Here is a 144,179-nt window from a genome sequence, read left to right as displayed (position 1 = left end):
CTTTAGGCCGACTAGAAGACAGTTTGTAGGCCGACTTGTTGTCTTACTTCGGATGGCTTCTTTGGTGGTGTAACATGCCTGAATGAACTTCTTTGGTGATTCCTCTGCATAGGAGGAGACTTGACTTTGCTTGGAGATATTCTCTTGACTTTAATACATATTCATATATGGTGTAACATGCCCTTAAGGCCTTCAACATTTCCTTTTGACTATTTGACTGACCTATAGCACTTAACATGTGCTATACCTACTTCAATAAGTAAGAAACTCATTGACATATATTATAAAAATAATATTTCTTTTCTTGAATAAGTACAAATATCAAAAGTAAATTTATAAAGACCGAACCTAGTTACATTTTCTTCAACGCAAGTGTCCAAATCTAGCATGCCATAAAAAACTCTATGGAAATGTACCTTGTTAAAATTGGCAACTAGGGCCAAACTCCATGTGGGTCACCTTATTCATGGCTGATAATATTTTTCCTAGATTCCTCTCGTAGAGAGGTGTAGGATTGATCTAAAGATCATCTGATTCAAATAAGTATTTATGGATATATGAATTTATTTTGATTATTGACAAATTATCAAAGTTGGTCAGCAACTTATGTAGGCTCAGATGCCCAACAGACACATCTATTCACCTTCAACGTTTGGATATAAATACAGGATGACTCCTCATTTGGTCACTCACTTCTCATCATATCTCTCTCTCTCTCTCCTACGCATAAAAAGAGACTCTTCTCTCTCCTGCGTAGAAAGGCTCTCTCTCTCACTCGAGCCGAAACAGGTCGTTCGAAGTCTTGCACTGGTGCACAGAAAAGTCTTGGACTGATGCGCGGCGAAGTCTTGGACTGGTGCACAGTAAAGTCTTGGACTGCTGTGCGGAAAAGTCTTGGACTGGTGCACGGAAAAGTGTTGGACTGGTGCATGGTGAACGACTCACCGGTGGAGACTTGACGATTCGATCTAGGGTTTGTTGCCCTAGTTTAGGACTGATCTAGGGTTTGCTATTGCTGATATAAATCAGATCTTTGTACTATTTCTCTCTACTGAATTATTGAAGATAAAAGAAGATTTGATCAAAGGGTTTGCCCATATTGGGGTCTGTCCTTGCCTAGCCGCCACATCTTGTGTCTCTTGTCTTGGTTTGTTTTCTGTTGATCGTTTAAATGTTCTATCAGCACTTTACTTAATGTACATGTGATTGCTAATCTGTGGATAATAATAAGAAAGATAAGTAAATTGCTCTAAGCATAGAATCAACCATAACTTAACATGGTATCAGAGCTGAGGTGAAGACAAAGCCCAAGCAAGAGCAAGAGAAATCACCGAAGAGAAGGTTGGCAAAGCTATATGAAAGAAATCATGGAGTCCTCAACACACTTCCCTGCTGAAGACAAACTCCGTGAGAAGTCTGACTATCACGGATGGAAGATGTCTCTCGATCTAACATTAGAATGTTGGACCATGTGAGAGGTGGAATTGTTGAGCCTTCATAAAATGTATTCGCTACTACTAGGAACAAATGGACCAAGGGAGAAGTCAAAGCAAAGAAGATCATCCGGGACTCTATCGACAAACGCTTGGTGGCCTATGTTTCTAAGTTGAACACCTCCAAGGAAATATACGATAGACTGGTGAGTTTATTTAAAGTTAATGATGTAAATCAAGTCTTCTTTCTTAGAAATAAGCTGAAGGAAATTAAGGAGGGAAAAGATGAGAGTATGCAAGCATACTTCTTAAGAATCACCGAGATCAAGAAAAATCTCCTATCTATTGGGGAAGTAATTCCTGACAGTGAAATGACACTCACCACTCTTGGAGGACTACCATCTGAATGGTATATATTTAGGACTACTCTTCTCAATAATAACGTAATTCCTAGATTTGAGGAATTAATGGCCAGATGCATTCAAGAAGAAACAATGATTGAAGAGCAAGAAATACCCATACTTAAAGGTCATCCCTTTGCCTTTTCTTCTCATACTAAAAGAAGAAACGATTCCAGGGCTAAATTCAAAGGAAAGGCTGGACCAAAGGGTGGAAGAAAAGGACAATGTTACAATTGCAATAAAACAGGTCACTGTGCAAGGAGTTGCCCTGATAAAAGGGACTCACACTGGGACGATGATCAAAATCCCTCTCAAAGCAATCAAAGTAATGGCAAGTCAAATGGCAGAGGTAAAAGAAGTGTTGGAAATCAAGGAAGAGGACAACCATTCAAGAGGGCAAGAAATTCCAGGTATGAATCTAACATTGTTAAAAAGCAACATGAATATTATCTACCAGCTGCTTTATCTACTACTTCTCCCCCGGACTCGCTGGGAAATTGGCTTATTGATAGTGGTGCCTCAAGGCACTTCACTGGTTACAAAGAAGCTCTCTATAATCTGGTAGAGAAAGAAACCAACCTGGAAATTGTTCTTGGAGACAATTCAAAATATCCCATGAAAGGTGTAGGAAATGTCACTCTTCAACTAAATCAGGGTAATACCATCCACTTACAAGATGTATTATATGTACCTGATCTCAAAAATGACCTGGTGTCCATTTCGGCAATGGAAGACAAAGGCTACAAGGTGGCTTTCAGCGATGGCAAGGTACGTGTATGGAAAAGAACTTTAAAGATTCTTTTACTCTTGGGTTTCGAGTTGATTCATTATATCAAGTCGGAGAAAGTCTGTTGGGTGTCATGACTTGTGACACATCTCTTCAGTGCGAATTATGGCATCGGAGGTTTTCTCACCTTCATTATAAAGCTCTACCTTATGTAAGAAAAATGGTAACTGGGATGCCCAAGTTCAGATTAGAGCAAGAAGGTGTATGTCCAGGATGTGCTGAAGGGAAGCTCAAAAGGGGACCATTCCCCTCAAGCCAAAGCAAGACCTCCAATATATTGTAGTTGGTTCACTCAGACATATCCGGTATGATTCCTGTAAACTCTTTGGGAGGATATTTATATTACCTCTTTTTTACAGCTGATTATTCTCGCAAGACTTGGATATATTTCTTGAAAAAAAAGGATGAAGTGTTCTCCTGGTTTCAACACTTCAAAGCCTTGATCGAGAATCAAACCGAAAAGAAGATCAAGATCCTAAGGACTGATAATGGGAGTGAATATGAATCCAATGAGTTTCATGACTTTTGCAAAGAGGCTGGCATTAAGAGGGAGACCACTAAAGGCTATACTCCTGAGCAGAATGGTGTGGCGGAAATGAAGAACCGTACGATTGTGGAAGTTGTCCATGATATGCTCCATGATCAAAGACTTCCAAAGTTTCTATGGGCCAAGGCTACGAACACCGTTGTATATGTACAAAACCGATGCCCTCATCAAGCATTGGGTTCCAAAACCCCTGAAGAAATGTTCACCGGTAAGAAGCCTGACGTATCTCATTTTAGAATTTTTGGAAGCCCGATATATTTTCATGTACCGAAAGAGAAAAGGAATAAATTGGGTGCATCTGGAAAGAAAGGAATCTTTGTGGGTTATAATGAAAATACTAAGGGCTATAGAATCTATGTAGCTGGTCAAAGGGAAGTCAAGATTAGTCATGATGCCACCTTTGACGAAGATATGGCCCTTAGCAAGGTGGATAATCTTCCTATTTTAAGGAACACTCAAGAAGCTGACACCAGGGAACCGAAAGAAAAAGAAGAGGAGACAATGCCCGATGTGGAAGAACCCCTGGATCCTATTGATCCTCCTCCACCTGAGCCCTCCTCTTCAAGGAAGAGGCCTTCATGGCTTAGGGGGACACTTGATGATGTTGAAGGACACACAACACCCCGAGGAACCTTCTGTGAAAGTAAGAAACCAAACAGGTATCACGGATACCTGACCATCATGAGCACAATCATCCAAAATGAGCCTTCATCATTCACAGATGTCATCAAGCATCAAGTATGGAAGGATGCTATGACCGAAGAATATGAGTCTATTATGAAGAACGATGTCTGGGATGTAGTCCCCAGACCCCAGGACAAGGAACTTGTCACTTCAAATTTCTTTACAAGATAAAGCATGCAGTTGATTGAAGTGCGAAAAAGTATAAGGCTTGTTTTGTTGCTTGTGGCTTCTCCCAGAAGGAAGGTATAGACTATGACGAGTTATTTGCACCTGTTTCCCAATATACCACCATCCGCTCGATCATAGACCTTGTTGCTTCGCAGGGATGGAACCTACATCAGATGGATGTAAAGACTGTGTTCTTATATGGTTCGATCAAAGAAGAGGTCTATGTGGAGCAACCTAAAGGATTTGAGATTCATGATCAAGAATCTCATGTGTGCAAGTTGAAGAAGACCCTATATGGGCTAAAGCAAGCACCCCGAGCATGGTATGAGAGGATCGATAGCTACTTGATGAAGTTGGGATTCACTAGGAGTGAAGCCAACCCCAACCTTTACTTTAAGGTTATAGATGACAAGCCTCTCATACTGGTGCTATATGTTGACAACCTCTTTCTAATAGGTGCAGACCCTCTCATTCACGAATGTAAGAGGGAATTGGCTTCTGAGTTCAAAATGAAAGACCTAGGACTTATGCAGTATTTCCTAGGACTGGAAGTCCAATAGAAACCAGGGGAGATTTTCCTATCTCAAGGAAAATATGTGGTGAAGAAATTGGAGAGATTCGGCATGGTGGACTGCAAGCCCGTAAACACCCTGATGGAGCTTGACTTCAAGAATTTAAGTGGTAGTGTTGTTGGACCTGTTTTATGAAATACCACCGAGTATCATCAACTCGTCGGAGCATTGATGTTCCTAGTGAACTCCCGTCCAAATATATGCTATGCAGTCAACATGTTGAGTCAACATATGGTTGAACCTCACCACATACATTGGATTGGTGCCAAGAATCTGCTAAGATATCTTTGTGGCACAATTACTTATGGGTTAAGATACACTGCTGGAAATGTGAGACTACTTGGATATATTGATGTTGATTGGGCAGGTAATGTGGTGGACCGTAAGAGCACTTCCGAGTGTTGTTTCTCCTTGGGATCTGCTTCGATATCTTGGATGAGTAGGAAGCAGAAGTCTGTGGCTTTGAGCACCACCGAGGCAGAGTACATTGCTACTAGCATGGCCTCCTGTGAGGCAGTCTGGTTATGAAAGCTCTTCAGTGAGTTGTTTGGATTTACATTGGATACCACTGTGATCCTATGTGACAACCAGAGCGGGATTCTTTTATCAAAGAATCACGTATTCCATGATCGCTCCAAGCATATCGATATCAGGTACCACTATATCTGTGACATGGTGTAGCGGGGAGCTATAACGCTCCAACATATCGGTACAAATGAACAAGTCGCCAACTTTTTGACAAAGCCCCTAGGAAAGGTCAAATTTCTGACTTTCCGAGAATGACTTGGAGTCGTTGAGAGACCCTCTTTTGAGGGTCAAGTATGATGTACTGAGCTCTGGGAGCTCTAGGGGGTGCGGGGTACTTCTTGGAGCAACATATGACCACAGCGTATCTCACCATCCCCTGTTGGTGCACTTTGTACAGGGTAAAAGGTTCAACCTTCATTTGACACCCCATGGCAACTATGGAACAAGATGATTAGTCTTCCTGTGGGCCAAGATGAATCGTTCTCCATGGCGATTGTGGAACAGGATGATTCATTCTCTTGTAGGCCAGGATGATTAGTTCTCTGTGGCATCCACTAGACAGGATGATTCGTTCTCCTGTGGATAGGATGATTAGTTCTCCTGTCGAGGCATCCTGCCCATGCGGTCTGGGACTCATGGGAAGTACCTCTCATCTGATCAATGAGCAGGGAAATGAGGATAGGGACCATAGTAGTTCTATCGATGGATGCATCATTGTATCTACTGTACTCCCTATGCTAGGATGACCTCCATTGATCTAGGATTAATGATACTGGTCTGGGACCAGTGAGAGTGGTACACCCTTTGAAACTGACTTCGGGTCAGTAGAGGACTGGTCTGAAACCAGTGAAAGTGGTACACACTCCAGACTGACTTCGGGTCAGTGGAGGATGGTATGAGACATCCTCAATCAATTCTTCTTATTCATAGTTCGAGCAGAGCAAAACAGAACAAAGCAGAGCAGAGCAGAGCAGGGGTCAAGTTGTACAAGGCAGTGCATTTGATGGATGAATATTAGCGACGGTCATATGAATTGCAGATGGAGTTCTCCCTAGTTGAGAGGGAGTGTTAAAATTGGCAACTAGGGCCAAACTCCATGTGGGTCACCTTATTCATGGCTGATAATATTTTTCCTATATTCCTCTCGTTAAGAGGTGCAAGATTGATCTAAAGATTATCAGATTCCAATAAGTATTTATGGAGATATGAATTTGTTGGAAATACTGAGGGGGGGTTGAATCAGTATTTCTTATTATTTTTTTTTAATTGTTCTAGTGATTGCCAAAATCATATATAGATATGTATAATTACACAGAACACAGAGATCAACAGCTGGAATTAATGCTTTTATTCAAACTCAAGACAGTGCAATGAAATAAATACAATATAAGTATAAATCTGATTGTGAATAGTTGCCAAGCTCCAACTTGGACTTCAGTGAGGCTCCAACCTCCAGAGCACCAACTTTGTTTTGCAGTGTTTCTACACTTAGGAGCACCTACCCCCAATGACTTCAGTCCTGTTCAGTTCTGAGGCTCCAACCCAATCTTGGTATACACTAGTATGTTGTTGCACTCTATTCAGCTGATGTTCACTCACTCCAACTCTCCTGCCTCTACTGCTTCTGCTGCCTCTACAGCCTCCACTGCTTTTTCTGCCTCTTTTGCCTCTGTTGCTTCTACTACCTCACCCTCTGGTTCTTCACCACAACAACAGCACCAACAATTCTCTGTTTTTTATTGTTTTATACATTCCCATGCCTTTGTCCATTCGTTTCCGCTTACATTGTCTCTTAGGATTCCTCCTCAGTCATTATCGTTTCCTCTGACTCGCTTGATATTTCAGCTTCCCTCCTTGGTCGTTGTGGCTTCCTTTGTTTGGGATTTCCATTCAACTTCTTGGCTTTACGGTTACTGTGTGTTAAAAACTGTAACACAGGCCCGTTTTTTTTTTTTTTTTGATAACAAGCATCCACCGAGACTATTTCGTTTAACGAACATGCCACGTCCTATCGCAATCGCAATCGGCTTGATTCTAGCCTTCTGAGCTTTCGGGAGCATTCCTTAACGTATCTTTGTCTCCAAACCCTGCGCAAGCAATATATACAAATACATAGGAATTACAAGCAAAATGGCTAAAGGGCAGACTTCAATATTAATTCACCCGCAACTAAATTGTATCGGGTCCGCACCTTGAATCGCAATCAGCAATTTGTGAGGTCCTTTATATATCAACACCCATGACTCCACCGATGGTTGATGGGTCGATCCTCCTATGGACGTGATATAATATTAAGCAGCAGTTGATACTCTCGTCGGGTCCGCAACCTTATCGCTATCGGCGGCCGTAAAGGGGTACAGGGTCAGGTCCAATGTGATAATCGCTATCGGCGATCGCAATTTCCACTTGACATATTGTAGTGCATGCTTCCAAAATGTCGATGCGATGTGCCGGACCCGATAGGACCCCAAATCTCCCGTGCATATATTTTCAAGTCCGCTTTTCACCTCAGATAGTTTTAAACATATATATGTAAGGTTTTGGCCACCGATGTATGTTTATGTCGTGGATAGTGTTAAAGTATATATATATATATGGGTTTCTCCTCCGATAATGTATTCTGCGCATACATATATAAAATCTACCTTTTCCGTTGATCGTTGCACCCCGACGTAATATTTCCCTGTCACATCCGACGAAGCCGCACGGTTTAAGCCCTGCCATCCGATCATCCACCAAGCGATCCAACAGCATTCGCTCCTCCTGATCCCGCGAACCGCCCGCGCGTTAACTCGCGATAAAGCGGTTTTTGCCCTGTCCCATCTGCCACGCATCGCCCGGTGATTGTGATCGCTTGCCCGCGTACGATTACCGCGCACCCTCCAAAGGCGGTGCGAACAATATCATTTACCACCATCCCCGCTCGCTATCTCCCGTGCATCTTTATCGCCCGGTAGCCGTCAAATCTTTTCGCTGGAAATCTGACGGGTCATGTTCATTTTTTTTTCCACTGATAGTGTTATCTGTGGATATATGGCTCCCGATAGCTGTGTTTGCTTCCTCTGTGGCTCCGACAGCTGTGTTTGTTGCGTCCCATGGCTCTGTTTGCTCCTCTATTTGCTCTATCATTGTGTCCTCCATTTGCTCTGTGTGCTCCTCTTCATTGGCATATGTATCTGACATATATATATGCTCTGTTCCTCTCGTCTCCTCTGGTGGCTCTGTCTACTCCTCTCATCTCCATCTGCTCCTCTGGTGGCTCTGTCTACTCCTTGAATATTGCCATATTGACATCAATGACAATGTGTGTCCAACAATCTCCCCCTTTGTTATTGATGGCAATATTCTTCTGCTCTCTCCCCCTTTGACATCAATGGCAAAGGAATGCATACAGACTCCCCCTGTCCTGCTATATCTTTATGAATGAACTTGAGTGATGATAAAGAAATAACCCCCATCTTTTGATGCAGATGTTCGAATGCTTCTCGAGGGAGAGGTTTTGTGAAAATATCAGCTATCTACTCCTTAGTACTGATATATTCCAAAACAATGTTTTGTTCGGCTACTTGCTCACAGAGAAAATGATACTTGATTGGTATGTGTTTGGTTCTTGAGTGCATCACTGGATTTTTGCTGAGACTGATAGCACTTGTGTTGTCACAATAAATGGTAATTGGTTGATCTGGACATATGTCAAGATCTTTTAAAGCTTCCTTCATCCACAGTATCTGAGAACAGCAGTCGGCTGCAACAATATACTCAGCTTTGGCTGTGGATAATGATATGGATGACTGTTTTTTGCTGAGCCAGGATACCAAACAGTCTCCTAGGAAGAATGCATTTCCACTAGTACTTTTCTGATCATCTATACTGCCAGCCCAATCAGCATCGGTGTATGCAGTTACAGTCAGTGTTGAGTTCTTTGGGTACCAAAGACCGAAATCAAAAGTTCCCTTCAGATATCTGAGAATTCTTTTTACAACTAATAAATGGGATTGTTTGGGAGCAGACTGAAATCTTCCCACCATTCCTACTGCTTGCATTATGCCTGGTCGTGTAGCTGTTAAGTATAGAAGTGCTCCAATCATTGACCTGTAATGAGTTGCATCTACTAGAGGGGATTCATCATCTTTGCTCAATTTGCAATTTGTGGTCATAGGTGTGCTCATGGGTGCACAATCCTCCATTCCATATTTTTTGAGCATGTATTTTAGATATTTGGTTTGAGATAAACACAATCCTGCTCTGGTTTGAGATATTTGAAGTCCAAGGAAGTGGGATAGCTCTCCTATCATTGACATCTCAAATTCTTTTGACATGTTTTGAGAAAATTCATGGCTCATTTCATCATTATTACTGGCAAAAATCAGATCATCGACATAAACAAGAGCAACTAGTAACTTACCTTGATCTGTCTTTATGTATAGATTGCTTCCAGCCACTCCCTTTTTGAAGCCTTGTTGTTGTAGATAGTGATCCAGTCTTGCATACCAAGCTCTAGGAGCTTGTTTCAACCCATATAAAGCCTTTTTCAACTTACAAACTAAGTCCTTTCCTGCTGTTAGATCGAAACCTTCTGGTTGCTCCATGTAGACTTCCTCCTTGAGTTCCCCATTTAAAAATGTTGATTTCACGTCCATTTGATAGATTTTGAATCCTTTTGAACAAGCAAAATGCCAAGAACATCCTGATAGCTTCCATACGGGCCACTGGTGCAAATGTCTCTTCAAAGTCAATTCCTTCAATTTGTGAATAGCCTTTGCAGACAAGTCTTGCCTTGTTTCTGATAACCTGTCCTTCCTCATTCATTTTATTTTTGAACACCCATTTGGTTCCTATTATGTTTTTGTCCTTTGGACGAGATACCAGCTCCCATGTCTTGTTCTTCTCAATTTGGGACAATTCTTCTTCCAAGGCTTTTACCCAATGAGGATCCTTACTTGCTTTTGCAAATGTTTATGGTTCTATCATAGATAGGAGGGCAATGACTTTTCTCTTGGGTGTGATTGATATCCTTCTTCGGGTCTGCACACCTTCATCTCTATCGCCAATGATCTACTCTTTTGGATGATGTCTTTGGACATACTTCATCTTTGAAGGGGTATTAGGTGGTTCTCTTTCCTCTTCTTCTTCTTCTTCTTCCTCATCTATTACTTCTTCTTTAGGTTCTTCTTCTTCAATGAGAGAGTCATCTTCATGTTCTTCAATTTCCCTTTCTGGAAGATCTTCATCAACCTTTACATCAATGCTTTCCACTATTTTCTTCAGTCGATAATTGTTGCACTTGTAAGCCTTGCTCCGTGTAGAGTATCCAAGAAATATCCCTTCATCACCTGAGAATCAAACTTTCCAGGTGAGCCATCATTTATTTTTATGAAGCACTTGCTTCCAAAGATCTTGAAGTACTTCATTGACGCAGGTCTTCCTTTCCATAGCTTATAAGGTGTTTTTTCACAATTTGGTCTTAATTGAGTTCAATTCAGTGTATAGACAGTTGTTCCTACTGCTTCTCTCCAGAATTTAGGTTGTAAGTCTGCTGCTAATAGCATAGTTCTTGCCATTTCTTGGAATATTCGATTTCTTCTTTCAAATACCCCATTTTGCTGAGGTGTTCTGGCAGCCAAGAATTCCCCTTTAATTCCATGAATATTACAGAACTCACTAAACTCGTTTGATGTGAATTCTCCTCCTCTGTCTCTTTTGAGGCACTTAATTTTTGAATCTTTTTCATTTTCTACAAGGGCTTTTAGATTCTTAAAACACTCAAAAGTTTCAGATTTATACTTTATGAAATATATCCACATCATTCTAGTATAATCAGCAACAAATAACACAAAGTACCTTTCTCCTTGGAGTGCTTGATTTCTAGTTGGCCCACACACATCAGCATGGATGATCTCCAAGCGCTTCGATGTATAGAGTTCCTTTGTCTTGTGGCTGGTTCTGGTTTGCTTTCCATGTTGACATGGACCACACACTACTTGATTTGGTTTGGACAGCTTTGGGATGTCTCGTACAGCTTTGATCTTGCTGATATTGATCAGATTTTCGAAGCTTGTATGTCCAAGTAGGTTGTGCCACAGCCAACTCTCATCTGTCTAACTCAAGTAGCATTTATTTTCTTGAATCTTGTTCAAAATGTAAATGTTGTTTGGTGTTCTCACCCCTTTTGCCACAAGTTTCCCTGAGGTAGAGTTCCTTATTTCACAGTCTTTGGTGCTGAAAACGACCTTATGTCCTTGATCACAGATTTTGGCTGACACTCAGGAGGTTGTGTTTGAGCCCGTCAATTAGCATAGCATCTTGAGCTTTTCCTTTTCCATTGATCAGAGTAATTGTTCCTTTTCCTGCAATTCTGCCTGATCTGCTTCCAAAGGACACATTCCCTTCCTTTTTACTTAGTGAGACAAACTTCCTTTTGTCTCCTGTCATGTGTCTAGAGCACCCACTATCTACAAACCACTGGTTTTCATTATTTTAAGCATATAGAGCCAGGCCGCATTTGTCCATGCTGGAGTTCTCGCTACTCATCTTTCTTCCTTTGAGTGGGCAGTCTTGTTCATAGTGTCCATTATTGTAGTAGAAAGAGCAAATCAGATCAAATGTGGTCAAGGGATCAAATGAATTGAAGGTTTTGATTTGTCCCTGCCTTTTGGGGGCATATGAGTTGATTATTCGGTCCTTTAGCTTTGTCTTTTCACTTCTGTGAACCATACAATGTCTGGCTTGATGATCGAAGTTTTTACAGTGAAAGCAGTGTCCAAGAAAGATGGTTTTGTACTTGTTGAAGCAACCACGGTTTGAGTCGATCTTCTTCCTGGGAATTAATCCTCCCTCATTCTTTGGATTTGCGGTGGGCCCTTGGTGGAGTACAGGTTTGTATTTGCTGTAGTGTCCATGATTCGATTCCACATTCTTCTTTGGAGTAATTCTCTCTTCATTCTTGGGATCTGGGATGCACTTTTGATAACATACTTTTTCATCTTTTGGATTGCAGGAAAGTGCATCGGCATAGCTTTTCGCATTATTCTTAGTGCTTGAGGATTCTCCTTTGAAACCTATTCTAGACTTGTCATGTTGAGGTTTTTGATTTTTCAGAATAGTCTCAAGTATTTGAGAGCTTTTACAGCCCTTTTTAATTTGCTCCAACTCCTTTCTCAGGGACACTATTTCGGCCTCACGTTTTTCACAAGTCTCTTCTTTTCCTTTAAGCTTTGCTTCCAAGAGATCTTCTCTCCTTCTTATTTCCTTGTTTTCCACTTTGAGAGAAATGATTTTGTTCCGTAATTTCTCATTTTCTTCAATGGAACTTATTAACAGTTCATCTACATTTCCTTCCAACCCTGAGTCATCATCATCTGCGAGTGCCATGAATAATGCTTCTTGGCTTTCATCATGATCACTTTCCTCATCTGATTTCTTTTTGATGACCATAAACTCATCCTCATTAGACTCATCTTGCTTGGAGAAGTTTTTCTTATTGAACCCTTTCTTTTTATGTGCCATTCTTTTAGAATTTCCTTCATCATCATTGTCATGTTTATGAGGACATTTTGCTGCATAATGACCTATTTTACCACATTTAAAATAGATAAGTGGATACTTGCCTTTAAGCTTAGATCCTCTCTTCAGCTTTCGTACAAATTGAGCCAATTCAAATTCCACATCTGACTCATCACTACAGTCATTCCTTCTTTCTCCTTCTTTGACTTTGAGACCTTGAATGCTGCATCTTTGGAGCTTGGGCCACCTTTTCTCATTTCATAGGCAGTGAGAATTCCATGGAGTTCATCCATTTTGAGGGTATCTAGATCCTTTGCTTCTTCTATAGTGCTTATTTTAGAGTCAAATATGTCTGGGAGAGACCTTAATACCTTTTGAACAATGGTACTTTCTTCCACTTTTTCTTCCAATCCTTTCAGGGAATTTACCACTTCAGCTACTCGGAGGAGGTCTGCTGCAATATCTTCTTCATCTTCCATCCTCAAACTTTCAAATTTTCTTCTGTGAGTTTGAAGTTTTTCCTTTTTGACTTTTGAGTCTCCATCGTACAAGCCAACTAGCTTCTCCCACATTTCTTTGGCAGAGGTACAGTGCATGATTTTTGTAAAATTGGAATCAGTGATTCCACTAGTGATGGAGTTCATGGCCTTTGCATTTGCGATGTAGGCTTTCCTCTCGTCTTGGTCTGTTGAAAGAGTGGAAGTAGTTTTGTATTCATTTTGAACAAAATGCCAAACTTCAGGTCCAAGGGACATTAAGTAGTAGGTCATTCTATTCTTCCAAAAATAAAAGTTAGTGCCATCGAACAAAGGAGGTCTTCCTGATGCTTCGTGATTTCTCATCATGGCTGCGGATCCTTCTTCAAGTTGTTAGGCTAGTATGAAGAAGCCTGCTCTGATACCAATTGTTGGAAATACTGGGGGGGGTGAATCAGTGTTTCTTATTATTATTTTTTTTAATTGTTCTAGTGATTGCCAAAATCATATATAGATATGTATATGTATACACAGAACACAGAGATCAACAGCTGGATTTAATGCTTTTATTCAAACTCAAGACAATGCAATGAAATAAATACATTATAAGTATAAATCTGATTGTGAATAGTTTCCAAGCTCCAACTTGGACTTCAATGAGGCTCCAACCTCCAGAGCACCAACTCTGTTTTGTAGTGGTTCTACACTTAGGAGCACCTACCCCCAATGACTTCAGTCCTATTCAGTTCTGAGGCTCCAACCCAATCTTGGTATACACTAGTATGTTGTTGCACTCTATTCAGTTGATGTTCACTCACTCCAACTCTCCTGCCTCTACTACTTCTGTTGCCTCTACAGCCTCCGCTGCTTTTTCTGCCTCTTTTGCCTCTGCTGCTTCTACTACCTCACCCTTTGGTTGTTCACCACAACAAAAGCACCAACAATTCTCTGTTTTTTACTGTTTTATACATTCCATGCCTTTGTCCATTCATTTTCACTTACACCGTCTCTTAGGCTTCCTCCTCAGTCGTTGTCGTTTCCTCTGACTCGCTTGATCTTTCAGCTTCCCTCCTTGGTCGCTGTGGCTTCCTCTGTGCTGGCTTTCCATTCAACTTCTTGGCTTTACGGTCACTGTGTGTTAAAAACTGTAACATAGGCCCGTTTTTTTTTTTTTAATGATAACAGGCATCCACTGAGACTGTTTCGTTTAACGGACATGCCACGTCCTATCGCAATTGCAATCGGCTTGATTCTATCCTTCTGAGCTATCGGGAGCATTCCTTAACGTATCTCTGTCTCCAAACCCCGCGCAAGAAATATATACAAATACACAGGAATTACAGGCAAAATGGCTAAAGGGTGGACTTCAATATTAATTCACCCGCAACTAAACTGTATCGGGTCTGTAACTTGAATCGAAATGGGCAATTCGTGAGGTCCTTTATATATCAGCACCCATGACTCCACTGATGGTCGATGGGCCGATCCTCCTATGGACGCGATATAATATTAAGCAGCAGTTGATACTCTCGTCGGGTCCGCAACCTTATCGCTATCGGCGATCGCAAAGGGGCACAGGGTCAGGTCCGATGCGATAATCGCTATCGGCGATCGCAATGTCCACTTGACATATTGTAGCGCCTACTTCCAAAATGCTGATGCGATGTGCCGGACCTGATAGGATCCCAAATCTCCCGTGCATATATTTTCAAGTCTGCTTTTCGCCTCCAATAGTGTTAAACGCATATATGTAAGGTTTTGGCCGCCGATGTATGTTTATGTCGTGGATAGTGTTAAAGTATATATATATGTATATATATATATATATATATATATATATATATATATATATATATGGGTTTCTCCTCCGATAATGTATTCTGCACATACATATATAAAATCTGCCTTTTCCGTTGATCGTTGCACCCCAACGTAATATTTCCCTATCACATCTGACGAATCCGCATGGTTTAAGCCCTGCCGTCCGATCATCCACCAAGCGATCCGATGGCATTCACTCCTCCTGATCCCGCGAACCGCCCGCACATTTACTCCCGATAAAGCAGTTTTTTCCCTGTCCCATCTGCCACGCATCGCGCAGTGATTGTGATCGCTCGCCCGCATACGATTACTGGGCACCCTCCAAAGGCGGTGCGAACAATACCATTTACCGTCGTCCCCGCTCGCTATCTCCCGTGCATCTTTATCGCCCGGTAGCCGTCGGATATTTTCGCTGGAAATCCGACGGCTCATGGTCATTTTTTTTTTGCCACCGATAGTGTTATCTGGGATATATGGCTCCCGATAGCTATGTCTGCTTCCTCTATGGCTCCGACAGTTGTGTTTGTTGCGTCCCATGGCTCTGTTTGCTCCTATGTTTGCTATATCTCTATGCCCTCCGTTTTCTCTGTACGCTCCTCTTCATTGGCATATGTATCTGACATATATATATATGCTATGTTCCTCTCGTCTCCTCTGGTGGCTCTATCTGCTCCTCTCGTCCATCTGCTCCTCTCGTCTCCATTTGCTCCTCTGGTGGCTCTGTCTACTCCTTGAATATTGCCATATTGACATCAATGACAATGCGTGTCCAACAAATTTATTTTGATTATTGAAAAATTATCAAATTCGGCCAGCAACTTATGTAGGCTCAGACACCCAACAGACACATCTTTTCACCTTCAACGTTTGGATATAAATACAGGATGACTCCTCCTCATTTAGTCACTGACTTCTTATCATATCTCTCTCTCTCACTTGAGCTGAAACAAGTCGTTCGAAGTCTTGCACTGATGCGCGGCGAAGTCTTGGATTGATGCGCAGTGAAGTCTTGGACTGGTGCACGGCAAAGTCTTGGACTGGTGCATGGTGAACGACTCACCAGTGGAGACTTGATGAGTTCGATCTAGGGTTTGCTGCCCTAGTTTAGGGTTGATATAGGGTTTGTTGCTACTAATAAAAATCAGATCTTTGTACTATTTCTTTCTGCTTAATTATTGAAGATAAAAGAAGATTTGATCAAAGGGTTTCCCCATATTGGGGTTTTTCCCTATATAGTCGCCACATCTTGTGTCTCTTGTCTTGGATTGTTTTATGTTGAGTGTTTAAATGTTCTATCAACACTTTAGTTAATGTACATGTGATTGCTAATCTGTGGATAAGTAAACTGCTCTAAGCATAGAACATACCATAACTTAACATACCTTCATCATAGTGAGAATTGTATGAAAAGTTTTGTGCACGAGCAGAGTAGTGAGCACCAATATTGCAGCAATAATGCTGCAACACCTGGGGCTCCCTACTTTACTTTTATCAACCCGATAGTTCATAACAAACTTGGAAGCGACGGTGTTGTATGCACAAGTACTAGCTCTTATTGCAGGCTGTCACTTGGTCATCTAGTGTAAGTTCACTAGGAGCTAAAGCCAACTTCTATGAGTTTCCAGAAGATGATTTTAACTATGATGAAAGAAAGATAACTCTAAAGAGGCTATTCTACTTGCAAAAAGAGAAAGAAAACTAAAATGTAATGCAAACCCTAGCAAACCCTAATTTACCTGCTAACCCTACTTTTGCAGGAAAAGAGATGAAAATTGATGAAATGAGTGCCATTGACTACTAAAAAGGTAAACTGAATTTATTCAAGCTACTTCTGAAAAGAAATGAGAAAAAAACATATTTTTGTGCTTTTGAGTGTTTTTACATGGAATTCTTATGCTTGTGATTTATCTGGTTGTGATTGCGCAGAGGTGTGGTAGTGAAAGAAGGTGGAGTTGGTTTTGCAGAGGTGGAGGAAGGTGTGGAGAGGTCCTAAGAAGCCCCTAATACCCTTCTTAAGACTTCCATAGTGATCAGACTTCGAAAAATCACTCACAGGAAATTCTACAGGAGGTTGCAGGGTATCTACAGGAGGAGGCCGAGAGCTATTTTTTGAGCTTTGAAGGTGGAAAGATGATGAGAAAGGGTAATTGAAGGCTAGATGAAGGTGTTAAGGTGTCTGGAGCTTGTCAAAGAAGATCATGAAAGGAGAGGATGGTTGGATTTGTTCAAATGGCAAGAAAGAAGCTTATGGAGAAAAACGCAGAAATTAGGGCAGATTGGAGAAATGTTGTGAATGACTTGGGAAATCTATGAGAAGTGAGCTGATGTTGGTTGTTTTATGGATGTATGGTGAGCTGAGGTGTCCTACAAAATATCTGCACATCTACTTACAAAAACAGATCAAAGAAAGGACTTAAAAACTGAAATTTCTCTAGCTTGACCTAATTTCTGACCTACAACAAAAAAATGTTGAACAGTAACCTTTGAACAGAAAATCATGCAGAGAGATCTATTGTAAAAGAACAGGAAATGATCTAGGCAACTGAATCTAAACCAATATCAATCTTTCCAAACCAATGTATCACACTAGCAGTTGCATGGACAACCAAAATTGTGTTTTTAGTGGCCGCAGTAGTGCCTTGACCTCAAATCATAGTCCCAGGAAGGGAGAAAGGAGATCAGGGCCTGCTATTGGCCTTTTTGAATCTTATTCTGTCACTGCAGTAACCTACTTGAGCAACTAAAACAAAAACAACTATGCCAACCATTAAAATCAACCTAATCTAACAAAGTAACAAGAATCTATGCAACAAAAATTAACTCATGAACTGAAGCAAAAACATACAAGTATGCAGTAGGAGGTGTTGGGAAGCTTGGCTTGGGCCCTAACCCAATAGCTTTATCCCTTTGAAAGAGATCAGTGTTGGCTCAAAAACTGTTTCATTTTCATTATCAAAAATAGCAGTCACATTACATAAATTGTTTTCAAAAAGGAACTTGAAAATGAGTTGAACACAATGTTGCACAAAAGTGAGAAAATCTACTAATAAATGGCTAACCTACTGAGGCTCTAAGCCTCCTTATTTATACAAATGGATCCCTCCAAAAATCCTCTTAAAATCAAGGAACTCGGCTTCCTAGAACTGGAGATAAACAGTAGTCCTACTTTACTTGCTCGGTTGCCCCTTGGAATCATCAATGTGGACCTTTGTGCTCCGAGTTGTTGATGGAGGATTTGAGGAAAGGGGTCATAAATTCAAGAGACACCCCCCCTACAAATCATCTTCCCTGTTTTCCACGATTTTTTTAGCTGCCATTTTCTCATAAATCCCTTGACTTTGTCCAAAATTGGCCAAAAAAATCTACATAAAACATTCATTAGACTAAATGGAAAAGTGACTAACCCAATTCACTCTATTAGCATAAATATATTCAAAAACATGCAACAAACTAATGACAATGGTGGATTAAGTCGAAATAAGAGGCAGAATGAGCCCATATAATTACCCATTTCTTGGCCTCATCATCACCCCCTTGTTGAATGGGTTTCTCATCCTCTGAGCAACTAATCTAACTCCTCATCCTTAATGGCTCTGACAGATTCCCTGACATCCCAAGCCTCTGATGTGATGTCTTCCTCTTTATCATGGAAACCTGCTTTCCTATCCACTTCTTTCCATTGTTTCTGTTCTTCCTCCTCCTTTACTTCGTTGTGGTTTTCCCTTTTTCTACTTTTGATGCTATTTTCTTCTCTGCTTTAGGTTCAACTGTAGTTGTATCATGTTTCTCCTCTCCTCTCCGTTTTTCTTCTTTTTCTTCTTCTAATTGAATATTATGTGCTTCTTCATGGATTTCCTTCTCAAGTTCCTCTTTCTGCTCCTCCTCTTCACTGCCAGATGGACTAAGGTCATCAGTGAGAGTTTTTATGTCATCTTCTTTAGTCATGTTCCTAAAAATTTCCCAGGCTATAGGGATTGTGTATGTGTGGAGGGCATCCTCCACCAGCAATTTAATGAGCCCATGGTGAGCCAGTTGGTCTAGAACCCCTGCATTCAATTTGGTGCTACACTCTATCAAGGATTGGAGGAGAAAATATGGAAGACTGAGTTTTCTAGATGCAGGTAGGTCCATGCCATATCTTAGTTCATGTAATAATCTGAAGTGATAACCATAGCCTATACTGTATCTTCCTTCAAAGGAAATATATTTCATGATCTGATAGCTGACCTCACCCCATGGATAAGGTATACTTGTCCTTCTAATCCCATTCTTAACCTCCATAGAATGTTCATCAGGCTAGAAAAAGGTCTTTTTAGCAACCTGTCATGGTGGTTTTTCTTCTTTTCTCTAGGGGAGCCCGAGTGGAAGACTTGTAATTCTGCTAATGAATTATGGTGTAAGTTCTATGGTTAGACCCCTGAAACTGACTGTAGCATGGGTTTTTGAATGGGGTCTTAAAGATAATAAAAATTCCTCTGTAACTTCCTCATCATACCCATGAAATTTCTCAAAGAAAGGCATCCAATTTGCCCTGGTAAAGAGGGCTACCACTTCTGGGTGTTCATGCAATTTGGTGGAATTCAGAGGCTCCTTTCTCATAAAACCCCCTATCATGATGTTTAGTGACTGCTGGAAATTCTCAGGTGAGGAGGAAGGTAGCAAATTTTCAAACCCGAAAACAGAGGAACAGTTGAGGATTTTTTTGGAACCAGAGAGAGTTTTACGTGTTTCTTCTTTTTAACAAAAACAAATTGTAATTTTCCTGCCCTTCAAACTCTGTTCTCAACCTTAATTTACTTTTCAGGTTGTTTGAGGAAATCAATATCTTTTTCTTTTAAAAAAACACAGAGAGCAAGACAGTGTTTTTCTTTCACAAAGTAAGCAGACCACCCAATGCAAATTCACTATTTTACAGGCTTAATTTCCTATGGTTGCATCACTTCTTCATACAGGAGAATACCACGGAGGAGAAAGAGACAAACTTTTAGTGCAGAGAGTAAAATGGAGAGACTATATATATTTCAAAAAAACACAAGCAAACTTTTGTTCTCATTTTTTCTTTTCAACTTCAATACTTTGTTTCAAATCCACCACCTTTTGTAGATTTATAACATGCAGAGTGAGTTTTCTGAGCCTACCTTTTTCAAGCTCGAATTTCGCAAAAAAAATCCCAGATTTTCCCTCTACAGAGCTGCTCACTGGACTTCCTGTAGAAAGGCTCTTTTATACTGTGTTTCCGCTCCTATAGCGATAATGCTCCTGTAGAGCCCGATAAGAAGAAGGGTTTCAAAACTAACAAAGAGTGACTGTTTCGAGGTTCTAAAGGTGGTAGGTAAGTTGTTGTAGCCGAGAACTCATCGATGCAATGAAAACAAAGGTGGTGGAGGCTTCGACTGCAGCATACTTAAACTTATGGCATTTTCTGCGGTGACGAGGTGAGGTAGTAGGAAGGGTACGTTATCCCCATCCAGACTGTTGGTCCCTACTTCAGTGCCATTATGATACTTCATGCCGCCTGCCCCAAATCACTTCGATCATTCCCGTTATACGCCGCCACCACTACCTTTTTTGAGTTTTTCTTCCCAAATTGACTGAACATACGTGCCGATTGCACCCACTAAACGCTATTTGAATTAGACGAGGCTTGTTCGAACTGGACGAGGGTGGCCAGTTAGCTGGGCACTGATTTCATTTAATCGCGACCTTCTCAATGGTTCATGCAATTTCTAAATCATATTCATGCAACAAAGGAATGGGTTTAGCCATTTACCTGTTAGTCGCTATCGTGCTTTGCATGCTCAAACTTTGGCACTCTGTTCATGGATTGTTGTTGTTGTTGGCGCTCGTGGATTCTGAACTAGTGACTTGGCTACCTCATGCTGGTGATCTTTGATCAAGAATGGCTCCTTGCATGTTGTATACACCTATGGCTACACTGACCCTGCCTCTAGAGCTTGTTTTTTAAAGCGATCAACTGTTACAGGAATCCTGCAGGATTTCCTATAACTGCTTCTCCCTTTAAAATTTATGGCTGAGGTTTGAGCAAGAACTGAAGAGATAGCTGAGGAAGGTTCTAAGGAAAAGAAAAACAGCTGGAATGCACCAGGTAAAGAACAATTTAAGAATGTTGTTGTTTGTTCTTCATTTTTTCAAGAAAAAAAAACAAAAGAAACAAGATTTCTATGTTTTTTTGTGCAGGGAAGAAAGAAGCGAGTGGAGATGTAGTGGTGCAGGGATGGAATGGAGAGTTAAGAAGATGAATGGTGGCAGGGAGGTCCATAGGTCTTCTGGACAAATTTCTAGCCCATTGATTCTTTTATGAACTTGATTTCGAGCTCTCTGTGGTTTCTACAGGAACCTCCTGTAGAATGCACAAAGCTTCCTATAGGATGCAAAATTTCTAGAACAAGTGAAACCAGGGCCTGGGAAAAGACAATGGTGATGGAGAAATGAGCTATCTAGGGTGTATTCAGCCTGGCCATGTCCTTTTTCTTCTGTGACCCTCTTGCAATCTGCAATGCAGTCAAAAGAAGTTTGTTTTTCTTTTTTTTTATTTGTTTTTTTCTTTTTATCTTTCCCTTTTCTTTTCATCTTTTTTTTTTATGAGACAGTTGGGGCACCTCCGGGAGGTTTTCACCCTCACTGATTGCCCTGGGCGCCTCTAGGAGGTTTTCACCCTGGGATATTTTATTCTCTTTTTTTGTTTTTTCCTTTCTGGTTTTTTTTTTTTTAGGGTGTGGGTGGAGTGGAGGCAGAGACCTGCTCCACTACCAACACTGTTTTACTCAGATTCTCAATGAATTATTGCTTGGAGAGGGGATTCCTATAGATCTTCAACCTATGCCCATTAATGAGCATAGGGATGGCTTCTTCGTTGATTGTCTGGATCAGAACTGAACCATTGTCATTGCACTTTTCTATTGCATATGGTCCCAGCCATCTTGTCCTCAGTTTGCCCTTGAAATCTTTATATCTTGAATCATACAGCAGCGCTCAATCTCCTTCCTGGAGTTGTTTTTCTTTGAGGTGTCTGTCATGCCATATTTTCCTTTGAAGTTGGACTACCTCTGAGTGGAGAAGGGCCTGCAATCTCTATTCATCCAATCCATTTAACTTAAGTAACCTTTCTTTTGTGCATGGCTGAGATCTAGGTCCAACTGAGTTGCCATCCTTAGTGTGTTATATTCAAATTCTATTGATAGCAAAGCCTTCTTCCCATAGACCAGCTCATAGGGTGTGAACCCTGTGGTGGTTTTTCAGGTGGTGTTATAAGCTCAGGTGGCCTCAACCAATCGATCTGTCCAATCTTTCCTACTGCTGCTCACTACTTTGGTCAAAATCCCTTCCAAAGCTCTGTTAGTGACTTCCACCTGTCCATTTGCTTATGGATGATAAGAGGTGGAAGTTTTGTGCTTAATTTTGTGATGTGCGAGCAGGTCTTTAATTAGATTGGAGGTAAACTGACTCCCTTGATCTGTGACTAATTCTCTTGGATAGCCAAACTTGTAGAAGACATTTTCTCTCAAAAACTCGGCTACTTTTTCTTCTGTCCCTGCCTTGATTTCCTTTGTTTCCGCCCATTTTGTTAGATAATCAGCACACACAATGATGTAAGATTTATGTTTTGAAGCAGGGTTGACAGGACCCACAAAGTCCATGCCCCACTTCTCAAATGGCTCGAAAGTCACTTGAGGTTGCAGGGGCATCTCATCCCTTGGAGTAGGTTTCCCCATCCTTTGACATCGGTCACATTGGCTGATATATCTCCTGACATTTTGATGAAGAGTGGGCCAATAGTAACCTGCTTGCAGAATTTTGAAGGCAATCCTCTTTGTTGCAAAATGGCCCCCACAGGGCCCATCATGACAGGTTAGGAGAATGTCAAAAACTTCCTCCTCCCTGACACATCACCTCAAAATCTAATCTGGGCCAAGTTTGAAGAGATTGCCCCCAATCCAAGTGAATGGGGCACTTTTCCTCACGATCTTGCTCTTCTTTTTTTAGGATAAGTGTGGCAGAAACTGTGTTGAAACGAAGTAATTTGCTATATCAGCAAACCATGGAGAGAGTACTAAGATAGAAAATAGGTGTTCATCTGGCATTTGATCATCCACCATTCCTTTTTCACCTGCAGGAAGATCTAATCTAGACAGAAAATCAACAACAACATTTTCCTTACCTGGCTTATCAACAATAGTTAAATCAAATTGCTGCGATAAAAGTAACCATCTAATAATACGAGCATTTACATCTAGTTTGTTCATTAAATACCTAATTGCAGCATGATCAATGTGTATGAATGTTTGATAGGCGGTGATGTAGTGTCTGAGCTTACTTAGGTGATGGACTATAGCTAGGAGCTCTTTTTCGATTACAGTGTATTTTAATTCTGCCTTGGACAAGTTTTTACTTACAAAATATATGGCATAAGGCAGCTTCTCATCAACTTGCCCTAAGGCTGCTCCTATCGCTTTGTTCGAGGCATCTGTATGAATGTGGAAAGGTAGGGCCCAGTTTGGACCTCTCAAAATTGGGGCAGTCACTAGTTTACTTTTCAAGGTATCCAAAGCCTCTTGACAGTTGTCAATCCATATGAACTCAGCATCTTTTCCCAAAATACCAAACAATGGAGAGGCTAGCTTACTGAAATCCTTAATGAATCTTCTATAATACCCTGCTAAGCCTAGGAAACTCTGAACATCTCTTACCTTTTGAGGAGGTGGGACCCTTTGGATGATGGCAATTTTATTAGGATCCACCTGTAATCCTTGGTGAGAAATTGTATGACCTAGCACGGTCCCTTCAGTCATCAGGAATTTGCATTTTTCAAGACTGAGGGACAGGTTCATTTCAATGCACTTGTCTAAAACTTTTCCCAGGTTAGTCAAAGCTTCATGGAAGTTAGAACCATAAGGGGTAAAGTCATCCATATAGATTTCCACTGAATCATGAACCATCTCAGCAAATATACTCAATACTGCTCTTTGGAAAGTGGTGGGAGCATTGCACAACCCAAAAGGAAGGACTCAGTATGCAAAAGTACCCCAAAGACAAGTGAAAGTGGTCTTATCTTGGTCTTTCGGGCTGATTTGGATCTTGTTGTACCCGATAAACCCGTCTAGAAAGGAGAAGAACTTCTTCCCCGCCAGACCATCTAACACTTGATCTATGAAAGGCAAAGGAAAATGATCCTTCTTGGTGGCCTTATTTAGTTCTCGATAATCGACATAGATTCTCCACTTCTCGTTTTTCTTTGGCACTAGCACCAAAGGATAGACCCATTCGTTGTCAGAGATAGGGTAGATGAATTCTGCATCCAACAACTTTTGCAGTTCTTCTTTGAGAATGTCTTTAAGGGTTGGATTCATCCTCCTTTGTGGCTACCTGACTGGTTTACAATCTTTCTTAATGTAAATGTGATGGGCGCAGATTGAAGGGTGCACTCCCTTCATCTCCTTATAGCTCCAAGCAAAAGCATCCAAGTGGTTTTTCAATAAGCCTCATAGTTCTTTCTCCTGAGAGGTGGATAGGGATGAGTTGATCTTCAAAGTTCTTTTTGGGTCGAATTCCACCAACTCTTCTAATGGAAACACACTGGGGGGTGGATTCTGAATCAAGTTTACAATAAGATCATCCTCGGTTTGTGGGCCCCCCATGGTAGCTTCCACTGCACACAGTGGTGTGGAATAGAATTCATCCTCATCTTCCTCCTCCAACCAGAGAGGTAAATCATGGTCTAACAAAGGTTGGGTAGGAGGATATAGGACTAGTTGCTTGGACATATGCCCATTCTTGATTGTCATGTTCCCAGCTCGACAACTAATGTAGGCATCTGCAGTAGCCAACCAAAGTCTTCCTAGGATGAGAAGATACCCAGTGAGCTTTGCCTTTGGCTAGAGAACCAAAAAATCTGCAGGGTACTCCCAAGAATCGATAGAGACCATTACATCTGCCACAATCCCCTCAGGGGTCAGAGTGGAGCAGTCTGCTAACTGCAGTACTATTGTGGTCTTTCTCAAGGAGCCCTAAAGGTGGAGCTTGAGCATAGTGTCCTTGGTCATCACATTAATGGCAGCCCCTAAATCAATCAGGGTATGGGGGATTACGGTGCCATTGATGTAGACATCGACTACATGACTCCCAAGGTCTAGATATTTCGGACAGATTACTTGCCCCGACATCAGGTCAGACAGTTGTCCTATGACATTGATAGTTGGAGCATCTCTCTTGCGCCTGCCTGGGTGCCTGAAGCACTTCTCCTTGATCATCTTGTTATATATAATCACATCCTTTATGGCTTGAAGAAGTGGTATCTTTACACATAACTGTTTCAATTCTCCCAGAAGTTCAGTTTCTTCTAGGGTTAGTTGTGTGGTTCCAGATAATCTCTCAGGAAAGGGTGGAATGGCTTTTGGTTCACTTTCTTGTTTTTCTTCCTCATTCTCCTTGGGTGGAGGTTGGCTATCTAGGAGAACCTTCCCAGATCGTAGGTTAATCTCCTGAATCTCCACAGCATAGGTCGGGCATGATGTTTCTCCACTATATACCTGTTGGGCCTATCTGTTATTGGGGTTCGGGTTCGGTTGAGCATGTATTTGGGGTTGCCTTGGTGGAGCAGGAGGAAATGGTTGTGGTTGAGCAGGTGGTGGAGGGAAAAGAGCGAGAGGAGAGTTGTACTGGGCCTCCACCCCTGATGAGGTGCATTCCAATGAGGCTGTGACTGAGCATAAGAGTGAAATGAATGAGCAACCGGTTGAGCCTGGTATTGAGATGGATATGACCAAGGAGGGGGTGTGGACCAGGAAGGATGAGCAGGGGGACCCCAAGAGGGCATGGAAGTGGCTTGATTGGGGTTGTAATAGGTTTGGGATGTCCCTTGCATTCCCTGCTGGTAAGGTCTGGACCCATGTGGCCTCCTTTGGTTCATGAAATAAAGTGGTTAAGTGGCTCCTTCGGCCCGCTGATATGAAGCTTTAAGTCCGAAAAAGGAAGCGCATTGATTCATAGAATGGTCTTCTTCACAGACTGAACACACTTCTATAGAGTTCAATGGACATTCGTTCCTAGGATGCCTTCTAGTGCACCTAGGACAGAAGATGGTCAAAGCCCTCTCGGCTTCCTCTTGTTTCCTTTTGATATGCAAGGTATCCATTTGCATGGCAAGAGTTGCCTCATCTCGCTCTTGAAATCTTCCAGTCGATTCTCCAATTCACTTCTAAGAGATGAGCTGGATGAGGATGTACTAGCTAAAGGTTGACTTCCCCTACCTCTCTTTCTGGATGCCCTAGAATGGTTTCTAAACTCAGTCTTTATGTCATCATAAGGTAGTTGGTAGATGTCTCCTCTAGCTAGTAAATGAAGGGTATCTAGAAGGTCATCAGGGACTCCTCTTAGTAGGACCAACTTCAGAGATTCAGGGTCAAGTGTGCACTTGGCCCTTTTATAACTGAGTTGAAACCTCTCTTCGTAGTCTTCTAAGGATTCATCACTTCCCATGGTCATTCAAAAGATTTCTTCCTTGGTATCCTTTGACCTAAAGTAATCCCGGTATTTGTTGTTAAAGGCTTGCTGCATCTGAGCCCAAGTTGTGATGTTGTTTCAAGGTAATCCCATGAACCAGTGTAAAGTTGCATCCTTGAGGGTAGAAGGAAATAGTTTCAACTTCTGCTCATCTTCTGCATAGTCATAGGTTCGACAGAGAACAAAAAATTCAAACAAGAAGGTATCAGAATCTTCGGTAGTCAATCCATGGAAGTGAGGTAAGGCTAAAGGACTTATGTTTTTCATTTTAGTGTCCCCATTGGTCTCTCGAATAGGAAAGGTACCCTCTATTCTTTCCCCATTTCCTCTAACGTTTTTGTTTTCAGCCATGGTCTCAAGAGGAATGGTTTCTTGCTCTTCTTCTGTTATAGGATCTTCGTATATCTCTGGAGGTTCACCTATAAGTTCTTCTGGATCACTGCCACCAAAGAAGAGAGAAGGGTGACTTAGTGATGTGGTGGGGGTGTTGGGTAGGAATTTTCCTAAATTGTCTCTGTTCCTACGAGGCATGAAAGGAAATATCTTTTTGGGTGATTTTTGTTTTTTTTCTGTTTGTACTTGCAAAACTGAAATGGATTGAACAACAAATTTCAACTAACTAAAATGAATCTTGCTGAAATGAAATTGCAGAATTGAAATGAAAGTAAGGAAATGACTAATCTATTTTGCTGGAATGGAAATTGTAGAATTGAAATGAAAGCAGGAAATGACTATTCTACTCTTGCTGAAATGGAAATTGCAGAATTGAAATGAAAGCAGGAAATGCCTAATCTACGCTTGTTGAAATGGAAATTGCAAAATTGAAATGAAAGCAGGAAATGTCTAATCTACACTTGCTAAAATGAAATTTCAAAATGGAAATAAAAGCAGGAAATGCCTAATCTACTTTTGTAGAATTGAAATTGCAGAATTGAAATGAAACAACTACTCTATTTTTGCTGAAATAAACTACTTAGCAGAATGTTGCAGTAGAAAAGAAAAAAAGTAATCAAAAAATACTCTGACACTTCTCCGGCAACAACACCAAAAAGATGGTGAGAACCAGTATTGCAGTAATAATGTTGCAACTCATGGGGCTCCCTACTTTACTTTTATCAGCCGGGTAGTTTGTAACAAACTTGGAAGCGACGGTGTTGTATGCACAAGTACTAGCTCTTACTGCAGGCTATCACTTGTTCAACTAGCGCAAGATCACTAGGAGCTCAATATAACTTATATGAGTTTCCAGAAGAAGATTTTAACTGTGATGAAAGAAATATAACTCTAAAGAGGCTATTCTACTTGCAGGAAGAGAAAGAAAACTGAAATGTAACGCAAACACTAGCAAACCCTAATTTACCTGCTAACCCTACTTTTGCAGGAAAAGAGATGAAAAGTGATTAAATGAGTGCCATTGACTATTGAAAAGGTATATTGCATTTATTTAAGCTACTTCTGAAAAGAAATGAAAAGAAAACATCTTTTTGTGCTTTTGAGTGTTTTTATGTCGAATTATTATGCTTGTGATTTATCTGGTTGTGATTGTGCAGAGGTTTGGCAGTGAAAGAAGGTGGAGTTGGTTTTTGCAGAAGTGGAGGAAGGTGTGGAAAGGTCCTAAGAAGCCCCTAGTATCCTTCTGAAGACTTCCATAGCGATCAGACTTCGAAAAATCACTCACAGGAAATTCTACAGGAGGCTGTAGGGGATCTACAAGAGGAGGCCGAGAGCTATTTTTAGAGATTTGAAGGTGGAAAGATGATGGGAAAAGATAATTGAAGGCTAGATGAAGGTGTTGAGGTATCTAGAATTTGTCAAGGAATATCAAGAAAGCACAGGATGGTTGGATTTGTTCAAATGGCAAGAAATAAGCTTATGGAGAAAAATGCAGAAATTAGGGCAGATTGGCGAAATGTTGCGAATGTGTTGGGTCCCTATAATACTAGTGATTACCCCATTACTATTGTAGTTATACCCCTTATTTATATTGTTGTGCCCCTATTACCCCCATATTGTTATTTTTGTGCCCCACAGAATCCCTCTATTGTTATTTTTTGTGGCTTTATATTATTATTGTTAGGTCGGCTGGATTATATTGTGACTCCTTAGACTCCTATATATAGAAAGGAGGTTTTGTCATTTGTATCATCCAAGAATTGTTCATTTATGTAATGTAAAGGAGGTTGCCCCCTCGAAGAGGCTGAATTCTAAGGCGTTGATCTATCTTTTCTATCTTTTCTTGAGCTGGTTTCATAACATTTGGTATCAGAGCTTTGGATTCTAGGGTTTCACTGCTCCAAACAGGTCATCGTGGAATTTTCGCTATAACTTTTTTTTCTGTGATGTTTCAGAAGTCGCAAAAAAAACCCATTTGAGAAGAAATCGTGCTGAACCTTGGGTCCAAATTTCAGAGCTTTTCGCGTGATATTTGCGGAGATATGATCTGAGGAAGTTGGTCTTTTTGCAGACTCCTGAATTACATTCAAAACAGGTGACCTGGGGAAAATCATCATAACTTTCTCTCTGGGGATCAGATTGAAATTTCATAAGAAGGTACAGAAAGAGGACCGATTGTAGTTTCTTGTGTGTGTGTTTCAGATTCAAAGGTTGAAACAGTGACACGTGGCACGTCGTACAAGTTCGCTCTACTGAACCAGTCTAAAAGCAAGTCACTGTGGGAGATTTCACATAACTCTTCCTTGGAGAATCCAATTTGGCTCAGACTTGTGGCATTGGAAAGAGGACGCAGAAGGCTACTACAGGTAGCAATTTTAGAACTGGATGATCCGAAATTACAGAGATACATCAGATTCAATATCAGGCTTCTATAAAGTGAAAAAAGGTGTGTAGTTTTTTTTTTAAATTTTTGTGTAAGCTTGGTTTAACGGAATTCAAAGGGCATAGTAAAGCATTATTATCGGTAACTGATGCCCCGAGGAAAGAAAATGCAAACACCTAGTAAGGAACCTGAAAGCTCTAGCATGACTCATGAAGAAGAGGAAGAAATGCTACATGATATATCAAAATTACAAAAACAAGTGCAACAAATGTCACGCTCACAAAAGCTAACAGAAGCTAAGATAAGTTGCGTGGAATCTAAAATAAATGGCGTGTGGAATCTAAGATAAGTGGCGTGGAAGCTAAGATGGGCGATTTGAAGATAGATTTGAAGACAGACATGGAAGAATTGAAGAAGTTGCTACAAGAAAGGGTCACTAATGGTGAAAAGGTAGTAAAGGAAACTCATGATGAGAACAAAAGAAATGTTAATCATGATTCCATAGACGCTAATGTTGGATCGAAGAATCACCATATTCCAAAAATCGATATGAGGAAGTTTGATGGCAAGGATCCCGCCACATGGATATTACAGATGGAGCAATTCTTCGATCTCAATAATGTGCAAAACGCACAAAAGGTACGTATGGCAACTGTATATTTGGAACCAAATCAGTTTGTATGGTATCAATGGCTTTGCTCTCGTAAACAATTTATCACTTGGGCAATTTTTACGGAAGAATTGATAGCACATTATGAAGATACAAAAAGCAACACTTTTTTTAGCCAATTGATAAGTCTCAAACAAAAGGGTTCAGTAATGGAGCACATTGAGGAGTTCCAAAAATTGAACATAAGGGTAAAAGATATTCCAGAGGAGCATAGGATTGATGTGTTCATAGGGTCTTTAAAGGATAATATCCAACATGATGTTCACCTTTGGGAACCTGATTCATTAGAGAAGGCATTCAGGTTAGCAAGAAAAATGGAAAGCAAAATTATGGCAACCAGGAAGCATACCACTCACAACTATAAAGACGGAAGTGTTGTTGCCCCTAGTCTTCCACAACCTATAAGGTTGACACCACAACAATTGGAAGAAAAAAGAGCAAAAGGGCTTTGTTACAGTTGTGATAGCAAATACACTAAAGGTCATAAGTGTGCTGAGAAGAAATTATTCTACATAGATTGTGAAGAGGAAGAAGAAAAGGAGCAAGAAAGGTCAAAAGAAGAAGATATACTCCAGGAACAAAGCCTAGATGAAGAAAAAATAAATCCGACCATATCTTGTAATGCATTGGCGGGAATTACCACTCCTCAAACCATCAAGATAGAAGGACAAATCAAGAAGAAAAAGGTAATAGTGTTGATTGATTCAGGAAGCACCCACAATTTTATTCATTGTAGGGTAGCAAAAGAATTGAATTGCTTCCTATATCCAGCACCAGAGTGTCAAGTGATGATTGCAAATGGAGGAACAATAAATTGCTCTGGAAAGTGCCATAATATCAAGCTATCCATGGGAGAATATGTATTGACTAGCCCAATGCTTTCCATTCCAATGGGAGGTGCTGATGTTGTACTAGGAGTCCAATGGCTACAATCCTTGGGTACAATAGCTTTTAATTTTCAAGAACTTTTCATCAAATTTTCTACGGAAGGAAAGGAAGTTGAATTAAGGGGTATTGCAGGGAAACCAGGAAAGATAATCAGCTCTAATGGCATGACAAAGCTTCTAAAAAAGGAGCAAAGAGGTGTAATTGCACAATTATGTTCGCTAGATGTTTCCACATTGGAATCATCTATTTCTCCAGATCTCCAAAAAGTCTTGGACAATCATTCCAAGGTATTTGAGACTCCAAAAGGTCTCCCACCTATGCGTGATCATGATCATGCTATTCATCTGATTCCAGGAAGTGTTCCTCCAAACATCAGGCCGTACAGATATCCCTATGCCCAAAAGAGTGAAATTGAACGTATGGTTGCAGAAATGCTAGAGGCTGGTATAATTCAACCAAGTCAAAGTTCTTTCTCAGCTCCAGTAGTATTGGTGCACAAGAAGGATGGATCATGGCGCATGTGTCCGGATTATAGGGAGCTCAACAAGCTCACTATTAAAGATAAGTTCCCCATTCCTGTTATTGATGAATTACTGGATGAATTGCATGGATCAATTTACTTCACCAAGTTGGATCTTCGTTCGGGATATCATCAAATCAGAATGAAGATTGAAGACATTCCGAAAACGGCATTTAGAACTCATGAGGGTCATTATGAATTTTTGGTCATGCCTTTTGGCCTTACCAATGCACCTTCAACATTTCAAGGTTTGATGAATTCAATTTTCAAACCATTCCTTAGAAAATTTGTGTTAGTATTTTTTGATGATATACTAATCTACAGCAAGTCTTGGAAGGATCATGTTGAACATGTTGACAGGGTGCTACAACTATTGGAGGAGAAACAATTATATGCAAAAAGATCCAAATGTTTCTTTGGAGTCCAGGAGGTGGAATATTTGGGTCATATTGTATCTCATGAAGGAGTTAAGGTAGACCCTAGCAAAATTAAAGCCATTAAGGAATGGAAAATCCCCACATCCATAAAGCATCTGCGAGGATTTCTTGGGTTGACAGGGTATTATCGCAAGTTTGTTAAGAATTATGGGAGAATAGCAGCACCTCTAACAACATTATTGAAGAAAGATTCATTTTCATGGACTCCGGAAGCAACAAAGGCCTTTGAACATCTTAAAGAGGCAATGTGCCAAGCACCGGTCTTAGCTACACCGGACTTCACAAAAACCTTTATTGTGGAATGTGATGCTTCAGGAAATGGAATTGGTGCTGTTCTAATGCAAGATGAAAGACCCATTGCTTTTGAAAGTCGTCCAATCAAGGGAAAGTTTTTAAGCAAAGCTATTTATGAGAAGGAAATGTTGGCAATACTCCATGCACTTAAGAAATGGCGACCCTACCTAATGGGAAGACACTTCAAGGTAAAAAACGGATCATGATAGCCTTAAATACTTTTTAGAACAAAGATTATCCTCTGAAGAGCAACAAAAGTGGGTCACAAAGATGTTGGGTTATGACTTTGAAATCATCTACAAAAAAGGGAAGCAAAATGTGGTGGCAGATGCACTCTCAAGAAAGGATGAGGATGTGGAAGCATTGTTGTGTGCCATTTCTATTATCCAACCAGATTGGATAAACGAAGCAAGGGAGGAATGGAAGAATGACGAAGAAGTGTGGGCACTTATTCGAAAGCTACAACAAGATTCCAGTACTTCTGATACATTTAGCTGGCAAAATGATTCGTTATGGTACAAAGATCGCTTATACCTCTGTAAGAATTCCCAGCTAAAACAAAAGATTCTTATGGAATTGCACACTTCTCCCTTAGGAGGGCACTCAGGATTTTTAAAAACTTACCACAGGGTTAAGAAGGAATTTTTTTGGGATGGCCTTAAATCAGATATTCAAAAGTTTGTGGCGGAATGTTTGGTTTGCCAGCAAAATAAAGTTGAAACAATTAAGACACCGGGTCTATTACAACCTTTATCCATTCCAAGCCAACGTTGGGAGGAGGTTTCAATGGATTTTATCACAGGTTTACCCAAGTCTGAGGGAAAGAGTGTCATCATGGTGGTAGTTGACAGACTTACCAAGTATGCACACTTTTGTGCATTATCACATCCATTTAAAGCCAGTACAGTTTCTACTGCATTTATGGAAACAGTTCAAAAGCTACATGGAAACCCAAAGATTATTGTAAGTGACAGAGATCCCATTTTCACTGGAAATTTTTGGACAGAATTATTTTCTTGTCTTGGTACTCAGTTAGCTCATAGCTCATCTTATCATCCTCAATCTGATGGGCAAACTGAGATAGTAAACAAATGTTTGGAAGGATATCTTCGTTGCTTTGTATCTGATAAACAGACACAATGGGTCAAATGGTTGCCTCTGGCTGAATGGTGGTATAACACTTCCTTCCATACAGCAACAAAAATGACCCCATTTATGGCACTTTATGGGTATCAACCACCATCCATCACATCATATTTAAGAGAAAATTCTAAGGTTCAGGCAGTGGAACATCACATCGAACATCAACAACAAGTCCTCCAACTCTTAAAGGATAACCTCGTGTTGGCACAAAATAGAATGAAACAACAGGCAGATCAACATCGCAGTGAAAGAAGTTTTGATGTAGGTGATTGGGTATTCCTACGGCTACAACCATATAAGCAAATGTCCCTAAAGCAAGCTAAGAAGGATAATAAATTATCACCAAAGTATTATGGTCCGTACAAGGTGTTGCAAAAGATTGGTACTATGGCATACAAATTGGAGCTTCCTGCAGCTTCTCGATTGCACCCAGTTTTCCATGTTTCATGTTTAAAGAAGGTTATAGGTGACAAGCTCCCAATTCAAACAATATTGCCAGAACTTGACGAGGAAGGAAAAATTATATTGGAACCGAAAGCAGTCACAGAAACAAGAACTCGACAGCTACAAAATCGATCAATTTCAGAGTATCTTATCAAGTGGAAGAACTTATCCGCTGAAGATTCCACATGGGAGGATGAGAATTTTATGCAGAAGTATCCAGAACTACTCAAGCGTTGAGGACAACACTTTTTTGAAGGAGAGGGGCATGTTGGGTCCCTATAATACTAGTGATTACCCCATTACTATTGTAGTTATACCCCTTATTTATATTGTTGTGCCCCTATTACCCCTATATTGTTATTTCTGTGCCCCATAGAATCCCTCTATTGTTATTTTTGTGGCTTTATATTATTATTGTTAGGTTGGCTAGATTATATTGTGACTCCTTAGACTCCTATATATAGAAAGGAGGTTTTGTCATTTGTATCATCCAAGAATTGTTCATTTATGTAATGTAAAGGAGGTTGCCCCCTCGAAGAGGCTGAATTCTAAGGCGTTGATCTATCTTTTCTATCTTTTCTTGAGTTGGTTTCATAACAAAATGACTTGGGAAATCTATGAGAAGTGAGCTGGCGCTGGCTGTATTATGGATGTATTGTGAGCTGAGGTGTCCTACAAAATATCTTCACATCTACTTACAAAAACATATCAAAGAAAGGACTAAAAAACTGAAATTTCTCTAGCTTGACCTAATTTCTGACCTACAACAAAAAAATGTTGAATAGTAACCTTTGAACAGAAAATCATGGCAAAGAAATCTATTGTAAAAGAACAGGAAATTATCTAGGCAACTGAATCTGAACCAATATCAATCTTTCCAAACCAAGGTATCACACTGGCAGTTGCATGGAGGATCAAAACTGTGTTTTTTGTGGCAACAGTAGTGCCTTGACCTCAAATCATAGTCCCAAGAAGGGAAAAAAGAGATCAGGGTCTGTTGTTGGCCTTTTTGAATCTTATTCTGTCACTGCAGTAACCTACTTGAGCAACTGAAACAAAAACAACTATGCCAACCATTAATAACACCCTAATCTAACAAAGTAAAATGAATCTATGCAACAGAAATTAACTCATGAACTGAAGCAAAAACATATAAGTACACAGTAGGAGGTGCTGGGCAGCTTGGGTTGGGCCCTAACCCAAGAGCTTCAGCCCTCTGAAAGATATCAGTGTTGGCTCAAAAACTGTTTCATCTTCATTATCAAAAATAGCAGTCACATTACATAAACTGTTCTCAAAAAAGAACTCGAAAATGAGCTGAACACAATGCTGCACAAAAGTGAGAAAATATACTAATAACTGGCTAACCTATTGAGGCTCTAAGCCTCCTTATTTATACAAATGGAGTCCTCCAATAGTCCTCCTAAAATCAAGGAACTCGGCTTCCTAGAATTGGAGATAAACAGCAGTCCTACTTTACTTGTTCGGCTGCCCCTTGGAATCATCAATGTGGACCTTTGTGCTCCGAGTAGCTGATGGAGGATTCAAGGAAAGGGGTCATAAATGCAGGATACACCCACCTACAAATCCTCTTCCCTGTTTTCCATGAGTTTTGGCTACCATTTGCTCATAAATCCCTTGACTTTGTCCAAAATTGGCCAAAAAATCTGCATAAATCATTCATTAGACTATATGGCAAAGTGACTAACCCAATTCACTCTATTAACATAAATATATTCAAAAATATGCAACAAACTAATGAAAATGGTGGATTAAGTCGAAATAAGAGGCAGAATGAGCCTATATAATTACCCATTTCTAGGGCTCATCACAGAGATACCTTGCAGCTTCATAATTCTTTCTTCTTCTCTCCCCATCATGACAAGTGAGTGATCTGATGCTTTTTTGACCTCGACCTTGCCATCAAATATATGAATGGAGTGTCCTTGCTGGAAGATGTGGGGCAAAGATAGCAAGTTTTTCCTCAACTCCAAGAGTTATAGAACGTCATGTAGAAGAAAGTTTGGAAGACCAGGCAGTTTGAGCCTGATGGCTTGAGTTTTGATTTATTTGCAAAATACACTGCTCCATCAACATTGTCAATGAATTCTTTAAAAAAATATATCCTAAAATTCATGTGGCGAGTTGCTCCTAAATCAAGCAACCAATCATCTTTCCATGAAGCAAGTGAAGCATTGAATAAGTTTTTAGTTACTCCAATGGTGCAATTGCCACAACATAGTGAATGGATCTAGGTGCTTTACCTTTCCCTTTGTCATGGGTTTTACCTTTGCCTTCATTTATTTCCTGCTCAATTATGTCCCACGGCAACTTACATGTGGATGCATCATGTCCATCTCTATTGCATCGTATGCAATGAAGATGACTTTTCTCCTTAAAACTCTATGCCACCCTGCCTCTAAAAGTCCTCCTTCCTCTTCCTCTTCTGATCCGGATTTAAACAGAAACGCAACAAATTACAAATATAACCATAAATACAGAGATGCAACGGAAATAACACTTCCTTTGATTAATATCGAATAATGAAATATGCTTACAAACTGTATGGAAATGATGCTAGCTCGGCGATGGTAGCTTATCTCTGAGAAGATATGTGGTGGACAATGAGGCTCAAAGGCCTTTTTATTATTGAACAATAAGAGCAAACCCTAAACAACCAAAACCCTAACCCGAAGAGATGTAACACCAAGAGTTTATGGGCCTTGTTGGGGTTAGTTGGGCAGCCAACTTCCCGGGGTCATGACATCGTCATATTATCTCCATTTGACGCACAAGATACCCCGATGGAAAGATCTCTCCAAGGACTGCGACAAAAAAAAAAGACTTTCAGAAGTCATTGATGGTAGATTGCCAAAAAAAACATCATTTAGGGCCTCAAACGGCTCCAGAAGTTTAGGATCCGAAAAACTGCTAAAAGTAGTAAATTGTGCTACAATTAAGGAAACTAGAAGAACAATGGTGGGGGTCCATGTGGAATTGGTGGGTGGCACCAATATTCACCTGGATCATTCCTCCCCCCTTAAGAAGCAATGGTCCTCATTGCATAGAGTTCCTCCATGAGATGAGGAAACTTCTGCTGAACTTGGTCCCTGGTGAGCCACTTGCCCTGGTGAAGGAGTTGGCCTAATGCTTTGACAACTCGATACAGTTGGATCTTCTGTTGGCGAGTGTTCTTGATCTGTGTGTCCATGATCCAATCAGTTGCAGCTTGTTACATGCAATCTGGATTTAACTCTGTTGGTATGAGTTTTTCTGTAATGTCGGATGTGTCTAGTAATGGTCGAAAGTATGGCTGAAGGCGATCCACATTAAACACTAGGTGCAGGCCAATGAATGGAGGAATGTTGAGCTCAAAATCATTATCTCACACAGCCTTGGTGATGATGTATGGCCCATATCGAAGAGGGCAAATCTTGCGGTGGGGCCCAGCAAGGCGCTTCTTCTGCAAATGTAGCCAAACTTGGTCGCCCACCTAGAACTTGTGTGGCACCCGATGTTGATCATGTCGTTGCTTGTACTTGGCATTGGTTTTGTCCAATATGTCATGGACCTGTGGGCAGATGTGTTGAATATGCTCAATGAATCTATTTGCCTTATCAGCTTCGGACTAGACATGAGACGAATCTCCCTGAGTCACTGCAACTGGTATGGCCACATCAATGGAACATAATCGCTGGAATCCCAAGCCCACCTGAAAAGGGTTGTGGCCAGTGGAGCTGTGGAGAGCCCGGTTGTAGCTATGTTGGACATAGGGGAGGCTCTCATCCCATGTGCGGGGATGCTTTGCGTTTTACATGCGCAGAATGTGTACGATCATCATGTTGAAAACCTTTGTCTGGCCATCAGTTTGGGGATGGAAAGTTGTGGACTTAGTGAGCTTGGTGTCCAGCATCGACTAGAAACTGGACCAAAATGTACTGAGGAACCTGTTGTCCTGATCTGAAATGATATATTGTGGGATCCCAAAGTGTACCCACACTCGTTCAAAGAAGAGTTTAGTATTGGCTTCTACTGTGATACTCTTCTTGCAGGCAGCCATAATGGTCATCTATGAGGATCAGTCAACGACCACAAAAACACAGTCATTGCCATGCTTAGTAGAAAAAATACCTGACATGTAATCCATGGAGATGGATTCCCAAGGTCGATTAGGGGTAGGCAGCGGAGTATATAGACCTTGCTTCTTGATAGTCAGTTTGGCGATGGCATAGGCAGTGCAAGATCTGATGTACTTCCCGACATCTTGTCGAAGATTCGTCCAATAAAAATACTTTTGCGGTACTGCCACGGTTTCTCGACCCTAAAATTCTCAGTGGCCCGATTGTAGTGCGCTTCCCAAATCATCTTCGCACGCTCGCTTGAAGGAACACAAAGGTGTCCCATATGGCATAACAGAGCATCCTAAAGGTGAAAATCTGGAACTTGCTGACCCGCCAAGAGTATATGGTATGTGTGGCCGAACTATGGGTCACTTTTGTAGATAAGTGGCCAATCAGAAGTCTCGTGCCCATAAGAGTTGAGCACGGTAGTTAATGCCATGATCGGTGGTCGGCTGAGGTAGTTTACAACATTATTTGTGTTGCCCTTCTTGTACTTGATATTCAAATGGAACTGTTGCAAGTATGTGGACCACTTGTGATGGTGATCATTCTGCAACTTCCCTTACATCTGTATGAATTGCAGAGGTCGGTGGTCTGTGTGGATGATAGTTTCCTTCCCCAAAATGTAATGCTTCCATTGTCGACAGGCCTGCGCAATGAAATACGTCTCTTTATCATAAGTGGGATACTTCCGGACCATGTCTGAAAGTGTTTCACTGTGATATGCCACTGGATGCCCCTATTGAGTAAGGACTGCCCCAATAGCATAGTCAGAGGCATTTGTCTCAATCTCAAATGGTTGTTGCAAGTCTGGTAATGTGAGTACTGGTGCAGAGCAAAGGCAATGTTTTAACTTTGTGAATGCCTTCTGTTGAGATTTAGACCAAAATAATTTTGCTTTCGCTCATCCTTTGGTGACTTGACTCAAGGGCCAAATGATATGAGAGAACCCAAAAACGAACCTGTGGTATAAACTGGCAAGACCTAGAAAGCTACAGAGCTCTGTCAGAGTGGTTGGGGCTGGCCAATCCTGAATCACTGGGATCTTGGCTAGATCCACATGCACCCCCCATATACTGAACCTAGGTCATGCCAAAAGTACATTTCTCCAAATTGGCACACACTTGTGTTGTCACAGTATTTCGAGAACCTGTCGGATGTGGTGGAGGTGCTCTTCCCAAATGTAGTTGAAGATCAGGATGTCATCCAAGTATACCACTACAAATGAGTTGGTGAATGGTTGTAAGATGTCATCTATGAGCCTCATGAAGGTTGCAGGAGGATTCGTCAACCCGAAGTCATAACTAACCAGTTGAAAAGACCCTCCTTAGCTTTGAAGGCAATCTTCCACACATCGGAGGGTTCGATTGGTACCTGGTGATATCCAAACTTCAAGTCGATCTTGCTGAATTATTTTTCTCCCTTGAGTTGCTCCATAAGGTCATCAAATCCGTGGGATCGAGTACCTATTCCAGACATTGATCTTGTTTAGCATCCAATAGTCAATACAGAGTCTCCAAGTCCCATCCTTCTTTTGTACCAACACAATCAGGCTCCCACAGAGCGATGAACTCGACCGAATGTGACCTTTCTGCAACAACTCTTGAATTTGCCTCTTGATTTCATCGCCTAATAGTCAATACAGAGTCTCCAAGTCCCATCCTTCTTTTGTACCAACACGATCGGGCTCCCACAAGGCGATGAACTCGATCGAATGTGACCTTTCTGCAATAGCTCATGAATTTGCCTCTTGATTTCATCGTTCTTCAGAACGGAGCGTCAATAGATTGGTCCATTGGGTAACGGCACACCTGGGGTCAGATTGATGGAGTGCTTGACCTGACAGTGCAGAGGCACCCCTGCAGGGGAGGTGAAGATGTCCTCGTACTCCTCCACGACCTTGTCCATCTGTTGTTGTCATGTGGAAGGGCCTTGTCTGGAAGTCATGGCCATTGTCTTCTTATTTCCTTGAGGGTGTATCATCAGGAAAACAAATTTCCCGATTTTTGAAATTAGCTTACTGCATTGTTTTGCAATAACCAGAGAGATGGCGGTAGGTGGAGCTACCTCCAGTATCCTGTACAGCTTATTTCCTAATGTAACAATAACAGTGTGAGGTCTTGACTCATACACAACATGTCGCTTCTACAAGTATGGTTGGCCTAATAATACATCACAAACATCAAGGGGAGAAACGTCACATAATACCTTATCCGTGAAGGGCTTGATGTTGTATGGAAGACGACATTGTTGGCTCACACACAGATCCCGTCCTTGGTGAAGCCACCCAATGGTGTACGGTTGTGGGTGTGTCGTGGTCTATAAGCCCAACCGCTTCACGACCTCTGCTACAATGAGGTTCTTTTGGCTCCCGTTGTCAACAATGAACTATAGTGGAGAACCCTTCATCCACATCTGGGAGTGGAAAAGACGCTCCTCCTCCTATGGATCTTCGGGTTCCTCCTTCTAAATCTTTGTGGTGGCGACAGTGACGTTGGACTCTGCATCAATAATCTGCTTCCCTTTGTCATTCCCCTTGTTTGGTTTTGACTCAAAGTCGGAACATGCATTTGATTATGAAGCCTTCAACTCGACCACTAGCTCGATACTCGCTTATGTTGTGGGTAGAGCTCTTATGGAACTCAAGCCACTTTTCTGTATCCTTCTTTGGCTTTGCAATGTTTTCCTTTGTTTGTGGCCTTGGTAGGTTTTCCTGAGCCATCCCGCCTTGGCTTTGTCCTTTGTTCTGCAATTTGGGGGCATATTTTCCGTACTTCGGATTCATAGATCCAAAGTCTCGCTTCTTCTGTTTAGAATTATGCTCGATCTTGACGGTGTATCAGTACGCCGTGCCCAGCAAGAAAATGTCCAGGAACTCCATCTCGTCTTGGATGTATCTATGTAGGCAGTCACGGTACTTGAGTACCAAATGTTTCTCAAATCCTTGATGCCCAACTTCATGCGCAAGGTATAAAAAACATTGGTAAACTCTGGCACATCTTGGTCCCTTCCCTCTCGCAGCGTGGTCCACTTTATGTATTTGTCCTCATAGCTCCCGAAAAGGTAGTACTGCTCCTTGATGGCATCCCAGAATGGATTCCAAGTGGGAGCAGCTAAAAACAATGAATTCGTACTTTCATCATTTTGCTCACAATAGGTTTCCCACCAGTGCTTGACATGCGGGGCAGCGTTGAGAAGAGCAAAAGTAATCTTTTCTCGACTAGAAAAATCATGAACAGAAAAATATCCTTCTAACATATTCAGCCATTTACTACGGCATCTGCATCTATTTTGCCCTCAAATATGGGAATGTCAAAGTTTACTTGTACCTTAAAAGGTGTGGAGCCTCCAGGGTGGTTGTTGGATGTGGATGCACCATCGATGGGCAACCGTTGAAGGAGCTGGGCAAAGTTATCCATCATCGCGTTCCTTTGTTTTTCGAGGGCCTCCTCGAGCAATATTTTGATAGGATCTCATGCTCCCTCATCTTTCTTTTCTTCCTCCATGGGAGGTCATCAGAATTTATGAGGCTTGTCTTGCAAAAGTTCGACCAGTTCGAGCCCTAACTCCTTATATCCCGACCTCATTTGGGACATGCAAAGAAAAACAAAGAAAAAGTAGATCACTCTGATACCACTAATTTGGATTTAAACAGGAACACAACAAATTGCAGATATAACCATAAATACAGAGATGCGGCAGAAATACACTTTCTTTGATTAATATCAAATAATGAAATATGCTTATAAACAGTATGGAAATGATATTAGCTCGGCGATGGTAGCTTATCTATGAGAAGAGACGTGGTGGCTACATGCCTCTGAATTGCCTTACAATAAGGCTCAAGGACGTTTTTATTATTGAACAAGAAGAGCAAACCCTAAACAACCAAAACCCTAATCCGAGATGCAACACTAAGAGTTTATGGGCCTTGTTGGGGTTAATTGGGCAGCGAACTTCCCAAGGTCATGACTTGGTCATATTATCTTCGTTTGACACGCATGATACCCCGTTGGAAAGATCTCTCCGAAGACTACGACGGAAAAAGTGCCTTATCATAAGTCGTTGGTGGTATATTTCCAAAAAAAATGTCATTTAGAGCCTCAAAATGACTCCGAAAATTTAGGACCCGAAAAACTGCTAAAAATAGTAAATTGTGCTACAATTAAGGAAACTAAAATGTGGAATTGGCGTGTGGCCACCAATATCCACTTGTATCATCTTCAGCCACCTCTTCCTCTAGAAGAATCTTGTTCATGATTGTTCTCTCTATGTGCAAGACACACAACTTCTTTAGAAGATTGAGGAGTTGTCTTCTTCCCAAAATCCTTCTTTCTCTCAACACATTTCTTCTCAAGGGATTCAAAAGGTAATCTCCTTAAGGTTTCCACTTGCTTGCAATGATTCAAGATAATGTGAATAGGTGGAATATAGTGCCTTGAAATAAGTTATGAGAGGAATGTCTATATCAACACTAGTGGCTTTTATATCATGCATAATGGATCTTACTTTTGATATTAAGGCAAGAGAGTCATCATTTTTTAATTCAAGACTGAACAATTTAATCATCAATTGGACAACTTCAAGTTCAGAGAGTGTGGCTTTTATATCATGCATAATGGATCTTACTTTTGATATTAAGGCAAGAGAGTCATCATTTTTTAATTCAAGACTGAACAATTTAATCATCAATTAGACAACTTCAAGTTCAGAGAGTGAGTCATACAATTCCTTCAACTTCTTTAAGGCTTCAAAAGCATTTGAAAATGGTGAAATATGGCGACTCACCTCTTCATTTACAGATGTTGCAATCAAGGCATAGGCCTTGTTGTTCTTGTTTTCCCAAATGGCAATCTCCTTATCTAAACAGGGCTTTGTAGGTGCATTATCTCGTTCTCCTTCACAAACTCCTCTCCACCACTCATTGAAAATGAGTGTGTTTTATCTTCCTTGACCATTCAGGATAGTTCTTTTTTCCAAAGAGCACTAATCCAACAATTGATATCAGTGAATGCATTTTAAAATTTGTGTATTGTGTAAAAAGTGTATTCTTCTTGCAATATGTTGTGAAAAAATGCACTTTTGGTGGTAATTTCTGTACAAAAAAAAACACTCTGATATATATATATATATATAAGACAGAGTTATTACTTGGGGGAGGGTTATATCTTTGTAGGTGCATTATCTCGTTCTCCTTCACAAACTCCTCTCTACCGCTCATTGAAAATGAGTGTGTTTTATCTTCCTTGACCATTCAAGATAGTTCTTTTTTCCAAAGAGCACTAATCCAACAATTGATATCAATGAATGCATTTTAAAGTTTGTGTATTGTGTAAAAAATGTATTCTTCTTGCAATATGCTATGAAAAAATGCACTTCTGGTGGTAATTTCTGTTAAAAAAAAAAAAAAACACTCTGATATATATATATAAGAAAGAGTTATTACTTGGAGGAGGGATATATGGGGGACGGGTTATATAGTGGAGGGGAGTCAATGTATGGGGGAGGTGATATATGGCGGTGTCAAGGGAGATGTTACTAGCGAAGTAAGGGAGGTGTTACCAGCAGAGGTGATATACGATATACAAAACGGAACCATATACGCAACACAATATATATATTACATGAAGTAACTAGGCGTGCCAACAGCAAGATTCAATGTAACCGGGCGCTAACCATTAAACGTAACAACATTCAACATACCAAATGGTGTGCACCTCTAGCTTCAATGCACATTACCTCCTGTTTCAATGCACAACACCTCCGACTTCAATGCACCAACCACAACATTGTCGTTATCTGCGTTCTTTTTTATTCATGCAACAACAACTCCAACTCTTTCAATTTGATTGATATAAAACTAGAGCTTGGATTTCCACTGGCCCAAAAACTATCGCTGCAAATCCACAACCACCGTCTGTGATTGAACGTTGATGAATGTTGAACAAGAAAGATTTCACTCTCTAGGCTTACGTACTTGATTGCTTTCAAAATGCTCAGATCAACTCAATCCAAAGGACTGTACCACGCACAAACTTACTCAATCATGGATCCATGATCCGTAGTATGTGGAGGAGGTCATTTATGAGGCTACAATGGGTGGTAGCAATTCGACTCTTCAACAGTGATAATAGAACGCAATCTCGACTAGTGTAATGCATGAAATTTGGCAGGGATATGTCAAATGCAAAACAATGACAAGGAGTTACAAGGGCAAGAAGGAAGCCAAAAATAGTGGTTGTGACTTGTGTTCTGATACCATGTTAGGCCAGGAGGTAACTCCTCAAAGGAAATTGTGTTTTTGAATTAACACTGATCATAGATACATACATGGAGGGAGAGACTCTTGGGCTTCATCTCCCAGTGTCTCTTCATATTCCAATTCTCCTTATTTTCTATTTACACCATTTTACGTGAATTAACCTAATCTCAAAGATTAGGTGTCAACAAATACAAAATCTTTCGATGAAAAACACAAATCTAGTCAACGCGTTTTGAACCAATCAGTGTGGTTCATCTTCATAACAAGATGAAGAACCAGATCTAGACATCAAAATAAATAGATGTAGAGAAAAACTAACTAGTGGTTAGAATACAACAGCGAATTTGACTCAATAATTGTTATTAATAAAGAATACATTAATAATATAAAAACTATTCTATAGTAGGAAATAAATAATAATTTTCTTATTAATAATAATTAGTTTTAATTAAAGAGGGTGAAAAGGTCAAACTAAGATGTTCCAAAATAAATTTATTATAACTAATACTATTAATAAATAATTAGCATTATAATAAATTCTATTATTATAAATAATAATACTAATACAATTGATTGATTAATTAGCATTATAATAATTTCTATTATTATAAATAATAATACTAATACAATTGATTGATTTTATTAGTAACCAAAAGAAAGTGTTCTAACTAGAAACACAAAGTAAAGACATCAATAAAGAAAATAATAATAATATTTTTATTATTATAAATATTATCATTAGCAAAGAAATAAAAAAATAAATTAAAATCTTATAAAATATTAAAATATTACAACCTTCAACCCCTGATTGTAGAAGGTGACTCCCAGATTCTAATCAACATGGCCACCCGTATACAGAATGGCTCGCAAGCAAGGAAAGTAGCACCCAGTTGGAGGCTAGAAGCAAGGCTAAATGACATAGCACAAAAGCTCAGCAGTTCAAGAGCCATCTCCTTCATCCACACTAAAAGGGAAGGCAACAAAATAGCGGACCTCCTAGCCAACATTGGAGCAGAGACTGATCTCCCCCTTCTATTTGGAGGCACAGATATCATTCCTAACAGGCAACAGCTCCAGGAATGTCAAAGCCTGATCCAAGAAGAGGCTGTCGCCCCGGATGCGGGTGTCATCAAGTCTGGAAGGGGAGAGCCACATGCCCAGCATGGGCTGCCACGTGAGGATCAAGGGCCTTTAATGCCCCTCGCCGCCGAGACTTCAAGTCGGGAGAAGCATAAGGGCAGCCTTAATGAAGGCGCTGGAGGCGATGGCAAGCCTGCAGAGAGTATTCAATGCGGGCAAGTACCGAGGGAATGTTAATGGGTTTAAGAATGATGGATTGTTGGGGTGCGAAGCTCAGTGCGACGAGAAGGCTCCTCAGAATTCTGTGCGAAGATGCTGCGATTTCATTGTTGAGAGCTCGGACGAGGTCCGCTCCATGCTTGTTTTTTCTGGTCTTTGTCTTTGTTCAGTTGGGCTCAGCCTCGACCCAATTTGGAGACAGCAAGCAGTTGGTAAGGAACGAAGTAACAGTTGGCCCTCCTCTGCTCTGGAACAGGATAAGGAATTTGCGGATACCATGGCGCGGCCGCGTGAAAGGATGCCTTGCAGAAGAGGTTCAGGGCGTGGTGAAACCTCTCGTCCTCCTGCAGCGGATGTTCACCATCACTGCTGCTGCTGCTATTGTTATAGAAGGGCAGGAGCTACCCCAATTCAAGCCAGTCAGCTTCTGGAGGCTGGTAGCTCCAATGATGGAGCGCCCATGCTCCCAGCGTTTGGCTCTGTCATTTTTACACTGGGCAGTTCCAGGGACAATGCGGGAATTAATGCACATATCTCAGTGCTGTTCACCAAAATTCCTGAGGAGAATGAGGAAGGATCGTCAATGGTCCCTGCTGAGGAACGTCCAGGGGACAATAGGGGGAAGCGCCCAGTGGGGGAGCCATCGAATGCAGCGGGTCATTCAGAGAGGGAGCCTCAGCAAGCCCCCTCCCGAACTCGAGAGCAAGAGCTGCCAGCCCCCGCGCAAGATCCCATGGCACTATGGGAGGGTATCCCAGAGGGACAAGGATGGTGCAGAATACTTGAAGAGGAACCAGAGGAGTAACCCCCAGCGGCACTCCCGCGCATTTGCTGTCTGCTCTCAGGTCGGGTACGGGGTCTCGGTTGATATCTGGTTTACGTCTTATGTCTTTGTTTGTTTTCTTTATGTTCTGAGTCATGTTAGCGTCTACTCTAGTCTTTCTGCTCTGGGTTATGCTCGCGGCTATTATAGTCTTTCTGGGTCATGAGTCTTTTGTGGGATGCCCCTGCGTGGGCCGTTTTGGTGCTACATTGGAATATCACCGTGTCATGTGTATTGTTCTGAAATGGAAATATCGCCCTGCGAGGCAGAATTATGAGTCTGATAGAGCCGCCCAAGGAGCCACAGTTTTTTGGATGTAATGTTTACCTGTATATAATAATATAGATTAGTTAGTGTCGCCGAGAAAAAAAAAATATTACAAACAAACAAAAAAAATCTAGGAAAATAGAGCAAGGATCCAATACCTATTGATACTCCAACCATTGTCTCTATTCAGATTAATATGCATCTTTTCAATTTCCAAGGCCTACCTAAATTTACGAAATGTGATGATTTGTCTTTTCCACATCAAAGAAGCTAAGGTCATTACAAGGATTGACAATTTTCATCATCGTAAATTTAGGGAGGCCTTGGAAATTGAAAAGAGCCCTATTAATATGAATAGAGACAATGGTTGGAGTATCAACAAGTGTTCGATCCTTGTTCTGTCTTCCTCAGTTCTCTCTTCTTCTTCTTCTTTCGAAAAGCCTTCCTTTTTATTTTATAAGATTTTAATTTATTCTTATTTCTTTTGTTAATAATAATATTTGTAATAATAAAAATATTATTATTATTTTATTTATTTGTCTTTACTTTGTGTTTCTAGTGAGAAGGTTTTCCTTTGGTTACTAATATATATATTTTGTTTGACGTTTTCAAACTCTTTAATCAGAACTAAATATTATTAATAAGAAAATTGTTTTTTATTTCTTACTATAAAATAGTTTTTATATTATTAATGTATTCTTTATTAATAATGGTTATTGAGTCAAACTAGTTGTTATATTATAACGGCTAGTTAGCTTCTCTACATATATATATTTCGATGCCTAGATCTGGTTCCTCATCTTGTCCTGAAGATGAACCACACTAGTTGGTCCGAAACGTGTCGACGAGATTTTTTCCTACATGATTTTCACCGAAAGATTTGTTGTCATATATATTATGGAACACAGAAGTCTGAATTCCAAAAAGATACGAAGTGTAAAAATCTGTCTAAAATGCTCTTCTTATTTTTCACTTTCAATTCCTATTTTTCATAAAGTTAAGATGACAAAAAATTATCAAAATTTGAAACACCATCTAGTAGTTTTATTTCTTCATGCACTTGAAAAATTTGCAACTGTAACATTAGAATGCAGTCGTTCCACTGGTGACCCATTGTTCTCCTCACTGTTTGTTACATTCTTACATCATCTTTAGCAAATATTTTCCATAATAACACCAAGGTGGTCATTTTCACTATTTTGTTTAAAGCTAATACAATCCCAAAATAATATATTTCTCCTAAACATGAGAATGAAACAAAAACTTAAATAAGTACATAGGAGTTGGATAAATTCTTCCCAAAAAGCAGCTGAGCTTATAATATGCACCAGTGAATGATAACAGTGTTCCTTCCAGCACATTGGACTGTAGCACTCCATACCAAGTGTATTTTGGTGTCTTAATGACTTGAGTGTCGAAAATTGTGCTTTATGCCATTTCTTATTGCTTGGAGTCACTCGAAATGCCCAAAGATGAGAAGAAATAATGGATCACAACTGAGCATTCCAAGAGGTCGAGACCATCCTTTTACACCAAGTTATTCCAGAAAAACTCATTTCTAGATGTTAAAACAGTTGATTTGAGTGCCAAAAACCGTTAATTTCCTACTCCAAGAATTCACTTGAAATGAGCAAAACTAGAAGATATAAGCTTCACCATAGCATACAGAATACCTCTTAACCAGTGTTTGAATGTTACAACTACAACAAGAGTTCGGTTATTTAAACCCTCCAAAAATAAAATACCATACGTACATCTAAATTTAGTCCAGGTATGACAATTGTAGAATGCACTACACATACACAAGACAATATTTTCACACTGAAATGTAAAAATACTTTTGTACAAGGGCCTGAGCGCAGTATTACATAAATTTCATACCATTTAATCAGCAAATACATCAAGTGCAGATCCTCGTAATATTTCTTCCTTATTTTACTAACTCTATTGTATGCAATCAACTTTCCTATCTGCACACAAACAGTAGCAATGACTCACAGTATAGAATTTTCAGATCCTAAAAGGAAACTGCATGTCAATATTACTGTATTTTTAAACTGCCCAATCCTTCTTTGGGGGGGGGGGGGGGTGGGAAGGGACCTAATATTTACAAATCCTTCACTGTTTCCTTCCGAAGCTTGCTAGGAATAATTGAAACGAGGTCTAAGCAAAGACCGCCTTTGGAATGTGTGCAATCAATTTGTGTCATGGAGAACTTGACTTCTGTCACTTTGCTATCGTTCTTAACCTCAAAGTTGCCAACATAATAGTCAGTCCAGTTTCCACGAGCATAACTCACAATGCCATTACCTTCAATCTCACCAGGCTCTTCCAAATAGCACTCTCGTATAGCATGCTGACCATCAGATGTAGAAAGAGAGAACCGAACAGGTTTCAAGTCCCATCCATGAATTTGATCATAGACATAAATCCGACGACCCAATCTTCTAGAAGGCCTTCCAAGTCGTAACCTGAAAGAAAGACTGTATTCTCCTGCAGGAAGCTGAAATTTCACAACACCATCTACTTCAAACCACCAATGTTGCTGAAGATATGCTGCTTCATGGAACCTGCAAATTCCAAGAACACGCTCTGAAAGTTAGATTAGGATTAAGATAAAGTCAACATATGTACATCCATTCATAATTCAAGTTAAATAGAAAGATACAGCCATCACGTCTTGTCTTTTCTGAGGTCTAAGACTCTCGTGATCTATGTACATGTGAGCTCTCGATATTGGTTACAAAACACTGAACAGTGACATAAAACACCACTGGTCTACTATTTGGTCGAATATTTGAACTGAATTATACTTATTGTTAAACTTCTTACAAAAACAGAATTATTGTAGTCCACCAACAAGCAGGACTTTAAAAAACAGGAAATGGAGAAACCAAGGAGAATCACACTCTAAAATCCCTAGCAAAAGGGTTAAAATTGCCTCATTACATTATCTTCATACAGAACTTTCTGTGTATCAGTTACAGCACTTTCGAATTACATGCAATCAATGTCATTCAGAAACCAATTTCATGCTGTAAATAATCAGAAATCAGTTACATACTGACAATATTCAGAAACAAATACATAATAAAAGCAGTCCGCTGCCAAATATCAAAAAATAGAGATGGAGAACGTTGTTTTGACATCCAATTGGTGTACCTCAAGGTTATATGTGGCTGCCATTATCAAAAGGACATGATGTTTCAACATACTTTATTTCCTCGACTTGAGGAATAACCCTTTGCAATTTTGGCCTTATACCTCTCCATGGGACCATCAAACTTACATTTAGTTTTATAAATTCATTTACAACCAACTGGCTTTACGAACTGGAGCCAAGCCCCGCGTCTCATTTTTCAACAAAGAAGCACATTCTTCCTCTATAGCCATTTTCAATTCCATGGAATTTTTATGTGCAATAGTTTCTCGATAATTCTTAAGCTCTGCAACAGTCGCTAGAGCACAACAATGTTGAATATCATCAAAAGCAAACAAACCTTCCTCCCCTTCCTAATTTGTCCACATCTTTGTGTTTCTTTGCCACTGGATCGACATTTTACTGAACTATTCAAGTGAGTTTTCTATCCCCGTGCAGCGAATGTATATTCATATCTCAACTCTTCAACATTTTTGATCTTGAGATTCAGATTCATTTTGCCGAACATTTTTAGGTTCCTTTCGTTGACCACTATTATATTCTTCAAGAAATAAAAAAATTATTCACATCAACATAATCAGTGCCATTCATTCCAACAGGCTTACCTTCAAAGATCACACCATATCCATTTTAATGTGTCACAGTTGCTCCATATGGGGAATATACTCCCATGTGAGGTGCAAGAAAACTCAAAAATCTATCTTCATAATGAATCTTCAAAACTTGAAAACTTACACCTACATCACAACTAAATGGCACTAGCAATCTAGTGACAAGTGGATTAAAAACTCCATATCCTCGTTGCCTCATTCATAATGTCCTTGGTTCAAATTGTTACTATAGTGTTCAATCTCAAAAATGTTCTAGATAAGGCACAAAAAAAATTGACAAGAGGAAAATTTGACATCTAAACCATACCTCTAATCATAGTTTTAAAAACCGGAACAGGTCTTCAAACTGGCCACATATCAAACCAGGTTTCAAACCGGAACCAGATTAAACCGGCTTCAATGAACTGATTTTAAAAAAAAAATACATAAAATAATTACTTTTTAATGAAAAAAATATTTGTAATATTCCAAACCATTAGAGACAAAACATGCAAAATTTGTTCATCCATGTGCCATGTGAGGGTTAATATATCAAAATGGAACCTAGTGCAATACACATCAGCAACAAAATACATAATCAATGATGCTCTTAATAGCCTCTAGAGTCCAAAACCATGCTACAAGCTATTGGGCCACTAGCCTACTACAAACCATTGATCAACATGATCACTCACCAAACTCATCACCACTGCTAGAAATGGGATCATCAACATAAGCTACATAAACATCATCTAGCTCAAAGTCTTCAGACTCCTCAGATTCCTCAACCTTATAATATGGTAGAAAAAGCTTAGCATGCTCAACCAATGATTTTGGTTTGCGCAAAGGGTTCATCTCCTCAACCTTACAATATTGTAGAAAAACCTTAGCATGCCTAACCAATTATTTTGGTTTGAGTGAAGGGTACATTTTTGTTGAGCCCGTGGCACAGGAGTTCAACCATCAATGCCACCAACATCAAGGGACATAAAGGGCTTCAAGCTCTGGATTAAATGCCAATCCCATACCCTCATACATGATAGAATTCAATGAAAATTTTGCAATGCTACCAATCCCGAAATCCTAAAAATTATTAAGCCTACTGAATTTTGAGTGGGATATGGAATTCTACTTGCAACATGTGCAATACGATAAGCTTGGGACCACTCTCAAACATCCTGAAACAATTAATAATAATGTTAAACATTTAAGTAAAGGGATAAAAAGGAAAGATAATGGAAATGTCAATTTTTACCTTACGAATTTAACATTACCATTGATTACCAACATTGATAGGGTTGAGATAGATTTTTGTTTAGGTTTAGGGTATAGAATGGGGGGGTGTAGGTTTTATAGCTAAGGGGGTTATTTTGGGAGGGAAACAACCTTTGATTTCCTCAAATCGTGGTTCCTGGACTCCCCTTGTACATTTGAGGTCAAATTAACTAGTTAGGTCGAAATCCTCTAGTTTGGTCAGCTAGCCAATTCAATACCATGCCTAGTCGAACCAGCCAGTTTGATTGATTCCAGTTCAGACCAAGTTGATTTGAAAGCTAAGCCTCTAATGAAAACTAAGATTATTCACCCTAAGTAGCACAATTATGGCATGTCAACCATCCACATGCATGGGTAACCACAAGAGAAAATATTTCTCCCATGATGCATATTTCCAACCAATAGCTACATGTCATGTTCTCTACATTTCCCCACAGCAAATGATCAACGATGCCTCAAATGTCTTGCTGAGCTCAGATGATTATGGTCTTGTTATAGCAAAATCTAACAAGCCTAGTGCAAAGCCTTGCTAGGCAACCAAGGTCTTATGGAAACAAAGAACTTAGCCACCATTGTCACCTCAATGGCCTCTCTCTTGTTGTTTTGTGGTCGAAGGTTATCCCCAAAAGGGAGGTTTCCCTAGCAAGACTTAGAGGTTAGATGACTAAGCCAAAAGGCTCTCTAAGTAGTAACTTGCAGGTAAATCACCCAGGAATGTCTTCAATAAATGAGGTCTCAAAGGTGAAAGGAGTCTAATGGTTATGGAGAAGGTACCAACAAATCCATGAAGGCCAAGATAAGCATTACAAATGTTCGAGTACACATTCCATAAGAGCAGTTTATAATCTAGTGCTTTATGATATGCAGATTTACAGCATGCAAAAGCATATAATAGCAAAGAAATTGCCTATAAATGATAATATCAACAAAGAATGAAAGGCTTTCAAAGGAGTAAGCAAGAGATAGATCAACTTCAGGTTTTTAATGGTTAAAAATGCATAAAACATCAATAAATACCCTTGATGTCAGCCCTAGATTTATGGTGAAAATATGTAATAAATGCTAGATTTTACTTTTCGAATATTAATAATTGCACTTTACAATAACATGTAGGAACAAAATTGCTATTAAATGCAAGTTTACACTAAACCCTAACCCTAGTTACCTAGAAATAAAATAATGATAAAAAATTTACAAGGTGATCCTACTACTAGACTAGTGCCTCTATTCAATTGGGAAATGGAGACAAAGCCAACAGTAGGACTTGGATGAAGAGGGTGAAATATCAATTTAATTCTCTTAAAAGCCCTAGCTACTTATTTTAGTAAGGGATTTAAGATCAAAGGATGCATGCAACAAGTTCCTTTGATGGATTCATGAAAAAATTTGCATAACACATAGAAACAAGATTTCAAAAATGATTTTTCACTCTTTAATATGGCACAATACAAACCAATGTTTTAAAACTCTGACTCCGACTCCGACTCGGCCGAGGGTCGACTCCGACTCCGACTCCGACTCGGTATCGACTCGGCCAGCCCGATTTCAATGACTCGGTCGTTGTAAAAAATATATTAAATATTTATTTTTTATAAAAACACATAATTTTAAAGATTTTCATTCATGTTTCCAAACACACAGCATTAGAATATAGATAGAAGACAACATATTATCAAAGTAGGCTCATGAATATATCCATTATATCAAAATGGCACCCAATGCATTGTCCAATACATACACGATGATGATATAGAGATCAAAACAAAAACAAATAACCAAGGAGGCTATAAATGGCCTCTACAACAAAACTCTGTGACCAGTACTATTGGCTACTGCTAGAGTTGCCAACATCATCTGGCTCAGTGTTACTTGGGAGCGGGAGCGAAAGTGGGGAGCAAGAGCGAAAACGGGAGCTGGAGCGACATTTTCAGAAGCTCCTGGTTTGGGAGCGAATCCTGGAGAAGTTCGACAACCAATGTCACTAACATCAAGGTACAAAGAGGGATTGGTGCTCTTGGTTAAATACGAGTTCCATACCCTAATACAGGACAAAATTCAATGGAAACATTGCAATCCTCCAATCTTGAAATCCTGAAAATCTGATAAGTCTGCTGAATTTTGAATGAAATCTAAAATTCTACTTTCTCCATATGAAATCCAATGAGGTCGGAACCACTCTCAAACATCCTGAGTCATTTCATGGTAATGTTAAAAATTTAAGTAAAAGGATGAAAATGAAGATTAAGGAGAATGTCACTTTTACTTTAAGAATTTAACATTACCATGAAATTTGAGTAGCATATCAATACTAGGAGAGGTGAATGGACCCCAAATAGCACTTAACCAATTTAGAAAACACCTTGGAGTCCCCAACAATCAGTTAAATGTTAAAAAGTTCAAAAAAAATAGAAAAATCGTTGTTTTTTGTGGGGACTGGCTAGATTTAATGACTCGGCCGAGTAGATGTGGAAACGGCCCGAGTCATGTTGACTCGAGTCATGTCAGTCAGTCATGACTCGGCCTCCAGAACTGGTTTTTCTGCCGAGTCATAAAATTCTTCAATGACTCGGATCAACTCGGCCGTTTCGGATTCGATTCGGCCGAATTTTGAAAACTATGCAAACCCTAATGTCAGAAAATAGCACGCAAAATGGAAGAAAAAATGACAATAAACCTACACTGCTCAATCAAGAATCACTTCATCAATCCAAACATAGTCACTCCATGCACAATCTCTCCAAAGATACGTTAAGGTTGTATCAAAGCATGTGTTGAGGTACCTGCGTGATATAGTTGGATACGGTTTGATATATGTCTCGAGTGGTGAAGTGAGGCTAAAGGGACATACTAACTTCAAACTAGACCAAGAGTGCAAAGGATAGAAAGAGCACCCTGGTGTGCTAGTTCACCTTGGGATTAGCTATGATATCCTAGTGTAGCAAGAAGCAAACTTATGTTGCTCTCAGTATAGCAAAGGCAAAGTATATCGCAGTCAATACCGCAATTCAGGAATCAGTGTGGCTTCAAAAGCTACTTGTAGGGCTATTTGATCAGGCGGAGATCAAATATCACTTCATCTGAGACATAGTGTAAAAGGAAGCAGTTAAGCTCATATCCACAGATGAGTAGATTGCAAACATTCTCACCAAGCCTTTGTCTAAAGCAAAGTTTGTATACTTCAGAGACAAGCTTGGCGTGATTCAGAATGTCTCCCTTGTTGAGAGGGAGAGTTTATGTCTTTGCAGGATCGGGCAAGCCATCTCCTAAGTAGCCATGTTGATTTGGCTAGGTCATCATGATTTGACTAGAGGATATTGATACATTCACCTGAGTAGCCATGCTGATTTCGCTGGGTCATGCTGATTTGACCAAGGGTGAATGGCCAAGGGCATTTGCAGGGTTGTACAGATTTCTCCTGAGTGGCCATGTTGATTTGGCTGGGTCATGCTACTTTGAGCAGGGGAGATTGATACATTCACCTAAGGAGCCATGCCGATTTGGTTGGGCCATGTTGATTTGGTCAAGCCATGCTAATCTGGCCAGGGGTGAATGGCCCAGGGGCAAACCTTCCACTGAGAAGCCAAGCTGATTTGGCTGGTTATGCTGATTTGACTAAAAGAGTTGGATGCATTTACCTAAGAATCCATGTTTGGTTGGGCCATGCTGATTTGGCCAAGGGTAAATGGCCTAGGATGCTCACATTACCTACTCTAGGATGGAGTGATCTACAGACGTGCATGTGAGGAGTCACATTGCTACTCCACGATGAAGTGATCTAAAGACGTGCATGTGAAAAGACATGTAGAAAATTATGCTCTATTGCAGCCCAACCCAGTTTCAAGTTTTTGCATGGTTTAATGCCCAAAACGCATCATAAACACATGACTGATATACATATTAAATTTGCATTTAACTTGAAACAAAAGACTACACTACCCTATTTCACTTTTCAGTTGATATGAGCAAAAATATCCAAGCACACACAAGAAATAACACATGTTTTTGGTCTAATGACCCTGGAAAAACCCACAAGGGAAAAACCAGTCTTCAAGGAGGATTTTATTTGCTTCTTTAGAAATTTCTTACAACAATTAATACACAAGAATTTTCAACTTATCTCTTCCCTTAAATAAGCATCTTTGAGGTCCTCTTTCAACAGAGTTTTGGACTGATATTTTGCACACACAGTCAACTCTCATTCAGCTAGAATTTCAGCCTCTTATCTACTCCTTTAACACTGGAAATTGAATAGCTTGGACAGTCAAATCTTTAATTTGAAACACGAGTTTACTTACCAGAAAATACTCACACCTGTGACATGTATCTCCTTCCTGAACAATGAGATTACATCTGCTCAGAACCTGGCCTGAGAACTCACTGTAATCTTATCAGAAAACTGGCCCGAGAATCTCGTTGTACAGGCCCAAGATTCTTGGATTTCATGAGGTTGTGTGAAGGGGAATAATTTTGTTGCCTGAACACTGGTTCTGACTTGGTTCAGACCGGAAACAAATTTCAACCTTTGTGCAGATGTTACAGTGGCTGCTACCCTAAATTTCGAGCCCTCGTAAAGATTTTGACTCGGCCTCCCAGAAAGTTTGAACTGTTGTAGCTTTATTCCTTGTTCTCTGCTAAAAATTCACACACAAATTCCCTCCTCTCAAGCTCCTCTAGTAGCTTCTCATGAGAATGAATGAGAGAATTCTTTCCTTTTAAGTTTTCCCTCTTTTGTCTCTCCAAAGTGAGGAGAACCCTAACCCTTAAATCTAATGGCTGAGATTAAATCTCAGCTCATTAGATCAAGGGTGTAGATCATTCCCTCCCTTGACCCTCTCCCTCATGTGGTCCCCCTCATTTAAAGAACCTCCTAGTACTTTTTAATGTTTTAGTACCATGGTCACTTTTTCTCTCATAGTCACTTTTGAAATATAAGTCACTTTAATAATATAAAGTGTACTTAGTACCTTTTCACATAAAGTGACTTTTAAAACACGTGACTTTAATAACTTAAATTACATAGTACAAGTCTCATAAAGAGTACTCTAGCTCCTTGATATTAATAAACTCATAATATCACTTAGACAAAAAGGTCATTAATGTGTCTCCCTAGACCAAGAGGATAAATGCCTTGGAAACACCTCCTTTGTACCCTAGCTCCTTGATATTAATAAACTCATAATATCACTTCGACAAAAAGGTCATTAATGTGTCTCCCTAGACCAAGAGGATAAATGCCTTGGAAACACCTCCTTTGTACCCTATTTTCAACGAGACACTACATCAGCATAGCAAGCTCAAACTTTTCTTGTGTAGTAGAAATTTCAGCTAAGGAGAAATCTATTGCAGCCAAAGGGAATACCTCCCTCGCTAAGAGGGAGTGCTGATTTTTGTGTAGCATCGGGAGGTATTCCCGCTTTGCTAAAAGGTCTCCAAGTTGGCCTAGATGAATTAGACAATTTTTTATACTAAAAGGACATGTCGGCCCAAGAAGAATTCAAGTCAGCCAGCCTATGAAGAGGGTGTCTCTTGGGTTGTTACACCCCCATTTGTCTTGTATAAATAGACATTGTGATGCATAATTTCAACACCAACAAAGAGCAAGTTTTCTCCATCATTCTTATCCCTCTTGGACAGTCGCACATGTGGAGAAAGAAGACAAGTTTTTCCATCTTTATTGAGCTGATTTGACCTCTGTTTTGTCCAAGTTTGACTTGCATTGATCGAGTAGTTTTATCTCAGATTTTACCACAAGAATGCCGCAATTTGACCACAAGAAGGCCACAATTTGACTGCAAGAAGGCTGCAAATTGAACCAAAGTTGATCACTGTCCTGTTTTTGACCAAGTCATTGACCAGTGTTGAAATTCTAATATTGTAGTTGCTTTGAACAGTGTTAACTTGCTAAAGTATTGACTAGGTTTGACTAGTATTTTGACTTGGATATCAGCTCAAATTTTTAGATAAATTGCTCATTTGTAAACCTTGCTGAACAATAATTTATCCTAGAAAAGTTGTTGCGTTTTCTCCCAAGGTTGGGTTTCCCAAGGTAAAATTTGTTGTCTCTATTGTGCATCGTTGTCTTTCTATGATCTTTGTTGTTTTAGTTGCATTTACTGTGGAGATTTTCTAAAGTGTAATTATTCAATGATAATAGTAGAATAAATACTAGTTGAAAATCATTATGAAGTAATTACCTGGCAAAAAATCGTATTCTAGTATACATCTTGTAGAAAATTCAACAATCATTGCTCAATAATTTGAAAGAAAGACATGTAGGCTTCCTTCCTAAATTGCTCTACGTTCCCATTTTCCTATGTGGGGGTCACAAACACTAGCTAAATTGTCTGTAATAATATCACCATCCTTGGTACTTTTTATCTAACCCTGACAAAATCCTTCGTTTCTGAGCCATAACAAGAGTAATAAAGAGAGAATTTGAATCTTTCTTCAAGTTTAAAACCTTACTCTGCTCTTGGAAGTGCCTGTTGAAGCCTCAAATAGGTCTGGATCAAATCCATTTGATGCATGCAAAGCAACTCATAGCGTAAAATAAGATGTTTTCTACACAAAATGTGGCTTAATTCCCAAAGATCATCCAAATTCATGTGTAATAAATGTTTGCATTGTTTAACATGCAAAATAAATACCATAACTATCAAATTAATGTTGTTTGTACCTTCAAAATCATGGAAATCTTTGAAATTTCCAAATATCGAGGTATTAATTACACAATGGACAAGTGGCAATTCTATGTACTATCAATTTGTATTGACTTTAGGAAAGTTTGTGCAACTTTGTACTCAATATGTATTTGGGCCATCAGATTCAAATAATGTTACCAAAAAAAGCTTGCAACCCTAGTGCAAAGCCCCATTAGGTAACCTAGGTCTTATGGCAACAAGAGATTAGCCACCACAGTCACCTCATTGGCTTCACTGCAATTGTTTAGTGGTGAATTTAATCCCACAACAAAGGCTTCCCTATAAGGATCACCAGCAAGTTATTCAACTAAGGAGGGCTCAATGGTGATAAAAGGTCCTATGATTAAGGGACAGGTACTAATAGAGCCTTGAAAAGCTAAGATAAGAGTTGCCTCAAGTTAAGTACCTTTCCTTAAGACCTATGTAATTTATAAGAGAGTTGTTATAAGTAAAAGTTTGTAAGATATGCAGATTTAAGGCACACAATGCCATATAGCAACTCTATAAGATAGCCTATCGAGCATGGATCAATAAAGGAACAAGGCTATCAAAGAGGTAGACGAGGCTTAGGGAAAACAACGTAGTTTTTATCAATCTAGCAGGACTCAGCAGGTACTCACCGAGTGGTCTGAGTATGGTCGAGTCAGCCACGAAACAAGTGACTTGGCCATACTCATCCCACAGACACACCACTCGCCAATACTCGTTGGACTCACTGAAACCCATGGGCTCTCGGTGAACTTGTGGACACTTAGCTAGTACTCGATCTTGTCCCCAAAACCGATTTTTTCCTTCCCACCTTTTTTTTCTTGTTAAAGTTGGCCTCTTCTCTGCTTGCTCACACTCACTTCATTTGGAATTGAGCTCTCCTCCAACATCCAGCATCCAACCTTCACAATCTGGCAACAAGCCTTCAAGTAAGAATCAATCCATTAGTATTTCATTTCATTTTGAAATTTTTTTAAATCCTTTTTAAAATTTGTTAATGGAGGCCCTGTAGAAGCCTATTGCAAGCCTCTGTGACCCTGAGATAGGCCTGAGGGGGCCTGTAATAGCCACAATGTGGTTGCAACAACCACACTGTGGCTGTTACAGGCCCCCGTGGGCCTGTCTCAGAGGTGCATAGGCTCGCAACAAACCCTGTGTCTGGCCAGAGGACATGTTACAGGCCTCTGCATCCTTGAGACAGGCCCATAGAGGCCTTTGTGGGGCCTTTTTCCTCAATGATTTTAAAAAAATTGCATTTTCTAATATAATATTTCTTTCTGAAAGCAGAATGTCATTCTGATCCATAAATTCCGTGCCTCCTAAATCCAAGTCTAGAAGGCCTCTTAATGAAGCCTGGGAATATGGTTCCCATGAATTTCCCAGATCTGACATAAGAGTCAAATCCAATTTTTGTGCCACTATGGTGTTCAAGGGCATAAACAGATTGAAATAGCACTTGGCTAGAATAATATGCTAAGTTACCAGGATATGGATACGGATTCGGATCCGCTAGTTTTTTTAAAAGCCAGGATCCGGATACGCCAAGCAAACAGCAAGTACAAATAATTTATATATTTTTTATATTTTTAAAAATAAAAATTATAATTTTTATATTTTATATACATTTTTAAAATGTAATACTTATATAAAACAATTAATATATTTTATTAATAACTTTAAAATTAATATATTTTATATATTTTATTAATAACTTTAAAATTAATATATTATTTATAAGTATTAAATATTAAGTATTCATCCAAATTAATTAGTTTACAATTAAAGTAAAACATAACAGCAACTATTATAAAATTATAAACATAAATTAAATTAAAGGGACACGAACTATTTAGATTGGATTATAAAGTGAATTGGATTTATTAATTTAATAGGAATTTATTATAAACCATCCAAGACTAAACCTATGAGAGCTGGCAATTTAAAATTGGCAGCATAATAAGCTGATGTCAGACCTGGTCGGCCACTAAATAATCGCGGGATTCAGCAATTGATTTTTCAATAATATTTCAAAAGTCCACACAAGCCACTAAATAATCGGGGGATTCAACAATAAATTTTTCAATAATATTTGAAATGTTCTGACACGGGGATCCAACAATAGATTTTTCAATAATATTTGAAATGTTCTAACACACATTTTTTAACAGGACTCTAAAGTGAACTGAGTGGATCCTGGCGGATCCGGATCCGAATCCGTATCTGATCCGGGGCTCCACAGATATAACTACCCTGACCCACAGATCCGGTAACATAGATAATATGTAAAGATGTGGTAGTTTGTTATCATTGCCCTCCAGAAGTCACAACCAAAATGCAAAGTTATTTTGGATGCCATTTAGGAACAGAATGTTAAAAGAGAAAAAATGAAGCGTGAAACTACAACGAGTGGATTTCAGACACACACACAAGGTCAGCATGTTCCTACAGGTACTAGCTCATCAAATGCTGTGGGAAATGCATCTCATATAGCCTCTGCTTTCTTCCCCTTGCACTAGTCTAGATCTCAGCCAAGCTTAGAAATTTTAATGGAAAAAGAAAGGAATTGCAATGAGGTTTCGGTATCAGATAGCCTCCCATTTGACTATGCAAAGTCACCTTTCTTTCAGGCCATGGCAGATGCAATTGCATGTGTTGGCCCTGGCTACAAAGCACCTTCTTATAATTCACTTAGGGAGAAAGACCTTGATGAAGAGTTTGAATGAGTAAAGGCACAGTTGGTGGATGATCCCAACCCAAGAAATTCAAGACAAAATCAATTTGCAATGAGACATGTACAAGGAAGCATCTGGCATGTTTGGATTTAGCTCCACCATACAGCTCAGGGACAGAAAATGCCATGTAAGATCAATTTTTAAATTCTATAAATTCTTTAAGTTTGGCATTACAATTTGCAATACTCTAAACTTTTATGTTGTTTTTTACAGCCAATTGGTGGATAGATTGTGGCACTGAGACACCAGAATTACAAGAATTTGCAATCAAAGTTCTAAGCCAGCCTTCTAACACTTCAGGATGTGAGGACAATTGGTCAGTGTTTGAGCACATCCATAGCAAAAAGCGTCATAGGTTGGAGCATGAGAGGTTGCAGAAGCTAGCTAGTCTATATCTATTACAATCTTCAGCTACTCACTAAACAAATGTGTCCAAAGGATTTAGATCCAATTGTATTGGATGACATTAATCTAGAGTCCAAATGGGTTGTGGAGGAGTTGCCTACTGATGATTTGAGTTGGCTTGATGAGGAAACACAGGATCCCTCTAGTCTGTTATTTTCTCAAATGTAAACTCCAAACAAACCTGCTTCACAGTTGTTATTTCAGCCCATTGATGTTGGCACTAGCTCCTTGAGGGCTTATTATAGGCGTCCTCGTGCTGATAGGCGTAACATTGCACATGGACACATAGTCTATTTTTGGTTTTCTAATTATGTTATGACTCATGGAGAACTTGCAAGTTGATACCATATGTACTTTTGCTTATGAAATCAATTTTCAATTTAATTTTTAAAATTTTGAATACAAATATAAATTGTATTATGTTATATGATCATATTGTATGAGATAATGTTACGAATTCTTGTGTAAACCATGGTTTTATAACTTGTATGTGTTGGAAATGCCATTAATTTATCTTTTATGCAAAAAAACGAGATATCTTTTAGTTTTTTGCTATTTGTCCAGTCTTTCCCAAGTCCATTCCCAAGGTTTTCATGACTGAAATATGAATAAAACATCAATAAATAAGATAACATCAGCCATAGTTTATGATTTTAACATGCAATTAATGCTAGAAATTTCCTTTTTCAAATCTATTAAATGCAATCCTTTTACTAGGGCAATAAGACACAAACATAAAATGTTGAGCAAATTTAACCTAACCTTAACCCTAGTTACTAAGAAAATAGAGAAATTAAGGTTTTGATTAATACACACTAGACTAGTGCCTTGATCTAATTTCATAATGAAGTTATTTAGGGCGAGATCTATGAAGAGGACCTTAATGAAAATAGTGAGAGAATGAAAATCTCTACTTAGAAAACCTAGCGACTTCATTATGTGGGAGATTTTAAGTTCAAGAGACGCATATATCAAAGTTATCTTGAAGGATTCAAGGAAACAAATTTTACAAACCATGGAAAAATAAGATTTCAAGGAAAGATATTGCAACTTTTGATATGGCGTACATAGAAACCTTAACTCACATAATAAAGTATGCAAAATGGAAGAAAATTAGCATGAAACTTACACCATTCCACAAGAATCACTTCAATCAATCCCAAAGAAGTCTCTCCCCATGCAAAAATCTCCCTCACAAGACAATTCGCTCCATAAAAATCACATTGTGTCCAAGTAGAAGAAGACAAATACCTAGTGTGCACTTCCTAGAGGATAGAAGTGTGATGAATGATGATAATGAAAAAAATGAAAGTGACTCACCTCTATTTATGTGAGGGTAGCCAAATGACTCTTCATTAATTTACAAGAAAAAGCCCTAAAAAAGTTTACTTGAGTGTTCAACTAGGTCAAAGGTTACAAGCCAACCATGAGATCATTCTAAAACATAATAGAAATGCCAAAACAGCCCACAAGTGTGGGAATAAAAACTCTCCACCATGATCAATATCCATCAAGTGATGAAATGGTCAATTAGTGCTCCTCACTCCAAGAAATCCTCAAAATTCATGGATGCATCTCCAAAAGGCACCTCCTCCACCATGACATCATCCATAAAAGGGCTTATGTCACCCTCCTAAGGCACACATAGGAACAATATGGCATCATTTGTAGCAAACATTGGCATCAAGGCATGGTATGTTGGCCCTCTCAAGTCATCTCGATGACATCCATCCTCATCTGGGCTTTGAAACAAGGCAACATCCATCAAACAAGGTCAAGGCCAGTCTGGTGGCATCCTGGGTCCATCTAGGCCCATCATCAATCAAGTCAATACCCAAGCTTCCTGTGTTAGCATTGCAGCACCTAAAGGTATATCAAGAGGTGTGGAACCATGTAGAATCTGCTCAAGGCCTCAACGCTCCTCTCTAGAGGGGCAATGTTGGGGCTACCAAGTCACATTTGCTCTCAGAACGGGGCAAAACATCCTATAGAATGTGTTGGAAAGGAGTGAAACCTTCCCCCAAGGGATCTTTGTTGCATGTTTGATACCACCTGAACAAACCTCTTGAAGATCAAGTGAGATCAACATCACTAGGGACCCATATCTAATGCTAGAGGCACGGAAATACTTCACAAAAGAGTTACCTTCAAATGTCTAACTAGCTCAAGATTTGTAAACAAGTTACCTCACTTATGTTAGGGATGATTAGGTCAACAACCCTATTAGGTGTTTCCAACCCCCAAGGGGAGTGACATGTCCTAGGTAGACCCATCAATCCATAGGTGCATGTGATAATGTGGTCATGAAGTGGGAAAGACTTCAAGAAAGATGCCACAACCATGAGACCAACTAATGGAGGTCCAACATCTTGAGTATAATGATGTAAGGAGGGAGCCATCATAGAGGGATGAGTTAGTCCTTTCCTCTGTATCCTTTTTCCACTCCTCTAGTGTGCCTTTTCCTTTAAAGATTTATCTTTCTTTAGTGCATAACTTAGGAGACCAAGATTGCTTAGTGCTTTTCCAATACCCATTAAGGATGTAGCAATTTCTTGCTAATTGAGGTTGGGACCAACAATTCCTTTGCAGATGAAGCACTGAATGCTTGAGGAACTGGGTGATGACTACTGAGTGGCATATAGCTCATGCTAGCCTTTTGCCCACGTGCTAAATTAGTCCCAACCATCTTTTGCATTTTACAATTTCTTTATATTGTGCCTTTATATGCTTGTATCATTCTTTTAGCTACATCAATCTTCAAGGCCACGTTTCTAGGTCCTGCCTCAAGGATATGGATATAGGGTGCCAATCCCAAAGACATATGACAATCAACCCGAATGAATGGATATGAAAACTACGGAAGGATGGAAAGTGGTAAGTATGGATTATCATGGACACACAATATCAATCAGTGCCCCTCCTAAACCATAAAGCCTTAGAGGATGTCCCACTAGACTAGAGTCAAAGGCTAACTTCCGAAGAAAAGTGTGGGAACAAGGATACAATTAGGAGTGGTCAATCATCCAATTTGCCCCATGATTCAAATTGATATGCCCTTAACATTAAATGAAAGCAAATGATTGCTAAAATGGTTAGAATACATGTTGATAGATGACCCACCTTCCTTGAAGAAGAATATTAGATGAGTAAGAGCACTGACCAAAGTAATAGGTGGAGAACTTTGGCATAAAGTTATCTAAAGACCATCATAGAGCTATTGGTTGGTTTGGCTGCCAAATGAGGAGAGTTTTTTTCTCCAATAGGTTAACCCTTTTTTGGTGGGTAACAGGTAACATGGATCGTTAAATCCATTGGGTGCACATATTCGAATTAAAAGTCAAGCATGTTTGCACCTGATATGTATCTCTACCTTCAATAAATGACTACTCCAATCTATTGGATGTATCAAGCATGCAACTATAAATTAAAACATGTACAGCTTCACACCCGATATGATATGATGATCATCGATCTACATTGTGATATGACCCTCAATCTATTCAAAACTCACATCACAGATGTATAATCAATTTTTTTAGAAATTTCACAATTTTTTTAAATGCATAAAGATCAAATTAATATAATTAGAAGGCGGTTTACAAAAGTATCAAGAATAATAGGAGTTGTCAAAACACTCTATCTCTAGAACATATCAAGAATGTTGGATTACATAACTACAAATGCATACTAAAAGAACACACTTTAACCTAAGGACACAAAAGACCAAGTTGATCCTAACAAACTACCAAGTGTCTAAATATCCTACCATTCCCCTTGCAGAATAACCTGGGATAGGATTGAAGGATTTACAAAGGTAATGTAAAAGGAAAAGGAAAGGAGTATTAGAGCCTATACCCCCATCTGTAGGGCATAAAGGAACTTCAAGAACACAATTCATATTTGAGCTTTTCGATGAAGTGCATTTGTAGTTCCTTGTTTTTCCTACATTAATATTGAACTAGATCTTTGGTGGGATTGATGGCATTCTAATTGTCGAACCAAAGGGCAGACAGATGTTGTTTTTGAAAGAATTTGTTGAATCCAAAAGGTTTCTTGACTCGCATTAATTACTCAGTACTTTACTTCCATTAAAGAAAAAGCAATAGCCTTTTCCTACTTCCAAGCCCAAGCAATAGGTCCAAAACCAAAACTAAAAACCTAACCTATAGTAGACTGATCCATTAATGAAAAAGGTATTGTAGACTATGTGTGAATTTGCTTATGTTACTTAGTGCAACGGATCGAAAAGATTGCAAATAACATAAACACATAAACAATTTGAAAACACATTCAAACACATCAACACAGCCAAATTTAATAAAGGAGTTCACCAGACTTTCTGGCTACATCTCCCAATCCTTCCACTTCCAGTGCTGACCTCTTTATTTTGTCTTCAAATTGTTGTTACAGGTATGAGCTCGAAAACAGAGTCTCAAATAAGAAAATGGACATCACCACTGCGTTCAGCTCGAGATTTCGAGTCAAACGAGTATAAACTCGACCATATTTGGCCATTGTGACCTCCAGACCCCGTGGAATGGTCCAAAACCATCTCTGTCCCTGCAAAACCACCCTTTGTTTGGAAAAAACCACCTCGGCCTGCATAAAACCACCTTGGACTATGCGCTAGTAGTAGGGTTGGTTCGACACCAGCGATGGCTTATTAAAAAATTGGTGGCTTGGTTAACCAAGTCCCACCCTTCAGCATGTTGGTTATCTTTCGGTGATATGGTATTGATATACCATATGTAGTTGCAATTTGCGGTGAATGTGTGATAATGTGATAACATAAAATCAAAGGACCGACGATCGTGGGGTTGACCCCGACTGTCTAACCTTTTTCCAACGAAGATCCCGACACCAAAATAAATACAAGTTTATCATATCCATTACCAAGTCTCGTCCGATCTAACGGCTATCGCGTCACCCACTCACCAACTAGCTTGGTCAATCTCCATCGTTGATCAATCCCGCGTGGATCCAACGGCTATCGCGCAATCTCACGTGAAATATCGGATCAAGATCGCGCGAGAAAAGTGGTTTTCTCGTGCTATGTGTCGCCCGCTAAGGTTAATCACGTGAAATTGAGGAATACCATTTACCATTTTATAAGCGCACGAGATACTGCTTACAAATACTACTCCTCTGTTCTACTAAAACATGGCTTAATCTGATCTCTTCATTTCTTAACTTTATGTTGCGCGACTTAATCCTAGTCGTCTATCTCCCTCACTCTCGTTCGTTGATCTGACTGATCCAACGACTGTGCTTCGCTACTACGTTCTTTTGCATCTCACCGTGTAATAGTCCTTTCGGCTTCTCTATCTATGTATTTATTCTCGCCAAGTCCAACGGTAGCCCAACCGGTGAGCTAATTCCGGCGAAGTCATTGCCACTCTGGGAGGTCAAGGGTTCGATCTTCACTAACTCCAAAATTTTGGGATTTCATGCCAACATTGGCCAAATCCGGGCTGCCACATGTCAGCACCTGATTGGCCCGTGTGAACCAATCACAAATTGCACATCACCTTCTCTACTGACATCATCTAAAACCCATGGCTCATTCCCGAGTTGCCACGTGTCCTGTTGACGTAAGCATTGACTGTTGACCGTTGACCGGGTTGACCTTTGACTTTTGTCCTTTTTTTGGCCCTAGTTTTCCACAAACTTTGACTGGCTCTAACTTCTCCATCCGGACTCGGATTTACGCACCGTTCACACCTTTGGAATCGTATCGACAAGAACTTAGACTTGATCCCACTTTCATCTGCATTTGAAGACTTTGATCCAGAGGCAAAACTGAATCCATTTTGGTTCATAGACTTCCGAGCATCAAGTCACTAGCTCAATTGGAATCAATAAAACCAACCAACAAAGGAGTTACCCCTATAGTATCCCAAATTTAACTATATCCCAAATATACCAAAGTATCCTTTTTATTGTTTTCTAGTGGCTTTCATGGGGTGTTTGCATATATCAAGCAACAAGACCAACAGCAAAAGAAATATCAAGACAATTATGAATCTAATAAAAGAGGATGCCAACTAACTTAAGGTACAAAATGTCTAAATATCCTAAAATACCCAAAGTAGCGTTCCACCCAACAAAAAAGGTTTTTCAATGACATGATGAGGAAAAGGAAGAGGAAGCAAGATTCCAAAAGAAAATTGGTACAAAATCCAACAAAAAAGAAAAGAATAGCTAGCCAATAAGGCCAAGGTTCTAGGGTCTCGGCCAACTTTGCAAACCACCTTTGGTAGTAAAACCCCAGCAAATACAAAATCAAAATGATATCCTAGAACTGCATGGGAATGGGAAGTGAACAAAGCAAGAAACAATGAGAGATATGATCTCTTCAAATTGTCCATATATCATTCTCCTCTAAGAAGCAAAATTAAAAGAAAAAAACATGAAAGATGTTACCCTTGAAAATGCAAAATTTTGCATTTTCATGGATTTTCTTCTCTCACTAACATTATAAGGGATCCTTGAAGTTCAATAGCAAGCACAAGTTACAAGAGAGAAATCTAAAGGCCATGCACCTTGTTCTAGCTTTCCCATGCATGTCTCATAATTCGAGGCAAAGGACAAAGGTGTGGAGGACTATTGTTGGTTGGATGGGGGCTATTTTGGAGACATATCTCACCATGAAGTTCCATTTGAGTGCATGTGACACATATTGGAGGTCCAAGTATGACATCTAGTAAGCAAAGGGTTTGATGCACATAAAAGGAGGAGCACTCCCCTTAGAAAGGTACCAAGTGGCACTACACCACACATGGACTTGGCCATAGGCCCACCTAAGCTTGAGTACCCCCTTCAAGGAACCGACTCGGGCAAGTTAGAGGCAAGAAGGGGTGAGAAAAATCCCATGTTTCACAAAGCAAGAAAATACCCACCAAACACCTTAAGTAACCTTTCACACAATCAAATCAAAGATCATAAAAGCACTGTTTTTACATGGTTAAAACCTTATCACCACTTCAAGCCATATATGAATGCAAAAGAAAAAAATTGTCCATAAGAGAGTTTCTCACGATTGATCTTTAGCAAATGACCCGCCATGCTCCATAAATAGAGATCATAGAACAATTAGGTGTCAAACCACAAATCAATAGTTGTTAATATTGTCACTAGGTCTTGGGTCAAGTCATACTACTGGAGATCCAGTTAACGTAGTGTATTTCATACCCCAATCCATATATATAATATAACACTTCACATTTTCCTAGTCACTTATATGTCATTCATAAAAAAGTTATACATGCTCATTGTTGACTTGTCAAATGTCATTTAACAAGATCCAGTAAAGCTCCATTGTATAAAAACCTAAGTCAAATAAAGCCAAAAAGTCTAGAGGATAAGAGTATGAAGAAGATAAACGTTTAAAAAACTAATAGTAATCCTAGAGCTATGTCACTTCACTAAAAGACCCTTATTACCCCAAGTCTTATGCATGAAAATCATATCTAAATAAAGGACTATGAAATTAAAGAAAGCATACAAAGGAGGTAGTCAAGCAAAGTGTTGAGGTGGTAACTCTAAGCTAAACACTCCCTCTTAAAGGCTTACATATGAAATGAATGAAGATGCCTAGCTCTTGAAATCCAATTGGAGAAGAAATAAGACCGTTGCATCATTGTACATGGTCTTGAGGGTCAATACATGAAGTTCCCCTCCCCCTATCATAAGTTATTCATCATATTTACCTATCTCTTAGCAATTTAGGAAATACCTCATCTCAAGATCTGTCACATGTAATGAGGGTTAAGGTTGTCCTCCCATGGTAAAACTTAGGCAAATATTAAAATTAACTTGTGTTGTGTAGTTGCTAAAGGAAATCAGTCATATAGACTACCTAATGACCTGTAAAGGGGTTAGACACACCACTACAAGTGGGTGCCTTGCATTGGAATCTGTGTACATGCATCTAGGGTTGGCATCTATGCATTGGGATCTATGTACCATGCCTCAAGATTCATGTTCTTGCTCCAACATCCATGATATTGCCTTGGGATCCATGATACTGCCTTGGGATCCATGATACTACCTTGGGATCCATGTATAAGTGTACAAACAAATATATTTACATTGAGATCTATCTCAGTTTTCTCAATATCCATGACCCTACATGTTAGTTTATGAACTCAATCTTTCTCAATTGATCTAGATCTATCTCCCTAGCTACTACTTGCACCTTCTTCGGACTAGGCACACTAGAGTATCAACCTCCTCCTGAGGCTAGTACCATTGTATGTTGTCTGTCTCCCTCTCCCTGGCCTTTGTTTTTATAACTTTACATTGAGCTAAAAACCCTACCCTAATCTTAATGTGATTAACAGTCAAGATTAGATCTTGCCTCACTTGAGATCAATGGCTAAAATTAAAACTTACTAACATAAATTACCTTACATTTAGCTCAATAGCTCAATAGGCCAACATATTAATATGTGTTTTTTCCTAAGTTAAACACTTAGCCTAAAGTTACATTAGCAACTTGCTCACACTAGAGCAAGTGTTCTAAGGAGATTATGGGCAACTTCTCGATGCCTAGACACAAGGCCTGTGCAGAAGTACCTGCCCAAGCTACAAAAATTAATGCTACATTGGGATTTGTGACAATGCATTAAGCTATGACATGGACTCCAAATCCTCATCATGTGCTACATAGACCATTTCTAGAGGTTGTTGAGGTGGATAGAGCACATTTTTAGAGTGGACAACTTTAAAGGCATTTTTTTACCAAGTACCCAAAACTCAACCAAATCAAGGACATTAAATGCAAATGGTCATGGGATTTTCGAAGCGAGATTATAATAGAACCAAACAAATTTGCTAGAGGAAATCATTCAAGTGCACTACCTAATGACTTGTTAAGGGGTTAGACCCACGACTACAAGTAGGCACCTTGAATTGGAATCTATATACATGCATCATTGGTGGCATCTATCCCTTGGGATCTATGTACCATGCCTCAAGATTCATGTTCTTGCTCCAATATTCATGATATTGCATTGGGACCGATGATACTACCTTGGGATCCATGTATAAGTCTACAAACAAATATATTTACATTGATATATTTGCCATTTTTCTCAAGATCCATGACACTACATTGGGATTTGTGACAATATGTTAAGCGATGACATGGACTCCACATCCTCATCATATGCTACATGGACCATTTCTAGAGGTTGTTGAGGTGGGTAGAGCACATTTTTAGGGTGGCCAACTTTAAAGGCATTTTTTTTTATCACAAAGTACCTAAAATTCAACCAAATCAAGGCCATTAGATGCAGAATGGTTGTGGGATTCTTGAAAAAGGTATTATAATAGAATCAAGCAAAATTTGAGTTAGTTTTGTCGTTGATGAAATCTGCTATTGGAAAATTATCATCACTTTTATGTCGCTCGATGTCTCACTTCTTGGAGTCACACATGGGTTGTTAAGACATGAGGAGGATGCATTTTCTCTCTCTTCACCACATGTGTGGGTGGTTAGAGCTCATTCATGAGGATGCATCACAATTTGGACCATATGACTTCTATTGGTGGTTTTTTTTACATGGTATTGAGGTTGCCCCTTGTATTTGCCTATAGTTTTGCTAGAGCACCTTATATTAGTTCACAATTTTGCATCTAGCACATGGTATGGTATTCACCCATGGTTTCATAAGGCACCTTATCTATGTAAGGAGGGCTCCTCTCTCATTTGTATTGGTTGGAAATCAATTGGAAGAACTTGCTTGCCAAACTTCTAGTGTGATATTTGTCTAATTCTTGAGTATATGTTCTAGAGCTAGCATATAGATGGTATTCAATATTACACATTTATATGAAAAAAGGAGTTACTAGAATATCAAGAAAAGCAATTGAGGTAAATGGGTTTCTCTTGCGAATCTCGACTTAAACTTGTTGGATTGAGCATAGATATCTTAGAGTTCTATTGACTTACCTTTGGCTTAGTTTAAGTTTCATATTGCAATTCTTAGGCCAAGTCCACATAGAATTAGCCTTCCCCAAATTCTTGTAGTGTCTCAAGTATCCAGGTTCAAAGCTTAGTAAGCAATCCTTGAATGTGCTAGTGACTTCAAACACAAAAGGAACAAGAACAACACTCAAGATTGGATCAAGTGTCCCCCATAACCCAAGTAGAGTAGGCAGAATACACGTTAATTTACAGGTCAGAAGGTTCAAGGTTCTACTCGGAGGATCGTTTTACTGTATCACAAAGCTTTGAATGGATCCAGGTCGTCGTGTAGAGCAGGAGATGGTTCATGAGTCAGTGGACATAGAATCGGCCCTAGAAGATCTTCTTGCTTGTTGGGGACATGAAGTATCTGAGAAAAATCTGCAACTCTTCTTTCCAAATAGAGCAGCGGACTCAGTTCTTCTTGACGAGGAGGTGAAAGGAGGTGGTTCGAAAAAAGGCGCTCAGGAAAGGGTCCCTACATCAAACCCTATTTTGAAAAGGCTGCTCCCCAGCCTGTCGAGGTCCTCGTCCAGTGAAGAGGAAGGAGGGGACCCAAAAGGATCCAGCAAGCGCGAAGACTAGCCACTGCCTCTGAGTTTGGGGTAAATAGGACGGTTGGGGGGGTGGATGAAGACAACAGAGACCCTGTTGGAAGGTGCACTGAGCTGCTTGAGGCAGAAGAAGTCGATGCTCCTACAAATAATAATCCAGGAGAGGGAAGAACTCAGACGGAGGTTGTGGGAGGGAAGAGAAAGAAGAACGAACCTATCAGAAAAAAGGAGGAGCGGCCTAGCTGCGTTTTTGGAGTGGATATTCGTATAGATCAGGCAATGGAAGCCTCGGAAACCTTCTTAGTCGGCAGAGTTCGTGGTAGAAAGTTCTCGGTAGACTTCATCAAGGACTGGGCGCAAGCAGAATGGAAAGAAGCTCCGGGTCAACCAGAAGAGATCAAGAATCTGGACAGAGGTTGGTTTTGCATTCGGTTTGGACAAAAGGAGCACGTAGAATGGGTGCTGGAAAAGCACTGGAGCTTCGGAAAAAGGCCAATCTTATTCAGAAGGTGGACACCCCTGTTTGATGCACAAAAAGAAAAAACCGTGGAGTCACCAGTCTGGGTCAAATTACCGGATCTCCCTATGCAATTCTGGACTGACTCGGCCTTCACTTCAATGGGTAATACTCTAGGGAAGTTTCTCGACATTGATAGATCATATCTTCGAACTCATGATTGGAGTGTCGCCCGTATCCTAGTAAGTTTAAATCCCAGAGAAGGTCTGGCAGATGCTATGAACCTGAAGTATCGAGGTCTAGAGTTCCTACAGACCCTGGACTACGAAAACCTCCCTTTCAGATGCCATCGCTGTCACAAATACGGACATATGGCCCGGGAGTATCCTTTAGGTCACCATCGCCACCGAAGACAAAGGAGAAAAGGAAAAAATCTGGAGGCAAATCAGTGGTTGTTCACCCAGAAAGAAGGGGCTCAAATCAAGGAGAGCGATCCTCAGGCAGAAGTTCAAGGGTTGGGTCCGGAACAAGCGGAGGAAGCTGAACAGGAACAGCCTGGGTGTATAGCAAGTAAGGCTATCTCAATTCCGATGTCTCTCATGGGAACCTCAGTAGTTCCTGAAATGGCAGGGGCGGCCCAGGCTAGTCCGCTTCTATCCCCTCCTTTTTCCATATGCTCATCTATTGATTTATCTCAAACATGCTGTGATGAGTCTGGCCCCTTCAGGCAGCTCTTGGATGATCTGTCGGACCCGAGGAAGGGCCTAGCCTCCTCAGACAGTGTTATTATGACTATTCCATCCTCTCCAAAGCTGACTTCTAGTCCCACGGATGCTGTCTTATCTATTCCTTCTAGTGTCTGGAGCCCTGAACCCCCCTACAATCTCAGATCTTTGGCCACCAGAAAGGGGAAAGGGCTTGCTGTGGGAGGTCTGGAGTTGGACATGGTGTCAGCAGGCCCGAGGAAGCTAAGAGGAAGGAAATCTAATCTGTCGAAGGCACAGTTGAAGGTTGTCATTGATATTGCTGGTGGGAAGCAGATGTCTCTGCCAGGGGTGCTTAGAGCAAAGCGGACACCCCCTGAGGTTTCCCAATGATCATCTTATCCTACAATTGCAGGGGTCTAGCTAGTTTGCCCAAAAAGCTAGCTCTGAAGGATCTGGTCAGGACCAACAAACCTGACATTCTCCTGATTCAAGAAACTCTAGGGAAGGGGGAAGAAGTTACAGGATGTCTCGTTAAGCTCTTTCCGGGCTGGAACTTCCATGCCATTGATGCGAATGGTCATTCGGGAGGGGTGGCTCTAGGTTATAACGCGAAGTTCCTTCGAGAGATCTCCTCCTGGGGATTGGAAAATGTTTTGGCTATGGAACTATATTCCAATGAACTCTGCATCCCGTTTCATATTCTTAATGTCTATGGTCCTATCTTGGATCGGGAGAGGTTCTGGAACTCTTTCTTTGCAAAGTCTTTTCTGTCGCACCCAAATCTTATAATTGGAGGAGATCTTAATTTTTCGTTGGGGGTGACAGAATCTTGGGGGTCAGAGCCAGGGCCGATCCCCTTTCTCATTTCTTTCAAAATAAATTGGCCTCTTCTCTCATGGTGGATGTCCCTCTGCTCAAGCTGCGCCCGACGTGGAGGAATCGAAGAATTGCAGAAGAATGGATTGGGAAGAAACTTGATCGATTTCTGCTCGGTGAATCGCTGGCAGAAAATTTACAGGCTTTTAGACATTGGGTTGGGGAAGGTGGTCTATCGGATCACTTCCTTGTCTTCCTGGAAGTGAAAGGAGCTTTCACCAAACCGGGCACTCCCTTTAAATTTAATGCCTCTTGGCTCTCAGATGCAACTTATATCAGTCTATTCCATAACACTTGGAAGAAAGATGCTTTCAATGAAGATGAGAGTCGCAGTCAGAATTTTATGGATAATTTAAAAAGCATGAAGGTCGCATCTAAACAATGGGCCCTCCAAAAGAAACTGAAGGAAGAAGAAACGCTGGAAAAAGTTAAATCTGAGATTGCCCTTCTGGAAGCCCCAGGTGGTAACGGCTATGGAACAGTAGAAGCTCGGGCTAGACTACAAGAGTTGGAGAGGGAAAGGAGGAGAATCCTTCAGCAAAGAGAGGAAAGCTGGCGATTAAAAAGTAGAGCGATCTGGTTGCAGGCGGGGGACGATAACACCAAGTTTTTTCAGAATTACGCTAAAGGAAGGAAAAATTCAAATACAATCTGGGAAATGAAGAAAGCCAATGGTGAACAGGCGCGTTCTTTTGAAGATCTGGCCTCATTAGGGGTCAATTTCTTCAAGAATCTTTACAAAGCGATAGAGGAAGCTTCTATTGCAGAAGTTATAAGAGTAGCGCAGTTCTTCCCAAGGTTCATAGAGGAGGAAGGAAATGATTCTATCATGGCGCCTGTTACTAAGGAGGAGGTAGAAGACATCCTCAAGTCAATGCAAAAGGACAAAAGTCCAGGCCCAGATGGCTGGACTGTCGAATTTTTTCAACACTTTTTTGAATTCATTGGAGACGAGCTAGTGGCAGTTGTGGAAGATTCCAGGCGTACAGGTACAATCCATCATCCCTTCAATGCCACATTTCTAGCCCTCATTCCCAAATCGGATCTCCCGGTTTCTTTTGACGAATTCAAGCCCATTTCACTGTGCACCTGTGTTTACAAAATTATTGCAAAAGTTATTGCCTCCAGGCTTAAACCTGTCCTCTCCAGAAATATTTCACTTGAGCAATTTGGCTTTCTAGACGGCAGACAAATTCATGAAGCAGTCGGAGTGGCGCAAGAAACTCTTCATAGTCTAAAAATTGGGAAAAAAAAAGGAGCCGTTGTGAAAATCGATCTGTCAAAGGCTTATGACAGAATCAGCTGGCTGTATCTCAGGCTTCTGCTAACACATCTAGGTTTTAGGTATGATTTTGTGAGATGGGTTATGAGCTGTGTTTCTTCTTCTTCTATAGCCGTGCTGATCAACGGAGCGGCCTCCAGTTTTTTTAGTCCTGAGCGTGGCCTACGTCAAGGCTGCCCGCTCTCTCCTCTTTTGTTTTTGCTGGCAGCAGACGGCATCAGCCTTATGACCCAGGACGCTAAAAGACAGGGGACTCTCAAAGGCATTGAAGTAGCGGTAAACTTTTGGGTCACCCACCTCCTTTTCATGGATGACATTATCCTGTTCAGCAATGGAAGTCTCGAGGACTGTATGACGCTCAAGAAGATTTTGGACCTTTTCCTGAAGGCTACAGGTCTCTGCATAAACGAGAGAAAATCCACTCTCACATGTACAAGTATGTCCAGAGAGCTGGTGCGCAGAGTGGAGCTGGTCCTAAATTTTGAAGTCAAATCGCTGGAGGATGGCTTTAAATACCTAGGGTTCTTTCTGAAGCCCGATAATTACATGATCAAAGATTGGAAATGGATACTTGTAAAAATTGAATCCAAACTGAAACACTAGAGTTTCAAGTGGCTGTCCAGGGCAGGAAGGTTCGTGTTAATAAAATCTGTTCTGATGGCAATCCCAATCTACTGGGCTATAGTCTGCCTTGGGTTCCCAAAGGAATCTTATCCTCAATTGACAAATTATGCAGCAGGTTCCTTTGGGCGGGGTCCAAGTCGGAGAAAGTTACCCCTTGGATTGCTTGGGATAAAGTGGCTCGTCCTAAAGAGTGGGGAGTTGGGGTAGAAAAAATCTTGATTGTTTCTCCAAATCTTTAGCAGCAAAGCTCAGCTGGAGGCTCATTTCTTCTGAGAATCTGTGGACTTCTGTTTCTAAAAGAAAATATATTGATCCGCTAACAACGCTAGATTGGATCAGATTGCCACAAAAGACTTCCAAAAACTCCTCGATAGTTTGGAAAGTTGTGGTCGCCTCTGTTAAAATTATAGAGAAGGGCTTGGCTTCGAGTGTGGGGGATGGAACTCAGATCAGGCTAGGTAGAGATCCATGGATAGGTTGTACTGAGATTTTCTCTGTTTCTCGGGGGTTGGTTTCGGCGTTAAAAGACAAGGGGCTCTTCACTTTAAATCAGGTGGTTGATCCTCGGGCTTCCTCCATTTGGAGTCAAGGATGGATTCAGGGAAGAGACTTGCATTTGGATGAAGAATGGCTGGAGGAATGGGATCTATTCAGAAGGGACCTTCTCAACTCCTCAGTCAGGCTCTCTGACTCTCCGGATGAACTCAGATGGGTCTTTGCCCAGAATGGGCTTTATTCCCCAAAGATGGGTTATAAATGGATGATGTCTCAAAAAGGGTGGGAGAATCCGGATTGGTGGTTTAAACCGCTTTGGAAGTTAAAAGGGCCAGCCAAATCAAGACTGTTCTTCTGGTGTGTTCTGCTCCAGAAAGTCCCTACTTGGGATTTTCTTCAAAGAAGAGGTAGGATTGGTCCTGGCTGGTGCCCCCTCTGTAAAGATAGTGTTGAATTAGCTCAGCACCTGTTCCTTTTTTGTCATTTTAATACTAGCCTTTGGGCCGAAATGTTAAGGCTGCTAAAAATTCCTTTCAGATGGGAAGGGCAGGGGCTCTTGGAAGCTTGGCAGAGGTGGTGGAATGAAGCCACAAACGACAGAGAGAGATCCATTCCACTTCTCATTACCTGGAGGACTTGGCTTGCTAGGAATCAAGTTATTTTTAAGGATTCTGTTTTCCCGATTGGTCGACTTGCCGCAGAAGGAGTTGCTATTTATGAAAGTATCTCGGTTCCGCTAGATCCTCCTACTACCAGAGCTGTTCACCAAGAATTTATCAGATATACAATGCCGTGGGCTTATTTTGACGGTGCCTCAGATATTAATGGTCGTTGTGGCGCTGGTTTGATTATTTATTTATCAGAGGATAAGGTTGTAAAAGCTTCTGTCGGTCTTGGACAGGGCTCCAATAACTTTGCAGAATTGAAAGCCCTACACTCCCTACTGTGTTGGCTTATCCTTAGGAATGTGAGAGAAGTCTAGATCTTTAGGGATTCAATGAACATTGTGAAATGGTTTAACGGGACTCAACAATGCAGAAATTTCATCCTGCTCCCTCTGCTTAAAGAAGTCTCACGCCTTAAATGTCGTTTCTCGGAGATTTCTCTCTGCCATATCTACAGGAAAAGAAATTATGAAGCTGATCGTCTTTCCAAAGAGGGTGTTGATCAAGACTCGGGGTCCTGAACAGTTTTGGAGGAAGAAAATGGGTTGATTCGTCCGCTCGAACAGCCCATTTTTGCTTAAGTTTTGATTTATCAGAATCTGTTAGGTTTCATGTACATAGTTCGTTTCTTTTTTTTTTTTTTTTTTTCATGAAGCTTTTCTTCAGGGCTCCTGGGCTGTTTTTCCTTCAAATAGGAGGCCCGGGTCGCTGGGAGCCCTCACTGTTTTGTCTCTAATCTATGAGTTTTCTTTGGGGACGTTGTACGCTGCGCTTTTCCTTTGGTCTCTCAGCCTCTGCTTTTTACCAGATCCTCTCTGCGTGAATCAGTTCCCGGGAGGTGTGTATTCTCAGGTGGAGGCGTTTTGCTCCTTTTTCTTGGATGATGAGACTGGTGCGCATCTACTCCTTTGGATTGTAATGACAATCAGTCGAGACTTCTTTTTTCACCCATCATGGCGAAAAACAAGTCTATCAGCAATGCTCTGCATACGCTTTGTAACTATCTATTTTTAATAGAAGGTTCGCTATTTTTCCTGTGGAAAAAAACCCAAGTAGAGTAGGCACCAGTGTTCTCTATTTGACTTCTTCAACCACAAAAAAATTAATCAATCTCCCTTTTCATTTTTGTTTTTATTGCAATCTAGGGTTTCAAGGGTTTTATTCATTAAATCTAAATTGATTTTGTTTACAAGTTCACTAGGCCGCAAGTCTTGAACATCTAGCTAGAATGGATTTGTTTTGAATGCCAATCATCTCACTTTTCATAGATCAAACCTTATGTTGATTTGCTAATACCCTCCAGGTTGAAAAATCGACTCATCACTTGGACAATTGATCTAGATCTAATGTTTTCTTTAAAATAGTCATAGTTATATTTACTGAGGTTTAATGAACCTAATCAATGAATCTTCTATGCTAATGATTTGACATTTTGGATGTGCTATTGATGGATCCTATCTACTAAGCAACCAATTTAGCATTAAATTTTGCCATAACAAGTTGATCCACTGGTTGGTGTCTCATGAATGGATGGATTTAGTGAATGAAGAATTTAAAGGTGCTTTACCTTGGTTAATTCCGTGGTTGAGTAATATTTCTGAGTGCTGGTAACTACTTTTCAAAGATTTGATCTCGGTTTGGCACACTAACACATTTTACTCTGCAACATTCACCTCATTTCTGATCCAAACATTAGCAAGTAATTAACCAATGCTTAAAACCTCAGAATCATTTGCAAAGAAATGCTAAATGAACTAATTCTGAATACTGTTCACTGTTAATGGTTTGAGAAGACTAGTACTGCAATATTTTTCGAGGATCACACTAATCTGAATCTCAATCCCCTAAAACAGAGTTAAGGGAATCAAAACATTTGCTTGGAACCACTTAAAACACATCAAAACTCTAGTTTTTGTTCACTGTTAACCACTATTTCTTCTAGTTCTAGGTTATAACAATAACTGCCAAGGTCTAACATTTGTCATGATAAACATTGTTTAGACACTGCTGGTATATATGGTGATCTAAACCATTCTAAGACAGAGCTTAAGGTTGTCTAATGGTAATCAAAATTGCTTGTAATGTAATACTGAGACCAAGGGCTTTAAAGTTTTAAACAAGTTACCATTCAATGGTTTTAAACTTTTAAATGAGTTGGATCTGATCTAAATATCCAGTTTGAGATTACAGACATTTCTTTCATTGAATTTCATGGTTTCCTTTATCTTGGAATGTAACAACACCCTACTATTTTCATGTGAAATGAGGTTGCTGTCCTAAGGAATGATATCTAAAGCACTTGATCTGGTTAATCATTAAAACTTGAACATAATAAACAGCATAATAACCTATGATATATTGTTTAATGATCAGTCTTGCACATCTAGAACAGCCATCGGTGATTGATTTATGGTCTGATTTGGAACAGATACTGGAACTCTGCATAATGATGAATGGTTTATAATTTGCTTTGATACATACTTGGTCATGTGGATGACATTGTAAGCCTCATGTTCTTTTAAGATCATATCATCATATGTATAATCTTTCACGGACACATTGTGAATGGTTTATTACTGTTTTACCATGATTCATCATTGAGTACTTTGGGATAAATGCATGTGAAATCTTCTTCAGAAACTCAGTGGTATTGATCAAATTTGGTTTAACTGAACAGTCACATTTCCTTACTAAGCACTTCATTTGGATATATGTATTGCAATCATTGTTTGACATTTATTTGAGGCACTTGTATTGATCAACTTGCATGTTTGATATCTCATTTCTCATATAAGGCAAACTGATCAATGCTGATCAAATTCACAAGTCGAGCTACTAGGCTACTCCAACCTTTACAATGAACTTAGCTCACTTAATGATACGGATTCCCCACAAGACTAGGATCACCCATGTCCTTAGTCTAAAAAGAGGGGCAATACCACCAACATGACAGCGGGTCGTTTGCTTGAGAGTTGCCTCTAAGCTCTCCCATTTGAGGTTATGACTTTTACTCCTCGGTGACAGTTTGAACAGTAACAACCCCCATTTTAATTTCTTTTGGTAACAAAATCTGTCAAGTCAACATGATAATCTATCAGAACCAAATTCTCAAATTCACATGACATTGCAGTGCTGGTAAAAAAAAAAAAAAAAAAAAAAAAAAAACCAAAAATCCAATACAATTAGACATTTTGATCTTTACTCCTTTTTAGCTTGGTTTCACCAGACTCATCCATAAAGTTTGAAATCCACTGCATTTAAATAAAGTCCATATAAATTCAATGAAGTGCAGCCATTAAAATCACTAATCAACCTAACCATTCTTTAACAAATAATATTGAATCTGTTTTTATATGGTTGTCAAAACAGAAGTTTTGAAATGTGCCCTTGGGCCTCTATTTACATATACAGCAGTTTAAAAGTGCCTTCAGTGACCCATCTATGGCTATGGATGGTGTGGTTGAATGTGCCCTAATTCCAAGTATGGATGCATCATGCCGTCTCTCATCTGGATATATGCATAATCACCAAATTAATTGCTCACCGGCAGAGAAATGAGAATTCATCCATCTGCATTTTCTAAACTGCCAAATGTGAATACATTAAGACAGTTGCTATTGAATTTGAAATCGCTACCTTAACTAAATTGTCAGCTATATTAATTAACTACATCTATAGACTATATTATGTTATATAAATATAATATTTATTATATATTATTTTATATTAATAATAACTTATACATTAAAGATATATATATATATATAAAATTCAAAAACAAAATATTAATACATTAACTACATCTATAGACTATATTATGTTCTATAAATATAATATTTAATATATATTACTTTATATATATATATATATATGAAATTCTAGAAAAAATCGCCAAACAAAAAATAGCTGATAAATTTGAAATTCTGACCATTAAATTCAAAAACAATATAAATATATATATGGCAAATTTTTCCTGATTTCATGATAGCTGAATCGAACATGAACATGAACCAGGTAACTATGGGTTGCAATGCACTCAAAAAATATCACATTGATACAAGTCTGCATTGCCAATTAATGCTCTGAAACTTCCAGCAATAGATGCCTACCTAGACTCATCATACGGAATCCATCTCCAGTAACGATGATCATCTATTCCTGTGATAGCCATTGCTCTTGCAGAAATTGAAAAGCAGACTCCTCCTGTAGCCCTATCCAGCCAAACCTCCTGTCAAACAGTTCATAATTTAAGTTCACCCACAAAATCTTTATTTATCCTTGCCTTGTAAATTGGTTGCTTAATTTGTAAATGGAAGAGCACTTTAACCACACAAGTATTTTGATTCTTTTACAGAACCATCGATATTCAGGAAATACTGAAAGGAAATCAAAGGCAAACACTTGTATATTAAATCTTATATCATGATAAACTCAAAAAGATAAAATGCACTAAGAACATTTCAGTTACGGAAAGCAGAATCACAAGAAAATATCCTTTTCATTTCAAATCCCAAGACAGAAGATAAGTTATAACAGAATTAAGGTGAGAACTCAATGATGGTTGAGGCCACTGCCAAACCTGGGAATAATCTACCATCTGCACTGGAACAGTAAAACCCCAATTTTGACATCTTGCTAAGCTAAAGATAAATTTTTTATGTAATAAAGTGGCATTCTATATTTGTATATCGGAGCACAAGACCAAGGCACCATGATGAGACTGCTAATATATATTAAAATAATATTTTGAATATGTTATTTACCTCAGGCAAAGGCAAAGATTTTGATGTAAATAAAGCCAAAGCGAATCCAATTTCTTGCAAATGAAAAAACAGAAAGGGGGTTACTGATTTCATGAGGTTGGAGAATTGGGACATAGTTATCCTATCTTCTAAAAGAAAAAGATATTCCATAGGGAAAGCACTCCTCAGAGGAAGTGAGCCATTAATCTACTATCATCCCCTTGCTAGATCTGCGTTAATGGCATTGAATTTTCAATAAATACCCATCCAGAGAAAAGAATGGGGCAGTGAAGTGACTTTTTCGGTGTCCAAACCCTCCTGAAGTAAAATCCTTGAGTCGAAGTGTTATTTTTTACCATGGGTGGGGTAATATTGCAACCTTATGGCTTTTCACTTCAAGTGAATGTGACTGAAACCCTGTGAATGTGTTCATCTTTTGACACCGTAACTGCATCCAAAACGGGATGGCAATTAAATATGATTGCAGGAACTTGCTGTTGTAGACTTGATCAAAGAACCCAGAACTGTACAAGGGTTTGGCCTGAAACTGTGTGAAGGACCAAGTGAAAATATGCATAGAACCATATGTGATGGGTTGGAAAAGTGAGTTGCAGCAGGATTTTTTTCCTGCAGATATATTGTGCTCAGAACTCTCTTCGTCCTAGCACGAGGCTAGAGGGATTCTGTCGATATAAGCCACTGTATATAGCCTATGGATCTATGAATACCCCATGCCTGAGTTGTAAACTTGACCCCATTTATCAAATCAACAGTCCAACTTGAGGGTAGTAATTGTGAAGGAATACCCATGACTGGGGTATAAATCACCTGTTAGCAATCAATTTTGCATACTTTTGTTATAAAGATGAGTATTACTTGGACAATAGACCTTGTGCATTTTTTGTTCCTGTCTAATACAAAAGTTTAATGCATGTTATTTTCTATGTTTTGGTAGGCACTGTGGTAAGTACTTGCAAGCCTCTATTCTCTGACCTAAGGGCTAAAGCCTGCCGATGAATCTGCACATTTCCACCCTTGAATGAGAAGTGAGTCCTGTAAGAGAAATCATTGCTAGATGAAGAATGTGGATGTTGTTATTGGAATTGGAAGGTTGAAGAAGAAAAACCTGAATTTCATGAAGAAACACACTATCAAAAGCCAGAGTTGTAGAAGAAGTCACCTAAACGTTTATGAGAAGACGTCAATGGTAGGAAGGAAGTGACAACTCAAATAGTTGAGACATCACCCGAAGAAGTAAACAAAGTGTTGATGAAGATTTTCATCACAAAACCACAATGGCAACTCATCACACAACCCATAGATCGAACTAACCATCACAAAGGCATTGACCAAGGAAAGTTTCACACCAGGAGAAGCTATAAAGGGAGTTCAATTAAAGACTTTGGTGCCTTATCATGTTTCCATTCTTATCAGTGGTGAAAAGTTATTAGTGCGGATTAAGCGCTGGTAAGTCAAATGATAGAGTTGTACCATTTATTTGTGAAGACCCCACAATGAGAATCACTTTTAGCTTGAGTCGTCACATCTGATGATGATGACAAACCAAAGTGAAAGATGCATGTCAATTTGGACAAGAAAGCTCAATCTGTTGGGATCCTACCAAGGGGTGTAATGGGAGGCCAAAAGGCCTATTAAAGTACTAATAGCAGAGGTCATTCATTGTAAGGTGCACTACGTCCACTATGTTTGTTATTATTAAATACGACACATGTTAAAATGTGCAACTAGGGCCGAGGGTAGCTACCACCTCCTCTGGCGGCTCTGTTGATCTCCTGCGCGCGGCCCTGACCGATCCCGCGCCCCTGCGCCTGGCAGCGTCGCTGCTAGGCCCGCGTCCTCCATCTTCTGATCCCCCCCTCCTTCGTTCCTGGGCCTCCTGCCCTCCCCCAGCACCGGGGCCTTCCCCGGTTAGCCTGAGATCTCTCCCATTGCCTGAAATGGAACCCCCATCCCAGGACCCTGAAGACCTTGAAAAATCCTTCGCCTCTCTCATTCCTGAGAATGCTGCGGGAAAAATCCGCCCTACGGCCTCCAAGTTCATCAAGAAGCTAGATGAAATTCCGGAAGTATCGCTACCTCCTTCCCTCCCAAGAAGAGCAGCAGTCTCCTTAGCAGAAAGAGGCCTGGTCGGTCAGTTCACGGGATTGTGGCCCTCCCCTCGATCAGTCCAGAGATGGGTCGAGAGAAACTGGAACTCGATAGTGCAAGGGAAAATAGCAATCAGGTTCTGTGGCAGAGGATTCTACACCTTTCTCTTTGAATCAACAGAGGATAGGAACCTCATCTTCAGGAACGGCCCTTATTTCATGGACTCTCGTGGACTTTACCTAAACAGATGGACTCCAGACTTCGACCCGGAAATGGATGTCCCCAACGCTGTCCCTGTCTGGGTTCGCCTGCCTCATTTGCCGCTTCATTGCTGGGGGGATGAGTCAGTCAAAGCCATAGGGAACGCGGTTGGTAAATATATTGACAGATCCGAACCGAAGGAGAACATGCATGCATGCGCGCGGATCTGCGTTGAAGTAGATCTGGGGAAAGGATTGCCGGAAGCGATTAAACTCAAAGTTGATCAGTGGACGCACATCCAGCAAGTGGACTACGAGCAGCTACCCTTCAAGTGCAAGGTATGTCACGAATACGGGCACTTCGCCAATAGATGTAGCAAATCTAAAACAAATGTATCTGAAGGCAATGTTGAAACCCCCGAAGAAGTTTGGGAGCACGTCAAAAAGAAAAAATCAAACCCCCCCCCTGGCCCAATCTCAAAGAATCCCCTTGAAAACCCCTCCCACACCTCTCAACCTTCTGGATCTGCCCCTTCCTTCCCCTCCTCCTCCAACCCCTTTGAAACCTTGTCCGCAGAGGACCCCCCATCCCCTCCCCCTTCCCCTAGAGGTCCCATTGTAACTCCCTCCCCTATCTCCCCTCCCCAGCCCTCCCCTCCTCCAACAGTGGAGAGAATCCTAACCAGGAATAAAACAAAGGAAAACAACACCTCCACCGATCCCCCTAGGAAAGTTGGAAGGAAGTCTAACAAAGAGATCAGGGATGAAAACGCTGCAAAAGAAATGGCCACCGGAACGCAACAACCTATGGACACATTTCTTGATAAATCCAAAGGAAGCGGAGAAAAAATGAAAGAGAAGAGCGGGGCAAACAACAAACAAGGTAAATGATGATTTTGGTCTCCTGGAACTGTAGGGGGATGGGCTCCTCCCTAAAAGCAAATGCAGTCCGAGACCTTCTCAAATCTGAACATCCAGACCTTCTCCTCCTCCAGGAGACCAAAATCCCGGAACAAGAATTTCAAAACCACATAAAGAAAAGCAGAAGCTATGCAGGTATAGCAATTAGTGCAGCTGGTGCCTCAGGAGGCATAGGGACAATATGGAACAAAAGCAAATGGGAACTTAAAGACCAAAAGCCTCACAGATGGTGGATAAGGACAGACATGCAGAACATAGCCTCGAAAGAGGATTACTCCATATACAACATCTACGCCCCTAATCATTACAGGGACAAAGCTGCATGTTGGGAATCAATTACTTCAGACCTCACGACAGTACAGGGAAGGAACATTTTCATTGGAGGGGACCTAAACCTCATAAGGAATGCTGATGAGAAACTGGGAGGAAGCTTCTACGCTGACCCCTCAAGAGACTCTTTAGAAGAAATAATTCAAAACCATAATCTAGTGGACATTCCTCCGCAGAATGGGAGATTCACGTGGAGCAATAAAAGAACTGGCAGCAACAATATAAAAGAGAGACTAGACCGAATCCTCGCTCAAGAAAGAACAGTGGCAAGATTTGCCAATATCCAAAGCAAAATCATACAAGGATACATCTCAGATCATAAACCAGTGGCTCTGATTTTAGATAAAGGGAAGAACATGGGACCTCTTCCCTTTAAATACAACAAGGCTTGGGACAACAAAGAAGAATTCAGAAACATGATCAAGGAGCAATGGGCAAAAGAAGTAATTGGCTCACCTCACTATATTTGGGAAGCCAAGCTCAAATCTCTCAGGATTGTCATAAAGCAATGGGCAAAAAACCACGCAGCAGAGGAAAGCAAAAAAAGAACTGACCTCCAAGTTCAGCTGGAACAATGGAGCCAGGAAAAAGAGAGAACACAGTACACAGAGGAAGACCAGGCCAAGGAGAATGAAATGTACAAAGAATTGTATAAACAGAACAGAAGGGAAGAAGAAGAGCAGAGACAAAAATCTCGCTGCCTTTGGCTCAAAGCCGGAGACAAAAACACTTCCTTTTTCCACAACAGCCTAAAGCTCAGGCGGGCAGGGAATCAGATAGAGAGAATAGTGATGGAAGGAAGCGAGCTCAGAGACCAAGCGGAAATAAAAGAGGCAGCGTCCAGACACTTCGGCGCACTCCTAAATGCGGACCCTCAACCCATCGATAATGCGGATTTTCTCAGTCTAATTGAAAGTAAAATATCAGCAGCTCAAAACAACGAGCTGGATCAAGAGGTCACGGCAGAGGAAATCGAATGGTCAATCTTCAGCATGGCACAGGATAAGGCTCCGGGCCCAGATGGGTTCACTGTGGCATTTTACAGAAATCATTGGGAAGTCATCAAAAAGGACTTCATTAGAATGGTAAAGAATTTCTTCTCAAAATGCAAAATGGGAAACAGTATCAAATCCTCATACTTAGCCCTCATCCCCAAGGATCCCAATCCCCAATCCTTTGATCGATTTCGCCCAATCTCCTTATGCAACGTCTCCTATAAAATCATCACCAAAATCTTAGCTAACAGGTTGAAAAAGCTCCTCCCTTCCCTCATCTCTGAGAATCAAGGAGGCTTCGTGCCCAGAAGGCAAATAACGGACAATGTCATTCTCATTCAGGAGGCAATCCACAGCAGTATAAATCGAAAGGAAAAGGGCATGATTATCAAGCTAGACATGGCGAACGCCTTCGATAGAGTCAACCATCAATTCCTTAAGGCAGTTCTTGGGAAATTTGGGATATCTGCCTCCTTCATCAGCAGGATCATGGAGTGTATTTCACTCCCCTGGACAGCCCCTCTGATAAATGGCAGGCCAAGTAACTTCTTCAGAAGCTCAAGGGGATTGCGACAAGGCTGCCCGCTTTCCCCTTTCCTCTACATCATCATGGCCGAATCTCTAAGTATTCACCTGGAAAATCTTCGCAGGAAAAAAGAAATCACAGGTATCAGCATTGTGAGTGGAACCAAGGGGATTAACCACTCTCTCTTTGCTGATGACACCCTACTAATCGGAGGAGCTTCCAGTCTCATGGCAAGAAGGTTCAAGAAAACGTTAGAGCTATTCCTTCAAGTGTCTGGAGGCAAGCTCAATAATAACAAGTGCATGATATACACCTGGAACGTTCCCAGGCAGATTATCCATAGAATCTCCACAATCCTGGACATCCCTGCTCAAAGGAACTGGAGCCACTTCATGTATCTGGGACTGCCCTTAGCTAAGGAGTCGGTCAAAACCGAAATCTGGGTCAAACTAATAGAGAAGTTGAGAGGGAAGCTTCAGAGCTGGGGGGTGTCCTGGCTCAACCTGGCTGGAAGAACAATTCTCATCAAAGCCATTCTCTCAGCCCTCCCAATTTATCAGTTTGCAACCACTCTCGCCCCGGCCAGCATTCATAAGCATATGGAACTAATCATCAGGAGCTTCTTGTGGCAGGGAGGAAGGCAGGAATCCAAAAAGTTCAGTCTTGTAAAGTGGGATCAGGTCATCTTACCCTTTGAAAAAGGAGGGCTTGGAATAAGAATACCAAGATTAGCTAACATGGCTATGGGCTTTAAGTTGATATGGAGGATTCTCAATGGAAAAGGAGCCTGGTGGACAGAAGTAATTAAAAGGAAATATTTAAATGGGGCCAACTCCAATATCCTTCTGGAACCCATTGTCGACAGGCAGTGCACCCCGATCTGGAAACTCATAAAAAAAACTCTCCCTCACTTCAAAATTTGTATCTCTAGAGCCCCGGGCAGCGGCAGAGACATCAACATCTGGACTGATCGTATAATGGGCTCAGAAGCAAGGGAAGCTCTCCCAAATCTCAGGCCCCTGCAACTGTGGATGGAAAGGAAAAATCTTAAGACCCTTTATGACATTTCCTCTTGGGACCAAAACAGATGGCTAGGCTGGAAGCACCTCCCCCTCCCGAACAATCTAAGGGACCTGTGGACTGATCTCAAGATATCTCTCTCAGGCTCAGCTCCCCTCAATAGTTTGTCCGAGGACAAGTATGTTTGGGACCCCAATGGTGGCAGCTACACGGTCAAAGATGGATACAAAATCCTCCAAAATGCCTCAGCCACAAACAACTGGCACCTCCACAAAGTGGCTTGGAGTCCGGAATGCCTCCCAAAGGTCAAATTCTTCAATTGGACCCTCCTCAAGGGCAAACTCCTCACAGCAGAAAATCTAAGGAAGAAAGGCATCCTCGGCCCCTCAATCTGCTGCTTGTGTAGAGCAGCAGAAGAAAGCAGTAACCATCTCTTCCTCGAATGCCCCTTCGCTCAAAATTGCTGGAAGCTCATCATCAGTCCGCTAACGATTGATGATCTTCCCAATCAGGTCTCTCTTCTCCAAAAAAATTGGGGAAACACCTATCCTCACCCAAAAAAAAACAAGACCCTGGCTAAAAGATTGTGGAACAGCATCCCTTCAAACCTCTGTTGGCAAATTTGGAATACCAGAAATAAGAGCATTTTTAACAACAAGAAGCCCAACATCTCCAGCACTCTTGCAAAAACAATTGCCCTCATCGCAGAGACCATTGGGGCGAATGGAACAATTCAATCAGACCAAGAATCTGGAGACCCAAGGGAAATTGAATGGATGGGCAAATTCAGCCTTGAAACGAGGAACCACAAAACAGCAAGAACAGGAAAGAAGAAAATTGATTGGAAGCTGAGAGGTTCTAATGAGGAAGTCAGAGAATGGATCCAAAATCAAAAGAGGCCCTCCCTCCAGTTCGATGGGGCCTCAAAAAATAACCCGGGTCAGGCAGGTGCAGGAGGAGTCATCAAAGACCCTCAAGGGAATACTATCGTGACCTACGAGTGGGGATTGGGCACAATGTCCAATAACAGGGCTGAGGCGTATAGCCTTCTCCTGGGAACCTCCATAGCAAAAAATCTCGGCCTTCAGAACCTGCTTATAATGGGCGACTCAGCTATCATTATAGCTGCCATGGTCTCGGGGAAGGATTACAATCAAACTGCCCTGAATAACATCAAATCCAGGATTACGGACAATATCAGAGAAATGATCGGGGTCACCTTCAAACACGTTCTAAGGTGCAACAACACAGAAGCAGACGATCAGGCCAACAAGGCGACCAGCAGACAGGTAGGCCAAGTCAGAGAAAATGATTCTATCTATGTCAAGGCAATTCCCTAAAGAATCCCATCCCACCCTCTCCCCTCAGAAATTGAGTCACCTCAGGCATCATTCTTCTTGGAATCTGTCCGCACCCGAATCCCCTCACCCTCTGTCAAATCTCCTCGACTGCACAAACTGGTCTCTCCCTTACCAAATCCCCCTCCCTGCAACTGATCGTATCACCTCCTTCAGTCATGACATGGCATCTCACACGTTTTCAGCCATCATCCTCAGGCTTTACGCATATGGCTATCATATCCTTATCCTCATCGATCGCTGCAAAATCTCTCCATGGGATCACAGTCATTCCTGGAATCGATATGCTCAGATCCGGTTCACGAACCAGAGATGCCCCCTTCTCTCTATTTATAGCAGATTGGGCCTCTCCGCATTCTCATCCTTCAGTGCTGCTAAGGTCCGGGACAGCGCCTCTTCTCTTCCCAGGCAATTTCAGAAAGCTGAGCTCAGTCATCTGGAGCCCGGATCTTGCATTTCGACTGTGGTAAACTCAGGCCCTCTTATCTCTCATTTAAATTTATATCTAACCTGTGGTTTTATTGGTCGTGGCAGCGCTTCCCCTCGTCCTTATTTGCTCCCCTTTAATACCGCTCCTTCCTCCCCTCCCTGTGCAGCTCCGCGCCCCTCCTCTCTGTCTGTTTCCCTCCATTATTTCGCTCTCACCCCCGGCATTCGCCTCCCTCCGCCCCTTCAGCAAGTCGACCTTCTCCACCAGCTAGGTGAAATGGCGGACCAACAGGACCAGCAAGGAGCTCAGGAGCACGCCATCAATCCTCTTCAGAACATCATCTCCTCTGACTGCACCCTCTGCAAAACTCATACGTTCATGATCAACAGATTCATCAAACATTTCAACGATCTCAAAGAGGATTACCAGGCAGATAGCAGATCAAAACGGAAGAAGCTTGAGAAACGAAAGGCAGAAATCGAGGCCTTGAAGGACCGGTGCACCCATCTTGAAGAAGCTTTAGAGCATATCAGGACTCTCACCCAAAGTATGCAAGCAGAAGCTTCAACGAGGGCTAGTGCAAAGAAGGAATCCCTCCCTGATGATTCTGTAAACCAGAAACTCCCTTAGAAATTATGAACTGCAAATTTTGTTGGCTTGCAGGCTCTTTTATCCGGCAATATAGCCGTTACCTCTTTATTTTCAGTTACCGTTGTTGTAGCAATGAGGAACAAGGGTCTGTGAACCCGGTTTTGATCCTCAAAGCCTTGATCTATCATATCTATGTACTAGGACTCAGTCCATGAAGTTTTTATAATATACAAGTAACCGATTTTGTAAAAAAAAAAAAAAATGTGCAACTAGGGCCAAATTCCACTTTGGGCAGCTCATTAGCGAGGAATTTTGTCCAAACATCATCATAGGCTAATAAGCTGCCCAAAGTGGAATTTGGCCCTAGTTGCAAGGACCAAAACTGACCTTGGAATCACTAAAGTTGAACAAGGAGAAATATGTTTCTAAAGTCAAGCCCACAAGAGCACATTTGGTCAAGGTCGGCTTGGGGTCAAATTGGACATATTGATCCCCCTCCAACGCATATAAATAAAGAAGACCTTCATCCTCATTTGGCACATTAAACACACATCATTCCTTCTCTCTCCTACATTGACTGGTTTGTACAGATCACAGGCAGCGTATTCTCCTTCACATGTGCGAGGGTTTGGAGACATCGTTGACTTTCTGCATTGACTTTCTGAAGCAGGACAGACTGACTTTGTTTGACTGAGTTTCTCTCCTTGATTGACTCACTTTGACCAGAAAAAGTTTGATCTTGGAAGGCCACATTGCTTGGTACAAAAATCGAGGAAATCTGGGCAATTTGACCAACATTGACTTCAGAGTTGACTACTGTTTTGACCACAGAAAATTACAGCAAACTTTCTTTCTCTTTTGACCGAGTTTGACTGGACTTTAGAAGATTGTTTTGGGCTGATTTTGACCAGCAAGGAAGGCCTAGTTTGACTGACTTTGACCGAGCTCAAAAGGAGATGTTTTGACCATTGACTGCCGATTGGTTAGGGCAAGTTGACTGCTGTTCATTTTTCAGAATTGCAGTCCTTCATCAAGCTGATCAGATTTACATAGGTTTGGGTAATTTGCAAAAGTCAAGTTACACTTTGACTCTGATCATTGTACTCTATTGGATATTCTCTCTCTGCTGAATATTTGATAATTGATAATAAGGATTGATTAAAGGTTTTCCCCATCTTGGGGTTGGGGTTTTTCCCTCGCTTGAGCCAAATTCTTGTGTTCTCTTGTCTTGGCTTGTCTTCTGCATTTTCTTATTCATGTTCTATCTATAGTTACTATCAATGTGAATTAATGGTTTATGTGATTCCTATTGGAAACTAAAGTGGAAATTGTCATTGGACTAACAAAAGGATATTGAAGCAATTGTTACAAGCATAGAACATACCATTGTTATCCAAAATTAACATGGTATCAGAGCCCAGGTGAGGACAAACCCAATCAAGAGAGAAAAGCAATCACTAAGATATATGTTGAACAAAGAATATTGGACAAGTCTCCGTGGCCTCTACATCTTATTTCAAGACTAAGGATAAGCTCAATGACAAGTCTGACTATTATGCATGGAAGATGACTTTGGACCTAGAAGTATTGGAATATGTGGGGGAAAAGTGGTGGAGCCTCCTTCAAATGCACCTACTGCTGCTAGAACGAAGTATAGAAAAGATGAGACAAAGCTAAGAAAATTATGGTTGACTCCATTCAAAAGTAGTTGGTTGCCTATATTTCTGATTCGGGAACTTTAATGTATGATAATTTGGTTGGGATGTTCAAAGTGAACAATGCAAATCAAATTATCTTTCTCAAGAACTTGAAGGATATCAAGATGGATAAACGGGAGTCTATCAAATCCTACTTCATGAGAATAACTCAAATCAAGAATGACCTGCTATCTATTGGAGAAGTTATTGCTAAAAAGAAACCCACTCTCATTGCTCTTGGAGGTCTTTCAAGACCATGGGATATGTTTGTCACTACCATTCTCAACAATGATAGGATACCTGGTTTTGATGAGTTATTGGCTAGATACACTCAAGAGGAAACAAGGATGATGGAGAGAGATAAGTCCTACAACGGAAATGAACCTACTGCTTTCCCTGCACATGCTAAAAGAAGGAATGATGCTGGTCCATCTAATTCAAGGAGGCAGGGTCAAGGATCTAAGAAGAGATTCAAAGGAAGATGCTACAATTGCAACAAGTTCCAATTACAAAAGCAAAAATCCTCAAGAAAAAACCTCCAAGGAATGACAACAACAACAACAACAATTACAAAAGCAATAATAATCAAAGGAATAACAAGTATAACAACAAAGGAAAAAGGAATGCTCCTACTGCTCGAGAAGGAATCGACCTCCCAAGAGGACAAGAAATGTCAGGTATGATGAAAATAATGTTCTACAAAAATAATATGACTTTTGTTCTATCTACTGCCTCTCCTCCGGATGCCTTAGAAAATTGGTTAATTGATAGTGGAGCCTCAAGGCATTTCACTAGATACAAGGAGGCCCTCTCAAATTTAGTTGAGAAGAAAACTAATCTAAAGATTATCCTTGGAGATAATGCCACCTACCCCGTGAAAGGGATGGGAACTGTCACTCTTCACTTAAAATCTATGTTGCAAGAAATGCCTATATATTAATGGTGTACCAGTACCCAAGATGCCTCGAAACGTCAAAACGGCTTTGAAACATCGACGAAACGCCGCCGGCCGTAACGTACGGCATTTCGCAATTTCAAAACACCAAATGGTACGGCCAGTGGCGTTTCGGGGCAACAGGGCGAATTTCAACGGCGGAAAAGAAATGAAATTTTTTTAAGCCTTTTTCGGCCATCTCAACTTGTGGAAAGAGGGTGTGGGCACCATCTAACACCAAAACACACTAATAAATTATTTTTATGTGGCTATTAACTAAATTTAATAAATAAATTACAAATGGAGTTCTCTAGAAGATGAGAAGAATAGAACTCTCTATAAACCCTACGAGCCTCTTATTTTCTTTAAAAAGGCACTCCATTCACTCATTTTTCACACATTGTTTTGCAAGAAGATCTTCCTATAGCAGCAACAAGGAGTTTGTTTGTGTTTTGGAGTGTGGGCAACAAGAGGAAGGGCGCGGGCAACAAGAGGAAGATTGTGAACAACAACTAATTGGGCAAGTTTTCATTGCCTAATTTTGCATCATTCATGGCTTCTCAAAGTAGTATTTCAAGCAGTGTTCCACGGGGACACGTCCCCCAAGGTCGAGTGCGCACACCTCTCACACCCCACGCACACGGGACGGGGGGACATCTGGGGAAACGTTTCCCCACGTCCCCCTTTTGGGGAGACACGGGGAGACGCAGGGGGGATGTTTCCCCAGTGTGGGCGACGCGACTCCCCCCAGGCGTCCCCCCTTAAATTTGCTTGTAAACAATGATTTATGATAGGGAAAACCTAGCATTTGACCATATTTCCCTACTAATGCTATGCAATTCATGGCAATGTTAAATTCTTTAAGTAAAAGTGGCATTCTCCTTTATCTTTCATTTTCATCCTTTTACTTAAATTTTTAACATTACCATGAAATGACTAAGGATGTTTGAGAGTGGTTTTGGCCTCATTGGATTTCATATGGAGAAAGTAGAATTTTAGATCTCACTCAAAATCCAACAGGCTTAACAATTTTTCAGGAATTTAGGATTCGATGGATTGCAATGTTTCCATTGCATTTTGTCATGTACAAGGGTATGGAATTAGTATTTAATCAAGAGCACCAAGCCCTCTATGTACTTTAGAGTCTAAAGTGACTTTTAGACTCATCACTCTACTGTTTTTGAGTTTTAGTTATATCAATTTACTATTCCAATCTTCTGATTTCAGTATCTATTATAGTCTATTTTTCTTAGTACTAATTAAATTCTAGAATGATGAATGATGAATTTAAATATTAAATCAATTTAAAATCTAGAATGATGAATGATGAATTTAATTTCTAAATCAATGTAGATTCTAGAATGGTGAATAATGAATAAATGAATATGGATCAGAGTATTTCATTATTGAATCTCATGGTCTATGGATGAACCATGTAAGGATGATGAGTATGGATCAATGTGTTTCATTATTTAATTCAATTATGTATGTATCATTGTATTTATGTTTTCATTATTGAATATGAATTTGAAATATATATATATACACACACACACATTAAAAAGAAAAAAAATATATATATACCCCGACGTCCCCCCTAAATTTCCCTAAAATTTGAGGGTACTCCCACATGTCCCCCCTTGTGCGTCTCCCCGCACCCGCATTTCCCCGTCTCGGAGTCTTGGTGGAACATTGGTTTCAAGTGCCTCTGGATTGGGTGAGTTTTTCATTTTGTATTATTGTAATTTGCGGCAATCATGGCTTCTCAAAGTTGTGTTTCAAGTGCCCCTAAAGTCACTCAAGCAAGCAGGCAGCAAAAATATTATCCTCTATGGAAGTATGTTACCAAAGTGAAGCAGATGGGCTCCGGTGGTAGATGGGAATGGAAGTGCAATTTGTGCAAAAATGAAAAGACCTTCAAGGGCTCTTACATGAGTGAAGGCTCACAGTTTGCATGAAGAGATAAAGGGTATTGATGTGTGTGCACATACCAAAAATGTCGAGGTGAGGGCTAGATTCAAGAAAGAGAGCGATGATGCTCAAAGGTTGAAGGATCAAAGAAGTAAAATCAACATGGGCACTACCAATCCTTGCATGTCTGATAGTGTTGAGCCAAGGATTGTTCAAGAAGCAAAAAAGAGGAGGGCACTAGAAGTAGAAGTTGAGTTATCAAAGCCATCAACTCCAATTCAAGACCACAGATTGGTGAAAATGCTTGATAGTCAAGGGAGAGAAGAAGTTGACTCAAGAGTGGCAAGGGCCATCTTTGCTTATGGCATCCCCTTTAATGTGGTTCGATCCCCATATTGGCAGGATTTGGTGAGAGCGATTAACAAATCTCCTCAAGGTTACAAAGGCCCAAACTATGAAAAAGTCAGAATAGTTTTGTTGAAGAAAGAGAGGCAACTTCTTGATGATGTTCTCAAACCAATTCGTACCTCATGGGGTAGTACAAGGGTTTCTATTATCTCAAATGGTTGGACTGATACAAGATGCAGGCCTTTGATTAATGTCATTGCATCATCACCAAAAGGAGCCATGTTCATCAAAGCAGAAGATTGTTAGGGTAAGATAAAGGATAGTACACTCATTGTTGGTATTTTAACTTCTGCTATTGAACAAGTAGGCTCAGAAAATGTGGTGCAAGTTATCACACAAATAATGCACTTGTTTGCAAAGTTGCAAGCTTGATTGTTGAAAGTAGATACAATCACATATTTTGGACTCCTTGCATTGTCCACAATTTGAATTTGATTTTAGAAGAGATTGAGGCAAAAACAAAAAGGATTAAGGAGGTCACAAGGCAGGCTAGGGAGATAATAAAATTCATCACCAACCACCACCCATCTCAAGCAATATATCAAGAATACTCCAAATTGGAGTTGTTGAAAGTTGCTGAGACACAGTATGCCTCAAACTTCATCATGTTGTGTTGCCTTGTTGATGTTAAAAATGCATTAATGAGTATGGTGGTGGGTCCAACTTGGGCCGAGTGGAGGCAGGCAGATTCAGAGAAGGGAAGTATGGTGAGGAGGGTGTTGGTTGATGAAGATTGGTAGAGCAAGATTGATTTCTTGCTCAAGTTCACATCACCTGCATTTGATCTTCTTCGAGTTGCAGACACAGAGAAACCTTTCTTAGGAGAGGTTTATGATGGCATGGATACCATGGTTGAAAAAACTGTGGAAATTATTACACAGGAGGCTCCCACTCTTCTTTTTGTGGATTTTGATTTTGTTGAACAAGTGAGGTCCATTATTGTTACCAAGTGGAATGGCTTCAACACTCCATTGCACACTTTGGCACATGCTCTGAATCCAAAATTTTATGATGAAGAATTCATTGTTGAAAGCAATGGGAAGAGGAAGGCTCCACATAAGGACAAGGAGGTGGCCAATGGAGTGAAGAAAGCCTTTCAGAGGATATTTCCAACTTCTTTACAAACTGATGTAAGGCAAGAATTTGCTTGTTTTGTTGTTGGATTAGAGGATTTTGCAGACATATCATCTTTGGACGAGAGGAGGACCATGGACCAAGTTAAGTGGTGGGCTTGTCATGGGGCAAGTGGTGTTCATTTGCAAAGTCTTGTCACTCGTATCCTATCACAAGTGGCAAGCTCTTCATCAGCAGAACAGAATTGGAGCACCTACAGTTTCATTCATAGTGTGAAGCGTAGTTGGGATTGTAGAAGGCAGAGAATCTTGTATATGTGCATTCAAACCTACACCTTGTGTCTCGTAGGGGTGAAGAATATACAAGTGGACCTCATAAAAAATGGGATGTGGATGCAAAATGTTCAAATTTAGAGCTCTCTCTTTCTGCTCTCGATATTTCTGTCAGTGGTGATGGAAGTGCATCTAGAAGCACTAGTAGAGTTGCCTCTTCTGCTGAACAAGCATCTTGTTCTATCTTTGTTGATGAGGATGAGGAGTTGTATTAGTAATGATATGTTGATGTAGCCATGATTTTCTTTAGTTCATGTTTTATTCCAGTTTTAGCACATAATGTAAAGCCTCATCTATAAAGGCTAATTTTGGATATTTGCATCATGTAATCATCTGTTGGAGATTTGGAATTAACATAAATTTGGATTTCCTTCTAAAATGTCATTTATATGTCTCATTCTTTCTTTTCTTGCAAAATAATTTGTTATAAATTATAATTTATTTATTATTGACTATATATATATATATATATATATATATATATATATATATATATATATATTGCTGGAAACGCTAGATTTAGTGGCGTACCAATACCCGGGACGACCCGAAACGCCGAAACTCGATTGAAACGTAGGCGGTTGTACCGTACGGCATTTCGGGATTTCAAAACGCCAAACAATACGACCGACAGCATTTCAAAAGAGTTTCGATCGCAACAGGCCAAGTTTCGGCGACCAAAAAGAAAAATAGAAATTTTTTTGGGCCTCTTTTGGCCATCTCAATGAGTGAAAAGAGGGCATGGGCTCCATCTAACACCAAACACACTAATAAACTAATTTTTATGTGGTTGTTAGTTAAATTTAGTAAAAAATTTACAAATGGAATTCTCTAGAAGATGAGAAGAATTGAATTCTCTAGAAACCCTATAAGCCTCTTCTTTTTTTTAAAAAGACACTTCATTCACTCATCTCTCACACATTATAGACCTCATAAAGAATGGGATGTGGATGCAGAATGTCCAAATTTAGAGCTCTTTCTTTCTGCTCTTGATATTCGTGCCAGTGGTGGTGCAAGTGCAACTGGAAGAACTAGTAGAGTTGCCTCTTATGCTGAACAAGCCTCTTGTTCTATCTTTGTTGATGAGGATGAGGAGTTTTATTAGTAATGATATGTTAATGTAGCCATGATTGTCTTTAGTTCATGTTTTATTTGAGTTTTAGCACATATAGCCTCACATATAAAGGTTGATTTTGGAGCCTTGAATGTAAAGCCTCATCTATAAAGGCTAATTTTGGATATTTGCATCATGTAATCATCCGTTGGAGTTAATATAATTTTGGATTTCCTTCTAAAATGCCATTTATGTCTCATTATTTCTTTTCTTGCAAAATAATGTCATAATTTATTTAATATTGACTATCGAGCCATCCCCGTTTCGGAAACTTCTAGACGTTTCGGCGTTTCGTGCAGCTTAGATACTAAGTCATAATCCAATGGGGCGAGACACCCTCTTTTAAGTGCTACAGAAGCATCGTACAGGGGATAGTAGGTGTAGGTGGGAGCAAATATCTATACATGCTCAAGGAATCAAGTTGGACCAACATCATGGTGCAAGAACCATAAGAGTGTCAAAGTGGGCCATATTTAATGGTAAAGGGATCAAAGTACTTCATAGAAGTAGCATCTTCAAATGCCTTACTAGCTTATGCTTTGTACACAAGCTACCATTCTTAAGTATGGGAGGGTTATTACAAGGCCCTATTAGGTGGTTCCAACCCCAAGGAGAGGAATAGTTCCTAGGCAACCCTTTTAGAAGATAGGTGTATGATATAGTTGTTATGGATTACAGTGTAGTTCATGAATTGAGTTGTAGTCTTGTGTTAGGTTATATCCAACCATTGTCCATGCGCCACTTTGTAGAGGGAGTACTTGGCAATGCCTGAGCTACCTTCCTCGCCTTTGTTTTTCCAAGCCCACCTATATTTGCCTCTTTCATTTTATTAGATGGCTTGTTTAACAAGCTTCATTTATTATCATGAGATAATGAAATAATCGCATTTGTGACGAGCAGTTTATCACTCCATCAAGGCCGAGATGTTCAGAAAAAGTTGCTTTTACTTTGATGGACATCGTATGCATGGATACTCTCATGTATGAGTGGTTGTATAAGAGGGGGCAGATCTCAAGATATGACTTAGTTTTTTCTTGCTTTACATCTGTTGCCATCTTTTCACATTTTAACATTGAGGTCATGCTCTTTCTTTTCTTCCAATTGCATCAACCTCAAATATATACAACCCCTTCTTCTCATAAGAGAAGGTCAATAGTGAACCAACACAAGCAACTGACAACTGGTCAAAAGATAAGACAACGGAGAAAAAGACTAAAGACAAATGTTAAGAATGAATAACATGGAACGCTACCATCATCAAAGCCTTTTATTTGTGCCCCTCCTAGAGAGTGAAAGGAAGATCTCACTGGACTAAGGGCAAGTGATAACCACCAAGGTGAAGCAAAGGAGCAAGTTTACAACCAATAGCAGTGTATCGTCCAATTCATCCTGTAATCTATACTAAAATGCATTGAATATAAAAATGGTTAATGTACATCACAATAGATGACCCATCATCATGAGATGAGCAAGCTAGATGAATGATGCACTAACCAAAGATTGGATGAGAAGCATTTGAGGCTAGCTATTTGTGGATCATGATAGGGTTGTTCGCTAGCAAAGTACACCAAAGGAGAGGAATACTCCCCTATGGTTACCCAAACATGTCACTGGTAATAGGACCCATTTTAATAGTGGAGCTTCTTGGACTACTATAGCATGATGGCTAGCGCTTATACATGGGACCCTGGTTCCCTATCTTATTTCAATATTATAGTCAACAATTGTCCATGTAACCTCAGTTTATCTCCCTCACAACAAACATTGAGGGCAATGTTTTTCTAAAGGGGCTAGAGTGTTGGGAAAATCCATAGGGGTGTAATGGGGGGCCAAAGGGACCATTAGAGTATAATAATGAACATTCAATTTAAACCAGACTTGGTTCACTATGGTTGTTATTATTAAATAAGGCCCACTATGGTGGTTAGAATTAAATAAATGTAATGTGACTTCATTAAAGAATGTCCACTAGGTAGTTAGGAGGTTTGATTAGGATTCTCTTGTTAGCTATAAATAAGAATGGAGTCCTTATGAGGTATGTATGGCTTTTATTGCATTTGGAGCTTTAGCTCATTAAGAAGTCACCCAACCTTAAGAAACTAGTGAACAAGAGTGGATCCATTTCATGAAATGATCATCATAAGTTGTTGCCCTACCTTAAGGGTTTTTTATATTAATATACAGTGGGAATTTATGAAAATCATTTCTTGTGATTCAAGTTTGGGGTTAGGGATCACAGCACGATCTTTCGAGTTCCATCTAACAATCAAAGCAACAACAACCAAGGGATATGACGAATGAGGGATATGACGATTGAGTTTAGGATTACGTGCAAAGCCAATTGAGGAAGATATGGCTTCACAATACCCCAAAAAATTGCTATAAGGAGGACCAAAACACCATACTCTTGACATCAAGCATGATCTGTTACAAAAGCCAACAACCTAGAAAGAAAGACTACAACATGGTTTGCTTTAAAAAGGCTATAAACTCCTCTCATTAGTTATCTATCTAGTATACAACCCAATATGGATTTGAGTGACAAAGAAAACAAATAGTGGCATCTCCAACTAGGTGAAAGCAATGTAATCAAGAAAACAAATAGTGGCATCTCCAACTAGGTGAAAGCAATGTAATCATCACTGTAGATTTTCCACGAATTTCTAGGACTACTTAATGAACAATTTTGAACCTAGTTCTATTCATAAGACACAAAAATTCTCTACTAGATACAGTAGAATATGAACAAAAATAAAATCACAATTACAAAATTCAACAACACAGAATTGTCTAGGGAACCCAACTGGGAAAACCCTCGGCTTGTTATTGAGAATTTTATTGATATAAAAAACTAAGTAATTGATCTCTTAAAAAATAATTGTTTCAATCTTAAAACAACCTAGTTTTCCTGCCTTGAACTAGGCTTGAAACCCTTGCAAGATTGTTGATCTCTATTGACCTCTACCAATTTGTTCACAATCTTCTCTTGCACACTCTTCCTCTCACAAGCTCCATGTAGAAACTTGTGCTTCCTATTGCTTGGTCTCACCAACTCGTGCTCATCAAAACAATGATTATCTTGTGCCTTTGCTTGTTCTTTTAAAGCAATTCGAATGGCTAAAATTAGTGAGTTTCTAATTAAGGAAAGTGCTTTTGTGATTGATGACTTAGCATGAGTTGATTACTCATGCAACTCGTCCTATTTCAAGTCAACCACTTGAAAATTTGAAATTCAATCACTCATGTTTTTTCTCAATCAACTCACACTAGAAGATTAAAACTCAGCCTTCAACTTCAACACATCAATTAGTTACCTCATGCATTCCAAAAACTCCTAAATTTTAGGAACTCGACCATGCACAAAAAAGGAACTCAACTTTGACTCCTTGAATTAAGGCACAAATCAAGGAATCACTTTTCTCGCTAATTTTCAACACTCCCTCTTAGCGAGGAAGGTGTTCCTAGAAGAATCTCGTCCACTTGGATCTGTCTCCAACACCACCAAGTTCTTTGGTGCTGCACCTACTCTTTCTAAATTAGAAGGCTTCCATGCTTTCTTCTGCAGACCTAAGCTCTGCTCCTCCTCATCATCACCCTGTTGTTCAACCCAACTGCCAACTAGCTTAGACTGAAATTGAGATACTAGTTGAGGCTCCATCTTGAGAGCTTTATCCTACTCTCGCTCAACCATCACTTCTCTACTATGTGCACTACCTGCCTTGTTGCTCAAGGTTGCACCTATCTCTACCTGCAACTTGTAGAGATTCCTCACCCTCAAACCTATTTGCTTCTTACATCCAGAAGCTAAGTGTTGGAGGTACGCCTTACCTCTGCAGAAGATGATATCATATCCCTTGTCCTCAAGGGTAGCTACTGAAACAAGATTCTGCCTCAATCGTGGAACATAAAGAACATCTCTGAGATGAAGGGAATTATCTAACTACCTCTAAAAGCTGACAGTACCAACTCCTCTAGTTGCATATTGACCATCATCTCCTAGCTCAATTTGAACCTGTGTGTCCTTCTCCTTCAGGTGATTGAAACTCTTCCTATTCTCAGTCATTTGGAAGGAATCTCTTGAATCTATATACCACAACCTGCTATTTGTTGAGCTTGCCATGCAACCTATCAACTAGAAATCCTTCTCGAACTGGGCAGAAAAGTCTTCTACGTCCGCTGATGCAGTAGCATGATCCTTCCTGACCCCCTTCTTCTTACCAAGACACTTAGAAGCATAGTGTCCAAACTCATGGTAATGGGAGCACTTGATCTTACTTGGATCCTTCTTTTTGCCCTTCTCATTGGACCCAGCCTCTCCTTGGCCCTTCTTGCCCTTAGCCTTGCTACCCTTGCCTGCTAGGGAACAGTCCTCCTCGTGCTCTCTCATAACTAATCTTCCTTCTATGGTTCCTCTCCTAATCGATTATTGTATGCAGTCAGTCCAAAACCTTTCCCACTTTGGGAAGTTCTCTCTCCCACTAACAGCATCCTGGAAATTTTTCCACAACTTGTGAAGTCCAAGTAAGGCAAAACTCACAAGATCATGATCAGAGACAACCTCACCCACCCCACCTAGTTCATCCCGTACCTAAGTGAACCTTGACAAATATGGGATGATGGGCTCATCCTTGCTCATCTGGGTACTCAACTTCTCCTTAAGAGCAAGCTTACTGGTATCACTGGTACTCTAATACAACTTCAAGATTGTATCGTACATCCCATACGTTGTCTTCTTCTCATGGATATGAGGCACTATATGATCTTTGACCCCTTCTAGAATGATCCTCTTTGCCTTGATATCATTCTTATTATGTTGGGCCAATTGTTGGGCATCTTGTGGTGGTGGGATAGCCTGCTTCATGAATTCTCCCACACCATTATCTTCCAACACTATCATAATCCTCCCTTTCAAAGCTATGAAGTTTGATGCTCCCTCTAGACAGCGATTTGCTCTCAACCCTTGGCAAGCCATCTTGCTTCCCCTGGGAGCTCTCTAAAAAACTTGCCCACTAACGGTCTTGTAATCCTTCACAAGAATTGTCCTCAGGGCCTCTAAAACTGCCTCTTCTAGCAAACCTAATAGTCCTTCACAAGAACTGTACTTAGGGCCTCTAAAACTGCCTCTTCTAGCAAACCTAATAGTCCTTCACAGGTTTGCACTTAGGGCTCCTTTTGACACCTACTAGCATCCCTCCTCACTGCTCTTAAGATGCCAAACAACCTGTCCAACCTAGACTCAACACCTAGCATCCATTAATCACAAGGGAGACAAACACATACCTTTTCAAGACGTTATCAGCTGCCTTGAAAACTCCACGGATCTGTGCATGTACTGAGGTGATTTGCTCACTGGTTAGGGCTTTTGTGCCTGCTCTAACTCAGGCTCTTCAACCTCCTCCACAACCTGGTATAACCTTCTCCAATCCTCTGCGCAAGTACCTTGACTAATGTTGCTTCCCTCCAGCAACTTCCCTGAACACTTAGCCCCCACAAAAAACAGTGCCTGCAGCCCTCTACACTTCGCTGTGACAGAGGTTCAACCTCCTACAAGGAACTAGACTTCTGCAACCTTGAATTTCAGAGAGACATATACCAAAACATGCCTAGATTTTCTCCTTCTAGTCTCGGTTAGCCTCCCTCCTACCTTGGCAAATCAGATCACAAGAAAGAGACACAAACTTGACCCTTTTCTCTACTTCAAATGCTCCTATAGAATGCAGCTACCTTGATGAGATGCACTTGTGACGATCTTAATTTTGTTCCAGTTGCTCTGATACCATGTAGATTTTCCACAAATTTTTGCAACTACTTAATGAACAATTCTAAACCTAGTTCTATTCATAAGACAGAAAAATTCTCTACTAGATGCAACAAAATAGGAACAGAAATAAAATCACAGTCACACAATTCAACAACACTGAATTGACTTGGGAACCCCACTGGGAAACCCTCGACTTGTTATTGAGAATTTTATTGATAGAAAAAACTGAGCAATTGATCTCTTACAAAACAAGTTTCAATTTGAAAACAACCTAGTTTTCCTGCCTTGAACCAGGCTTGAAAGTTGAAACCCTTGCAAGACTGTTGATCTTTGTTGCCCTCTACCAGTTTGTGCACAATCTTCTCTTGCACACTCTTCCTCTCACAAGCTCCATGCACAAACTTGTGCTACCTATTGCTTGGTCTCACCAACTCATGCTCACCAAAACAATGATTAATCTTGTGCCTTCGCTCCTTTTAAAGCAATTTGAATGGCTAAAATTAGCGAGTTTCTAATTAAGAAAAGTGCTTTTGTGATTGGTCACTTGGCATGAGTTAACCACTCATGCAACTCATCCTATTTCAAGTTAACCACTTGAAACTCAATCACTCATGCTTTTCCTCAATCAACTCACACTAGAAGATCAAAACTCGACCTTTAACGCATCAGTTAACTGCCTCATGCACTCCTAATTTTTAAGGAAATTCCTAAATTCTAGGAACTCAACCATGCACAAAAAAGTAACTAGATTTTGATTCCTTGAATTAAGGCACAAATCAAGGAATCACTTTTCTCGATAATTTTCAACAACACAATTGCTAGGTGTACACTGGAAACATCTGCTTACTTTGGTAAAGAGCAATGTCAATACACCACAAAGCAAACTGGAGTAAGGTAAAATTAGGATCCCACCACGTAATCAACAAGTCAAGGCCCAGGTGTGCTACGCAGTGGTAATATGGCACAATTTAGAAGTTGTGGCCCTTCACCATAAAGATCCATTCATTAGCAAACAATAACAAATCAAGAGTGAAGACTTCCAAATTACAACCTCAAAAGTGAAGAAATATTATGGAGGAGTTCCTCCCTAAATACAAAATTGAGAACATCACAAGATGCTAAAGACAACCAACACAAAGAAATATTTGGCTCTTTCTCTACTATTTTCTCTACTTTGGTTTTATCTCTACTATTAGCTTTTTGTTTTCATTACATGAAAAAATTGTACTACTAGTTCCATTTTGGATACTAGAATATTGCATAAAAAAGGCTTTGTCGCATAGAAGAACAATCACAATAGAAGTACAAGGACTTCCTTGCTAAGGAAGACAAGCTCCTTGTAAATACCAATGGTATGTGTTTCAATTTGTTGCATTAAAAATACTTATTTTGAAGTAAATTCATAATGTACCTCACACAAAACACCCAAAAGTATTATAAAACCATTGTACCGGTATGGAGGCAATGCTAGTGTCCTAGGATGAAGATGCCTCTAACTATATCTACATATTCCTTAGTTGCTAAATAGTGAAGGTTCAACACAAGCACTCAATTGGGTTGTTGTAATCACTTTTGATATGAAAATGGAAAAGGGAAAAAATCACAATTGATTTTAGCATTGGACTCCAAAACCTGCAAGGAAGAATGATTCAATCATGGTGGCGGTAGACACACTAACAAAGGTAGCAAATTTTGTACAGCTGCATTCTACACATTAAGCATCCAACATAGCATAAATATTCTTAGAGGAGATCGTATAACTTCATAGAATCCCTAGGAATATTATTTCAAAAAGGGATCCAAAGTTAAAATCCAACTTCTAAAAAGATCTAATCTGAACAATGGGAACCAACTAATCTTCCACACTACATACCATCCACATACTGAAGGGAAAATGGAACATGTAAAGCAAGTAATTGAAGACATGCTATAATTGTACTTGTATGTTTTCAATAGCCAACCAAGTGGGAAATCTACATACACTTGGTAGTGTTCCCAATGGCCATCGCATGTCAATAGGCATGAGACCATTTGAAGTGTTGTATGGAAGGAAGTGCAAAACTCAAATCAGTTGGAGTGAGTTATTGATTGGATTCTAGTTGGATCAAAGTTGTTAAAGGAGAAGGAACAACAAATTGCAAGACTTAGGCATAACTCAAAAGGCATACAAGATCAGTAGAAAAGCTATGATAATGCACACAAGACAGAAATAATTTGAAATTAGATATGAAGTGTTCTTGAAAGATAAATCAAAGACGGGCTCATTGAATCTATCGCGATTCTGCCAAGTTGGCACTAATATCTTATGGAGTCTGAAGCAATTAAAAATACAAATGGAATTGGCCATGCAACATATCAGCTTGCATTGCCATCTTAATATTAGAGCACATAATGTCTTCCATATAACATTGCTTAAAAAGCATGTACAGACTTAATCATATTCTTAGTTATCTATGATACATGTGGAGATCAATGAAGAATTCCAAACAGACCCTATCCAAATCCTCGACAAGAAATTCGTGGTATTGCAGAAATGAACCATCACGCAATTGAAGGTATAGTGGAAACATGACTCCTAGAAGTAACCTACAAATTGGAAATGTGTTCAAAGGACAATATTGAATAAGATAAATCTTTTCCAGTCAAAAGGATACACCAAGGCTAATGCTTACTCTTAGTGACAGGGAAATGTAATAACCCTCATTTCAACATGTTGTTGAATGTTATGCTAAAGATGAATATTTTATATAACCAAGGGGTGCCTTAATTCTGTACATGGGATCTCAAGGTCAAGGCCCCACAATGTCAATGCATGATATATTTAAAACAATATGTCAAACACATGATATATTAGTATATTACAAAATGAGATGTTGAATATGTTTTCTACCTCAGGCAACCAAGATTTTGAGGTAAACATGGTTGATGCAATCCAATTGCTTTTAGATGAAGAAATAGAAAGGGGGTTTATTTGTTGATTTTTTTGTAGCATCGGGAGGTATTCCCGCATGCCAAGAGGCCTCCTAAATCAGCCTAGAAAATTTATGGAAATTAAAATAAAATAAATCTTATTCTTGGGTTTGGCTCAAATGGGACAAATCCGCCCCACCATGAAAGGGCGTGTCCCTTGGGGGTAAATGCAACCATTCGACTTGTATATATACATATGATGTGCCATTTCATTTGTCTCACTCACTCATCATCTCTCTTATATAGAAGATACTCGTGGGAGCAGAAAATGGATGAAAAGGCTGAAGTTTGGACTTAGTTTTTGGCACAGATTTCTAGATATCTTATTGTAAACCTTGCTGAAAAAGAATTTCTCCTAGAAGAAGAGTTGCTGGGTTTTCTCCCAAAGTTCCCATGGAAAATTTGTTCTCTAATGTGCATGGCTGTTGCTTTACGATCTTATTTGTTTCTACTGTTTTTGCTGCTTTACTGTTGAGATTTCGTGTATAATTGCTTAATGATATGTGGCACAAAATAAATTAATTGAAGATCACTAGAAGTAATTATCAGATCAAAAATTTGATTTCTACTGTGTTTACTGTAGAAAAATCAACATTATTGATTTGGCAAGGTTGGACAAGTGGCACAAAACCACCTACCCTGTCTGCTAAATTCCAGTTGAAATCCACGAAAAAGGCACTCTTCAATGGAAGTATGCTGAACATACTACTAATCCATTGCTAAATCTACCATAATGACATTGACTCTTCTATAAGTACCTATCCATAGATGAGAATGGGGAAAAGAGACATGTTTTGTGTCGAGACTCTGCTTGAGCAAAACCCTTGAAGCATTCTTGTATATCATGAGAAAGGATGGCATTGCAATCCTGTGAATTTTCACTGTGTGAGTGTGACCTGAGAGTGTGTCCATCTTTTGATACTGTAACTGTGTCCATGATGGGATAGCAGTAGAAAATGGTTGCAGGAACTTCATGTAGATTGGATCAAAAAACTTAGAACTGTGTCTATTGTTAGTCCTACAACTTCGTGAAGGGCCAAGTGAATAACAGAACAGAGAACTGTGTGTCAAGGGTTGTGCATACAATTATCTGCAAAGGGCTTAGTGGATAACAGAACCCAAAATTGTGTGTGAAGCGTCAGGCCTGGAAGTGGAAGTGCATAAAGGGTTTGTGAAGGGTTAGGCCTGGAAGTGGGACTAAAGGGTTGGGTGGAAAAAGGCCTGGAACTGCCCAAAGGGTTGAGTGGAAAATTGAAAATAGACCTGGAACTGCCTAAAGGGTTGAGTGGAAATAGACCTAGAACTGTGTGAAGGTCCACCGTAGAACTAAGTGTGAAGGGTTGGTAAAGTAAGTTGTAGTAGTAAGGTTTCCGTATGGATATCTTGAGTTGTTAAACTCTCATTGGTCATGGTAAGAAGCCAGAGGGGATCTGTAATTATAAGCCACTGTATATAACCAGTAGATATGTGAATACCCTTTGCATGAGACATAAATATGAGCCCACTTGTCAAATCAAGAACCCAACTCAAGGGTGGTATGTTTGAGGTGATATCTATGGTTGGATAGTAGATCATCTTGTAGAAGATTTTCGGAAGAAAACTGTGTAAAATAGTTTAGCTTGTCCAATGTTTCAGGTGGACACTCCACCCATCATCAGGGACAATAAAACTTTGATGATGACTGAACAAGTGCTGAGAAGCCTTTAGCCAAGGACACAAAGTAGTAGATCATCTGTCAGCAATTGTTTTATATCTTTTTCTATACAGATGAAAATTACTTGGACTCTGCATCTTTATTTTCAAACTAATATAAGTTTATGTTGCATGTAATTTCCCTATGTTTTGGTAAAATTATGACTGATGCTTTCAAAGCACTTTTAAGATCTAATGACTAACTAAGAGCTAAACATTATTCTATAACAAACCCCAAAACAAAACTATTCTAAAGCTAAAACAAATTACACAGTTCTCTTCCAGAAATCTCTAACAAAACCCCAAAATTTCAATCCTTCTCTAGGAAATGAATCCCTGAAGAGGCAAGATTGTCAAAGGAAGAAAGCAGATATTGTGATTGGGATATGAATTCATTGAAGAAACACATTGTCTAAAGTTAGAGTTTATAAGTACTTAGCAACAACAAATTAATAGTGGACGTAGCATCAACAATCATCACGATGAAGTTGTTGTAAAGCTCATACGATAAAAAAAATAAACAATAAGCTAGTGCTAACTCAAATTCTCAACATAGTAATCAGTGCAAACAAATAGAAATGTTGTAGATAAAGTGTCAAAAAAGTAAGGTGGCATAGACAAAGAGCCAATCGAGACATCCACAACAAAAGCACGTTGGCAACTCATCACACTACCCATAGATCAAAATATCATCATAGAGGTTCCAAATATTGCAAGTTCAAGCGCAAGAACTGTGAAGGGAGTTTGATTAGAGGCTTTGATGTCTCATCATGTCTCTGTTTTGATAGCCAGTGAACAACACAGAAAGAGCAATGGTAGATTAAAGGATAGAGTTTAAGAAACAATTTCTATCAGCGTCCCTTGAAACAGAAAGGTGGCACTATTACCTTGAGGACTCACTTTATCCATCAACAATGCAGACTAACAAGGAAACAGAAGCATGTCAATTTGGACAAGGAAGTTTGGTATTTCTTATTCCATATGACTAACAGAGTAGCAACAAATCCGCAGAGGTATAGAATCATTTATTGGATAACCTAACTAAGCTAAGGGTTCTATATTAGGCCAACCAACGAAAATCTGGCTTCACAATACTTGAGAAGTTGCAGAAGTGCAGAACCGAATCGCCACACCCTTAAACACAGAGACCACCATCAGCTAAGCAAGCTACTGAATTAGAAGGCAACACATGTAGCTTGGTTTGTCTAAAGAAGATCTCAACTCCTCTAATTAGCTATTTGCCTGGTACACAACTTAGCGTGGACCTGAGCAAAAGGGGAAAACAAAAGTGGTATCTCCCACTGGGCGAAAGCAAAATGACTATCATAACATGGCATGAGATAGAAATGTAAGAACTTGATTACGCATCAGAGTGCAGAGCCACTACATTGTAGAGTGAGAGGAGGACAAAAGCATCCCACTTAGTGATGGCAGGGGTGCATTACAGGATCCTACAATGTATGTAAATCAACTCACTCAACCAAGACCAAATTGAGTATTATGAGTTGCCAATTCCACCCAGAAACCACTAGAACAAATGCTTTCTCTAATAGAAACAAGAATTCAATACAGAAAGCTAATAGCGAAGGAAACATCCATCCACCCATTTTGGTATTTATTCTTGGCAATAGCACTAGTAACTGGTTTAGTCTTACATCTAAATCCAAAGCAAATCCTATATAACCAACCCATTAACCATTGCAATCAAACTCTTTTATGATGAATCCAAAAATGCACAAAACCCAAAATAAACTAAGCAAATGCATCATTGACAAAATACAATCCAAGTGTGGGAAGCAGGCACAATCAACAGTAAGAGAAAATTATGTTCTATGAGGAAGCCATTTACTTAACCTGAAACTGCCCTGTTATCACTCCAGAATTTCTAGCCAAAATAGAAATTGCATTATCGCACACACATAAACAAACCGAGGGTTGGTAGGTGGACTATCACTAAGAGTCTGCTGAGGGCAAATGCCAATTTGTATGACCAAGAAAAAATTTAAGTCAGACAGCATAAGATGTTAAAGGGTTCAAGTTATAACTGAATCAAAGAAAGAAACAACCACTTCATCATTTCAAACCTAAATAACATACAATCAGTCTTGTACTTAAAGAATCTAATAGTCTCTCATAAATCTTCACTGAAAGACTCTCAAACATAAAAACAAAAACAAACGAAAAACAAAAAAACTTTGTTAAACAATATATAAATCAGCTGTAGCAAGCATAACAGATAATTGGGTCTAAGAGGAAAGCGAATAATTCAGTTTAATTACAGTAAAATTTCAGCCTCAATAGTTCATGGTAGGAAAGAGTTCATGATCGAAGCTTAAAGAAATTGTCAAAAGCCAAAGTCTCTGCTGCTCATTCAGATAGTATGATTGTGTCCATAAGCACTACAGCTCATTTGATTCCTGTCCCACAAGAATTTAAAATTTATGGTGCAACTGTATAGTAACTCTTGACATCTCTTCAGATAATATCCATTATAATTCAAATACTATGTTACCAGAAATGGGAAACAGGAAGGTAAGGAAAAAAAAACAAAGCTAGAGGGCATAAAGAGATAAGAAACATGAACCCTTTTCAGCATATATTATGCAGATAAAACTGATTAGTAACATGAGCCCCTTTTGGTGTATATTATGCATATAAAATCATTACCAATGTTCTTTTCAGTATCAAAACAAAAAGGGAAACAGGATGAGCAACAGGTCTCCTGGTCAAGTTTCTGGTAATATAGTTATGGTATAAAATAACCTAAGGGGGCAAATGGGTCTCAGGGGCACTAATTAAAGTCGAATTTCAGGCTCAATAGTTCATGATAAGAAAGAGTTGATGATAGAAGCTTTTAAATTTATTTAAAGCTAAAAAAAAATGCGTCTCTGCATAACCAAGTTCATTAATTTTATATGCTCATGCCCATCAGCACTAAAGCTCACTTAGTTCCGGTACCACGAGAACTTAAAATTAGTGCAAATATAAAGTTGATTAATAGCTGTTGACAGCTCTTAAGATAATATCCATTATTATTTAAACACTATGTGACCATGGGAAACAGGTAGGTAACAAGAAATGAAGCTAGAGAGCTTCATGAGATAACATAAATCCACATCTGGATATATCATGCATATAAAACTGATCAGTATCATGAGGCCCCCTCTCAGCATATATTATGCGTATCAAAATCAGTAGTAATGTACTCATGCAATACCGAGACAAGAAGGGAAATAGGATGAGCAGGCAGTCTCCTGGTCAGATTTCTGGTGATATAGTTATAATATATGATAACCTAATAAAACTAGGGGGGCAAATGGATCTCTAAAAGGGAACGTCGAATAATCCAATTTAAATAGAGTCAAATTTCAGCCTCAATAGTTCATGATAAGAGAATGTTGATGATGGAAACTTTAAAATTTTGTCAGTAGTCAAAGTCTTTGCTTAACCAACTTCATCCAATTCATATGCTCATGTCCACAAGCACTAAATCTCGTTTAGTTCCTCCTGCATGACAATTTAAAATTGCAAAAATAAAGTTAAGGAAGAGCTCTTGACATCTCAGGGATGGCGGGTGCAGGGATGGGGTTTTCTTTCACCAAAGAGGAAATCAAGAATGTGACTTTACTAGGGAACTGGGAGTGCCCTATAAAAATGAAGTGGAAGCTCTTATGGTGTGCCAAGGGTTAAGTCTAGAAAGGGAAAATGGCATCAAGGAAATCACAGTAGTTGGAGACTCTTCAACTATCATCAGCAGTCTTCATACGTGTGCATCCGACAGAAAAGGTTGGTTGCAACAATTAATCCTTCAAACAAAGAAATGTGGCATCTCATTTTGAATCCATACATTTTATCATGTGTTAAGGATCAACAACCACTTGGCTGACAAGTTAGCAAATGTTGGAGAGACTTTGGGGGAAGTAGAATAAGTGCAAAACAGGAGGCTCCGTTCCCAAAGCCCCTCCCCTGAATTATTATGCATTTATTTCTTTATGACAGAGCCAGACAGGTGGCTACAGTCACATGCACTGAACGACAGAGAATTAATGCCTCTTACTTCTCCTTCCTCTTCATTTGGCACTCCAGAGGCAGTGAAGCTATTATTTCAGATCGTGAGAGGCTCTTTGTTTCTGTGTGGGATGGTTGGTATGCAGGAATCTGGTAGAGGTTTATCTTCACAGTCTGACTTTGGTGACTTGTTTTTTCGGTTGAGACAAGAGTCTTCAGAACAGGGAAAGAAATCCCACATCCACAGACTCCCTAGAAACAATAGTGCAGTGTGGGGGCAAGAGGTGTGTAATGTGTCCGTTGGTCAAGATTCAATGATATATGAGAGTTCTAGAGAGGAATTGTGAATGCCCAGAAAGACACAACCAAGGAGGCTCTGCATTAGAGTAACTAGCACTCTTGAGTGGCAAAACACCTTCAGGTTGATACTCAGGAGAGAGCAAGGCATATGATTCAGACGAAGGCTCCAATTCAAGATTTGACAAAGATAAAAACTGAAATTCAGACCCATATGCTGACCCATGAGACAAATTACTTGTTCATGGCTGAGCAGTTGGAGCAATGACAGCCAGGGTTGGGAATATTGAGAAGATGCTGAACTTTGCTCCATTGGGTAATCTCTCTTTCTCTCCTCCAGGTCAGACTTAGGAAAGAAAGCAAGGAGACAACCCAGAAACAGCCACGGCAGGCATTCCTCAAGCAGCCAGCACAGATGTCGAAGGTCTTCTAGGCTCAGCTGAAGATCTCCAGGTTACTGAAGGGGTCTTTCATGGACCAGCTTTTATTGTTTCTTTTAATTTCAGTATGTTTTGCAAGTTCTGGTTAGTGCTGGGACAATATGTAAGGCAAGCATATTAAGGTGCTGGATGAATTCTATAGTAACCGTTATTTCCAATTTTGGACATTCGGTGGCTGGTTATGCTGCGACCGCTTTTCTATTTAAGTTTACCCATTATTGTTTAAAACAAAAAAGCTGTCGACAGCTCTTAAGATAGTTATTCATATCCATTATTATTAAGATATTGGGGCTAGAGAACATCAAGAGATAAGAAACGTGAACCTCAACTGCATATATCATGCATACAAATTTGATGAGTAACATGAAACCCTCATCCGTCTGTATTATGCATATCGAACTCATCAGTAATTAACTGATGTAGGGTCAAAACAGAAAGGAGAACAGCATGTAAAATCAGATATCTTGGTCAGATTTCTCGTAACACAGTTCAAATGCAAGGTCACCGAATAAAACTATCTTCAGCAGCTAAACAGCTGACAAATTCAATGAAAAATGAAGGCTAATAACAACCGGTAGATGTATTAGGCAAGAAGAAGAAGTCATTTCATGACAATTCTAAGACAGGGTGTTAATAATTCTTGAAAAATCCACCACTAAAGAAAGAAAATTTAAATTATTTTTTAAAAATTTAAAAATAAAATAAAAACCCCAAAAATACATTCAAGAAATCCAACATAAACAGATAGTAAATTTGCACCTTGGTAGCATTGTCGAATGAAATTGGGTGACAGAGAAGAGCGTATATCTGCTTCTTGGAGAGAAAATGGGGCTCTGAGATGAACAGTTTGGAAAGCATCTCCTGGTAACATATAGGCAATTTCTGCTCCCACACATAATCACAAGAAGACGCGCCCTTGAAGGCCCAATTGAGACCAGCAAGCTTGCATATGTCAATCGGACCCAAGTGCTCGAAAATCCTCGCAACGCAACTCTCTGGTATATCAGCCAACCCTGGATACGGCGTCTCTCCCTCTCCTCCGTAGGGCCGTGAGAGGTTCCCACCCATTAATCCCACGCGAACACCAACAGACTTAATCGTCGGCCCCTTGTTACTAACGCTCCCAATTCTTCGTTTCTCCTGAGTTTATCTCGGATTTGGCTTGAAACAATTCATGTCCGCGAACCCGCAAAGAAAACCCAAACCCAAACCCATCTCAAATATGGGACAGATCGTCGGATCCTGCGCAGAAATGAATAGATATGATCCGATTTTGAAGGGAAGGATAAGTGCTCTACTTTGTTTAATTAAATGAACTACTGCCTATCAAGCTAGGCCATGTATTCCTAAAAAATTAATTAGGACCATGAATGTAATGGTCATCCTCGTGGAAAAGGGAGATATTCTAGAGGCAGATATTATATTTATTTGGCGGGCCGCCACCACCACCATCAGCAGAGTTAGCTTATCAAAATTGGCGTTATAGATCTAGCGGTGCTTAGCATAACAAAATATCAGGGGAGTGACCCAAAATGCAGAAGACTGTGATAAAGACACAAAAATATATACAAGGGACATCCTGCTGTCATCAATGGAGGAGGATCATTTTTTCTAAATACGCGTATGAGGTGGAGGATCATCGATTCACGGTCCCCTCTTTGTTTTGCCACATTAACGTTAGGTATAGGAACCTAACTTCCCAATCAACATTCTATGGATTGCTTGTATCTTCATAAACGGATACGTCGGGAATTAAAACCTTGTGATTTAATGGATGTAGAAAAATCTGTGTGGGCGCACTAGAGGGAACACTTCGTCCTTTCTTCACAACCTATCCAAGTCAATGCCAGCGGTGTACAAGAGATGGGGAGGGTAAAAAGAATTTCTAGCCAGTAGTTTGTTTTAGCATTGGGAAGCGAAATTGGATTTGTATATCAGAATGTTTAGCCATTAGTTTGTTTAGTTTGTTTTAATAATGGGAAGTGAAATTGGATTTGAAATATGTTGGGATGAAATTAGTTAGATTATTTTATCAAATATGTTGCAACTAAATGTCTAGTGAAATATTACTATAGTTTACAATCATATAATAAAAGTGAAAGTAATATATTAGAAAAATGTCCAGTGAAATATTAAGATAGTTTATAAATCATATAAAGGTGTGAGCAGGGGAAAATATGAGGGAAATCTTATAAGGTAAGGGTGAGAGTGAGATATTAGAAAAATCTTAATAAGATTTTCCTAATATCCCTCTTCCCACCCTTATCCTCACCTTCAAATCCTCAACTTAAGGTGGAAGGAAGTATAAAACATTTCCCTCTAAATCTCCTCAGTGATAGAAAAAGATGAATTTTCAAAGTAATTTTTTTAATATTAAAGAGATTGCTAAAAAAATTGTCTTAATTTTTATGTTCGCTAAAAAAAATGAAAAAACTCCATTTAATTCCAAAAAAAAATCCAAAATTTATTAAGTTAAATATATCAAATAAATTTACTGCACAACCACCAATAAATAAATTAATATTTTTTAAAACCTTAAAATAAATCCATATCATTTCCCTATATTAACAAGGAAAAATTCAAAATGCAAACGCAGAGTTAAAATGAGTTCTTCAATACCATCCAAAATTAATGTTTCCAAATACAAATTCTTTAAAAAAAAAAAAAAATAGGTCCAATATTACTCATTATCAATTTAAAAAGTTAATATTTCAAAATATAAAAATAAAATATTATTTAAAAAACCATTATTATTAATTTTAAAATTTTATTTATCAATAAAAAACAATTTTTAGATAAGAAATTAAACAATAATAGGGATTAGTGTCTTGTTTTATATATGGACTTAAGATGAAGTGTTACTTAAAATTAGTTTAGATCTATCTTAATTTGAGACCTACTAAGTATGGAGAGGGATCAAATCTCTTTTCACTCTAAAAGAAGTTTGCATATCAAGAGAGGATCAGATCTCTTTTCACTCTAAAAGAGATTTTGATCCCTTTGGGTGCTTGGTAGATCCGAGTTAAGATGGATATAGGTTGATTTAATTTCCCCTTTTAAATAGACTATATTCCACATGAATACCATGGGTCAATACAGTGGGTCATTTTTTATTTTTTATAGGGTTATTTTTATTTTTTATTGCATCTAGGGGAATTCTCCAACCTAGTATGGTAGAGGTATTGTGCTGTAATGTTTAACATTTTGACTAAGTCAAATTACATAAAAATTAAAATTAAATTAAATAAAAATTTAATGTGATGTAATGTAAACATTTTAACTTACTCAAAACAAAATAACAAAATAAAAATAACCCTATAAAAACAAAATAAAAATAACCCATGGTATTGAGAACCCAAGTATTGACCCATGGTATTCATGTGGAATATTGCCCATTTAAAGTGGAAAGGCGCTTGGTAGATCCTGAGTTAAGATGGAGCTAGGATGGTTTTATTTTAACTAGGTTAAAATGTTTACATTACATTAATCTTTTTATTTACATTTTTTTAATGTAATTTGACTTAGTCAAAATGTTAAACATTGCGTTACAACATCTCTCATACTAGGTTGGAAAGCACCTCAAGGCACAACTATGACCTCTTATTGTAATCACAACAATCTCAACATAGGGATGGGTTTCTTGAGAATGATATATGGGTCGAGACCACCACTTAATTCTCTATTATAATCTTAAATCTTTTTTTTATTGTTATGGCATCATTTTTCTTTGACTTAAGAAAATAAGTTGACAACCCAAGATACAATAACACATGGTAAGAGTGTGACTCTACAGCCATGTAGACTAGAAACATGCGTTCTAAGTAGTTAGGTTTTATTTACAAACAATAAGTAGTTAGGTTTTATTTACAAACAATATTACAATTACATGTTAAGACATAGTTAGGTTTTATTTACAAACAATAAGTAGTTAAGTTTTATTTACAAACAATATTACAATTACATATTAAGACATTGAAATTGTATCAATGGAAGTTAGGTTATCGTGAGCAATGTAATTTTCTTCTATTTCAATTATATAAATAGAAATTAGATCAATGACCATGAGTATTGTAACTTTTTAATTTCAAAAAAACATAGATATACTAGTTTAGATCCATCTTAATTATGGATCTACCTATTGTCCAGAGGGATCAAATCTCTCTTCATTATAAAAGAGATTTACACCACAAGAGATTTTATCCCTCTCAACTTTGAATAGATCTGGAGTTAAAATGGATATAAGCTAGTTAGTGTGTATAATATTTCTTCTTACAGTAGAATACCATTGGCAAAGCCATGGGTGTAGCCCAAAAACCACAAACATTAAATAGACTATTTTACCTCAAAATTATTTTAATTATATTTTTTTGTTTTATTTTATTTTTTTAATTTCATTTTATTTTTATTTTCTATATAATTTGGTCGAGTAAAAATGTTTATATAACTAGACACTCTTCCATACTATATTGGAGAGTGCCTTGGAGGCAATAATAATTCAAACTCAAAATACAAAAACATTCTATCAAAATAGAACCTACCTATTCAAATCACATATAAGATATTATAAATAGTTAAATTTTATTTACATATATTAGTACAATTATACAATTATACTTTATTCTCGTCCTTAGGATGAACTATATAAATAGCTAAGTTTTATTTACATATAATAGCACAACTATACTTTATCTTTAGTAAATGGTTCGAAATATTAACTAAAAACAAAATATAATTAATCCAAAATATATTCTAAATATAAAAATAATATCAATAACTTTAAATATTATATATTTTTTAATTTCATCCAAATATTTATATATCAAAAATAATTTAAAAATATTATAAATTTAAAAATCACAAGTAATAAAAGAATACTTTATTTAAGGAAAACACAACCACCAAATTAAAAATACCTTAGAAGAAAAGTTCATCGAGAACCTATAACCTTTTCACATGTTGCTAAAGTTTTCCATTAAAGCAAACTAAATTTATATTTTAAAATGAAAGACAATGTTGAAAGAAAAGTACATGAAAAAACATAAACCTTCCCATACTCTATGTTTATATTTAAAGCAATCATATTTCCACTCTAAAAAAATAAAAAATGGGTCATCGTGTCACATTAAGTATAACTTCTAATTAAAAAAACATAAAGCAGCATATTAACGGCTAAATGTTTTGATATGACAAATTCAATATCGTATAGGTTTGAACAAAATGATAAAGACAAAATGCCGATATATTCAAAACCTTAAGCCATACCTAATATCTAATGTAAATAGATCCATAATGACATAATGCCCATTCATTTCCAGTGAAGATTTTGTACCTTAAGCCATACCTAACATCTAATGTGAATAGTTCCATAATGTCCATTCACTCTCTACACAACTACCCTTCTTGGTCTTTTTTGATCGATAATAACAACCTTTGGTTTTAACTCTAAGGTTGTGAGACCTAAAAGGAGCATGGAGATTCTCCTAAAAGGGTTCTCATAAGTACATAACATAACAAGTGTCTATCACTTCAAAATTATTAAATGTGAGTTTTTCAAATTATTTTTAATAAAATGTTTTTATTTAATTATTAATATAATATTTTATATAATAATTTTTTTATATAAATGATAGATGTTTAAAAATAATGATTATAAATAGAAATTATAAAATCAAAATGTATATTTATTACTAAAAATGGGAAACTATGAAAATAATATCTATATTATTTGGTTATATATTTTATAAATATGTTTTAAAGGGTTAAATATAAAAAATAGTTGGCTACCTTGAAGCAATATATCAAGTTTTTGGTAGTGGGTTAAGGTCTAATCCATTAGTTTCCTACCACCTGGAGGTTTCTCCATGTTTGTGTGTGCCTAGAGAGGGGAAGATACCAAATGTGATGCTCCTTGCATTCATGCATAGCACAGCAATTGACCTATGTTGAAGGTAAACCTCATACTTGTGGGACCAGGTCGAGTAAGAAGGGAGATAAACACTAGAGAACACTCAATTTATGGTGTATGGAGCACCCCCAAAATTCAAGTAATCGATATGCAAGTGCCAACTCCAATTCCATCTTGTCAACATGCACCCAAATCTACAAATAAAGCTTAGCACAAATTAGACTAACATCATGTCAAGCAAACTTGCTACTATTTTAAGCATGCTAAATAAGCATCCATTATTTTTTATGTGAGATACAAGATTTCAACTCTAACTAATCCCCATGTTGCATGAAACTAAATGACTCGAGGGAGTTTATAACCTAACATAGCAAGCTTCTAGGAAATGGTGGAAGAGAGCATTTGGCTATAAAGTCTACAGGGCCATTACATGGATGGCTTAGCAAACTTGTAATACCAAAATAAGTTTAAAATTCTAATTCCTCGTGTGAAAGGGACACTTAGGTTGAGGGTTCCTTGAAAATGAAAGTCATTAAGAGGAAAGCCACCCAAAATAAATGACTAATAAAAATGGCAATTTATAACTAGATATAAAACATTCCAGATGGTGAGGTTTCTAATTGAAGGGCATTTTTCAAACTCTATTCAATGGAATATACAATAATAAGCCCTCTACTTCACCAACAATTTTTATTTATGAGGACATTGTTACTAAAGTTTTTTCTTATCTAGAAATGGGAACACCACTTACCTTGTCATGCCACCCATTTTTGTAACCATTAAAAAGAGGAATCTTCTCAAGAAAGAACCACACAAATACACACACACATGCATGTGCACACGTATAATCAAGGATTTAAACTAGAAGTTAGATAATACATGTCAAGTCTGGACATCTATAATTACCTTGACCTTTTGACTCTTTAAAACTTCATAGTTACTAAATTCAATAATAAAATAAATCATGCAAAATTCCTTGAGATTATACACCATATAAAGTTGCTTGGGGTGTAAGGAATGTGAAACAAAGGGAGGCTTTAGCTTCTCCCTTCAACTGACATGTGGACTACTCTTAGCATTATTACAACACATGCAATTTTGGGAGAGGGACAGGGAGGGTAACCTCAACCTATCCCTACAATCCTTTAATCAAACCAATATATTTAGTTGCCCTTTTGTAACCATTGCAGCTTTATGTTTGAGAGGGAAAGACCAATTTGCTTTGGTCATGATTACAATGGGAACTTAACATGAGTGTAGATTGGTTTTAATCTCCACAATTTAGTTTCCTTAATTGTTCATGTAGCTTAGTTTGTGTTTCTTCTAGCTAAGTTTGTTTTTCCACAAGCATGGATTTTTGGTTGGGACTTTTCTCATGGGCATGATAGGCTAGGGTTTTGGACCACATGGTCAGCATATTCAAAAAAGAAAGTTTTAGTCATAAGTACATGATTGATCCATAGCCTAGATTTTGTGCCAACTCATTCCATGCTTGCTAAGTTATGTAATCATTAACCCCCTTGATGTATATAAGTGGTTTAGGCTCAACACAAATGAAATAATCCCCATGTTATTCCAAGTTTCCTTCATTAAAAAATTTTAATGTTTTAAAAGAGTAGAGGAAAGTTGTTACAATGTTTAAGGGTAGTAGGATATTATTTATTAAGGAAAGCCAACTTTTTTTGACTATTCTGAAGGATTAACCTCATCAAGGGATGTTGAGATTCTAAGTTATCTTTGATTCTCTAGGTTCTTGGTAGGGAGTCCCTCGAGGGAGCACCATCAGTTTGTCAACATGAATAATAGGTTCAACGAAGGAAACCAAATATGATCAACAACAAATCTTTCAAGCCTACCAAGCAACCTCAATAATGTACCGACACTGACACATCTAACTCCTCCACCAACCTTACCAAGGATAAAATGGAGGTCAATGATGCAGTGTGGAATTAACACAAGAGGTTTCCAATCCATATTAAAGCTAAAGATGAGAGAATAGAACAGAAGGTTCATGAGAAATGAGCCACAACCCCTTTGGAGGACATTGACGTTGAGCTCAAGCACTACATACATCATACTAATTGATTATTATTGGCAAACTAAGTCCATATTGGCTTAGGTTGCCAAAGAATAAGGCATGCACCAAAAAGCCATTATGTAAAAATTGGAATTTATAGATCAAACTTATAAATCTCTAGTCAAGATGCTCTGGGACAAGGAAGCAACGGGAAAGGAGAAGAGCAAATGGGAGAAAATCTATGTGGACCCAAAATTCAAGATAGATGACTAGATTTTACCTCCCTTTTACTTCTTTTTTATTTTTTTTACATGACATTCCCCAAGAGAAGCATAATTTATGCTAGGAGAAGTATAGTCCTAGGGCATACCTATCTAGATCATGTTACCATATATACTAGTCTAGACTATGATATCACGATGTTATATTCGACTTCTCCATATTACAATGCTCATACTCTAGTAATGGGATTGGAACAACACAAGAAGCTCTAAACAAACATATAGTTGTTTTCTTTTGATTTTACAAACATCAATGATATTTTTTAACCGATTATAAACTTAGCTCCCCTAGTGGCGGGCTATAGTGGGGGATGGATGTATCTTTTAAGTACACTATTAATATAATAATTTTACTAGCTTAAAAAAAATAATGGACGATGCTAATTGAAAAAAAAAAAAAATCATCATAAAAAAAAAAGAAATTATACATCATATAATATGATCAAAATTTTGGGAGACAAATCACATATGATAGGGAGACTATTAGAGGGATGGGGAAGAGGTAGTTGTATTCCTTTTGTCTCCATCGTCTTCATCGAAGAGATCTTTCCTAAGTCTATTTTCAATAATAAAGAGTAGCGACTAATATTTTAGAGAGGCACTAGGACCCATAATAAGTAGTTATTATTTGGAAATCCATTATAGAGTAAAAGGGTGGATAATCATAGTGGAAAGAACATTGGATTAAAATTTTAGCTAGCCTATATTATAAAGAGAAGGCATGCACATAATGTTGTTGGGTTCATACCGGAAGATAACAATTAAAAGGACCATATGGATCTCTAATAAGAGGTGATTCTCCACCATAGTTTGAAAGAATGATATATCTCATCCAAAGGTGCTATTTATGGGTATTGTTTCCTGCAAGGAATCTATAACCCTAATCATAAACTTGGTTTGTTGATCATTTTGGATATTATAATAGAAAAAGGATTCACAATGTTATCCAAAACAAAATATACGAAACTGATTAAATAATGAACAGAAAAAAGATAATGCAAATGTGAGAGGAAAAAAAAGAAAAAATATATTAGTCTGAGGGAAAAAAAAAAGGAGGGGTTAAAATAGTACACTAGCAATAAAATTTCTAATGGGTGAACAAGTAAAAGGTAGTTCATGGGTAAGCAAGTAAAAGGTAATCCTTGCGAAAGTGGAAAATTGAACCAATTAATTGAATTTTCCTGGATATTTTTCAACTACATTTTTATATTTGTAGGTGGCCCTCCTTTGAATTTGGAAGAAGGGAGGATATGGATCCCATAAAAAGACAAGTGATACATAATAGCTAGTCCTATTGCTTGATTTAAACATAGCTAAATTAGAGTAAATATATTGATTTCAAGTTTGTCCATTTCCAAGGTAGTTTATCTGTGTATATCTCCTATGTATACAAAGTGTATATACCTTTTTTGTATGCAAAGAAGATGAGAATTGGTTTATGTGTATAGAGATTGTATTAAGTAAGTGGGTACATACATATATTTTAGGTATTTTTATTACATAAGGACAAGATTGAAAATGGGCTAATTTATTCAAATGATCGAGGTGTATAATATATAGATATCTCTCAGCATGTGGGGAATTCTACCCACATTGAATGAGCACTCAACAAGTCAAATGTGCATTGAATGTTAGGAGCGAAGAGTTATTTTTACTCTACCGAATGTATAGTTCATAGTTACAAAACATGATAATAATAATAATATCACTATTTATTCAAAAGCACGCGTTATTTTTCTTTTGCGCCATTAATGGTATTTTAAACTATATCCAATTTTATATTAATAATCAACTACCAAAAACTAACCAGATTCAAAGATCCCCACGTTATATGGTAATTAATCAAATAATTAAAAAATAGAGGACATTGGAAGAGCTCTTCCCTTATGATAATAAAAAAATATTGTAGGTTAGTTAAAAATCATATTTAACTATACAAAGAAAATGTCAAAGCACAAAACTTTTAAATAAATATTTATTTATACAAATCGAAGCACATATGTGGTCAATCAAATGACGAATTATTCACGGAAGTAGGGATGGCGCTTTCATGCCCATGACATTGGCGAGCTAGAGAAAAATCGAATCATAATTTGAAAGGCCTCTACTTGATAATTAAATCAAAGACATGCATTAATTATCATGCATTTGATTCATTGTGAATTATCAAACACACCTTCGAGGCTCCTTCGCTTAAGTCATTGAGAATTGGAAATTTATATTTCTAAAGTCATATATGCTTCCTGATTTTAACACCACATAAATGCCCAACCTGCTACATGAGTATTGGTATGATAGCAATGATACATTGCATTAATACAAAGAAATCATTGCAAAATAAGATGATAGCCAATGAAATATGAGAACAATTAAATAAAATAGTCATATATATATATATTGGACAATATCACCTTGGCCTCGTGGATGAAACCTCAGTTTCCAAATTTTTAATACGGAAAGCAATGGACTCGAAAATCATCATTATTATCTTGTAGCAGGCATGTATTACGCATTCTCATTATTATGTTATTACGTTGACTTCCAATTAGTCAAATAGAAAAGTAATTGGAAGTCAACGTAATAATGTAATAACGAGAATACGTAATGTTGACTTCCAATTAATTTTCAATTTGACTAATTGGAAGTCAACGCAATAACTTAATAACGAGAATGTGTAATACATGCCTGCTACAAGATAATAATGATGATTTTCGAGTCCATTGCTTTCCGTATTAAAAATTTGGAAACTGGGGTTTCATCCACGAGGCCAGGGTGGTATTGTCCAATGATGTGGGGGTGACAAGGAAGAGAATATATATGTTTCTTACAAACAAATTAGAGAATTGGAGGTGTTGTTATTTTTTAATATTTTGATTGGTTGGAATTTGAAAATATAATTTTAAATGAGATTGTGATTTTTAATTATTTAAAAATTTGATTATTTAGAATGTGTTTTAAACTATATAAATAATTTAAAGTTTTAAATTTTTGAATACTTGAATTCCATTTAGCATGCAATTTAAATTTTATGGTTTTAAAATATATTTATCAAATTTCACTTAAATTAACCAAAAAAATATGTCAAAAAATTAAAACATAGAAAAGTTAAAATTGAGCCTTTTTTTAATTTATCTGTATTACTTCAAAATAGAAAATTACATCATTACGTTCATCTCATATCAACGCAGTTCACCCCATTATCAGTCTTAATCTGCCATGGGGGGATCCACTGACCAATATTGTGCTATCAATAGTCAAAATATAAAGTCCATGGTTGAGAATAATTATATATGACAGTGACAATAAACCATAAATAAGCAAAAACTATAACATAACATGGTAGGACCTCAAAAACCTAACGAGGTCACTAGCGCAAGGTCCTTTGCACTGGAACCAAGAGGAACATATGACTTGAGTTCACATCGGATGTGGTTCTCTACATAAGATAAACAATCGTCCAAACTAACCAAACAGGAGCGTTGATATCACTGCATCCTTTGAATCTCATTCAAGGAAGCTATAATGTCATTTCAGTCCTCATGTTTCTCTTTTAAGACTCTACCTAAAAGAGTCTTCAATGCCAAATGTAAGTTGATTGAATTCAAATACCAGTTCCTTCTTCCCTTGGTATGACCAGGGTAAAAAAGCCATTTAGCAACTTCCTCCATAATCTCGGAATCAGAAAAAGCCTCAAAATCATTGTCAACATGAGATTCTAGCTGGAAATTTTCCTCATAGATGTTCGAAGGGGTGAATAAGTGATACATGACAATGACATCCTGATTTGTAAACTGTTATGCATATTCCATTGGACAGTTCATCACAATAGATCTGATAAAACTATATTAAAAATATGAAATCTACACTATTAGGGTTTTATTTCTCTTTAGATTTTTGGATTTGTAGATTATGATTAATTGCATATGCATGCAAATTAAAATTATGCAGAAAATAGAGAATAATGAAATAAAAACTCACAAACCACGATTTGACACAAGATATGACCTAGGAAACCTTTTCGGGAGAAAACCCAACTGGAAGGTGAGGTTGCTTTGCTCTATTTCTTTGAATAAAAAGTTATTGCAAGTACAAAGAAGTATGGTCTATGGCCTATGGGATACTACAATGCAAAAATCCTCTGTGTGCTCTATCTCCTATCCATCTCGTTTATTTTTTCTCATCTATGGAACAAATGCACTCGAAAAGAGTGGAACCACTTTTTCCTCCTAATGGCCTGATTATAACACACCTCGATAGCCTACTAGTGGTTAGGTTTGACTACCTCAAATCTTAACCATAGTTGCAATATGGACTCTTCTATATTCTTCTTCATTGTAATCATGTGGCTATCTCCTTTTTCCATGAATAATTGGGGCTAACATGACATCCTCTCGAATTATGGTGGTGAAAATAAGAAGGTCAACTTCTGAGTGGCAAAACTTTTGCATACAAACTCTGATTAACGTGCTTCTTGCGTCATTGGAAAGGTCTTTATGGGTAGAATATGAAAAGAAGGTGTCGCGCAAAATCAATAAAGTTTTACCACCAAAAAAATCATTTTATGCCTCAAAATGCTCCTGTAAAGGTTTTAGACCCCAGTTTTCCAACTAGGTCCCACCGGTAAAGATGGTCCTATGAGATTATTCCTCCACTTTTTCTACTATGAAAGCATCGCGATGGATAAAAAACAATATAATGATCCAATTTGAATCACATCCTGAGCTTGATCTTGGGCTTGAGGATAACCTTGCTAATCTCTACCTTTGTTTCCCCTTCGGTTGCACATTCGTTGCCTAGACATCGTGCTTCCTGAAGAAAATAACAGGACAAGATAAAAGATAGAGGCTGACCCTAAGTGAAGAGAGAATTAATGAGCCAACTTGAGGCCAAAGACAAGTAGAGGATGGCAAACAAAACTGTGCAGCCCAGGTTTATAGATAGGAAACATCCTTTGAAGTGAAAACACTTCACAACACCACCGAGCAACAAACCCCTCCTACTGGAAGATATCATAGGCCCAAACCCAAGAGTCCCTAGGAAAGAGAGACTAAAAATATTCCAGACTAAAACCCACAAGACTCAACACCAAAATAGGAGACAACATAATTGTTGGGTTGTGTTATATTCTTTCCACGACTAGCCGACGTAATTAACCGGGGGGTTAGAGGGGGGGCAGAGCCCCCCTTTTGTTGCACTGATTGCGCAGTGGGGCGGTCACAGGGGTTTAAGGGGGGCGGGTAGCCCCCCTCTATGGGGTCTGGGGCAACGCCCAAGGGAATTTTTTTTTTGAACCCTATATTAGGTTAGGCGGACCTACCTATGGTTTTGTGCATGGTTTTCGCACATGGTTTTGGACGCGATGGTTTTTGGTCCATGGTTTTGGACGCGATGGTTTTTGGTCCATGGTATTGGATGATTCGACATGTATAAATATGTATTGAAACATTGAAGGGAAAATAATGAAAAATCAAGTTGGTAGTCCCGGTTTTGGGATCTAGGGGAAAATCTCTGTGTATATGTGTTTTATGTGTTATGCTCTCGCATTGTTTATTTTCCGTGTTTTAGAATTCATATGCAGGTAATTTCTGTATGGGGTTAAAACCTACGTTTGGTATTAGAGTTGTTTTGGCTTCAAGGGACGCCTTTGTTGCTAAGGGGTTTCGCTCAGGCCTGTGGTAGACCCTGTTCAGTGGGAGATCTGCGGGATCGATTCTGTTGGCGAAAGAAGATGGCAAGCAGTGGAAAGATAGAGATCAAGAAATTTAATGGTCAGAGTTTTGAGTTATGGAAACTCGAGATGGAGGTTCTGTTGGTGGATAAAGATCAGTGGATCACGGTAGATCCAGGTACTAAACCAACGAGAGTGTCCGATGAAGAATGGAAGAAGTTGGATCGGAAGGCAAAGAGCACAATACGATTGTGTGTCTCAAATTCAGTATTGTTGAATGTATCAGGGGAAGCTACGGAGAAGGCTTTGTGGGACAAGTTAGGGACTTTGAACCAATCTAAGTCTCTGGTGAATAAACTGTTCCTACAGAAAAAGCTGTATAACCTGAGGATGAAAGATGGAGACTCCATGACAGAGCATCTGAATGCATTTAATACTATGGTAAGTCAATTATTATCTATTGATATTAAAATTTCAGATGAAGATAAGTGCATCAGTTTGTTGTGTTCTCTACCAGATTTGTGGGATAGTCTGGTTATTGGAATAGGTAGCAATGCAACTACCTTGCAGTTTGATGAAATAGTCTCATCTTTGCCAACGGAGGAGATGAGACGGAAAAATATGGAGAGCCATAATGGTGATGCCTTGTCTGTACGAGGACGGTCCCAGGAAACACAAGCAAAAATAAGTCATCGAGTGGGAGATCTAAATCTAGAGGGAGATATAAATCTCCAGGAAAACCTATAAAGGTGGTTTGCTGGAAATGCAAAGACGAAGGGCACTACAAAAGGGACTGTAAATATAAAGCTCCTAACAAAGGAAAGGGATCTGATGATTCTCCTTCTACAGAGGCAAAAACCACCTCAGATGAAGGTGGGGATGTGTACTTGGCTTCTTCAAGTACACATGTAGATCATGAGGCATGGTTGATTAACTCAGGTGCATCCTTTCACTTCACTCCCCATAGAGGGTGGTTCTGCGAGTATGAGAAATATGATGGTGGTGATGTCTTCTTAGGGGATGACAGGAAGGCTAGATTCGTTGGTTACGGAAAAGTAAAGTTGAACTTGCAAGGTGGAAGGGTTAGAACACTTCCGGGTGTTCTGCATATTCCTGCATTAGCCAGAAATCTGATTTCTATAAGCAAGTTGGAATGATGCAGGTGTAAAAATAGTGTTCGAGAAGGATACCTGCAAGATGGTTTAGGAAGCACTAGTATTGATGTGAGGAGTTCAAATTGGAACTCTGTACAAGCTGCAAGGTAGCACTGTTGTTGATGGGTGCAACAGTTCTGTGGTTCCTGAAAGTGGGGTAGAAAATCTAGTGGTCTTTGGAGAGAAAACCATGTTGTGGCATTAAAAGCTTAGACATATTGGAGAGAAGGGCCTTCGAATACTTCATGGTAAAGGTATGAGTAATAGCTCTCTGGATTTTGATTTCTATGAAAATTGTGTATATGGGAAGCAGAATCCGAGAGAGTTTCCCCTCTGGTGGTAAGAAAGCGAAACAGATATTAGAGCTTGTGCACAGTGATGTGTTTGGACTTGTGAAGGTTCCGTCACTGGGTAAGTGTGTGTACTATGTATAATTTATAGATGACTTCTCAAGGAATACATGGATATATTTCCTTAAGAAGAAATCTGAAGTCTTTGACAAGTTTAAAGAATTTAAGGCTCTAGTGGAAAACCAAACAGAGAAGAAGATAAAGGTGGAGAGTTTTGCAGTAAGGAATTTGAAGAATTTTGTAAGAAGTGTGGTATAACACAGCAGAAGACTACTCTATAACACCTGAGAAAAATGGAGTTGCAGAAAGAATGAACAAGACGTTGATGGAAAGGGCAAGAAGCATGCTCAGTGGTGCCGGGTTAGGACAAGAATTTTGGGCAGAGGCGGTGGAGACAACATGTTACCTGGTCAACAAATCACCTTCATCAGCGTTGGAGGATAAGACTCCACAAGAGGCATGGACTGGTAAGAAAACCTCTCTTTCACATCTGAGGATATTTGGATGTGATGCATATGTACATGTTCCAAAGGAGAAAAGAACCAAGTTGGATAATAAATCTAAAAAGTGCATCTGTATTGGGTATAAGGATGGTTTAAAGGGTTATAAGCTTTGGAATCCAGTAACAAGGAAGGTTGTGTACAACCGAGATGTGGTGTTCGAGGTGAAAGATGTTATTAAACATGAAGTCCCATCAAAGGAACATGAGAAGATAGAGTGTGAGCTAAAGGAGGAAGAATCAGACTCTACAACAGAAGAGGAATCAGAAGATGAAGAGCCACAAACTCCAGGTGTGAGAAGATCAGTTCGAGAAGGAAGGCAACCAGAAAGGTATAGTACATCTACTTTCTATTCAAATTTTGCTTTATCTATTACTGATGATGATCCCATAATTGTGAAGGAAGCAGTAGATTCAGAGGATGGTAAACTCTGGAAAGAGGCCATGGTTGATGAAATGGCACCTTTGCACAAAAATGAGGCTTGGGATCTCGTGGAGTTGCCAGTTGGAAGGAAACCCATTGGAAATAAATGGGTTTTCAAGAAGAAGACAAATGCAGAAGGAAAGGTGGAGAAATACAAAGCTCTTGGTAGCAAAAGGTTATTCCCAGGTGTCGGGAATTGATTTTGGTGATATTTTTTCTCCTGTTGCCAAGGTAGCTTCTATTAGATTACTTTTATTTGTTGTTGCTGCTTTTGATTTTGAGGTAGAACAGATGGATGTGAAGACAACATTTCTTCACGGGGATCTGGAAGAGGAGATCTACATGAAGCAACCTGAAGGATTTGTGGTGAAGGGTAAGAAAGAACTGGTATGCAAGTTAAAGAAGTCTCTGTATGGGTTAAAACAATCGCCAAGGATGTGATATCATAAATTTGATACATTTATACGGGGAATTGGCTTCACCAGAAGTAAGGCAGATCACTGTGTGTATTTTAAATTAATTGGTGACAGTGTTATTTATCTAGTCTTGCATGTGGATGATATGTTGCTGGTTGGAAATGACAAAGAAATTATGCAGGATTTGAAGACCCAATTATCTTCCAAATTCGACATGAAAGATCTTGGTGCTGCAAACTATATTTTGGGCATGGAAATTAAAAGAGATCGGGCAAAGAGGAAGCTCTGGTTAAACCAGAGGAAGTATGTCGAGACAATACTGCAGAGGTTTAATATGCAAGATAGTAAACCGGTGAAGGTTCCTATTCATGTAGGTGTAAATTTATCTGTTGAACAATGTCCCAAGACATAAGAAGAGGAAGAGGGTATGTCTCGTGTTCCATATGCAAGTGTAGTCGGTAGCCTGATGTATGCGATGGTCTGTACTAGACCAGACATTGCACATGAAGTGCGAGTATTGAGCAGGTTCATGTCAAAACCAAGGAAGGAGCATTGGATAATAGTGAAGCCGGTTTTCAGGTATTTGTGTTGCACTAGTGGTTCCGGTTTGTGCTACCAAGGAAGACCAGGATTAGACAAAGTTTTGGATATTCATGGATTTGTTGATGCGGACTCGTCTGGAGATATGGATCAGAGAAGATCTACAAGTGGGTGTGTGTTTAACCTAATTGGAGGTGTAGTCAGTTGGATGAGTAAGAAACAATTTGTAGTGGCACTATCAACTACAGAGGCAGAATACATGGCAACCACTCATGCAAGCAAGGAAGCAGTTTGGTTGCAGAGATTGTGTTCAAGTATGGGGTTAATACAGGGAGCTATAAGGATAGACTGTGACAGCCAAAGTGAAATTTTCTTGGCAAAGAACCATGCTTACCATTCAAAGACAAAGCACATTAATGTTGAGTATCACTTTGCGAGGGACATGATAGAAGATAAAAATGTGTTGCTGGTAAAGGTGGACACTTTGGAGAATACTGCAGATGCATTGACAAAATTTGTGAGCTCTGAGAAGTTCTCTTGGTGTAGAGAAACAATGGGCGTTGCAGGGCTGGATAAATGACTAAGCTTTCCTGTGGAAAGAAAACAACAAGTGGGAGAATGTTGGGTTGTGTTATATTCTTTCCACGACTAGCCTACGTAGTTAACTAGGGGGTTAGAAGGGGGGCAGAGCCCCCCCTTCGTTGCACTGGTTGCGCAGCAGGGGGTCATAGGGGGTTTGGGTGGGGTGGGTAGTCCCCCTCTACAAGGTCCGGGGCAGCACCCCGGGGAAATTTTTTTTGGACCCTATATTAAGTTGGGCGAACCTACCTATGGTTTTGTGCATGGTTTTCGCACATGGTTTTGGACGCAATGGTTTTTGGTCCATGGTTTTGGACGCGATGGTTTTCGGTCCATGGTATTGGATGCTTCGACATGTATAAATATGTATTGAATCAAGCTGGTAGTCCCGGTTTTTGGATCTAGGGGAAAATATCTGTGTGTATGTGTTTTATGTGTTATGCTCTCGTGTTGTTTATTTTCTGTGTTTTAGAATTCGTATGCAAGTAATTTCTATATGGGGTTAAAACCTACAGAGGGTGGCAAATAAAATCGGGCAGCCCATGTTTATAAACAGGAAACATCCCTTGAAGCGAAAACACTTCACAACACCACCGAGCAACAAACCCCTCCTGCTGGAAGATATCATAGGCCCAAACCCAAGAGCCCCCAGGAAAGAGATTAAAAATATTCCAGACTGAAATCCACAAGACTCAACACCAAAATAAGAGACAACATAATTGGAAAGGAAAGTATGGATCTTGAAACCACTATACCTCTTATCCCAACCCCACTCTGGCATTGACGCATCATGCAAGGAGCCACCACCATGGAAAGATAATGTTATCCATGGAGTACCCAATAACAACTTCTCACATTAACACATGATGACACACAATTCAAACATGGACCCAGCTGACGCCTTCAAATACACACTATGATAGTTGTTGAACATTGGGGTCACACTGATGTATATAAATGCCCAAGCCTATGCCACCCTCAAATTAGATGACCCAGGCACAAAGGAAAGCTGAGGATTACACCATTTGAAGTCTAAATTGCCTCCAATCACCAGTTTATTGTTGGGTTGTGTTATATTCTTTCCACGTTGTTAACAGGGGGTTTGAAGGGCATCCATAACCCCACTTTATGGGGTCCGAGGCAGCGCCCCAGAAAATTTTGGTTTTGGACCCTATGTTAGGCTGGGCGGACCCACCTATGGTTTTGTGCATGATTTTCGCACATGTTTTTTTTGGATGCAATGGTTTTTCGGTCCATGGTATTGGATGCTTCGGCATGTATAAATATGTATTGTAACATTGAAAGGAACATAATGAAAAATCAAGCTGGTAGTCCTGGCTTTGGGATCCAGGGGAAAATCTCTGTGTATATGTGTTTTATGTGTTATGATCTCGCATTGTTTATTTTCTGTGTTTTAGAATTCGTATGCAGGTAATTTCTGTACAGGGTTAAAACCTACATTTAGTATCAGAGTCGTTTTGGCTTCAAGGGGACGCCTTTGTTGCTGAGGGGTTTTGCTCGGGCCTGTGGTAGACCCTGTTCAGTGGGAGATCTGTGAGATCGATTCTGGTGGTGAAAGAAGATGGCGAGCAGTGGAAAGATAGAGATCAAGAAATTTAATGGTCAGAGTTTTGAGTTGTGGAAACTCAAGATGGAGGATCTGTTGGTGGATAAAGACCAACAGATCGCAGTAGATCCAGGTACTAAACCAACGGGAGTGTCTGATGAAGAATGGAAGAAGTTGGATCGAAAGGCAAAGAGCACAATACGATTGTGTGTCTCAGATTCAATATTGTTGAATGTATGAGGGGAAGCTATGGCGAAGGCTTTGGGGGACAAGTTAGGGACTTTGTACCAATCTAAGTCTTTGGTGAATAAACTGTTCCTGCGGAAAAAACTGTACAACCTGAGGATGAAAGATGGAGACTCGATGACAGAGCATCTGAATGCATTTAATATTGTGGTAAGTTATTTAGCATCTGTTGATATTAAAATTTTAGATGAAGATAAGTGCATCAGTTTGTTGTGTTCTCTACCAGATTTGTGGGATAGTCTAGTTATTGCAATAGGTAGCAATGCAACTGCCTTACATTTTGATGAAATAGTCTCATCCTTGCTGACGGAGGAGATGAGATGGAAAAATATGGAGAGTCAAAATGGTGATGCCTTGTCTGTATGAGGGTGGACCTATAACAGAAACAAAAATAAGTCATCGAGTGGGAGATCTAAATCTAAAGGGAGATCTAAATCTCCAGGAAAACCTATAAAGGTGGTGTGCTGGAAATGTAGAAAGGAAGGGCACTACAAAAGGGACTGTAAATCTAAAGATCCTGACAAAGGAAAGGGATCTGATGAGGCTCCTTCTGTAGAGGCGAAAACCACCTCAGATGAAGGTGGGGATGTGTACTTGGCTTCTTTAAGTACACATGTAGATCATGAGGCATGGTTGATTGACTTAGGTGCATCCTTTCACTCCACTCCCCATAGAGAGTGGTTTTGCGAGTATGAGAAATATGATGGTGGTGATGTCTTCTTTGGGGATGACAGGAAGGCTAGAATCGTTGGTCGTGGAAAAGTAAAGTTGAAGTTGCAAGGTGGAAGGGTTAGAACGCTTCCAGGTGTTCTACATATTCCTGCATTAGCCAGAAATCTGATTTTTGTTATCAACTTGGATGATGCAGGTGTAAAAACAGTGTTCGAGAAGGATACCTGCAAGATGGTTCGGGGAGCACTGGTATTGATGCGGGGAGTTCGGATTGGAACTTTGTACAAGCCGCAAGGTAGCACTGTTATTAATGGGTGTAATAGTTCTGTGGTTCGTGAAAGTGGAGCAGAAAATCTAGTGGTCTCTGGAGAGAAGACCATGCTGTGGTATCAAAGGCTTGGACATATTGGAGAAAAGGGCCTTCAGATACTTCATGGTAAAGGTATGGTAGAAGGTCTGAGTAATAGCTCTCTGGATTTTGATCTCTGTGAAAATTGTGTATATGGGAAGCAGAATCGGGTGAGTTTCCCCTCTTGTAGTAAGAGGGCGAAACAGATATTAGAACTTGTGCATAGTGATGTGTTTGGACCTGTGAAGGTTCCATCACTAGGTAAGTCTATGTACTATGTATCATTTATAGATGACTTCTCAAGGAATAGATGGATATATTTCCTTAAGAAGAAATCTGAAGTCTTTGACATGTTTAAAGAATTTAAGGCTCTGGTGGAAAACCAGACAGAGAAGAAGATAAAGGTGCTGAGGACAGATAACGGTGGAAAGTTTTGCAGTAATGAATTTGAAGAATTCTGTAAGAAGTGTGGTATAGCATGACAGAAGACTACTCCATATACACCTCAGCAAAATGGAGTTGTAGAAAGAATGAATAAGACATTGATGGAAAGGGCAAGAAGCATGCTCAGTGGTGCCGGGTTAGGACAGGAATTCTGGGCAGAGGCGGTGGATACTGCATGTTACCTGGTCAACAGGTCACCTTCATCAGCGTTGGAGGATAAGACTCCACAAGAGGTATGGACTGGTAAGAAACCATCTCTTTCACATCTGAGGGTATTTGGATGTGATGCATATGTACATGTTCCAAAGGAGAAACGAACCAAGTTGGATAGTAAATCTAAAAAGTGCGTCTTTATTGGGTATAAGGATGGTTTAAAGGGTTATAAGCTTTGGAACCCAGTCACACGAAAGGTTGTGTACAGCTGAGATGTGGTGTTCAAAGAGGTGAAAGATGTTATTAAACATGAAGTCCAACGAAAGGAACTTGAGAAGATAGAGTTTGAGCTAAAGGAGGAAGAATCAGACTCTATAGCAGAGGAGGAATCAGAAGATGAAGAGCCACAAACTCCGGCTGTGAGAAGATCAGTTCGAGAAAGAAGGCAACCTGAAAGGTATAGTCCATCTGCTTTTTGTTTAAATTTTGCTTTATCTATTACTGATGATGATCCCAGAACTGTGAAGTAAGCAGTAGATTCAAAGGATGGAAAACTTTGGAAAGAGGCCATGGTTGATGAAATGGAATCTTTGCACAAAAATGAGGCCTGGGATCTGGTGGAGTTGCCAGCTGGAAGGAAACCCATTGGCAACAAATGGGTGTTCAAAAAGAAGACAAATGCAGAAGGAAAAGTGGAGAAATACAAAGCTCGATTGGTAGCAAAAGGTTATTCCCAGGTGCCGGGAATTGATTTTGGTGATAATTTTCTCCTGTTGCCAAGGTAACTTCTATTAGATTACTTTTATCTGTTGCTGCTACTTTTGATTTTGAGGTAGAACAGATGGATGTGAAGACAACATTTCTTCACGGGGATCTGGAAGAGGAAATCTACATGAAGCAACCTGAAGGCTTTGCAACGAAGGGTAAGAAAGAACTGGTATGCAAGTTAAAGAAGTCTCTGTATGGGTTAAAACAGTCACCAAGGATGTGGTATCATAAATTTGATACATTTATAAGGGGACTTGGCTTCACCAGAAGCAAAGCAGATCACTGTGTGTATTTTAAATTAATTGGCGACCGTGTTATTTATCTGGTCTTGTATGTGGATGATATGTTGTTGGTTGGAAATGACAAAGAAATTATCCAGGATTTGAAGACTCAATTGTCCTCCAAATTCGACATGAAAGATCTTGGTGCTGCAAACTATATTTTGGGTATGGAAATTAAAAGAGATCAGGCGAAGAGGAAGCTCTGGTAAAACTAAAGGAAGTATGTCGAGACAATACTGCAGAGGTTTAATATGCAAGATAATAAACCAGTGAAGGTTCCTATTCCTGTAGGTGTGAGGTTATCTGCTGAACAATGTCCCAAGACATAAGAAGACGAAGAGGACATGTCCCGTGTTCCATATGAAAGTGCAGTCGGTAGCCTGATGTATGCAATGGTCTGTACTAGACTAGACATTGCACATGCAGTGGGAGTATTGAGCAAGTTTATGTCAAAACCAGGAAAGGAGCATCGGACAACAGTGAAGCGGGTTTTCAGGTATTTGCGTGGCACTAGTGATTATGGTCTGTGCTACCAAGGAAGACTAGGATTGGACAGAGTGTTGGATATTCGTGGCTTTGTTGATGCAGACTGGGCTGGAGATCTGGATCAGAGAAGATCTACAAGTGGGTATGTGTTTAACCTATTTGGAGGTGCAGTCAGTTGGATGAGTAAGAAACAATTTGTAGTGGTACTATCAACTACAGAGGCATAATACATGGCAGCCACTCATGCAAGCAAGGAAGCAATTTGGTTGCAAAGATTGTGTTCAAGTATGGGGTTAGTACAGGAAGCTATAAGGATAGACTATGACAGCCAAAGTGCAATTTTCTTGGCAAAGAACCCTACATATCATTCAAAGACAAAGCACATTGATGTTCAGTATCACTTTGTGAGGGATATGATAGAAAACAAAAAGGTTTTGCTGGTAAAGATGGACACTTTGAAGAATACTGTAGATGCATTGACAAAATCTGTGAACTCTGAGAAGTTCTCTTGGTGTAGAGAGACAATGGGCATTTCAGGGCTGGGAAAATGACTAAGCTCTCTTGTGGCCCCCTGTGGAAAGAAAACAACAAGTGGGAGAATGTTGGGTTGTGCTATATTCTTTCCACGTAGTTAATAGGGGGTTTGAAGGGCACCCGTAACCCCACTTTATGGGGTCCGGGGCAGCGCCCTGGAAATTTTTGGTTTTGGACCCTATGTTAGGTTGGGTGGACCCACCTATGGTTTTATGCATGATTTTCGCACATGTTTTTTTTGGACGCGATGGTTTTTCGGTCCATGGTATTGGACGCGATGGTTTTTGGTCCATGGTATTGGACGCGATGGTTTTCGGTCCATGGTATTGGACACGATGGTTTTCGGTCCATGGTATTGGATGCTTCAACATGTATAAATATGTATTGTAACATTGAAAGGAACATAATGAAAAATCAAGCTGGTAGTCCCGGTTTTGGGATCCAGGGGAAAATCTCTGGGTATATGTGTTTTATGTGTTATGATCTCACATTGTTTATTTTCTAGTGTTTTAGAATTCGTATGCAGGTAATTTCTGTACAGGGTTAAAACCTACATTTATCACTTAAAATTTTCCATTACAATGTTCCCACCTATAATGGGGAACAACCCAATCCAACATAAATTCCCATCAAACCCTGACTAATATGCAAGATGAGTAAAGGGATAAAGACGTTCCATCAAATTTCATGGGAATAAGTTTGCATGCTCTTGCATGGGGAGGCCAGGCCACACCACCCCTATTTAATGTCAAGAGAGACAGATACCCCAACCTCATTTTCCATTTGTTCATCCACCCCGATTAGGGGGAAATTAGATATACACAATTTATATTCCCACACATAAGAAGATGCACCCTTAAGGCTTAGTTGAGACCAAAAAATTAGCATATGTCAGCTGGACCAAAGTGCTCGAAAACCTTAGCAACACAACTCTCTAGTATATCATCCAACCCTGGATACAACATATATCCCTCCCATTCATAAGGGTGTGAGAGGTTCCCACCCATTGATCCCACACAAACACTAACAGACTTAATCTTCTCACCCTTATTACTTACACCCCCAAGTCTTCATTTCTTTTGAGCTTATCTCAAATTTGGCCTGAAAAAATTATGTATGTATGTTTGTATAGAAGACCAAAAATCACTAGATTTTGCACACAAATGGAGAAATATGAGCTGATTTTGAATGGAAGGATAAGTGTTACGGATAATTAGACCGGGCCTAGTATTCTCCGAGAATCCTGGTCGATTTAATTATGTAATGCCGATTAGACTAGGGCATACATTCTTCGACATAGTTTGGTAATTTTAATTAAGCACCAACAATCAAATCACGCCTTGTTACCTTAGTGTAAGTAGATCACAAATTTTGAAAAAACTGAAAATCTAATGAACATGAGTGAAGTGGATTTGTTTATATTTATCAAATTTTCATAATATTTTAGAATGTCATATCGCTTTGTGTAAGTAGATCATTGATTTTGAATATTCTAAAAAGTTGATAAACCTGATGGACCTGTGAGAAAACACTCTGTATCCATTAAATTTTTAGAATATTTTAAAATCTATAATTGATCACATACTTTGAATAGTCTAAAAATTTGATAGACCCATGGACTTGAGCAAAAATGATTTAGTATCACTAAATTTTTAGAATATTATGAAATACACACTTTAATTAAGGATAACTGACCAAACCATGTATTCCTCTAAAATTTTTGGTCAATTTAAATTATATACCGCTGATTAGACCAAGCTAGGTATTGTTCGAAGAATTATGGAGAAAAAAAATAATACCATTATGGCCATGATTAGAATGGTCATGTTCATGGAATTTTAAGCAGGTCACCACCACCGCCTTGAGCAAGGTTCACTTATCAAAATTGGCATTATAGCTTAAGTGGTGTTGGGCATAACAAAATATCATGGGAGTGAATTAAAAATCAAAACACTAAGCTAAAAACACAAAAATACATATAGCCATGTTAGGTGAAGGACTCATGGAAATCATTCTCTAATCAATGAATGGAGGAGGATCATTTTTTCATATATCCATATGAGGTGGAGGATCACACACTCATGGGCCTCTCTCTTGTTTGTCACATTCACATTAGATATAGCAACCACCCAATCACTATTTATGGGTTACTTGTATCTTCATATATGCAACATAGTCCCAACCTCTACTGCTAATTAATTGATTAAAGATTATGTGGAATCCACACAATGAAATATCTTTGCACAAAACTCTCCGCACAAAGCTCTTTGTACTTCGAATACGCGTAACATCACAACACAATAAAAGAATAATATGTGTTAATTCATAGTTTCTTGGTGTTATTAATGAGAAATAAAAAGTCTAATCTCGCACACTCATGATCTACTGACCTGGTCAACCCAGCTCAATGGAGAATGGCCTTGGCCAACTTCTAGACTAAGCTAATTGCAATGAATTGCGGCTTTAATTTAGGCTAAATTATTATTTTCACACTTAGTATCGAAGTATGTGTGGAGTTATCTGCTTGAACATGTTTAAATTCCTAGTAATTCGTTGCATTGATTAGAAATTTTAGCTAGACAACAGAATACATTTGCACAATAGTAAAGTTTTGGTGCCTTTTGTTGGTCCCAAACCATTGAATACAAAAGGGGCTAACTTATTTATCAATAACTACTTCTAGGATTTTATGTTGAAATGTGGTTACCTTTACTTATGAACTTATGTCGGTTTAGATTATCCATATATGCCATTGTACACGTCCTTACCGTTCATAGGTCGTTGAACTTCACCATACAAAGATAATAATTAAAAAGAAATATTACACCTGCAAGTAATGCATCATTTGTGATTTGGGTATATATTTTATGATTGTATTTTGAAACTAAATATTTAATGAAGGGACAAGATTCATTAATCCCATTCCAAGAAATTGCTTCACGATAAGATCAAGATTAAGCCATTTGAATGGAAGGCACTATTGTTTAACGACATCAGAAATTGATTGTTTAAGCAAGATGCTTGGTGGTGGTGTTGCTCCATAGCGAACAAAGGATTTCAAATTTTAATGTGGAGGAGCGAAGAAAGTTCATTGTCTCTTTGCACAGTAAAAACTCACTGTGCAGAGAGATAGAGAACTTTCTAAGAACCTCCGCATTCAGGTCCTCCGCAGTAAAATTTGAAATGGATTAAATATGGTTAATTTTAATAAATTGTTTTTAAATTATTAAATTTATAATTCAGGATAACGTGTGCGGAGCTTTTTCATTTGTGCGAGAGTGCGCATAATGAGTTAAACTTTAGCTCATTGTGCGGAGCTATGCACAATTAAAAAAAAACCATTAAATGTGCAAATCGATATTTTTCAACTGCGAGAAGTCGCGGAGGACAGGGTACTAGGCATTGAGGAGGAGAAGGAAGGAATGATTTCCCACCTGAGTCATAGCAACTTTGAATTCTCTTGGTGCTTTTGTATGCCCTTTAGCACCTGGTCACACGGAATGACCAAATTACTTTGAAGAACATTGTCATGGTTTTCCATGGAGTCCATACTCCGAGTATCAGCATAACCAAGTATCTGGAACGAGTTTACAAGTACACCAGTTGCAACCCCTCATGTTTCATTATTTCTTGCATCTATATGTATCCATCACTCACTCCTCACAAGTGTCATGATCGCTGCCAAAATGAAGGATGATGCATAAGCGCTCCATTGCCTTTAATGTTTTGTCCTCGATGTTGTTTTTCTACTTCATGTGACCACCCCCTAGTGGGGTGAGAGTTCTAAAAATTTTCAAGTTTAGATATCACAAAATTTCGCTCGTTTGTTCCGTGAGATTGTGTCAGTTGGGAAAGCATAAAGAATTTTAGCCAAAATTTTAGGGAACCATTTTATTTCATGCATTTAAAAAATATATATCTATAATTTTAGTGAAATATTCTATTTCAGGCCTTATTCAACAATATTGTTCATGAGGTTTTGGCTTTCACCTTTAATTTCGCTCATAAATTGTGGCCACTAGGAAAATTTAAATGATTTCAGGTACTCAAATGTTTTGTTGGAGACCTTGTATTATAATATGCACATTTTATCAAGAAATCTTGGTCGTTGCCTCTTAAAATTCTGCACTCTCGTGAAATTTGAGCAACCTAAGCTTGAATTTTTTGAAATTGTTTTATTTCAGGCACAACCAAGATGCCAATTCTCTAGGCCTAATGTTTGCCCAGAAAATGGTCGAAACAATCAACATTCTAAATCTCATGGTCTCCACATATTTTCTCGCGCTCTACCAGATTACAAATTTGAGACACTTGGAAGAAAACATGTTGAGCATCATGAAAAGCATGGTCTCTGGTGGGCTCCAGTATTGTAGCAATAATGCTACAACTCCTGGAGCTTCCTTCTCTAATTTTATCAACCCGGTAGTTCGTAACAAACTTGGAAGCGACGGTGCTGTATGCACAAGTACTAGCTCTTGTCGCAACTGTCACTGGTCAGCTGGCACAAGTCCGCTAGGGCTCAAGCCAACTTCTATATGTTCTCAGAAGAAGCTTTTTATGTGATGAACGAAAGCTATCTCAAAGAAAATTAACCTACTTTGCAAGAATGAACTGAAAGCCAACAAAACATGGAAACCCTAGCAAACCCTAATTTTACCAGCTTAATCCTTATGATGCAATGGTGGGAGTGCAACTTCTAAAAGTGATGCCATTACTTCTATTGAGATGAGATGCATGTGTCTAAACTACTTTCATCTGAAGAGACCATGTTTTTGTATTTTTGCTCGAGTGGTTGGAGTTATTATGACTGTGCTTCTTACTGGGTCTTGACTGTGCAGGGGTAGATCAAGGGGAGGAAGGCTTGGAAAAGGTCAGGAGGACTTCTGAGAGGGTCCAAGGGATCCCTAACATCATTCCACAGAAGTTCACAAAGTTCAGATGCCTGGAAACAGTGTTTGCAAGCTTCTACAGGATGTCTGCAGGGGATTCTACAGGAAGTTCAGGATTTCTACAGGAAGTCCCGTAATTTCTACAGGATGTTCTGCAATCGGAGTTTTGGGTGATGGATGAGTGGATGAGCTGTATGGGTGGATAGGGAGGATGAGAGGAGAGCTTGTGATGGCTTATGGACGGACAGATGAGATGGAGAGGGGGTGTGTAAAGATGGTTGGTCGATAGGAGGGTAGAGGCAATGGAAGGCCGAAAAGATAAAACAACGTGGATAATAGAAGAGTTGGGAGGCAAATGATCTAACTGGGAGATAAGTAGATGGCTTGGGCACGGCTTAGAAGGATAAGGAAATGATGGAGTGGTGCTGCGCAGTGTAAATGAAACAAATCACCCCTGTCTTGCGTATAACCGAAATGTCATCAACCTACTCTAACTGTTTTATTAGAAACCAAAGAACAACAATGTAGTTTAAGGGAAAATCGTGCATGGTGCTGAAACAAAGAGTTATTGCTCAAGATCTAAATGCATGGACACTTCTACAAACGGAAATATTACGTTAAATCTTGCATGAACATGTAAAACTGTGTTTTTGGTGGGTGGCACGGGCTGCAATCCCAATCTCTAAACAGAGGTGGAAGTGAGTGTGCAATCAACCCCTTTTTGGAGCTCTGATCACTCTAATCTCTTTACTCTAATCTAAACTACTGAAAGCAACTTTGTTCATAACACTAACCTATGTAACCACACCAAGAAATCTGAATCAGCAAACTGTGTTTCCAAGTACATGTAAAGGAAAAGAACTATAATGCTGAAAGAAAGAAAGGTAACAATACAAAGAAAGGAGGCCTATTGCTCTCAGGTTGGGCCCAACCCTGAGAGCTATAGCTCCTCTAAGAACTCAGAACTGAACTCGAATCTGCCTGCCTTTTATTAAAAGATCATAGTCATAAGTCTAACAACATGCCAAAAATGGCTTACAAAAAGCAAAACAGAGCTATAGCTCGTAATTCAGAATCTGCAACAAAGGTTCAAAAGTTCCCATCGAAGGCTACAGCCTCAATATTTATACATTATGAGGGCCAAGCTGGCCTCCTAAATTAGTGGGGCTTGGCTGACCAACTAAAAGTAAACTGTTGTTCCCTTAGAATCCGTTGGCTGCCTTCTAGCTCGGTGGTGATAGCTGTTGGAGCTCGGAGTTGTGGGTGGAGATCACGAGGAAGGCCATTCAAGGCTGTGGACAACCTTCCTACAAAACCTCAATGCCACCTTGGCTGTCTCCTTGCCTTCATCTGCGTGGTTTTGCTCCATTTAATGTCAAAAAAACCTGAAATAAACATGTATTAGCCACCTAGGAATAGTGACTGCCCTCCTTCCTACAAATAACATGAATATACTAAAAAATGATGCATAAGTGATGAAAAATGAAGGGTTGAGCAAGGGTAGTGAGGCCAAATGAGCCCAAAATGTTACCAAAATTGGGGCTCATCAGTCTCCCAGGTGGCCAAGAAAGCGTTGAGCATGCATAACAACGAGCTTCTCACTGTGAGACAATTCTACGAAAAATATATCTTGCAGAAAGGCAAATTATGTGCCTTCAAATATTGTGTTCGATCTTAGCGAAAACTGAAAAGAACAAAAAAATCGACAAGTAATGGTTTTCTTAATAGATAAATGCAATATCTAGTTTAGTTGGTTGCCTACAATGTCAACACGGTCGATTATGCCATAGTCCAATGCAACTGATTTGTGTGCTGGCATGTATATTTACATAATAATATCTTGATGGATTGCAGGTCATTGACATGGAGTATTAAAGAATAATAATCTTAATTCAAAGGTAAAACTCAAAGAAAATGTACCCCCTATCGGGGTGATAATGACGGCAATCAGGGCAATTAATACAAATCAAGGAAGGAAGGATGACGAGGCAAAAGGTATACAGGTAATGATGAAGGAGGACAGAGAGATCACCAGAAAAGGTATCATATCGAGGAGGGACGGCGACGAGGTAATGAAGGAAGCAGATGGTGGAGGTAAGGCGGCAGAGATTGGACGTGGGTACGACGGCACAGAAGAAGGACGAAGGGAGGTGGGCGGTGATGAAATCGACAGGTGGCAGGTGAAGCAGGTGAGGAGAGATGAGGAGAATTGGCGGAGGAGACATCATCAAGAAGGAAGGCGAGACAAAGAGAAGAGGACGTTAAATGAGTTTGCATAGGAGTTGTGAAGAAGCGGAGTGGCGAAAGCTCTAGGTAGGGTAACAGAAAGGCAGAGCAGGCTGAGAAAACAAGCAGGCAATGCCGGAAGGAAGAATCGAATGGAAACGAGGAGGAGAATGAGAAGCGACGGGGATGAAGACAACAGAGGACGAAGAATCTAGGAAAAGAAAGGGAAAGGAATCGAGGATGGAGAAATGGAAAAGAAGTATCAGACAGTTCAGGACGATACTGAAGATGAAGTGGAAATGTTTGATTTGGACCAAGATAGAATGGAGCAACCGCGAAAGAAGATATGGAAGGATGTGGGGTCAACACAGGACAAAACACAGGAGGACAGGGAGTATGGAGACAGGAGGAGCAAAGGGCGAGAGGAGGGAGGTGAATTCGGAAGCACCTCGGGCATGAAGAGTCGGGGAGGCAGGGGAAATTACAGGAACAGAGGAAGAGCAGGACGGGGACGAGGACGATGCAGCAGAGAAAGAGGATGGTCGGAAGGGAGACAGGAAGATCATGAACTAGCACCAATAAGAAAGTACAGGAAAACACTGAAGAAAAAGATACAGTTTTCGGAGCAAGCCTAATGTGAGAACACCAATAAGGACATTAGAAGGATAATTCAACAGCTGGAGGAAGATGCGACCCAGGGTCAATTAGGATCGGAAATGGAAAGATTGGGAATACCTCCTTCCGGATCCAGGGAACACGAGAGGATGCATGACTCTGTATAAACAGGCCTTTCATGTATACTGGGTCATGAAAAGGCTGTTGGCTAAGGCTATGGAACAGGTGGCCATGGAGATGGCAGAACTGTCCCAGGGAATTCCAAATTTGAAGAAAGAATTGCAGAACATTCAGGTCACTCTGATAATGCAGGATAAAAAACTGGAAGAGATACAACAGCAGATAAAGGAGATCAACCCGGGCATAAAGAAAGAAGAGGAGCAGCAGGAAG

The 144,179-nt window shown here is 39.4% G+C and overlaps 1 protein-coding gene across 2 annotated transcripts; it reads right to left on the bottom strand.

Moving 5' to 3' along the window:
• Window positions 1-48,183: 48,183 nt before the first annotated feature.
• On the bottom strand, window positions 48,184-114,347 carry LOC149199210 (F-box protein PP2-A15-like). 2 transcript variants are annotated; one of them, XM_089402345.1, is made up of 4 exons: window positions 113,485-114,347; window positions 80,975-81,093; window positions 79,738-79,935; window positions 48,184-48,954 (listed from the first exon to the last, which is right to left on the bottom strand). In XM_089402345.1, the coding sequence occupies exons 1-4, from the start codon at window positions 113,791-113,793 to the stop codon at window positions 48,492-48,494; spliced, it is 1,089 nt and encodes a 362-aa protein (XP_089258471.1). In that variant the 5' UTR covers window positions 113,794-114,347; the 3' UTR covers window positions 48,184-48,491. The 2 variants fall into 2 exon arrangements, with proteins under 2 accessions (XP_089258471.1, XP_089258472.1); XM_089402346.1 differs by lacking the exon at window positions 79,738-79,935 and having other exon boundaries at window positions 113,485-114,294.
• Window positions 114,348-144,179: the final 29,832 nt, after the last annotated feature.

The sequence above is a fragment of the Pinus tabuliformis genome, chromosome 2_1 (genome assembly GCF_031772625.1).
Source record: "Pinus tabuliformis cultivar Carrire ecotype Pingquan chromosome 2_1, CPIR1, whole genome shotgun sequence".
Lineage (NCBI taxonomy): Eukaryota > Viridiplantae > Streptophyta > Pinopsida > Pinales > Pinaceae > Pinus > Pinus tabuliformis.
Note: the sequence above shows the minus strand (reverse complement) of the source record. Positions and strands in the feature narration are given on the sequence as shown.

Coding starts and splice junctions, on each gene's coding strand:
- LOC149199210 (XM_089402345.1), bottom strand. CDS start 113,793: ATGGGTGGGAACCTCTCACGGCCCTACGGAGGAGAGGGAGAGACGCCG. Junction 79,936..80,974: donor ATTCCGTATGATGAGTCTAG/GTAGGCATCTAT, acceptor TTGACTTGACAG/ATTTTGTTACCAAAAGAAAT. Junction 48,955..79,737: donor TGGGGAATCCGTATCATTAA/GTGAGCTAAGTT, acceptor TGGAATTTGCAG/GTTCCATGAAGCAGCATATC.